Source organism: Stomoxys calcitrans, chromosome 2 (genome assembly GCF_963082655.1).
Source record: "Stomoxys calcitrans chromosome 2, idStoCalc2.1, whole genome shotgun sequence".
Lineage (NCBI taxonomy): Eukaryota > Metazoa > Arthropoda > Insecta > Diptera > Muscidae > Stomoxys > Stomoxys calcitrans.
The window spans coordinates 28,793,027-28,930,327 of NC_081553.1; the positions used below are offsets into that span (position 1 = coordinate 28,793,027).

General features: G+C 36.9%; 3 protein-coding genes, 1 long non-coding RNA gene and 1 other non-coding gene across 12 annotated transcripts; 2 read left to right on the forward strand and 3 right to left on the reverse strand.

Annotated features, from left to right (window-relative positions):
* Positions 1 to 1,285: 1,285 nt before the first annotated feature.
* On the reverse strand, positions 1,286 to 17,450 carry LOC106080559 (G-protein-signaling modulator 2). Of its 2 annotated transcripts, none has more exons than XM_059362675.1 (4): positions 17,299 to 17,450; positions 16,432 to 17,184; positions 15,772 to 16,367; positions 1,286 to 3,819 (listed from the first exon to the last, which is right to left on the reverse strand). In XM_059362675.1, exons 2-4 carry the CDS (start codon positions 17,102 to 17,104, stop codon positions 3,013 to 3,015), a joined length of 2,076 nt encoding a protein of 691 aa, XP_059218658.1. In that variant the 5' UTR covers positions 17,105 to 17,184; positions 17,299 to 17,450; the 3' UTR covers positions 1,286 to 3,012. The 2 variants fall into 2 exon arrangements, with proteins under 2 accessions (XP_059218658.1, XP_013097430.2); XM_013241976.2 differs by having other exon boundaries at positions 17,247 to 17,450.
* Positions 17,451 to 19,672: 2,222 nt separating this feature from the next.
* On the forward strand, positions 19,673 to 93,260 carry LOC106080541 (serine/threonine-protein phosphatase 2A 56 kDa regulatory subunit epsilon isoform). 7 transcript variants are annotated; one of them, XM_013241949.2, is made up of 10 exons: positions 19,673 to 19,715; positions 20,469 to 20,773; positions 70,214 to 71,113; positions 76,511 to 76,951; positions 77,015 to 77,214; positions 80,887 to 81,081; positions 81,163 to 81,353; positions 81,434 to 81,767; positions 81,859 to 82,088; positions 84,762 to 93,260. In XM_013241949.2, the coding sequence occupies exons 4-10, from the start codon at positions 76,813 to 76,815 to the stop codon at positions 85,072 to 85,074; spliced, it is 1,602 nt and encodes a 533-aa protein (XP_013097403.1). In that variant the 5' UTR covers positions 19,673 to 19,715; positions 20,469 to 20,773; positions 70,214 to 71,113; positions 76,511 to 76,812; the 3' UTR covers positions 85,075 to 93,260. The 7 variants fall into 7 exon arrangements, with proteins under 7 accessions (XP_013097403.1, XP_013097398.1, XP_013097400.1 ...); XM_013241944.2 differs by lacking the exon at positions 19,673 to 19,715 and adding an exon at positions 19,725 to 20,121; XM_013241946.2 differs by lacking the exon at positions 19,673 to 19,715 and adding an exon at positions 19,725 to 20,043.
* LOC106080542 (uncharacterized) lies at positions 35,176 to 37,034 on the reverse strand. Its single transcript, XR_001220231.2, has 2 exons — positions 36,935 to 37,034; positions 35,176 to 35,768 (listed from the first exon to the last, which is right to left on the reverse strand). It is a non-coding gene; the product is annotated as an uncharacterized LOC106080542 (long non-coding RNA).
* Positions 93,261 to 96,319: 3,059 nt separating the features above from the next.
* On the forward strand, positions 96,320 to 106,631 carry LOC106080514 (solute carrier family 25 member 45). The gene is made up of 6 exons (XM_013241907.2): positions 96,320 to 96,749; positions 105,084 to 105,196; positions 105,261 to 105,501; positions 105,560 to 105,674; positions 105,760 to 106,027; positions 106,096 to 106,631. Exons 1-6 carry the CDS (start codon positions 96,707 to 96,709, stop codon positions 106,246 to 106,248), a joined length of 933 nt encoding a protein of 310 aa, XP_013097361.2. The 5' UTR covers positions 96,320 to 96,706; the 3' UTR covers positions 106,249 to 106,631.
* A 226-nt stretch (positions 106,632 to 106,857) lies between these two features.
* On the reverse strand, positions 106,858 to 106,929 carry Trnae-uuc (transfer RNA glutamic acid (anticodon UUC)). The gene has a single exon. It is a non-coding gene; the product is annotated as a tRNA-Glu (tRNA).
* Positions 106,930 to 137,301: the final 30,372 nt, after the last annotated feature.

Below are 137,301 nucleotides of genomic sequence, written 5' to 3' on the forward strand. Positions count from 1 at the left end.
TAAGTGGCCCCCTTTTTATAGCCGAGTCCGAACGGCGTGCCGCAGTGCGACACCTCTTTGGAGAGAAGTTTTTACATGGCAATGATAAGTGGCCTCCTTTTTATAGCCGAGTCCGAATGGCGTACCGCAGTGGGACACCTTTTTTAGAGGAAAAGTTTTTACATGGCATAGTACCTCACAAATGTCATCAGCAATAGGAGGGGATAACCACCCATGGCAGCCGGTTGTACGTACCGGATTAACCCGATGGAGTTCTTCATCGGCAAGGGCTGCCGCCTCAGTGTATAACACACTGCTACAACAACAACCACCGCTGAAAATTTTATGATGGTCTCGCCAGGATACGAACCCAGGCGTCCAGTGTCATAGGCGGACATGCTAACCTTTGTGCTACGGTGGCCTACTCATTAAATCCGGATTTAAGGCTCTCATCAGCTTATTTTATAAAGGGATCGAGCCATTAAATTAGGATTTAAAGAACAGTGTAAACTCGGTTCATCTATTAAAATTCTCATGGGGTCCTAAAATATTCCGTTAAATGCTTAGGCCATCCCCCAGAGGCCTTTTCACGATTAGGCCTTTACTTTCAGTCAACCCTGATATAAAGGCATCAACGATCTCCCGAATCATTTTTCATGTTACCCTTATCGTCATTTATTCCATTTAGTTTAATCCATCTATCAATCTGCGAGCATATCAAAAGATATTCGAGAACCATTTTAATATAAAAAAAAATTTATTCAAATATTTTTGCACATAGAGGGACAAGGTACTTAGCACCTTAGATTTGGCACAGGAAATTAAATTTTCTTTTATGAGTTTTTCAGATGTCTATGAGAAACGAAAAAAAAAAATAAACAGCACTCTTAGCAGTCTGCCAAAATCAGTAAACATGCGGTTGAAATGGTCATATCTATTTTTAAGATAGCTATAAATGTATAGGTGTTGAGAGGGCGTGTGTAGAGTATGTGTGTGTGTGTGTGTATGGGTTTTAAGGTTTCTATAAGAATGGTAAAATGCTTTTTGAGACACTCATGCGGGTGAAATGGTCATATCTCTTTTTAAGATAGCTATAAATGTATAGGTGTTGAGTGGGCGTGTATAGAGTATGTGTGGGTGTGTGTGTATGGGTTTTAAGGTTTCTATAAGAATGGTAAAATGCTTTTTGAGACACTCACAAGTTTTGAGTTTTGGTTTTTCAATTTGAACAATTGAATTTCAGCGAATATTCTATTTAGTTGATGTATATAAGAAAACACCATAAGAGGTTTTAGTTTTAGTTTGGTTTTTGTTTTTAATAGAAAAAGAGAACTATATGGAAGTCACATTGATATAACCTTTCTTTAGTTTGTTTCGAGTAGAAATGATATAAAAGGTCAATCAATTATATTTCTTGACCTTTTTACATCCCTTTAGGGTTTTTGTTTCGTTTTTTGTTTGCATTTTTTTTTTTTTGGTTTGGTTTATTCATCTTCTTTTTGTTTGTTGTTTGTTTACTGTTATGTAAATGTTTTGTTTAGAGTTAATTAGAGAACGTATGTATGTATGTATGTGTGTAGTGGCTATGCTGTATACCCCTCCAAACATTTTCTATCGTGCGAGTTACTAAATCTGCACTCAAGGAAGTTAAAAACAATCTCAGGCGATATCATTTTTTACACTAATTAGTGTCTCGGTACGGGAGAAAACGTGCCACTTGGCGATATATACCCATGAGTGACTAAATAGGGACTAAAAAAAAGTTTAAATTCGATTATCGACGTCATTAATAAAAATAAATATTTTTTTTTTTTTTGGCCTGATGTTTTTTTTACCAGTTAGAGTGAGCCTTATTTTTATTTCTCTTTCTAATTTATGTCTTTTTCGAATCGAGTTTAAAGTCGAAGATTTTATTTGCAAAGATTTTCCCTGACTGGGATTTGAACAGCCAACCTTACGATTGTGAGGCGTATGCTTTCCCTCTGTGCTACCCGCCTTTCTTCATTACAGGAGGCTAAGTAAACATATATTCACTTGTGTGGTGTTTTTTGAGTTAGAGTTCAAAACAACAACAAAAAATCTATTTTTAAATTTGAAACAATAACAGTTGTTTATGAGAAACTAATTAGCGGAACATGAATGGCAGAATTCCGATAGTAATGTATTTTGTTGTTTCAAATCATGAAATATCTACAAACTATCATTCAAAAGGACCTAAAAAGTGACTATTCTGGGAGGGAGTGAGAAAGTCACTTCCAAATGTTTGGAGGGATGAAGTTCCTTATTTGGGGCAATTGTGTAAGTTCTGACCTTCTTTTTGTTTGACTATTATCTAAGATTTGTTTTCATTTTAGTTTTTCTTTAACTAGAAAAAGAATATTTTGTTTTTTGGTTTTTTTTCCATATATATATATATATTTTGCTTTTGCTTTGAAAAAGTTGTAAATTTCATATAAATTCTAAAAAGGAGTATATAAATATTTGTGTTGTTTTTTTGTTTTTCTTCTTCTTCTTCTTCTTCTTGTTATTACAATAATATGATGGAGCAGTGTATTCTGAGAAATAGGATGTGTAAAAAAGGGTGTATACGGGAGTGATGGATAGAGTTAAAAGTAATTGCATAGAGAAATGATATGAAATGCGCCTAGATAAATGCCAGTTTTCATTTCACTTTACACTCTCATTTCGAATATTAGAAACATAGAATAAAGTGCAAATATATATATAAATATTATAGATTTTGTTACAACTTGAAAGTAACACTAGGTTATAACGCATTTGCTTTGCTCTAATAAATAATGTGGAATTGTTAAATAATTGAATGTATAAAGTTAAAATAAAATTAAGAAACGACCAAAACTAAGGGAGCTGATCTATAGCTTAGAATTTTTTCTTTTTTTTTTTTTTTGTTGTATGACAATAAAATGGAATCACTTTGGAGATACAAATGGGGCCTGGTAGCGCGAGTGAGGCCAGTGGAGAGGAGGGGGAAGGATTGGATTACGTACAAGACTATCTACGTGTTATGAAAAATTACTTGTTCGAAGAGCCACTACCACCAACACTGGCGCCAGCGCTGCTGTTGCTGCCACCACTTCCTCCAGCAGCGGCATTATGACCATCTCGCCTTGTTATGGGTATAGCTGCTCTCTGATCTTCCATGCGTCCACTTTGTACTTTCATTATCAATGAAAAGAAATCCTCATCGGGCACTGTGGTACCCCGTCCTGCAGGTCTACTGCGTGGTTGTGCTTCAGCATCAATGAGTACATTTGGTCTGGGCAATTCAGAGCGTTGTTCCTCTAGGCGGGAGCCTTGGCAACGCATTAACATATCCAAAAAGTCATCATCGACTTTTTCGGTGGCCGTTGCACTACGCATCAGCTGTGGATGTCCCGATGAGGATGTTGTGGATGACGTTGCATTGGCCACATTATTATTGCTAGCATTGGTTTTCAGACCTGGTAGACCACCAACAGCTCCCCCACTAACCGCTTCACCACCACCCCCATTGGCATAGGCTGTGCTATTGTTTTGTATCGAATTGTGTTGTTGCAATGGTTTGCGTGTTGCTGCACCACCTCCAGCTGCAGCAGCAGCTGGCACAGAGGAAGCCGAGGCGTTTGGACCCTGATGACTGTGTTTATTGATTTTAATCGAACAACGCTGATCATCCATGCGTTTTGATTGCGAACGAGATAACAATTCAAAGAAATCATCATCTTGTGCTTTGGCCATGGGTGGACGTGACTTATTGCCATCTTGTTTCTGTTGACGTTTGCCATCGGGAGTGATTTTAATTAAATCCAATTGTTCCATACTTTGACGTCGCACGCGAACCTAGAAATGAAAGGAAATAGCATTTGAATTGAATTTATTTTTACAAGACCATAGGTATTCATTAGCAATGTCCATAATAACTCATTGAAATGGAAAAAGGATATAGAAAATGGTGTTGGTGCAATACACAGTTCCAAAAAAAAAAAAAACAAGTTGTTGGTAATGATAACAGAACAGTATTTGCAAAATCGCATAAATCAAGTCAAATTGGGAGATCGGTTTATATGGAAGCTATATCATGTTCTTGACCGATGTGGACCGTATTTGGCATAGTTATTGAGACTCATAACAGAACACCACATGCAAAATTTTAGCCAAATCGGACAAAAATTGCGGCTCAAGAAGTCAAATCGGGAGATCGGTTTATATGGGAGCTACATCCAAATCTGAACCGATATGGCCCATTTGCAATCCTCAACGACCTACATCAATATAAAGTATCTGGGCAAAATTTCAAGAGCCTAGTTTTACGCGTTCGACCGCTATCGTGATTTCGACAGAGGGACGGTCATGGCTAGATCGACTCAGGATGTCGAGACGATCAAGAATACATACTCGAAATAATGATCTAGGACCCCAGATCAATATTTCGAGATGTTACAAACGGAATGACTAGATTAGTATGCCTACATAAGAAAAAAACAAAAAACCATCGAAGACCTTTGACAACCATGCCAAATATGGTCGTGATGGGATTATATGTAGATATAGTTGCCATGTACACAGATGTACTGATATAGGGTCTTAAAACCATCAAAGGCGCATTGTTACATGACTTCGCTGAGATTTGAAACTGGATTTTAAAGTTCCAGTTTCTTGATATGTAAACCAAAAATGATCCAAATCAGTTCATATTTGAATATAACTAAGGATATGGCAGTGAAGCGGATTTGGATAGCCAAAATCACGACTGGGAGACGCATCGATCTTTCTGTGCTGCACGCTCTACTGAATTAAAGAGGAGAGAATTAAAACATTGTCATATGTTTTAAAATTTTTTTGCCTGTTATAGCGAAGATCATTTAATTTCACAATTTTTCGTTCGGAGATTTTTGCAATGAAAAAGGAAAGCCAGAGATTACAACAAACACCAACCACTAGGGGACTCGTTTCATCATTTGGTTAGAACAACTCATCGGTCATATTAGGTGTGGAGGCTTCAAGGGCCATAGATTGGTAGGTCATACTTATATCAAATATACCGCGAACACGTGTGTACGATATAAGCACGACACTTACACTAGTCTGACCCCTTTCACTCTAGCTGTTCACCGCATGTATTTTTCTTTGTGGCGATAGACTTGTTCTCTATACGACTACTTAGCTTCCATGGCATACACATGTCAATTGTGTGCATCCTTTGGAAGTTGTATTGATGGCTGATCGAAAGCTAGACAACGAAAACGACTCCCGCTGCTGCTTCGTGTACCCAGGTTCGAATCCCGGCCGGGCTTTGCCGAATTTTTATTTTCAAGTCTTTTTGTTATATTGTTTCCTATGTTTTTTCATATGTTATTGAAAAAGAAGAAGAAAATAAAATTTTTACTTACTTACTCCTATTGGCTGTGTTCTTTTAAGTTGGTTTCATAAGCAACAACAAAATATTATTTTTTTAAATGTGAACCAATAACAGTAGATGAACGATAAAATGGCGATAGTAGTGTATTTGTATTTAAATCACAGAATCTTTACAAACTATCTGCCAGATGTAGCTAAGAAATGGCAATTTAGCCCCAAATGTTTGCAGCTTTATGCACGTACACAATAATTTGCAATATGATGTGTTTATTTGTCCATCGCTGTTCTCAAATAACCACGCGTGCTTAAGTGTTCCCTAACTAGTCCACGTTGGCTCTAAATAACCACTCTTGGTTAAATGTCCTTGCAATATACTACGTTTGTCCAAATGACTTAAAAATAACCACGCTTATTTAAATGTCTCAAAATAAAAGATGGTTGAAAGTCTCAGTTAAAAGCTTGTTAAATGTCTCAAAATAAAAGCTGCTTAAAATTATTTCAAAATTTTGTTGGAAAGAAAAGAAAAGTTAAAAAAAAAACGTTAGCTATTGAATAAAGCTATACAAATTTCTAAAACAAATTTTACCGCTGGCAACTCAACGTAAGCGACCTATAGATGTCCTCAGCATATATCACGCTTCATAACATAAACCGTTTTCAATCACGAAATTAATGAACCCAATTAATTTTTTTAATTGAAATTGCCTCAATCACGAAAATAGTAATATCCATAACAGATTTTAAAAAGGTAATCTTATATATAATAATCAATTTGTGTTTGTTTGTTTGTATGTTTGTGTGTTTCCTTATAGACTCAGATACGGCTGAACCGATTTTTTTGAAATTTTCACAAATGGTGCATAATGACCCCGTGGTGAAAATAGGGTACTACATTTTTTGATATCTAAAGGGGGGGGGGCGAACCCTCCCCCTTACCCTAATTTTCAGAAACGCCAGATCTCGAAGATGGGTGATGCGATTTAAGCGAAATTTTGTGTGCTTTCATATAGTACCCTAAAAATAAAAATTTGGTATCCAAATTTCGGATGGGGTACCTAGGGGGGCTGCCCCTCCCTAAAACCTACCAAACATATGTTTAGACCAATCACCACAATATGGGACTCAAATGAAAGGTATTTAGGATAAGAAAACGTATTTGATATCCAATTGTCGGACCAAGTACTAGGGGGCCACCCCAAGCCCCAAAACACTCCTAAATCGGACATATTTACTAATAATATGGGACTCAAATGAAAGGTATTTGCGAGACTTTTTTGTTGTGCAGTTTTATTTTCTAAATATAAAGAGTATTTATCCACATTTTGAGCGGCTAGACTCTTTTTCCAAAAGCAGACACTCATAACAGTGCTGTCGGGTCCAAAAAAGTTTCCGATTCCATAAAAAAGTATTGAATGAAAATACTGCCTAGACCACTAACATTTTTTTTGGCATGAGATTCGCACTCCAATTCAATGAAAACAGCTGAATTTCCAAATGAATTTTGTGAAAAAGGAAAGAAAACAGTTAGTGGTCTTGCTCGTCATTGTCTAATTGAAAGTTTTTGTTAATGTTTTGTTTTTCATTTAGATATGTAAGCTAAATAGAAAGTAGAAAAAGTGATGTCAATAGTTGAAAAATAAATATAATTTGTTGTAGATCATATCTTGAAAATGCATTTTATTGAAATACGAAATATCGATGCATAAATAATAAAGAAAAGAGGAAAACCAGAAAGACCTCGAGCTTCAATTAAAAACAACAATATTGAATAAATAAGGTCGAGTTAAAAATAATCAACATATACCATGTTTCTTTAAATGTCCTCAAACTATACCATGACTGCTTAGATCTTATCAAAGTATGCCACTCTTGTTAAATATCCCTAAAATAGATCACGTTTGTTTAATGGTTATCAATATATACCAAGCTATTTCAATGTGCTCAAAATATACCACGCTTGTTAAAAAGTCTTCAAAATAATTAACGCTTGTTCAAATGACCTCAAAATATATCACGCATAAAAGTCTTCGAAATATTTCACGCTAGACCACGCTTGTTGAAATTTCCTCAAAATATATCACGAATAAATGTCCCCAAAATTAACCCCGCTTGTTTAGAAAGCTCCTCAAATTTGACCACGTTTTTTGAAATGTGCTCAAAAAAAACCAAATGCAAATTTTGCACATGAACATTCCACTAAGGAACAGAGGCAAACTTCTCACATATCAATGAGTGCAGTCCGATTCAAGTTTAAGCTCAATGATGAGGGGCCTCCTTTTTATAGCCGAGTCCGAACGCCGTACCGCAGTGCGACACCTCTTTGAAGAGAAGTTTTACATGGCATAGTACCTCACAAATGTTGCCAGCATTAAGAGGGGAAAACCACCACTGAAAATTTTTTCTGATGGTCTCACCAGGATTCGAACCTAGGCGTTCAGCGTCATAGGCGGACATGCTAACCTCTGCGCTACGGTGGCCTCCCAAAACAAACACTTTCATTTAAATGTACCCAAAATATATCAAGCTTGTTTAAATGTCCTCAAGATATGCCACATTTGTTTACAAGCCCTCGAAATATGCCATTCTTTCTTAATTTTACTCTAAATATTCAACGCTTATTTTAACTACCTCAAAATATACCTCGCTTTTTTAAATGCCCTATGTAATTATCCTCAAAGTATACACCGCTTGTTTGCGGTAAATATCCTTTTTTTACGATAATGTCGTTTTTTGAAAATTCTTAAAAAAATGTACCAAGTTTGTTTAAATTTCTTTAAGATATATAATGTCCTCAGAATATATAATTTGTTTGATTAAATGTCCTTAAACTACACCAAAATTGCTTGTTTTAGTTTCCCCAAAATACACCACATTTGCTTATTTAGTGTATTTAAATTATACCACGCTTGTTTAAATGTTCTCGAAATACACCACATTTGCTTGTTTAGTGAACTCAAAATATACCACGCTTGTTTAAATGTCCTCGAAATATAGCACGATTTTTTAAATGTCCTCGAAAGATAGCACGGTTTTTTTTAAATGTCCTCAAGATGCATCACGATTGTTTGAACGTCCTCAAAATACACCACGCTTTTTTTCAACGTCCTCAAAATACACCATGCTTGTTTAATTGTCCTCAAAATATGCCACGTTTGTTTCAACGATTTTTACAATGTCTTTAAAATATTAAACACTTATTTAAATGTGTTCAAAATTAAAGGTGTCACGTGATCGTGCGTGACCATGATTGTATTAAAACTCTTCGTGCAGCATGCGAGCATTTTGAAAGCATTCGAACAAGTTTGTTTTTCTTTATTTTTTGGTTTTTTTTCGTAATTGTCTCGTGTGTCGTAATTTTCTCGTGAGTCGTGAGCATGAGTGAGTGAAATCATTCTTACGACACTTATCACGATTCACGAGAAAATCAAGACACACGAGACAATCACGAAAAAAAAACACGTCGTCGCCTTCGGCGTCCTCGTCGTCGGACTATGTGACCCCCCCGACCTCTCCCGTACGGCAATTTATGCAAAGACAGCACCCTAGCCCTACTATTGCCAGGCCAGTGTCGGGAAATGTATCGTTCCTGCAGTTAAACTGCAATGGACTGCGAGGCAAGATTGATGAGATTGTGGATTTTATGAGTCGGAAGAGCATAACGGTCGCAGCGATCCAGGAGACAAAGCTGACTAACACCTGCAGCTTGCACAGTTGTCACGGCTACAATGTGCTACGTAAGGATCGCTCAAGGAATGGAGGTGGGGGATTGGCCTTCGTTATACACCATTCCGTGCAGTATAGACCTATCTCGCCTGCGCTTGACGCTAGTGACCCATACATGGAATGTATGGGGGTAGCAGTCAAGTCTGGTACTGCCGAGATAGAGATATACAACGTGTATATACCGCCGGTTGGCAGCTGTGTCCCGATTAATGGCCAGGCCTACAGCCCCGACATAAGTGGGTTGCTATCTGGCCATAGTCGTCTGGTTCTGGGGGATTTCAATGCACACCACTCGTCATGGCATTCTCCCCTAGGCAACGACCAGCGTGGCATAGCTTTGGCAGAGCAGATAGATAGCTCCACGTTTTGCACGGTGAATGAGGATGCCCCCACTAGGATTACGAGGAGGTGCAGCAGCTCGCCAGACATCTCAATCGCATCCCCTGATCTCCTGAGTGACGTATCCTGGCAAGCCGTCATCTCTTTGGGGTCAGACCACCTCCCCATAATCCTAGCCCTACTATTGCCAGGCCAGTGTCGGGAAATGTATCGTTCCTGCAGTTAAACTGCAATGGACTGCGAGGCAAGATTGATGAGATTGTGGATTTTATGAGTCGGAAGAGCATAACGGTCGCAGCGATCCAGGAGACAAAGCTGACTAACACCTGCAGCTTGCACAGTTGTCACGGCTACAATGTGCTACGTAAGGATCGCTCAAGGAATGGAGGTGGGGGATTGGCCTTCGTTATACACCATTCCGTGCAGTATAGACCTATCTCGCCTGCGCTTGACGCTAGTGACCCATACATGGAATGTATGGGGGTAGCAGTCAAGTCTGGTACTGCCGAGATAGAGATATACAACGTGTATATACCGCCGGTTGGCAGCTGTGTCCCGATTAATGGCCAGGCCTACAGCCCCGACATAAGTGGGTTGCTATCTGGCCATAGTCGTCTGGTTCTGGGGGATTTCAATGCACACCACTCGTCATGGCATTCTCCCCTAGGCAACGACCAGCGTGGCATAGCTTTGGCAGAGCAGATAGATAGCTCCACGTTTTGCACGGTGAATGAGGATGCCCCCACTAGGATTACGAGGAGGTGCAGCAGCTCGCCAGACATCTCAATCGCATCCCCTGATCTCCTGAGTGACGTATCCTGGCAAGCCGTCATCTCTTTGGGGTCAGACCACCTCCCCATAATCCTCACCATCGACCGACCACCCGACTTCATAACCTCTGAGCGCCGAACGTTCATCAACTATAAGAAGGCCAATTGGACTGGCTTCAGAGAGTATACCAATCGCCGCTTCAATGAACTGCCACCCCCCTCTGATGTGCTTGTGGCCGAGAGGAAATTCCGAGACATCATCAACGCAGCAGCCGCTCGCTTTATTGCAGCCGGTCGAATACCGCAAGTGCGACCCAATTTCCCGGCGCAAGCAGTGGTACTCGCAGACGAGCGTGATGGGATTCGTGCTATGGACCCCGCTAACCCCAGAATCAGCGAGCTGAATCTGGAAATAAACAGGGTAGTCAACGAACATAAGCGGAATTTGTGGCTGGAACACTTGGAGCAATGTAACTTAGGCACCGGTGCAGGCAAATTGTGGGCCACTGTTAAGTCTCTCTCGAACCCCGGTAGACGGGACGACAGGACCTCAGTCACTTTTGGCGAGTTAACCGTGACTGATCCGAAGAGATGCGCCAGGTTGTTCAACCGTCAATTTATCGTGCATCCCGAGAGAGACAGGGCAAGGAGGAGAGCCATTCGCCGTATTCGTGGTCTCCGAGCCGATGAACAGCCATCACAATTTACCGTGGGCGAAGTTACGAATGTCATCCGTGGCGCCAAATCTTCCAAGGCGTTGGGCCCCGACGGAATCTCTACATTGATGCTGAAGAATCTGGATTTACCTGGAGTTGAGTACCTTACCACTGTCCTTAACCTGTCATTGAACACTCTTATAGTTCCCGATGTCTGGAAAATGGGCAGAGTGATCCCGCTACTGAAGCCTGGTAAAGACCCGAGTTTGGGGGAGTCGTACAGACCGATCTCCCTTCTCTCACCAGTGGCTAAGACGCTTGAGGCATTACTCCTCCCGAGCCTCGTAGGAGAATTTCCATTCGCCGAGCATCAACACGGATTTCGGAGACTGCACAGCACAACAACAGCTTTGCATGCCATCACCACACACATTTGCCGTGGCTTCAATCAACCCAGGCCATGTGATAGGACGGTCCTCGTGGCATTGGACCTATCGAAGGCATTCGACACGGTCAGCCATGCCAAATTATTTGAGGACATCGCCAACACGTCCATCCAGCCAGGCCTTAAACGTTGGGTCGCGAATTATCTGTGTGGCCGCCAGTCATTTGTGGAATTTAGGGATAAGAAGTCAAAACACCGTAGAGTGAAACAGGGAGTTCCCCAAGGCGGGGTGATATCTCCGGCTCTGTTTAACCTCTACCTTTCCTCCATCCCACCTCCTCCAGACGGCATAGAGATCGTATCATATGCGGACGACTGTACGATCTTGGCATCAGGCCCCCCACCCATTGATGACATCTGCGATAGGTTGAACGTCTACCTCAACGAGCTTGCCTCATATTTCGCTGCAAGAAATCTGAAGATATCCGCCACCAAATCTTCAGCCACACGGTTCACTACAAATACGCGTGATGTGAATTCTGAGCTGACTGTGATGGTCGATGGAGAATTGATTCCGACCATCAAGTGTCCCAAAATACTTGGCGTCACATTTGACAGCTCCTACACTTTCTCCCCACATGCCACAGCAATCTGCAATAAAGTCAAAAGTAGAAACAAGGTCCTCAAGTCACTCGCTGGCAGCACTTGGGGTGCAGACAAAGAAACCATGTTGACCACGTACAAAGCAATTGGCCGGTCTGTGGTAAGTTATGCAGCGCCAGTGTGGTCACGTCAGCTTTGTGACACGCAGTGGAATAATATTCAGATCTGTCAGAATGCCGCCCTCCGAACTGCGACGGGCTGCCTCCTTAGTTCTCATGTGGACCACCTCCACCAGGAGACAAAGATCCTACCAGTGCGAAGACATAACTACATGCTGTCTAAGCAATACCTTTTGGGCTGTTATCGCAGAAATCATCCAAATCATCATCTTGTGGATAGATACCCACCGCCCAGAAGCCTTAAGGTAGATCTACATGATCTAGAGCGTGAGGTCCAGCGCTACAAGAGAGAACCTCTAGATCAAGCGGCATATCAAGCGGGTCTGAACAACATTCATGCAGACACGGTAGCAGACGCGTTAACTGGCTACCGGGTGAATGTAGTCCTTGGAGTACGACCGCCACCCATTGCACCCGAAGAAATCGACCTCCCCCGGCAAACCAGAGTGATTCTGGCTCAATTACGTTCCGGCAGATGCAGCCGCCTCAATTCCCACAGAGCTAGGATTGATGCCGACGTGCAAGATGTATGTCCCGACTGTAACCAGGGACCGCACGATACACGTCACCTGTTTAACTGCCCGGCCAGACCCACTCGACTCAGACCCAGATCCCTGTGGACGCACCCCATCTTAGTCGCGGAGTTCCTGGGTCTTGACACTCAATAGAATCAAGCAGACGAAAGATAGTACACAATAAACTGCTACAACAACAACAACAACAACGAAAAAAAAATAGAGAAAAAAAATTTGTTCGCATGCTCTCAAATCTGTCTACAAATGCAAAAAAGGAAAAGAGCAAATAAGTGCTTATACAGGGCTGCTGCATTTTATGCATAAATATACGTACGTTCGCATGATGTACGATTTGAGACGCAAAACAATTATTATTCGCTTCATGGCAAAATATTTGCTTCATGAGTTCAAATGTGAGTCGTGATTTTCTCATGAGTTGCGATATTCATGTGGGTCGTGATTTTCTCGTGAGTTGTGATTTTCTAGTCGGTCGTGATTTACTCGTGAGTCGTGATTTTCTCGTGAGTCATGCGTGAGTACAATTTTTTCTCGTAATGCGTAAACTTGAGTCGGCATAAAAAAGTTGTGCGTGAATAAAATTTTTTTCTCGTGAGCGTGAGCGAAAAATCACTAACGCGCACATCTCTACTCCAAATATACAAAGCTTGTTACGGTGTCCTCAGAACATACCTTGCTTGTTTAAATGTCCTAAAAATATTGGTTTGCCCAAAAAGTAATTGCGGATTTTTCATACAGTCGGCGTTGACAAAATTTTTCACAGCTTGTGACTCTGTAATTGCATTCTTTCTTCTGTCAGTTATCGGCTGTAACTTTTAGCTTGCTTTAGAAAAAAAGTGTAAAAAAAGTATATTTGATTAAAGTTCATTCTAAGTTTTATTAAAAATGCATTTACTTTCTTTTAAAAAATCCGCAATTACTTTTTGGGCAACCCTATATAAACCACGCTGGTTCATATGTCCACCACGAGGTATAATCCGAGGATTCCCGAAGAATACCACGCTTGTTTAAATGTCCTCGAAGTATACCATGCTTGATAAAAAGTCCTCAAAGTGTACACCGCTTGTTTACGGTAAATGTCCTCAAAATATACATATGAAGTATGTTGACGACAAATTTCCTCAAAATATACATCGCTTCTTTATGATAAATGCGCGCGAAATATGCCACGCTTGGGTCTCCTTTTTATAGCCGATTCCTAACGGCATTCCGCAGCGCGACACCTGGGTGGGGAGGAAATTTTAAATGGCAAAGTATCGCACAAATGTCGCCAACATAAGGAGGGGACAACTACCGCTGAAAAATTTTTTCTCAAGTTCTCGCCAGTATTTGATTACAGGCGTTCAACGTTTTTATGCCTCTAAGCGCAACACTTACATAGAGTAATACGCAGAGCTGCGTATTACGCTTTAGCGAAATATTTGAATAAAGGTGAATAAAAAACCTGTTAATTGACACCTAAAACCGTTTTATGGGTTTTCGGTTTCTGATCAGTTTTCTAAAAACTACTGAATTCCTGACCGTTCCTGACCGTTAGTTATTAGTTAGTTAGTCAAATAACTAACGGTCAGGTCATTATGTTCCCGCGGCCAATGGTCTTATAAACCGGAACTTACTTGCTAACCTATAAGAGCTTAATGAGGATCGCTACCTCCGCATGAAAATGTGGTTACAACAACAACAACAACAATAGTCCAAAACTACATCGTTCATAATCAGTATATATTGGGTTGCCCAAAAAGTAATTGCGGATTTTTTTTAAAGAAAGTAAATGCATTTTTAATAAAACTTAGAATGAACTTTAATCAAATATACTTTTTTACACTTTTTTTCTAAAGCAAGCTAAAATAAACAGCTGATAACTGACAGAAGAAAGAATGCAATTACAGAGTCACAAGCTGTGAAAAAATTTGTCAACGCCGACTATATGAAAAATCCGCAATTACTTTTTGGGCAACCCAATACAATATCCTTACACCTATCAAAATTAATCACGAAAAATCAACAAATGAATATATATACTTTTTCACATTAGCAATATCGAAGAAACACATGACCCATAATCATGATTGTTTTACGTGAACATTTTGTTGTTTACTCATGGCTTCATGGTGTTTGTATGTACAATTTTTGTAAATTCATCATATTTTTGGATTTTATACTCATATATATGATTATACACGTATAGTGATACGTACAACAACAACAACTGTACAACACTTAAAGATATTTTTATAAATTAATTATTATCGCACTATTGTTAGACAACAAAATGTTTTTTTTTTTTGGCAACACAATTGTTTATATAAATTGAACAAATTTATAAACAAATAAAACTCATATTGGCATATTTTAGTTTGAATAGGGTGATAAACAAACTAAAATTTGAAAGCATGAGATAGCTTTCGTCTGTACAGGGGTCATAAATAAACCAACATTTGGAAGAGATTGGAGGAAACGATCAACTATAACCGAAGGATGTTAAGCCCACAAATTAATAAAACAAACAAAGCATGTGTGGGAAAAATGCCAAGCTAATTTACCTGAAATCTAAATTTTTTGAGGTTTCGTAACTATAAATACGTAATTTTCAGTGTGGCCGTTTATGGTAGGTTCCTACCAAAATTGACCTCAATGTGAGGGGCTAATTACTTTAACAAGGAGTCTCACTGCTTCAAATTTCAGGAAAAAGAACGTATGTTCTGAATTTTGTTGTTGTTGTGGTGGCAGTGCATTGTACACTGAGGCGGCATCCCTTGCTGATGAAGAACTTCATCGGGTCAATCTCGAATTGACCCTGGAACGGGTCAAATGGATATTGGGATTGAAATTGGTTGTAACTGTTGAATTTTTAGTTTGTAGAACATTTGGTAGGTTTTGGTCGGGTTAGGTAGGACTTTTTAAAATTTTGTAGAAAAAAATTTTGGTAGAAAAAAATTTTCTTGAGTGGCAACACTGGTCACAAAAAACCCTTTTAATAAAGCCGTCTCAATATGCACGTATGTACGTCTATATTTAAAGTCAATGTCAGATCCAAAATATTTTAGGATTCCTTGCAAAAAGTACACCTATATACATTTGTCACACAAGAAAAACATTGGATTGAAGCAGAAATATTTACAATTTTTATACAAATAAAAAAAATCATGCAACTCTTCTTGAAAGACCCTAGAATTCACAGCCATAAAATTCACATTCCACTCGGTTTTTTTTCAAGCACTTCAAAAAATCTATCAACACACTTACCATACGTCCTTGTGAGTTATCCGATGCATCCGATGCCACATCACTGCTACGCGACAAATCAGTATTACTTGAGCGATCATCACCTTCGACAGGTGATGCTGCCACCTCGGGCAATCCCAGCAATTTACGTAAATCCGAAATATTCACCCGCGCTGTACTCTCTCCCACCGGGTCTTGTAATTCTTTGGCCAATTGCAAATGTGATTCAGCATATTTTAAAGCTTTTTCGTGATTGCCTATGGCCGAATGTGCATTGCCCAGCGACCAGCAGGCACGTGCTTCACCAACGCGATCGCCCAGCTCTTGAGCAATGCCCAGATGACGTTGATGGTAATCGATGGCGGTGGCGAATTCACGCAAAAGCGTATATGTATTACCAAGACTATAGCAAGATTGGGCCTCTACTTCACGTTCACCCAATTCAATGGCCAGAGCCAAAGTTCGTTTGTAATGATCGGCAGCCTCTTCAAATTGTCCCAGAAATATATGTGAGTTGCCCAAGTTGCTGTTGGCCCTCCGCTCGGCTGCTTTATCACCAAATTCTCGGGCTATTCGTAAGCGTTCTTGATGATGCTCAATGGCTGCCTGAAAATCACCTGAAATTAAACTAACCCCAGTTAATCTCGAATATTTAAAGGTGTTGTTAACATTTCCAATTACCCAATAGATAATAGGTGTTGCCCAAATTTCCGCAGGCTCTGCCCTGAGCTCCTCGATCTCCCAACTCGCGCATCAATTTTAAATTCTCCTGATAATATTCCACAGCTTTTGTCAAAGCTTCTTTGACATCATCACCGAAATCTCCTGGATTCCTCTGGCCCATGTGTTTACCTTTTGCATGATAAACATTTCCCAAATTATACAAGGCTCGACCTTCGGAAAGTTTATCGCCCAATTGTCTGGCTAATGTTAAATGACGATCACAACACATAACCGCTTCATCAAAGTGGCCCATTACTTTGAAGGTATTGCCAAGATTTCCGGACGATTTGGCCTCTCCCAATTTATCGTTCATCGACCGGGCCAGGGTCAAATCTAATTTATGGTACTGCATGGCCTTTGAATAGTCGCCCAAATAGAAGTAGGCGTTGCCCAGTTGTGAATAAATCGCACTTAAAGTCCGAAGGTCATCAGTACCTGCCCGAATGGCGGCCAGAAAAAATGCCACACCAGCCCGACAGTCGCCAGCCTTGCACAAGCGTTCGCCCTCCAATGCCAACTCAAGGCACATGCTGGAACCACCACCATCCTGCGAGTTATCGCCACTGGCAGTTCCGCCACAACCAGCTCCTAGAGAGACATTTTCGGCCGATGTTGATAACGACGACGACATCTCAAGCAACCACTACTATATGATGCTCTCACTCTCCGTTGGGTACTTCTTCACTTTTCTTTTTTTCGAACTGTTGCAGACTGTGGAGATATGTGTTAATGCATGAAAACAATGGATCTGTCTGTGCTGCTATCGTTTTTACGTTTTCAACAGCGTCGCGTTGGTGGTGTGCGGGAGGACGTTTTTATGTGTACCTGTATATTCATTAATTTTTCTGCACTCCCCACTAGATATCCAGATATCCACGTACCGTGATCCGTTTTTTAATAGCAGATTTCTTTTTAACAACAACACAAGAAAAGAATCGAATCTATTGACTTGATATATGATTCACAGAGACTCACAAGTCGACTTTCGACTAATCGACTTTTGGTCGAATAATCGAATCGAATAATCGATTTTCAAGTCGGATAGTCGAAAGAATGCTGCACAACAGGATGCACTTGAAATTATAAATTACACATACATATACATATGTGTAATATTCATGGTACAACTAAGAGGTAAATTCATTAGAACAACAACAAAAATATACCCCCAACCAAACTACCTTGATTGAAAAAAGCCTAAATTGAAACTTCAAAATGGTTTTAAAAATAGCGTTAGTACTCTATTCGGCGTTTCACGTGAACGCCTGTCAAACTCCATATAAAAGGTTTAAGGGTTGGTATTCCACTCTGCTTTCGGAATAGTCGCTGAATGTTTAATTCGTTTTATTATCTGCACTTATGGATTTATGTTTTTTCGCAAATAAATAAAATATCAAAGAGAAAAAACAAGTCATAGAAACCAATAAAACAAGCAAAATTGATGCCAACAGTGGTTTCAAAAGTTGCCACTAAAATTTCTTTTTGCCATTTTCCTCACTATAAACCAAGGCGGATTAAGAAAGGTGGTGCCGGTATTAAAATGCCAGATGCAGAGTTCATTGCTGCCCATTTCGTGAGCAACTAATTGAAGCGTAATTTGTTTTGGCGCAGCGACATGTCGCTTATATTGTTCATAGAACTTAATGCCACTTCCACGGAATGTGTACACATTTTTTTCGTCATCATTTTTTTAATTTTTGACAGTTGTTCGGCTGAAAAGTCGAAGTCAGTACGTGTCTTAAATTGGTAATTTTGATACATAATGAAATGCCAACGAAAAGGGCATAAAACCGGATTTTGTGGTCAATACAGAGAAAAAATAGACAAATTTCCACGGTAGTGCATGAATACATACAACAACCACAAAATTGGCATTGTTTCAACACAAACAAAAAAACTTGCCCTCGTGTGTATACGTGTGCAAGTAAAATGAGAGAAAGAGAAACACATACACAAACAAAGAGAACGAGGCAGTTTGCTGTGAATGTAAACACAGAAGTGACATCTTGAGACCACCTTCATTAATCCACCTTGATTGACTTGCTTTTCTTGAAACCTAGTACTGTCTTTATTCTCACGAAAATTGTGTATTAATTAAATGCCAAATATGCAGCATTTTATTGGACGACATAACAAAAACAAAAGTCATACTACTATAACTATAATTGGCTATGACAGAATATTTCTTCCACTAGCCGAACGTTGAATAGCGTTCCAAGCGCCTCGATCTTCTGCGCTCATTCTAAAATCTCTGACACCAAGTTTCGAGGTGTCTCCCACAACTTGATCTTTCCATCGGGCTTTTGGTCTTCCCGGTTTGCGTGTACCACCGTGTTTGCCTTCAAAAGTCATACAATGACGCAAAAAAGTGATAATGAAAGGTCAATGTGGATTTAGAAATAAACGTTGTTTTACAATTTATCTTGTACAAATGTATTTTAAAGTTGTATTTTCATCATTATAACACGGCTTTGTGCCTTACGTGTGGAGTATGGAATCAAATAGAAAATCTTTTTAAGATTTTAGAAAATTATTACAGCTATGTTATCAAGCCTCTGACATTTAGATTTACTGCAAAATCAAAACAAAAATAAAAAAATTTTTCTCACCTGTTCGCATGACTTCACCTTATAAGTACTTTCTGGTCCAATTTGAAGGTTCAGTCATAAACCTAACAACAACGGAATCAACGATACAACCCTGTGGGGATGGTCCCACTAGGCTGTCAAACTTCTGTACATTGTCATAGTGACATTCTAGTTTTTATTTGCATTATCATGTGTAGCATAGTAAACGTGAAAATTATAAACGCAAACGATAAAAGAAACAAAATGTAGAAAAACCTTTAAAATCCAAACAAATCATTTTACGTTCTAGTGGGATCAGGACACAACTCTGAAATTGGAAAATTTAATCAGATGGGCTTATGACTACCTTCTAAACGTTGTCACTGCTCGTTAAATCCGCATTTAAAGCTCTCGTCAGAGAAAACAGACGATCGAGCCATTTAAACCGTGTTTAAAGAGCAGTGTAAACGGGGTTTAATTGTACCAAAAAGTGAAATTTATTTGAGGACATGTCGATAGCTTATACGCGTTTTTTGTCAAAGCTAGCGTATAACGTTTTCTATTAGACCGAGTCATATCTAATAGTTACTTTTTGTAAATTGGGTAATCACATCGGGTACCGGTTTTGAAACAACCATCTTTCTTCAACACTAGACACTGAAGTCTTGAGTCTTGGTAAAACGCAGAAAATTAAAAGAATTTAAAACGTTTTTTTACTATAAATGCTAACAAATTTGTGAAAACTGGCCTCAATAAAGTGCAACTCTACTTCAAGCTAGAAATTATCACAATAATTTCGCATTTATTTTGCGAAAAAACGACCATTTGTGTGTGTGCCCCAGAAAAGAAAAAAAAGAAATACCAAGGAAGTGTGTGTAGTGAAAAAATGCGAATATTTTCCAGCTCTAAAAAGCTGCATTTCGCAATCGCTCGCATTGACGACGACGACGCTTAGCATAAAAAGAGAATAATTCACTTGAAAAATCAATTAATTAATTAAAAAGTAAAGAAAAGCACGCATAAAATTCTCCGAGAAAGTCAGCAAAAAATATAAAGAAAATTCTTTTACTGAAGCTGAAAAGTAATCGTGAAAAATCTTATTCACTCAAACGATTCCACACCATCAGTCAGTCAGCCAGTAGTCAGTCCCCCACAACCAACCGATATATACCCAAACACATACACACATACACACCATCAATCACCCAGTCTAACTACACTGTACAACACTGTATTTTTTTCTATTGGTCTTGTTGTTGGAAATGTGTGTGGTAGATTGGCGAGAGGCATTGTAAAAATAAGAAGAAGAATATAATCGATTTTTCTGCTTCTGAAAAAAAAAAGAAAAATAAAACGAAATAAAAAAAAAAACAAAAATTAGATTCAACTCAATTGTTGTAAAAATTGTTAAAATTATTATTTTTCTAGATCAAAACAAGCTTAAAAAAGAGAAAGAAAAAATTAGTGTTATAAACATAAAACACACAGTTGTAAAATACCACAAGTCAAGCTAGCAAATCCAATATATCCCCAACTTGATCTCATTACCGAGCCAGGCAGGGAGACAAGTCAAGTTGCAACATTTTATGACCCAACCCCAACAATTCCTTGGAAGAAAACATTTGTCGAAAATCATCGAAAAAAAGGACTTCTCTATTCCTGAGCTCATTTTCCTGTGCCGCTGTTCCCAAAAACACTACTACACCAATCCATCCGATATTTGTTATGATTTGGTAAGTGCGAATGCTGTTCTTGTTGCTGTTTTTATAATTGTTTAATTGATTTCTTTGTTTTAAAACTTTCCATTGCCATCCCGCTGGGCGGCGGGTGGCTCCTTTCGCACTACTCCCAAGATTACTCAATTTCAATTTCATTTTAATGCATAGAAAGAAAAATAGTATGAAAGTGATAAAAAGAATACAAAAAAAAAAAACGTTAGCAAGCGAACATTGACCGATTAACAGAAGAAGAATGAAAACCCCTTTCGTCGCCCCATATATATGAAAGTGTTTCTGATTGTATGTGTGGGCCAGGGTCTGATGACGGCGTCGACAATACTGTTGGTGATGTTGGTGGGCTTTGTGTGCTTGCCTGCCTGTCTGCACCAAAAAGTAAAAAGTGCAAGTACAATTTATGAAAAAATAGATGAATGAATGAGCGAATATGTGAAGGAATGAATGAATGTATGAATGAGGCATTGGGTGGAAACGGCTAGTAAAAGTTAATGCCTTCAATGAATGAATGAATTGCTCTAACTCTACTACAAAGCCATGCCTAGTTAGCCTCGCTAGTTTGTGGATAAGACCTTGACTGCACGTAATAAAAAGGCATGAACACCAGCGGGAGAAGACTATTAAAAATCCTCACTTGCCACTTTTTTTAGGTATATAAAACGCAACACTAATTATACGCAGAAGTAATTAAAACAAAACAGTGAAACGAAAGAACAAGTAGTCTGGCAGATTGTCAGCCTAGTGGTCAGCAGCCGACTGTCCGCCTTGCAAATGGCTATGAACGTGCCATTTTTATTTTTAGTTACATTTCATTGAGTCCCCATAAAAGCGTTCTATGTTAGACTCATTTGCAATTTTTACCATAATGTACGCCAGTCTGTCCATTTAGGCCAAACAAGCCTGTTAGCAAGCAAGCAAGCCAACGATCCAACAAGCCAGCCAGGCAGCCAGCCAACAACCATCTAGCTATTTAGCTAGTGTTTATGTCTGTATGCCGTATCATTTATTTGCATTCATCTGTCGCCCACACACATACGCTCAGTTTTCGCATATTACTCTCTATAATGTTGAACTTCAAGATTTCCGTAGCGTTGTTCAGCGATCTATCTTTATTTATCTTCTAGCTTTCCTTTTGGAAAATGTCATAAATTCTCACTTTTGTTTCTGCGTTTTTTGTTCTTGTTGTTGTTGTTCATTATTATTGGGTTGCCTCGGCCCACCTGTGTGTGTTTACAATTTGCCTTAGCCGCCTGTTGTTGTTGGTTTTGCTATTTATTTCCTCCTCGCTTTCATTGTCCAGACGACAATAATAATGATGACGATGATGATGACGAAGTCTTAATACCTATCTTTGTAAAAAAAAATTTCGTTTTGTGGTTCCCAAAACAGTAATTTATCTGATAAATCGTTTGATTAATTAATTTTGTTTAAAAATTCTTGTCACTTGGCAAACTTAAAACAGATGGACGAACAGTCGCGCAATAAGCAATAATGCTTAGTCAGTATGTTGTGTAAACAATGCAATCGACGGGACTAGGGGTTCTGAAGCCGAAGTCGAATTCGATGTATCTAATCGAAGTCGGAGTCCGTTTCGGTGTTGGGGAACCCTGTTTACATCATGTGGAAAATTAAACAAGCCCCATTCGAATTCCAGTGTAGTCAACATATATTGTTGTTGTAGTTATAGCCACATGTCTATATGTGATCCTCGTCAAGCTCCTGTAGGCGAGCACGCTCGTTCCGGTGCAAAGGACCGATCGCCGCGGGAACATGATCGCCATTGCTTATTTAAAGATGCCAATAACTCGCCTTGTCATATCGAGCATTATAGGCACTCAGTATTTATGCATGAGCCGAAGCCACCCGGCCTTTCACTGAGACTCTCCACTTGCAGAAAACCACTATTGTGAATTGCAGAATAAAAGTTAAACCCGATATTTAAAAAATTACTTGCAGACATTTTTTGCAATTGCATATAATTAATACCATTCGGAGTGGACAACTATCGATATTTTAGTTTTTGGCCGAATATCGATTCATATTTTACTATCGGCAAAATTACACTATTTGTAGAATTGAGCAAAAAATTTGCGTTCCGATCGAGAATATATACGCAAATCATATACTTGTCAATCATCCTTCGTTTCTAGTATTTTAGGTATCGTTCGAATCGGCCCATAACCTGATATAACTTCCCTATTAAATCTCCCGAGTTTACTTCTTGAGCCAAAAGAGAGCGCAATTTTTATTCCATTGGTCCAAAATTTTGTATAATTGCTCTAATGAATTCCACTTCGGTCTATGCAATGATATTGCTTTCATATAAACCGTTTCGTTTTAAATATAGATGATAGGAAGTAATCGATAGTATTGTTACTATCGATATTTATCGTTAGAACTATCGAATGTTGCGAATAACGATAGTTTGTCAACTTTACACGGCAGTGAGGATTTGTTCATATGACCGATCGGCGGTGAGGTGTTATTTGTAGGTGTTATATGTAGTTATTTGTGTAGCCATCTGTTTGGTATCGGTCATTGGTCAGCTGGTGTGGAGGAGCTGGATCGTAAAGTTTTCTTAAAACCGATTGCTAGTGGAGCTGTAGTTGTAGCGGAGTTTTTATTCTGAGATTATTCTGACTGCTCTAGCTCCAGCAATCATGTCGCTTCTATTGGATTCAACCGTAGTGATTCTGCAGTTAGATAAAGAGCCTGTTTGTCTATATTGTCTTAATTGGTAATTCGAGCAAAAAGAAGTATTTTGATGTGTAGATAGATTCGTCATTGTCAAAAAGGTTAATAACACATTGAAAGATAATATCGAAATATAAACGAACCGTCTATATAAAGGAATAAAAATCAAAAAGATTGCCTTTCTTTCACCTGAGACTAACTTTCGACATCGACAAACAGCCTAAAAGAGTATATTGCCCGGCAGGAGATAGCTGTGAGCCCCGATCTGTGTGGTGTTCATCGCTGTCGCGTGAAGCTTAGCTGCGTGCTCAGACTGCGGATAGTGGAATGCCCTTTATGGAGTAGATGCAACGGCAGTCGTGGTCAATCAGCGGTATCGAGCGGTGAGTCTCAGTGAGAGGCAGAGCTGCACTGGCTCTTACATAAATCAGTATTTATACAAGAACCGGCGCCGCCCACCCCCGTATGACAAGACGAATTATTGGCGCCACGTTCTCGCGGCGATCGGTCCTTTGTACTGGAGCGAGCTTGCTCACTTTCAAGAGCTAAACGAGGAATGCCACCTCTACATGGAAATGTGGCTACAAAAATAAGATTGGTATCCTGTTTTGCATGCAGGACAGAGAGTTGGTATGGAATCGAACAATCTTGATAGTTGCGTGTTACTACATTGAAAAGGTTTCTCGCATCATCTGCAATGGCTGCTGGTGGCATTGACAAAATTGAGGGATTGCGGATTGTGGGAACTCTTTGCTAAATGTCTAAATATCTGACAAGTCTGGGGTGGCTTTTAGTTCTGCGAGTTGTAAATTTGGTTGATCTGCCCAAGAGTTTTTAATGAGTTTTGTTTCCTTATGCGGATGGCTAAAGTTTACCATCTGAAAACAGCCTGTGATGGCCCTTAAGCCAGCATTTAGGCATTTTCCCTGACAGAATTTGCCTTAGGCAGCGTTATTTACTACCGGTCGCCATGGATGTAGCATGGATTCGTTTTCATGCCTTATGTGTTGGCAACTAGCTACTTGAGGGCCTTGTTCCCCGTTCATTCCTTGTGGCAGATTGCAGTTGTATTTGCTGACAAAAAGATGAGATTCTCGAAGTTCACCCCTATGATTTCCAGTTAAATTTTTGCACGTTCCCCAAAGCGATTGGTTCGAGAAGCTCGAAATTTATGGTAGTTGGATTCCTGCAAGTATACGTTGTAATTTATAGGCTTGCCTTCAATACTCCATTCAGCTACAAGGGCAGACAATTTCCAAGATTTTTATTGTTGCTGTTGTTGTTGTAACTACATGTTCATAGCCATGGTTATCCAATGCGGGTGTTGTTCGGCCACTCGCTGAGACCGTTGAGACCAAGTTCTCTCTTGGGGCAGCCTGATCCATCTGCCAGGTAGTTGTTTCTGTAAATATTGTCATTTTGCCCAGGACACGTTTGGATAATTCTGATTTTTTTCGAAGAGTTGTATGCGTACCTCTTGACGTCTTAAATACAAGCTTTTCACGCTGCAAACGGATTGTATCTGTATATCAAACAGTGTTGATCACTCCCACATATTAATACGTTGGTTAAGCTATCTTCGCAACGAAAATATCCTTATTTCCCCAGGAAGATGGTGCACATTAAACTTAAGTGAACGCCATATGCCAGTATAACAAGTTCTAGATAGATATCAGCCAGGCATATGTCATACAAGTAATTCTGGGCTTGTCATAGTGTTTTTAACAAATAAGTGTGGTCAACTGAAGAAATACAAATACGAGTATCTATTGTGAATGGTAGAGTGGAGTTTATTTATTTATTTTACAGTTTACACCAATTATCAGCCAGTAGGCATTTGCACTTTTAGGTTCTACTGTCGACCATAACTTATTGGAGTTACCTGTCTACGTCTTCAAGATTAATATTGGAGGCCACTGAGGCGAAGTGATAAGTGATCTCCGCCTATGTCACTAAATGCCTGTCGAATACTGCTAATATGTTTACAAAATGGCACTTTCAAAATCATGCCACTGGGAAAATGACGACAGTTTTCAATTTGAAATGCCCTATATTTTAGTCTCAATGGTCTTCTAAGCACGTCAAAAATCACCATTTAGAACCTTGTGTGCGAGAAATTGCAACATGGAAAAAGATTTCCCCTTTCAAGTTTGGGATACACATATGATAGTGAAAGCTGTGATCCTCAAAGGGCCTGAGTAGGTACCATTTTGCCTTTTAGAAAAAGCATTCCAATATGAGAGAAATGGCATCTTTTGATTTTTGGGAAGGTTCAGCTTCAAACAATTTTTTAAAATTTTTAAAAAAATTTGTTTTTTCATCTAAGAACTGTCGCGGCAACAATTTACACATTGGTCCGCGATCCATGATGTTTCTAATTTTACAATTGCGTGTTGTTCTAATTCGTTACAAGGTCATCTGAATTTGTATTTTTTTTTTATTTTTGCTTTAGTCGTTTTCTTTTCGGACGATTTTTACATTTTTTATGACCTATTCGAAATATGGTCGTTGTTGTTGTTGTAGCAGTGTGTTGTGTCTCATTCATTCGTCAGCTGGATTCTGTTAAGTACCTAGACCTCGGCAACCAGGTTGGGGTGCGTCCAGAGGGATCTGGCTCTAAAGTCGTATTCCATGGATTACAATCTGAACACACCGAAATGTGCTAAACTTGCTTGGCACTAATGGTTTTTTGATGTTCATGTTGGAGGAACTTTAGGAAAACCCAAATTATTTGCTGGCTTCTATTGTGATTGTAAAGTCATTGATCACGTAGAAGAGTGTAGTTATTTCAGAAAAAAATTAATTATCGTTCGATAATTTTGAGTTGACATCAAAAGGATATCAATAGAAGATGATTGATTGCTTGACCAAAAAAAATTGTAAAAGTAATTCAGCAGATTGAGCTTCGAGCAACTGCCGGCAGGTGTGCAGGTTTCAAAATATTGCTCGCCGGTTATTTGTTACAATAATCCAAAACAAGCCAAATTTAAAATATATATTATACATATTGTATTTCATATATTCAATGTAGTTCTTTCACATACCTACTATAGGTAAGAAATTATATACTTGCAAATTTTAATGTCTGCACATAACGAGGATAATTGAGAATTAGTTACACCACAATCTATTCACAATAGTATATTCAAGCAATGACACAAACTTGCATTTAAAAAACAACGGTGGCATTTATTATAGCTCTTGACTATACAGTAATCCTAACGCACCAAATATTGACAAACTACAGCTGTTGATAGCCTGGTCGGTTAATTGACTGATCCGATGTTGATGTTCTTTTTCCAAAGACAGCCGATACAAAATCTAAATGTTGATTTCCCTCATTCATTATATTCGTTGTCCGTTGTCTTTTGCGATATTTTCTTAACAGCCACATTGTCCTCTTTGCTATAGAGTTCTTATGTTTTGTAGTCTTCTTTGCAAATTATTTTTTCTCGTTTTGCACTTTACTTGCTTTTCGTAAATGTGGAATATATTCAAGAGATTTTGTTTTAGTTTTAGTTCTCTTGTTGACTCTCAATATGTTATTATGCTCCAGTGTAGGAATTTCTCTCTGGGACACACATTGTTGTCGTTTAGGAATGACATTGTGGTCGCTGTGTTGCCAATGTTAGAAAAAGTTGACTAAAGCTTAACAAAAAAAAGAAAATAGCGGCAAGAATTTGGTTTGAAATGATATATGTAGCTATAAAGACAAATATTTTAAGTTGCTTCTGGATGAATATAAATTCAGAAATATTTTAGCAAAAACCGAACATATGGCTTATATTTTATTTCCTTAGTGGAATCATTTTAAAAACGAAAATTATTTCATTTTTTATGAAGGGTAGCGCAGAGGTTAGCATGTCCGCCTATGACCCCGAGCGCATGAGTTCAATTCCCGGCGTGAACGTCAGAAAATTTTTTCAGAGGTGGTTTTCCCCTTACTAATCGGACTGCTCTCATTGATAAGAGAGAAGTATCCCCTGTTCCTGAATGGAATATTCATGGGAAATTTGTTTAGGTTGTGTGTCGAATGGTAGCAAAGTTGTAGGGAGAGTAAAAATATGACGTTTAGTGTGGTGAATAACTTTTGAGTAGCCTAGGGACTAGTAAGATTTTTGACAGCACAGTCCCACGTAAGTAATTGTAAATTCATTTGCGTTTTGGTAACCAATTTGCGTGCAGCTTTACTTAGACGCCTGCATTGTGGGCAGAGGTCACTTAATTTAAACGACTTATTTGGCATAATCTAAGTAAAATTATTGTTTATTATCATTGTTAATTAACAATAATGGACAAAAGTACAGTTTTGTTTTTGTAGTTTATTGAAATGATGGCGCCGCTGTTTAGTGATTTTTGTATGACGGCGTCAATAGTTTGTTTACCTGGCATGAGTTTCGTTCATCATTTTCATGTAAACAATAGAAAAAATAGAAACAAATTTGCATAAATTTTTCGTAAAGAAGATTTCATGCACAAAATTTCCTAAATTTGGGAAATAATTAATACAGATGTCTTTAAAATAACGTCACTTGTCTTAATCGCCGTGATTTCTTCTTTTCCAAAGCAAGACCTAATACATCTCCATATTGCAACATTCGCATTTGCAATATATGTAACTGGTAGAGTAATGGAAAATATTTTTGAAAAATATTCATTACGCAAATTATTATTATTTTTTGTATTATTACGTGGCGCGCACATCTTGTTTACTTTTGATTTTTGATAAATGTCATTTGAAAATTTGTCATTGTTAGAAGAAATGGTCGAATGGCACAGCAAAATTAAATTTTTTCTCACCAGTGTGAAAAACAACCCCCTACGTCATTTTTACATCTCACCATAGGAGATTTCTATCATTCGACACAGGCTCTTAGTAAATTTGTAGGGTCTATGTTGAATGTGAACCTCACCTAGTTGTCAAATTTTTTCTGCATTTCATTTGACTTTTTTAATACAGACTAACTTAATTTTTTCTATGAAATGATTCACATTCGAATTAAGGTAAAAATCGTTCAAAATGCAGTTTTTTAATTAATTGTTGAACGTTTGTACTATTCACAATAGTTGACTTTATTAAGTTGGCCGCACTTAATTGAAAATGGTAGACCTGGGCCGCATACGTGAACGAGTGAAATCGTTCGAAACCACTCTATTGTGAATTATGTATCTCTTTATTGAACGGGAATTTTTGAAAATTAAGAACGCAAATGTTTAAATCGAGTATTATTTATAAAAACTTGGACATACAAATTTATATACAAGTGGCATATCACCTATTAAATACGAGATGAAATTTCATTCGATACGAAAGCGCACTTGATCAGTATGCGGTAATTCGGCCCCTGCTTTATTTAAGTACTATACAGTGAATTGCAGCGAAAATTGCATTGAAATGGCATCTATCCATTACAACTAAGTTCTGGATAAATTCGCAGCGCAGGCTTATGTAGAGTATCTGTCTTCGGGATTGCCATGATGTTTTTGTTGTTGTTGTAGCAGTGTATTGTACACCGAGGCGGTAGCCCTTACCAATGAAGGATTCCATCGGGTCATTCCGATACGTACAACCGGCTGCCATGGGATTGGCAGCCATGATCTGTTGTGAATGGCAGTGTAGAAATTAACCCAATTATTATACGTGCACAAATAATATTAATAGATTTTATTTCACTTCGATGCCGGCACATGCTTTGCTAGCTTTATTTGTTTATTTGCTTAGATATTAGTCCTAAGACCTTTTAAAAAATCCACTAAAGTATAAATATTTAATAATTATTACTGACTACTCAGTATTATTTATAAATTTTTCAAATATTTTTAATCGTTGGTATTTCACCAATTGAAATGTTACCAACTAATGTCAAACAAACAGACTTGCACTGGCTACATTTTTTGCGATTTATTTTGGTCCTTCATAACTTGAGTATCTAGCACTGCAAATATACCATGACAGTCCTTTAGACAAGCTTGCCCTGGATACATGGTTAGCCCTTTGTTGCACGGGTTGAATGTTATTTTCCTACAATTGTCGCTGCACGGCACTGTAAAGTACTAGTGTCGAAGTGGCTTATAATTCGTACTCAAAAGTTTGTACCATTCACAATGGTTGCCACAGTAGCCATACACAGATGTACTACATAAAGGCTGGCCTATATTCGTTTTTTGCGATATTTTTCGCCGATTACTTTTTTGAGATGAGAAACTTTCGTTCAGTAGGATATTCCCTCTTTACTTATGGTAAAAATTTTAATAAAATTCTTATTTTATCATTGTTATTTTCGAAATGTTTCAAAACAGTAATCGCGAAAAAAAAGATTTTGATTGAAAATCCTTAGTCAAAACTTAAGTGCACACAAATATATTTTTTCTATATAATGTACTTTGCACGCTACTGAATAATCGTTGTTGTTGTAGCAGTGTGTTATACAATGAGGCAGCAGCCCTGGCCGATGAAGAACTCCATCGGGTCAATCCGGTACGTACAACCGGCTGCCATGGGATTGACTGAATAGTTGTTGCTGTTTTCGTATAAATGAACTTTGTGCTAGGTTACAATCAAATGGATACAATTAATAATTTGTTTTCCTATTTATAAGAGTTTACCATGGCTCAGAAGTAAGAATTTCCTCCCATGACGAATCCTGGCGAGAACATCATGCTCATCTCCACTGGGAGCAAGTTTATTTCAGTATTCTGCTAGGCAAAACTTCTCGTTAGGACTCACATGTAAATAGCAGGCCCCTTACCATTGAGCTGAAATTTAAGTTTAAAATTTGTTCCAAATTTGCTATTTTTATACCCTCCACCATAAAATGGGGTTATACTAATTTCGCCATTCCGTTTTTAGTACATCGAGATATTGATCTGAGACCCAACAAAGTATATTCTTGATCGTCTTGACATTCCAGGTCGATGTAGCCATGTCCGTCCGCCTGTCTGTCGAAAACTTTCGAATGAGTAAAGCTAGGCGCTTGGAATTTTGTACAAATATTTACTTCCTATAACTGTAGGTCCGTTGGGATTGTATCTAGGTCATATCGGTCCATGTTTTGATATAGCTACCATATACACCGATTTCGGATCTGGTCTTCTTGAGCATCGGCAACTCTTATCGGATTTGCCTGAATTTTTGTATAAAGTGTTCTGATTGACTTTCAAAAAGTGTGCCAAGAATGGTCCAAATCGGTTCACAACTTAATATAGCTGCTATAACTGTGTCAAAAATGTTGCAAATTGGTTTGTAACTTGATATAGCTGCCATATTAAGAATGAAATAAATAAACCGCTAGCGGCCGCAATTCTTAGCCTGAACATTAGCATGAAGTGTTTTCTAAATCGGTTCATACAAACCGATGTTCATATTTGACTCTTTGCACGTAAATTTTTTTTACAGTCGTGCCACTATGGACCAAAAAAGATTTATATAGCTCTTATATAAACCGGGGGCACAATTATTTGGCTGAAATTTTATTTGTAGTATTTTTTATGACATCTGGTAGTCATGACTACTATTTTTTTGAAAAAGTAATTTTAAAGAACGTGTCAAATGCGATCCATGAGGAGGGTACATAAAATTCGGCCTGGCCGAACTTGACGCAATTTTACTTGTTTATTTTCAGTATTTTGAGAGCACTCCATCATGTAACCAATGACATAAGATTTTACTGCCATGATCTTGTTTACCAATACCAACCATTTTTGTGTCAACTTATACGAGTTGCGTGCTTTAGAATATCTCATTTGGAGTTTTATCGTTTGTCAATGTGGCCAATATGAAATTCCACTTATAACCGCTATAACAACTAAGCTAACTGTTTATTCTGACTCGTTTTTAATTTTGTCTCGAGATCAATAGTTTTACAAAATGGAAGAGAGCGCCTTACGCGTTTAACAATGTGTTGAGCTGAAAGAAGTCTTGACAAATCAAGTTTTCATTGAACTAATTGTTATTTATTTTCCTATTTTGCATTACTAAAGCAAGGTAGCCGCGGGTATCGTTTTATTTAGGTGATTCAGAAAGCCAGTATTATACAGGCTGCCGCTACGACAACACTTGTCAAAGTGTTGTGTCTATATTCTCGCATTATGTTATGTTTTTACAATGTGTTCTTACTGCTTCTCAGTCATATTTGGGGAGTTTGCTTGCTCGCTCCCTCTCTTGGATAGTATAAAGCACTTACTCACTGTTTATGTGTGGTGAGGTGTATTATTAAAAGCACTAACGGCAAACAGACAAACAAACCTCAATGCTTCTGCTTTTGATGCCTGCTGACTGATAATATGCTTATTGGTGCTGCTAGCTTCGAAGATGAGGATGGTCGCGACAGTGGTGGTGGTAGTTGGGGACTCTTGTTGCCGATTTTTTTCTAACAAAAAGCAAAATGACGACGATGGACACATTAGTTGTTGTTGTAGACGAACAAGAAGAAGAATAAAAAGAAACAAGTATCAGACGAGTGGCCCCAGCTGCTAAATTCTGCCGCAGCGTCGTAACCTCTTTCATTTGGTGAGAATTAAAACCATACGGTAGGCGAATCGCTCAGTTGGGGAGAGAAAATCTCAAAGTAAACGTAGAATAAATGTGGGGAGAACAACCTAACCAGTAACAAGAACACACAGCAGCAAAATTCTTTTGGGACACATTGGGGCTCTGTGAGCAAATTTTCTGGTCGCTCAGACGCAGTCTGTCGCTGTCGTCGTTGCGTATATGTCCGAGAAACCGAGAAAATATAAAATATTCGTCGTGTTTGCTATAATGCTCTTCTCTGTGTTTTAGTTAGTGTGTGGTGTGTTGGAAAAAAATAGAGGCAAAAAAAAGAATAATTTTTCTTCGCCACAACACAAAACAGGAACAAATAAATAAAATTTGAGGATAAAGTAGAAGAAAAAAGTGTATATATGTAAAATACCTATACAAGAAAAAAATTGTTGAATCTTTTATTTTAGTTTGGCAATATTTTGTGCTAAAATATGTGAATATTTTTATTTTAAATGAATGCCACCAAAGCCATTTTGTGTCTGCTGCCCCTATTTGTGAATATGTGAAAATATGTAGAAAAATATTTAAAGAAAACGACGACAACGACGAATAAGAAGAAGAAGACGACGACAACCTCATCGAAAGAGGTGGTGGTGAAGCTAAAGAGGAATTTGTGGAAACAAAAAAGTTGGAGAAAAACGGAAAAAGAAAATTTTTACTATTTTTCTTCTTGATGATGATGAATAAGTGAAATTCGGCCGTGATCTCGGTAAATTTACTGTACATTGTGTGTGCGGTGTTACGTTTCCAGTAGTAGTAATTATTTTTAGATTTATCGATTTATTTTTTTTTTCTCATCAACCTATGCGGTGACGACTAACACTATGTCGGCGGTAAGCAGCGCAGTGCAGCGCGGCTTTGTAATCGTGTTTTTGTTTAATTTATTTAAATTTTTTTTAGCTCAAAAATAGTGAACAACAACAATAAAAGTTAAGCAAATTCATCTAATGTTGAGTGTACGAAACAAAAAGTGAGGTAGAATATGTTACTTGAATATAACACCATCATCAACGGCAACAACAGCTACAAAGCAGAAACAAACAACAACAATAGCATCATCCATCTTCTACATCTTTTTCTCGTATATGAGAACCCGACCAACCGCAAATTGTCCGGTGACCACCAGCACAACCAGAAATTTGCATATTACTCAAACGTACGTTTAAATTAAAATTAAGAGATCCCCATTATTTTCATTGGCTCTAAGTCATAGCAAGTACATTTTCTCCCTCCATCCCCGTCCCCGTATTGCTGCTGTATTCATTAAACACCAGAGACATTCCATAATGAATCAGTCAGCAAGTCAAGTAGCCAGCCAACTTTTCATTAAAAAAAATGAAAATATTGTGAATTGTCTTATTTTCTTAATTAAATCACAAGTTTTTGGTTTTCCTCCATTCAAACAATAAAACAAGAATGAAAAATCGTCAGACTCGTCATCATCATCGCCAAACATTCGACAAAACCAACCAACCTAACCAAATGTTTGACCAATCATCATCGCAAATAATACAATAAATCATGCACAGAAACAAAAAATAATGAAAATTAGCAACAAAATTCAATTTCGTTTCATTATGATTAAGAAAATATCAAAATATACCTGTCGAGTTGGCCGACCGACGCTTATAGGGGAATCTGCGGTAATATTTCTACATATGCACATCAGAGCTGCCAGGCTATTATAAGTTATTTATTAGCATTTTAATTAATGGGCCAACGAAAATATTGCAAAACAAGAACAGATAAAGGTTTTTATGTGATTTTGTGTACTGGCCTCAATGTATATTGTGTCCGCATCCTTAATTCTGCTAAATATATAGACTCAAGAACACTGACTAGGTTGTAAGTCGAGTATGATTTACTGTGGCGTGATATGTGTAGTGTAGTCCCAGGTTACTGTAGGAACTAAGTTGACTAGGTCTGACGGATCGTAGTTGAGGCAGAACTACTCTGGTTTACCAAAAAAGTGTAACTTCTTCTTTTGATTATGAGCACCACACAGTTTGGAACTTTTAGCTCCAATTTGTGTAGTGTTCATCGTTATCATGAGAAGCTCAACTGAAGCTTCATTGACAAGCCGGGCTCGACCAATGGTCGTCATATTTCCGCGAGGGTCGGAACAAGCTAGCTCGCCTATTCAGATTGAAGAGGACCGCAGCCTCTTCATGCAAATTTATGGCAACAACAACAATAACAATATCGTAGCTAAGTAGGAATTGAATCGGCGGTGAATGCATAGTCGCTCAGGAAGGATACCTACTCCCCGTGTGGGATAGCTGTGAGCACTATACAGACTGGAACATTGAGGTCCATTCTGTGTGGTGTTCATTGCTGTCACTAGAAGCTTAGCTACGAGCTACCGGGCGCGTTCACAGGATGCGGATAGTGGAATGCTCCATACAGAGTCGCTGCAACGGCAGTCGCAGCGGAGAATCTCAGTGAGAGGCCGTTCCCGCGGCGATCGTTCAATTGGACCGGAACGAGCTTGCTCACCCACAGGATCTTGACGAGGATCCCCACCTCCACATGAGAATTTGGCTACAACAACAACAACTTACTCCTCATAGAGCTGGAGCTGGTGGCCGTGGGGCAGAGGTTGATATGTCCACCTATGCCGCCGTACGCCTGAGGGATTCGAATCCTGGCGAGAACATCCGAAATTATGTTCTACGGTGGTTATCCCCATCTAATGCTGGCGACATTTGTGAGGTACTGTGCTATTTGAAGAAATGTTGTAGCAGCCATGAGGAGACTGAGAACACAGTAAGCGGCTAATAGTTTTATATTTAGTTTACAAAGTGACTTTGTCAGCACCCCGACTGCTGCAGGCAATCGTCTTGAAGAGTTTGTTTCACTCCAGACCTTGTCACAAATTGAAATGGCCTGCCGCGAAGATTTATGGTGGCTGCCAAATATGACACCAATATTTTGGTATATTTGGTGGTCTGAATTCTTACGCCTTTGACTTCCACATAATACAACTTATTCATCTCCGCTGACGATGAACAAAGTGATATCTTCAAATTTATGGCAATGAAATAAATGGACCTATAGAATGGCGTTCGATAGCCGTGAGACCATCCTACATATCGCCTGGCCTAAATAAGACGTATTTAATGCGAATTTAAAAAGGTGGTATCACGGGAACAGCTGAAAACAAATGTCAGATTATTATTTGCATTTTATTTGTTGTTAATTTCTTTCTCGCGTATTATCTGCTCTGAGACAACCCTTGGTACAATTAAAAGGTACAGTCATAAGTCCAGCTGATAAAATTTTGCAATTTTAGAGTTGTATTGAAATCCTACTAGAACGTCGATATGCTTTGTTTGTATTGTAAAGGTTTTTTACATTTTGTTTTTTTTTTCACATTTTTATCGTTTGAATTTATAATTTACACGTTTATAATCATAACTCTTTTGATCTTGTGGCTGCTTAACATGATAATGCAAATAAAAACTAAAATATCAATTTGACAGTGTACATAATTTTGACAGCCTAGTGGAAATTTGCGCCACCATACTACAGGGTTGTGCAGTTGATTTCGTTGTTGTTGGGCTTATGATTTTAACTTCTAATTGTACCAAGAGACAACCTTTAAATAATTCAGCCATGACCACGGTTCATATGTGTTGTTGTTGAGGAGGTATCGATCCTCTTCAAGCTCTATAGGTGAGTAAGCTCGTTCCGGTCCATAGGATCCATCCCCGCGGGAACTTTAAGACCTCTCTTTAATCTTTTTTGTTCAATATTAAACTGAAACGAAAAAAACAAACAAATAGTTACCTGTCTCTCAGCTGCAATTAAAATAATTTAAGCCTTTTCTATAATTGAAGGAATTGGCAAAAATGACAATAAATCGCCAAATCTGGCAGCTCTGACGCACATTCTTGCCTACCCATCGGCCATGTATGAATGTCGTGTAGTTTATATACACACAACGCAATGATGAATAAACACACTGTGCTACATACCGACCTACCTATTTTTTTTTGCTCCCATCTAACACATTCATATGGGGTATAAATATATAAATATATTTGTTTTAATATAGATAGATATAAGTATCTGTATGTATGTATGGATGAATGCATACATTTATAAAAATACACATTTGTATGTATGTACCTATATAGTGTAGTGTTTTGAAGAGGAATACAAAAAAAACCTACATAATACTACAAAGTACATTTCTAGTGTTCTCGAGAGCAATGGACAAATGGCATGGCTGGCAAAAAGGCAAGGGGGAAAGGACGTAGGGCATTAGGCCGGTCGCCTAGAAAGGAGGTAGTAAATAGTCAGTCTAAAGGCGAGGAGGCTAGAGGTAATTGGTGTCCACTCGAAAATGTGACAGGCTGACGACCATTCAATTGTGAACATACAACACACTCATGTAAGTGGTTCCTCTATCGCGAGTTTTTTTTTTTTTGGGAGGGTTGGGGGACCGTTAATTTTGTTGTTGTCTTGTTGTGTTCTGTGTCGTCTATGATAATGATGATGATGAATTCAATAATGAAACAATAAGACAACACAAAAATATTAAAATATATTCAAGAAAATTGTATGAAAAGTGAGGAGCAAAAAAAAAAAAAGAAAACAAATTACCTAATCATCATCATCAACGCAGCCAGGCATTGGAATATACACATTTCGTACTATTCAAGAGGAACAACAAATACATTGGCAAGCAGCAACAGCACCACCAACAATAACGCCAAAGTTGATTATTTTTTTATTTGTGTCCCCGCTTCAGTCTTAATGGGCAAAATTAAGCTCCCACTGCTCTTTCTTTCCATTAGAATAATGACATTAGGACAAACTATTGTTGTGACTACAATACGTACATATTCTCTTGACACCTCTCTTTCTCTTCGGCTCTTTTTAAAAAGTTTTTATTAATTTTGCTTTAAAACATTTCTTACCATTGCGGCTAAACTGAGCAAACATTAAACCATAAAACACGCACACCCAAATTAAATATTATTGTTAAACAAAACAAGAAAAAAAATTAATTGCATTTGTATTTACTTTTTCACAAATTCTTCAAATATTGGTCGTCTATGAATTGTGTTTTTTTAAGAATCCCAAAGGGGGGTATATGTCAATAATGACAATTTCCCCATATATTTACTCATCCTCTTTTCTCTTTGCTTGGCTTCCTGTTGTTTTAAATATTTGTTATATCTGGACTAAAAGCTCAATCAGAATTGGAAACATTCTTTATTTCTCAAATGACTTTATTCTTCTGAAGAATTGATCCAGCTTATCTAACTAGCCCGGTGTCATCCCCTGCTTTTACCTTGTTTGTTGACCATATTTTTTTTTATTTACGATCTTTTATTGGTCATCGTAAATGTGTGATGTTTATTTCGCCCGCTCTTTTGCTATAATAAACAGTTAAACTTGAACGCTTTGTTGTTTTGCTACTCCTCTCTTGTATTCTTGTGTCAATCATTTTTTTCTTCTTGATTTCTCTTACCCTATGTTTGGCTTGCGACAGTTGCCAGATCGTTGCTTAAAGTCGTCACATAAAATCGTCAAAGGAAAAAAATCCTAAGGGCATAAGTCTCCTTTATCTGTAATAGCTGTAATTGACGAGTAGAGAGAACATACTTAATCCTGAACTACATATATATATTTACATGAAATTTGATTTATGTTATCAGTTATCTTTTATAAATTCATTTATCTGTTTACAAATACCTACATGTAATAAAAAATTAAAAAAAAAAAGTTAGAGCGTGCCAAGTTTGGCCGGGCCGAATCTTACATACCCTCCACAATGAATCGCATTTATCGAGTTCTATACGCGATATCTCTTTTTAGGCAAACAAAGAATATTTAATAAGAATTGTTATGGTATTGGAGCTATATCAAGTTATAGTCCAATTGGGACCATAAATGAATGGATAAGAATTGTGCCTTGCAGGGGCTCAAGAAGCAAAACCGGGAGATAAGTTAATTTGGGAGCTGTATCAAGCTATTGATCAATTCAGACCATATTAGATACGTATGTTGAAGGTCATGAGAGAAGCCGTTGTACAAAAATGTCTGCCAAATCGGATCAGAAGTGGGCCCTCTAGAGGCTCAAGAAGTCAAGATACCAGGTCGGTATATATGGCAGCTATATCAGGTTATGTACCGATTTGCGCCATACTTAGCACAGATATTAAAAGTCATAACAAAACACCGCCGCTGACGACTTCAGATGCCAAGTGTGTGTGATATGTTGTTGTATGAGTATATGCAATTTGTGTAAATTTTATAGCAAACCTATGATAAATTAAGCAATTCAATGCTAATATTGAACAACAACAACAACATTTTGTTGTTAGCTTCTATCAATCCTTCTCTCATAACAAAACACCTCATGCAAAATTTCAGCCAAATCGGATGAGAATTGCGCGCTCTATTGCCTCTGTTGGTTAAAGAAGTCAAGATCCAAGATCGGTTTATAGTACTGAAGGTACAAATACTTTAAAGTAAAGTATTTGTACCCACCGTGGCGCAGGGGTTAGCATGTCCGCCTATGACGCCGAACGCCAGTGTTCAATCCTCGGCGAGAACATCAGTGAAGTTTTCAGCGCTGGTTAGCCCCTTACTAATGCTGGCTACATTTGCGAGGTATCCTGCCATGTTAAAACTTCTTTACCATATGGTGTCGCTATGTCGACTCGGCATAAAAAAGGAGGCCCGTTATAATTGAGCTTAAATTTTATCGGACTGGACTCATTGATATTGGAGAAGTATCTTCTGTTCCTTACAACTTGGAACCAAAGTTGTAATAAGTAAATAACATTTTTATCATTATTCTCGCTGTTGTTCTTATTTGGTTTCGCCGCTGGCAATTTTTTTCGACTCTGTTTCTTGACTCTTTGATTGGGTTTAGATTCTATGTTCTTGTGTTTGTGCACAATGATGTGCAAAAGTGTTTGCCCGTTTCCGATTTTTTATCTTCGCAAAACTATTTTTTTTTCATACATTTATAAAATGTCCTTTTTATAAAGATTGATTTGCTATACAAAAACATTCATACCTATAGACATTTCTATAGAAAAGACATTTTTGGTTCTCTTAATTTCACTTTATTTCCCCTCTCCAGTTGTTATTATTTATTATCTGGCAGCACTATAGGTACCTACTCCTATTTAGCAAAAGAGCTTACCCATTATTTGCAATTTTTGTTTTCTTTTTTTTTTTCTTTAACACTTGTCATTTTATTAAAATTCTTTGCACTTATTCTCGCATGCCTTTTAATGCCTAATGAGAGTGTTGCGAGTGTTTCCGTATTCTCACTCACTCGTTTGGTTGCATGCTCTCTTTCTCTGGTATCCATCGCCCCATTTGTGTGATTTACCAATTATGATGGGGTGGCTACATTAACGTCGTGTCTACAATGACAGCAGCGACGACGTTGACACGCTGCGACATTGCAATCTTATTAAAATAACAGAGACAAATAATGGAAACATGAATAGAAAATAAAAGTTCAACACAAAGGTCTGCGGCAAAAGCTGCTGTGTGCCGGTGTTGGCAGCGTTGGACAACGACTGTTTACTATTCGCTAAGTGGTGTGCTTGCTTGTGCTGCTGTCTGTTTGTTGTATAGTTCTATTAAGAGCTTGTTTTAATATCATCATAATCGTAATCATCGTCATCTTCATTATTATGAGCATTCCAAGCAGATACTTATGGCTGTATTATTAGCTGTTATCATCTGTCCTTACACACCTTCTGACCTAACCATTTCTAAATTGCCTTCCCTACCCGCCGACACCTTACTAAACAACCTCATTGGGAATATAAGCAAAAAAATTTGTGGGTTTTTAATGACTTTATCTGAAAAATGTTCTACAAATTTGTGTTTCTATCCAAACAAGCAAAAAAAAAAAATAGTACAACGGAGACAATAATAACAATGATAACAGTGCGAATGGATAAAAAAAAAATGAAGTTATCTTTTGCACGTATTTGAGTCTACCACCAAAATAATGTCTGTGTTTTTTTTCGATATTGCTTCATCTTTGTCAACGCCACCAACACCTCCATAGCCGCCGCCGCTGACGACTTCAGATGCCAAGTGTGTGTGAAATGTTGTTGTATGAGTATATGCATTTTGTGTAAATTTTATAGCAAACCTATGATAAATTAAGCAATTCAATGCTAATCTTGAACATTGGGTGTTGTTTTTGTTGTTAGCTTCTATCAATCCTTCTCTCCCCTTTTGCTCTGTATCGTTTTTCAGGGCTTTGAGATTGAGAAAAGCCAAATAAATTTACATGTTTTTTGTCTGAAGAGATGTAATGTAAGTAATGTAAGTTAGTTCAACATTGGTGATTATATCTAAAGTGAGGCAGTGTTCTTCCTCATTGTTTTGATACAGGGTAGCTGGCGCGAAGGCCAGCTATGTCACTGAACGCCTAGTTTCGAATCTTGGCGTGAATATCTGAAAAAACGTTTTCATCGGCCGTTATCCCCTCCTGGGTTAGGTTTAAGTGGCAGTCTGCCACCAGACTCACTTAGACGTTATCGTCCATTGTGATACCAAAGGAGAAGTAGAAGGGAGATGCCTAGTTCTTACCGTTGAACCATCCAGATCGCTTTAAAAAGCTTAACAACTTTTGAAATCGGACAAATTCTCAAAGCCATTAGAACCTAAAGTGGAACTCCTTCTGACTGCCAGTGCGGGACACATACATAGCAGTTGTTCTATAATCTCTTCTTCCTCGACGTCCTCACAGCTTCTGCAAAAGTCGTTACTTGCAACTTTCAGCAATGTTTTCCAATCAGACATTATCTGTCAAGACGGACACAATGACTGAGACATCTATTCTAGTCAGCGACATCAAAGCGGTAGACCTAAATTTGGCCAAATAAATTTGGAATGTTCACAATTATACCCCATTTGTGATCATCTATGATTCGTTCTCTTTCAGGCTTGTTCCTGAAAACCTAGCTTATATGTCACTAGAGGTGGCATACCCACAGATTGCAGTTCCCCTGGAATGCGTAATGTAGTTGCAAGCTCATTGCTTTACAGTTCCCTGATTATCTCTGTGGTCGTCACCCAGAACAGGTGAATTTTGGACTGTTCAGCCATCGCGTTAAAAGATCTGCGATAGCCGAGGTCGGGTTTTGCATTCAGAAATACGTTCTCCAGGGATTTAATGGCTGCCTGGCTGTCTGAGAAGATATTTTTGCCAGTTGTGGTTATGACATTATATCTAACCCATCCCCCCCCTTTCTTCAATTCTCCGCTCGATGCACACTATAGTCATCGTGTAACCTTCTCGATATGATCAGTCCTAGTTCTTTTCCTCCTAATTGTGGTCGCATTTGTGAGGTACTATGCCATGCGTTGAAGCCATTTAAAAACTCCTCCCCAAAGTGGTGCCACACGCCATTCGGACTCGGCTATAAAGAGAAGATCCCTTTTCATTCGGCTTAAACTTGAATCGACAAGAACTCATTGATATGTGAGAAGTTTGCCTCGGGATTACTTATTCACAAAAAAACTAAAAATGGTACCATTGCTGACCAAGAAGTATACAGTGGCACGCTTTAAATTCACTAAAGGACATATCGATTTGCCGATTGAAACCCGGATGAACATTTTATGTACAGATGAATGTATAATTGTATTATTTGGTGGAACAGGGCCTAGACAGACTTCTGCCGGCCTGCGAAAAACCGACTATTAATCACAATTTCCAAGAAAAAAGACAGTCAAACATTGTGGGGCAATAGTATTATTTCGTTGGGGCTTTGGGTACCTATACCGTTCAATAATGAAATAGATATAGATATGATAGATGAAATGAAGTATACATCATGGATATGTTAAAACTTGGGAGCAAGTAATGTTACATTATGCAGACTGGAATATGATTCTGAAGTCGGTACTCTAACCAGATAATGACCGGACACAAGTTAAGTAAATTGGTAAGGGGTGGTTTCAGATCAATGGGGTTCAGGTTAATGTTAAATGTGGAAGAGCTATGGAACGCAATGCGTAATGCCAGACAAAATCTTTTTAAATCTATCCTAGCCCTGTAAAGATATGCGTGTATTTTATTCAGAATCCATGCATAATAGACGTGCGGAAGATATCAAAAACAGGTTGTTAATTTAGGCACAGAAATAATGTAAGTTGTAAGCATTCATACCCCTATTATTTTGGGCAGCTTATATTGGGGAAAAACATTATTCTATGAAATATTTACAATTATTGTAGCTTTAATCAAAAAAATTATTGTTATACAATCAAGATAGATGATTATTACAATAATTCATATTACCTCAAAAAATTGTAATAAAAAAAGTTTATTTTATAAAAAAATTATAAAAAAATTATAAAAAAATTGTTTTTTTAGAGGAGCACACTCTCCTATCATTTTGAACACAACTGTACAGCTGGGTGTGTTTACACTTATCTAGAAGTAAAAGCACTTTGCATTCCTTATTGAAGTCAATGTTGTTGTTGTAGCAGTGTGTTGTACACTGAGGCGGCAGCCCTTGCCGATGAAGCACTTCATCGGGTCAATCCGGTACCTACAACCGGCTGCTTTGGGATTGTCTTGGTTTTGCTTTTTTTTCCAACCATCCATAGATTCACTTCTACAAAAACTGAAAATCGGTTTCAATCACGAAATTAATTGATCCAATTAATTTTTCAATTGTAACTGCTTCAATCACGAAAATGATAATAACAATCAGCGTTTTCGAAAAAGTAATTGGTGAAAATAAATTCAGGTAAAAAAATGCATAGTCAGTTAACAAAAAAATTATTGAAATTTTTAACATTTCAATTAATTTTTTATATTAAAAAAAATTATTGAGATTTTTGATTTTTTTTTTTTTAATTTTTTATTGATCCAATTAAAAAATTGTTTAAAATTTTGAACAAATTTATCTCCTGGAACATGAACTTGAGGTGCGTTGTTTGAGCAAAGGTCTGTGGGCACACGTTTAAAAAAAAACTCCCCGCGGTGATTCTTCAAAAAATTCGGGTGTCGGGTAAGGGTGCTCTAAAGATTTGTTGTAGCAGGGCGTTGTGCAATGAGTCGCCAGTCCTTGGCCGATGAGGGACTGCATCGGGTTAATCTGGCGCGTAGAATAGGCTGCCATGGTACTCTGGATTTTTCGAAATGAGGGTCTTATGGGTCTTTGAAATCTCCTTCCCTTTATATTTCGTTTTGAATCAATTAATTTTTTGATTGAAAATTACAAAATTAAAAATTTTCCAGATTCATTTTAAAAATTAATTGAATCAATTTTTAAACTTTTTTTGCGGACATGTTTTCGCTGTGATTTTTAATCTTATTTTTCCTGAAGTGAAAAAACTTGTGTTTTTTCCCCTTTTTTGTTGAAGTCATTTACTCAAAATAAAAAAGGAAATCCGATCATTTTACATAAATGGTGCACGTATAATAGGGGTGAAGGCTCTTTTAAACGGTATGTAGTTGTCTTAGGACATGTCAAATTCATCACATGAACAGTTGTACATGGCGTGTGATGCAAATGAAACTAACATTCGAAAATCACCTTTCAAAATAGCACATGCTATTTTTTGGTTTCATAGCGTGCTCTATTCCTTCTGTCAAAACATAAAGAAATCAGCTGATTTTGTTGTCAGTCGTATGAAAGCAGCCCAAAATTAAATTATTTTCATAAATTTATGATTTAACCAACTTTTTTAGGCATAACCACCTTTTTACGTACAAAAAAATCGGATTTGTTCACATTTATAGGATATGTCATACGAAAATAACATACAGGCGTGATGTCAAAAATGAAATTTTGACAAAAATTTACAACCACATGCCATTTAATAGCGGCTTAAGCACGGTTAATGGAGGGAGCATTATTGAAGCACGGATTATAGTCAGATCTAGCCAAATCAAAAGTATTTTAAAATCATTTCTCATTCCCATAGTGGTTTCTAAGAAAAAGTAACGGTATTTCGTATTTTCAGATTTTGTTTTATATTGGGTTGCCCAAAAAGTAATTGCGGATTTTTTAAAAGAAAGTAAATGCATTTTTAATATAATTTAGAATGAACTTTAATCAAATATACTTTTTTAACTGACATAAGAAAGAATGCAATTACAGAGTCACAAGCTGTGAAAAAATTTGTCAACGCCGACTATATGAAAAATCCGCAGTTACTTTTTGGGGAACCCAATATTTTTGTTCGGCGAATTTTGTGTTACTCTTATACGCAATGTGTTTAACTACAAGAACTCTGACGTGCCTGTTAATTGAATTTTTTTTATAAAAATATACAGCGGTCAAAAAAAGTATTCATCATTCAATGTTTTTTTTTAATAAGTCTACAAAAGACAATTGGAATAAAAACATATTAAACTAATGATGCAGTAGTGCTTGTGTGATATATATGTACACAATTTCATTGTTTTTAAAGAAAAAAAAATAGTATTTATTGGAACAAAAAGGGCTATTTTACAGCTGAACACAAAAAATTAAACAAAAAAAGTATTCATCATTGCAAAAAAACAAAAAAATATATAACATAATTTAAAAAAATTAATACTTTGTTATTCGACCACCGCGTCTTATAACTTCTTTTAAACGGTTTGACATCGATTGGACTAATTTTGCTGTTATATTTTGGTCTATATTAGTCCATTCCTCCATTATCACCTGTTGCATTTGACTCTTGCTCGAAAAATTGCGCGTTCTCAATTTGCGTTCGAGATGTTCCCAAAGATGTTCAATTGGGTTCAAGTCGGGATTTTGAGGAGGAGTTTTAATGACTTTGGGGCAGTTATACAGCATCCACATCTTGGTATTTATAGCAGAATGTTTGGGGTCATTATCTTGATAATATTGAAAGTTATTACCAAGCCCAAGTTTTACAGCACTATCTTTTAAATTCCTCTTTAAAATGTCAATGTAATACTTATGATCCATTACTCCATTAATAATTTCAAGATTTCCCGCTCCTGAAGCCGCCATACACCCCAAACCATTAAACCACCTCCACCATGTTTTACAGTAGCAACTGTGTTTCGTTCTTCAAGCTCTGTATTTGGTTTTCTGTACACTATGACCTTTCCATCGCACCCAAAAAGATTAAACTTGCTCTCGTCTGCAAAAATGACTGTTTTCCAAAATGATTCGGGCTGTTTTACATACATTTTTGCGAAGTTTAGCCTTTTCACTCGGTTTATTTTATTTATAAAGGGCTTCTTACGTGCAGTTCTTCCTCTGTAACTATGCCTTTTGAGTGTATTTCGAATTGTTTGTGTAGTAACTTCCTTCCCTAAATATTCCATAGTGTTTTTACGAAGAATGGTCGCATTTGTCTTCGGAGTTTTCTGAACTTGCCGCACTAGCCAACGCACATCTCCAACTGAAAGTGCTTTTGGTCGACCAGATCTTGGTTTATTGTCAACAGTTTTCGTTTCTGTCCACTTTCTGATGATGGATTGTATAGTAGATCGTGGTCTATTTAATATTTCACTGATAGTTTTTTGAGTTAAACCATTCCTGTGGTGTTTTATTATCAAAACTTTTACCTTATCAGAAACCTCGTTTTGCTTACGACCCATTTTGACAAAAACTATATTTTCAATGAAATTAAATATTTGCTGTCAAGGGCAAAGCCTCCTTTACTAAATAAAACAGAAAAGGGGGATTCCCAAATAATATTTGAATTTGACTTTGATGATAGCACATCAATGATGAATACTTTTTTTGTTCTGTTTTTGGTGTTATTATATAAAATTGCATTTTTTGCGCTAATTAAATTTATTTTTTGAATTTATTTTAAAACATATTACGAAAAATAAACTATTGCATAAAACTGCATTATTTGTTTACTTTAAATTTTCTTCAATTACCCAAAATAAGTGAATTTATTATCAATTTTGCTAATGATGAATACTTTTTTTGACCGCTGTATCAAATGCTTACATACTTAAGATTAAGCGATACAGCATTGAAAACTTGTAATTTGATAACAATATTTGTTGTTAATGTTAACATTCAAGTATTTAGAAAAAAATTCTCTACCATATTTGTATAGGCGTTTATCTAATCGTTATTGTCTTCCAAGTTATGCACTCTAAATATCAGTGTCTTGATTTTAAAAGACTAGCATGGGCCATACAAATGTACGGCCTTATTCACAAAACTCAATGTAGATTTTTTGAAGTCGGTAATAACTTTGTTCGATTTATATCGAGCTTTCTCAGAGATCGCACTATACGAGTTATTGTATTGGTTGCCCAAAAAGTAATTGCGGATTTTTCATATAGTAGGCGTTGACAATTTTTTTCACAGCTTGTGACTCTGTAATTGCATTCTTTCTTCTGTCAGTTATCAGCTGTTACTTTTAGCTTGCTTTAGAAAAAAAGTGTAAAATAGTATATTTGATTAAAGTTCATTCTAAGTTTTATTAAAAATGCATTTACTTTCTTTTAAAAAATCCGCAATTACTTTTTGGGCAACCCAATAGATGGGTTCTCATCAGATGAGCATACATTGACAGCAGGTGTGCCACAAGGCTCTGTCCTTTCTCCTTTCCTTTTTCTTATTTTCATTGACGATCTATTGGCTAAGGCTTCAAATCCAATCTACTCATTTGCCAATGACAGTAGTCTATGTTATTCATATTCATAGGCCCAGTCCTCAAGAAATTGTAGATAGGGGGCGCATTATGAATGAGACGCTCTTCCAGGATTTGTTGGCCATTTCCGAGTGGGATAAAATGAACAGAGTAGACTTTAACCCATAGAGAACGCAGTGCTGTTTTTTTGTCCCAGATATTTACTGTTGCTGTTTCTTGGTATTGTAGCATACAACGGTCGATTTGTACCGGAAATAGTAGGTTTGTTAAACCACTGGGTTCTTTGAGGGTGATCATGGCGGAAGCACGCATGTTTTTCCGGCCTACTTGCTCGTCGGTGGGTTGGGATCTTGCCATTTCACTCACTCACTTCGCTACCGTAAAATTTTAATAAGATATTTGCGTGCTTGTATGAGGTCGACTCTTAATAGAGAGTACGGCCTAAACGAAAGAAATGGGAAAGTAAATTCAGGTGTAAGTTCGGTTGTGGTTAAGATGGTGTTCACCACAATTCGCCCTCCCTACCTGTCTACCTAGCTTCCTTAATAGCATCAAATTCATGGTAGACCCTTCTACGCCACACCCCCTCTACACTTCCGGTCAGAGGAAATCAAACGACAACGGTATATCTAGCACATATCTGCGACTAAACGACCTTTATTCAGTAAATATCTACCAAAAAGTTTCATTCCGAAAATACAAAGTTTTATTTCTAATTCAGGAATTTAGCATTTTTCTCATTTTTATGAACATGGTTTATTTTATTTTAACCTAACAGCTAAGAGTAAACCTAAAATTTCATTAAACAGAGCAAGAAAGCACTATTGTGTTCTAGTTAACTTAGGTTCCCAAATATCTCCTCAAAATACCTTATCGAGAGTTCCCTCAATTCGTAGCTAAGAGTTAACAATACAAATTTTATAATAGTAGAACATTATAGCTATCCAAGAAAAATATATGGGGTATAAAATAAATCTCCTTTTAGGAAAAAAAATAAATGGTTTTTTTTTTCCTAAATGAAAGTGAAGTCTCAAGCGATCATTTTTTTTTTTATGTTAAGAAACCCGTATTAAATTGTCTTGCTGTGCTGTAACAAAGCGAACATATAGACATACCGACATACGTACAAAAACAGCTGAGTTATACTGGGTCAATGACCGCAGAGTTTGTACATTTGGTTTTTAAATTCTACAGTCTCCGGTGAGCAAGTAATGGAGTTATGTTCGTTATCAAAACAGAAAATTGTATGCATTGGAGGGTGCAATATCTATCAGCATCGTTGTTAATAGTTAAATAAACACTCGACAAGGATTTAAATTTGTTTAATATAAATATTTGCTATGTAACGCGTGCATACGAAATGGTCACTGCTCCACTAAACTAGTTGCGATGCTGTAGGCACAATATGTATGATTGCAGCAGTGTCTTCAAAACTTTAAAACTGGTGGGCGTTTGTTGTTGTGCCGTAGATGTCAGCTGTATATACGTGACTATCTCGTATGCATGCGTTCGGAAGCAAAGTTAATATTTCCTGTTTCTTTTTGCAACTCTATATTAAAGACCATCCAGACACATATTCGAATTTAAATTTTTAGGTTATTAATTCGAATCATTGAATGGAAAATCTTTAATAAGTAAATTTATTTAAATGATTTTAATTATTTACTGGACAAAGTTCTCTCAGAAGGGTAACGGTTGTTTTTAACATTCTAAGAGAGCGAGTCCCAAAGGTAATAACAAAAAGAGTGTTAAGATCACTTACTTGGTAGCTCGATTCCCTCGTTGAAAGGCCTTTCAATGCGATTGGTACACGAAGCTGCTTGCAATGCTTTGATGTTCCCTTCTTTTAAGGGCTTTACACAAAAACCTTTATGTATGTATGAATGTACATAGTTTGTATAAATCACTTGCCTTTAGGTATGAAATAGTCTTTTGCTATGACAACAACGATTTTGATTTTTGCACACTTAGATATGGTTAGTTTTAATTTTAATTTCAGCGTGAAACAAAAATTTAAGATTTACTAATTGTAAAATTGCGAACACTGACATTTCACTTTCATTGTTCTTTTTTTTTTCTTACAAAGTGCTTTTAATAAAGGTTTCTTTAAAAAAACTATTAACTCTAGAGTCTTTTTCTTTAGTAAATCGTAAAGTGTAGGCATTAAGCAAAAATATAAAAATCACACAATGGTCTCTTTCTCGCACAACGAATCAGGCCATATGAATATAATTCTACCGTCCGGGAATGGAGTTAATTTAGCCACAGCACAGCCTTCAGATTTTAAGGGTTATGATGAGTCAAAGACTTGTACAAAAAGAAAATTCTCCTTCTAGGCCGAAAAACCAAGATTTTTCCCGGGGATTAATTCCTCCCGCTTCCCTTTTAACCACGCTTTACTGGGGGTACGCCGATTACACAACCTCACGACGGCAGAAATACACGGACTGATCACAGCGAAGCCAATCGATGGTGAAGAGAGCATTCGTCTGGTGGTCACAGACTCCAAAGCTGAAGAATAATGAAATACATAACGTCACCACCAGGAAATAATAAGAGAACTTAGACACACTCTTACCAAGAAAATTTTAATTCTCTGAACAGCTAACAGTAAGAAAAGGATCCGTGCATATATGCATAAAATTTCTTTCGTGGCAAAACAAATGCTATTGCAGACTATAAAATCAAAGGAATTTCCTTAAAAAAAAAAATACTGTAACCACTCGCGTGAATTATTATTCAAACTTACTTATAAAGAAAAGTCGTGAAAACTAATATTATATTCACTCGCGAACTTTATAAATTGTTGGTAAAACTTCCAAAAGTTATAATAGCGAATAACAACGCAAAAAGAAAAAAAAACTTTACTGACAGGGGTTCTGGTCGGGGAGATCACTTTGAACTGAAAAGAGCTGATCTCGGCTGATCCAAGCGCTTTTAAACGCTCGGGTCACTTCCAAAAAGTAACACCATTCAGCAAATTCCAAGTTAAATATGGCTACCCAAAGGAAATTTGAGCTCAGGGACAGGGCGAAAATATGAAACAAATCTCTCAGCCAGATACATTATCCATATTTCCATTTGCAATGGAAATGGAAATGTCAGATTTTAGTACAAAAAAAAAAATTGAATAATTACAAAAAAATAAAAAAAACTTCACCCTGACCAAGATTTGAACCTGGGCCTCCGGATTACTAAGCGGATGTCCTAACACTGTGCTAATGTCCGGTGTATCTTGGCAGCGACTATATGTGAACAAAAGCAGCTACAAGGAAACTGCAGCAAACATATATAACCATGCTATACCTGCCTCACTCACACAGTGGATTGTGAAAGAAGGTTTGTGGCTAAAAGAAAGGACTGAGAAAGTAAATCACCTATATGTCTCACTCACACATAAAAAAACGGAAAAAAACACATCTACGAGCGCACTCTACATTTACCCCCCACAAAAATCAGATTTCGGGGAGTGAAATGAACCGAAAGATGATCACGCTGGTAGATGTTTCTACTGACGAATATCTTTAGCGTGATATTTACCAATTGGCCTTCCTTGTAAGTCCTCAAGCTCGTAATATGCATTGCCCAGTCTACGTTTAATCCGTGCTCTAATAAATGTAGGAGCCAATTTAGAATTGTATCCTTTTTCGAAGTCACTCTGTCGGAAATTTCTACGGAATATCTCCTGACCCTCTTCATACAACACCTCGCGAGATCTCGTATTATAAGCCTTCTCATTGCGTTCAAATTGTTTGCGCATGCACTCCGTGGCTTTAGTCCTGACTATATCAAAGGAGTCAGACCGGTTAAACTGAATCGAACGATCATCAAGCATGCCTAACGTCCTCAAGAGCTTGTAAGTGGACCCATTTGTAATCATATGTTGTCCAAAGGCCATAAAATATGGAGAGGTACCCACAGAAGAATGGACGGCTGAACGCAATGCACAAGAAATTCTACTTAATTGTTCATCCCAATCCTTATGATCCAACCTGACGTAAGATCTTATCGCAGAAATTACTGAGCGGTTTACCCGCTCAGACGCATTGGCCTGAGGCGAATGAACGGCAGTGTAAACGTGGGAAACGCCATAGCTTTGCAAAAGGTCATTGAATTTATGGGCTTTAAATTGTGTGCCATTATCAGACACTATAGTTTCTGGCACACCGAAAACGTGAAAAAGACTTTCCTCTAAAAACTTTGTCACCACCTCGGCAGTGAATTTCTTAACAGGTTGAAGGAACGAAAACTTTGAAAAATGGTCCAAAACGACAAAAATTCCAACATTACCAGATCTCGATCTGGGATAAGGACCTAAGAAGTCAACATAAAGTTTTTGAAAAAACCTATACGTTTCACTGGTCTTACCCATTGGCGGACGCATAACGTGGTTAGGATGCTTCGTTGTCTTACAGATTTCACAGGCATTGATGTAACTTCTGACATCATTCACTAAATTGGGCCAAAAATAGTAACGGCGAATGCGCTCTAAAGTCTTATTCATACCAGAATGGGCCGACATGGGATCATCATGGTGTCGTCTCAAAACTTCCGGAACCAAACTCCGGGGTATCCACAGTTTCCAAGTCAAGTCATCAGTCGTCTGTTCCCCAACCGAATGTTCAGTCCTGCGGTACAAGTATCCATCAATTACCTTTACGTCAGGAGTGGAGTTAATGTTTTCTTCAACTTTTTTAACTAAGTCTTTATACTCATCTGAGGAGAAAGGGGTAGAGTTTAAATCTACAAAAATCCCTCTGTCAGTCCCTATTTCAGACAAACCATAGACCTCGGACAAATCTTCCGTGTTGGCACGGGAAAGGGTATCCGGAACTATATTTTGCGATCCTTTACGATGTTCGATTTTAAAGCGGTACCCTTGAAGTTTCAAAGCCCACCGAGCCAGCCTTGTGCTTAAGTCGCTTTGAGACATGAGCCACTTTAACGACGCGTGATCTGTTATCACCGTGAACTCATGTCCCTCGATATAAGCCCTGAACTTTTTAATGCTCACCATTGCGGCCAAGCATTCCTGTTCGGTGACACTATAGTTGCGTTGGGCTTGATTGAGTTTCTTTGACATGAAGGCAATGGGAAACTCTTCACCCTCCGCATTCTTTTGCACCAATACGCTTCCTATACCTGTTTTGCTAGCATCGCAGTGTATATAAAAAGGCTGCGAAAAATCAGGGCTATGCAAAACAGGGGCTGAACTCAGGATAGACTTTAACTCTTCAAAGGACCTTTGAGCTTCTTCACTCCATATAAACTTACGATTTGCTTTCAGCATATCAGTCAAAGGGGCTGATATGGCCGCATAGTTCCGAATAAATTTCCTATACCAACCTGACATCCCTAAAAACCGTCTGATTTGCTTCACAGACCTTGGTGTCGGAAAATCTGTTATTGCGGAAACTTTTTCTGGGTCTGTGCGAATTACCCCGTCACCAACCACATGACCTAAGTATCGGACCTCCGTCACACAAAATCTACTTTTTTCAACATTAATTGTCAGTCCGGAGGCACGCAAAGACTTAGCCACTTCCTCTAACACTTGCATATGACGATCAAATGTAGCAGATACCACCAAGAGATCATCCAGATAAACAAATACCTCCGTCCTGAGAGTAGCTGGTATCACTTTGTCCATCAGCCGGGACATTGTTTGAGGTGCGTTGCACAATCCGAACGGCATGACTTTGAAGTGATACAGCGGTCTTCCAGGTACGGTAAAGGCTGTTTTATCTTTCGATGATTGGTCGAGGGGTATCTGCCAGAATGCATCTTTAAGATCAATGCTGCTAATATATTCAGCTTTAGGCAGACGGCTCAATATGCCGTCGATATGAGGAAGAGGATAAGCGTCGCCTATAGTCACGGAGTTTATTTTCCTGCTATCCAGACAGAGCCTATTCTTTCCAGGTTTCCTGTGAAGAACAACTGGAGATGACCAAGCACTAGTCGATTCCTCGATGACCCCCATTGCCAACATCCGGTCGAGTTCATCGTAAATAAGTTTCTCAATAGCGGGAGAAACCGGGAAATGGCGCTGCTTTATAGGCTTGGCATCGCCAGTGTCGATAACGTGGCACAGAACGGTAGTTTTTCCAAGTCCCTCCTTGGAAAATGAAGGAAAAGCATCCACAACAAGTCGAAGCCTCATTTCTTGATCACTAGTAAGGAAACGTCTATTCGAAATTTCGGACACATTCGGAATACAAGGGGCAATACAAGGTAGCAAAGATGATGGGAACAAATCAAAAATTCGCCAAAAATCCATTCCTAGAATTAAATCTTGCGACAAACTAGGCACAATAAATAAAGATATGGGTACAACTTTTCCCCTAAATGCAATATCGGTTGTCAGAACACCTTTCACATCCTGCGGTTTGCCATCAGCCGTGTTGACTGAGGTATTAAATCTTCGGACCTTCTCATTAGACACTAAAATGTTCCTAGCTGCTTGTGAACCTAGGCAAGATACAGAGGCACCTGTGTCTAATAACCCGATCATATTCTTATTCAATAACTGAACCTCGGCATATGGACGGACATCACCAGGCCTATTAATGACTGAGACTGCAAAAAGTTTCTTCACCGCTTTAACTTTCTTCCAAAAGTTTCTCATTCGTATCGCAGATCGAGCAGGCTTATGCTCTTCACCAAAAATTCTAGCGCGAGCCTCGTAATAAAGTTTTATACGCTCGTGGAGAGGTTTTAATGGTCTGGGACCAAGTCTGGCAGGAATAACTGGCAATTTTGATGCTATATTATCAGAAGGAGCTAAAGAAATTGTTTTAGAGGAAGCAGACGAAATAGGGGAGTCACATTTGGGAAATTCTTCAATAGTGTTAGTAAGTAACTTTAATTGTCGGCAGGGCTGTTCACCCTGGATGCACCTTTCGGTGGATTCGAGCGGAAGTTTTTTGAATTTGAAGCACACTTTCGACAATTGGGCTTATAGGTGTCGGGCATGCCACATCCATAACAAAAGATGGTTCTATCAGCAACACAGTCTTGATATCGGTGCCCTGATTGCTTACAGTTCCAACAGGTGAGGTTGACTTCAGCAACTTCATCCAATTCTAACAATTCAGGACCCTCGCTGCCTGCAACATCCAGCTCAGAAACACGCCTCGAAAAGTTATGGGACTTATTGCTCACTACACTGTGCCTATTTTTCATATCCTGAATAAAGAATTCACGGCGGCGACAAACCTCTCTCAATTGTCCAACAGAATCTATCTTCATGTTGAGAATCTCATGTTGTATCTCGGGGAGCAGATTCCTTCTTAAGATCTCCACGAGGGTACGATCAGACAGGGGTTGATTAAGGCGATCAACAAGATCAATCACTGACTCATAAAAAACATCAAACAATTCATTCGGCTTTTGTTTACGATCGCGTATCAATTCTCGGAAGTCCATATCAGTACGAGAATCACGATACTGTTCACGCAGTGCTCTACACAAGTCAGACCATTGAAAATTACCTACTGATTTATGAAAACGCCAGAACCAGTCACTAGCCTTTCCTTCGAATAACATACTGGCATTTCCACACAAAATTTCGAAATTACCATTCAATGTCTGTTTTGTCAACGCCTCAGCGCGGTAAATGAAACTGTCCACTGGCAAACAATTCGAACTTCCATTAAATTTAAGTTTCCAATTATGCAAAATCTGGCTAATCCTATCAGGTCGGAACAATAAATCTGTCATTGTGCCATTATGGCTAGGGCGAACATCAAGTGCCTCTTGACCAGCGTTTGAACTTCCGTGCAGGTTAGCATTGTGACTTTGATTCAAATTTCGAGGTTGGATCCCCAAAAGTTGTTCCAAAGTACGCTGCTCCACGTCAGGCAAAGCATGCATTCGAGGATTCCCTCCGGTTTGAGGTGACGACGAGTGCGAAGCATGTATAGAATTCACTGAATTCAAGCGCGATATGCCAGCCTCAACACTTTTCTCAACCAACGCAGAAATTTGTGTACTCAAAACGGAAAGTAATTGTGTATGCTGTTCGGAAACAATCGTGGTAACCACCTCCTTGAGAGCTGATACTGAAACAGTGGAACTAGCAGGTGATGCATCTGCTGGACTACTATTGAGCGGATTTTGACCAGGAGCCGTACCATCAGTGGACCTACCAGCATCAAAATTCTTTGCTTTCGCAACCGATCTAGTAGTAACCGGAGAATTAACTTTCTGTGAGGATTTTGATGTCAAAGCACCAACATCCTTCGTAACTCTAACACCACATACTGGACAATTCTGATTCGTGCGAGCATAATTAGAAATACATGTCTTATGAAAACGGTGCCTACACACGGTTTCAGTCATAGACGCTGTGTCTGCCAAAGTCTGCCTACAAATAGGACAAGTATCCTCGCCTAATGCAGCAGTCGATGCAGCATGGATATCCTCCGTACTTCTACGAACCGACATCATTAAATAAGTGCCGAAGCCTCAAGACCGAATTAATAAAAATATCACAATCGAATCGCAAAAAAAACAATATATGAGATCGCCAAAAAAAAACTCAACACTAATCAATGATACATCAATCAAATCCAAAATATCAAATGAAAATTATCCCAAGATAAAGCATCTAGTAATAATATTAAAAAAAATAATAACTAAATCGAAAAAACAGATTTTCATAAACAAAATCGTTTGATTCCTTAACTGTTACCGGAAGGAGATGTGGGGTGGAACATAATTTGTAAATAACCTATCCCCGAATAGGAAAAATTAGGAAAAGTAAACGTAGAGATACAGACAAAGATAAGAAAGCGGTTTCACTTTGGATAATCATGTCCTTGATAACATGAAAATACTCCAAATACGAAAAAAAAATAAGGGTAAATTATTTAAATTATCGATATCTTAAAGTCAGGTTTAGAAATATATTCCAAAAACTGAATTCCATTAAAAATATCAACAGCCTAAATATTCACTAAGACAGTAAAAGGAGAGGGTTGGCGATAATCATTATCCGGTTACATCCGATAGCACTACTGCTTCCTACAGACTGCAAAATCCAATGATAAGTAATGTTACCAACAATAGAAAATGATAAGAAATAAAAAGAATAGTGGGAAAGAGAAAGAGGGGAAAAAAGTTTTGGAGCCGAGTGAATTAACTACGATATCTTTAATATCAAGAAGACCTGTTCAACATTCTAGCTTACGCAAGAAGAGAAAAACAAACATAATGGTTCAAAGTCACTCGGGCCCCACGTTGGGCGCCAAAAATTTCATAATTGTAGCATACAACGGTCGATTTGTACCGGAAATAGTAGGTTTGTTAAACCACTGGGTTCTTTGAGGGTGATCATGGCGGAAGCACGCATGTTTTTCCGGCCTACTTGCTCGTCGGTGGGTTGGGATCTTGCCATTTCACTCACTCACTTCGCTACCGTAAAATTTTAATAAGATATTTGCGTGCTTGTATGAGGTCGACTCTTAATAGAGAGTACGGCCTAAACGAAAGAAATGGGAAAGTAAATTCAGGTGTAAGTTCGGTTGTGGTTAAGATGGTGTTCACCACAATTCGCCCTCCCTACCTGTCTACCTAGCTTCCTTAATAGCATCAAATTCATGGTAGACCCTTCTACGCCACACCCCCTCTACACTTCCGGTCAGAGGAAATCAAACGACAACGGTATATCTAGCACATATCTGCGACTAAACGACCTTTATTCAGTAAATATCTACCAAAAAGTTTCATTCCGAAAATACAAAGTTTTATTTCTAATTCAGGAATTTAGCATTTTTCTCATTTTTATGAACATGGTTTATTTTATTTTAACCTAACAGCTAAGAGTAAACCTAAAATTTCATTAAACAGAGCAAGAAAGCACTATTGTGTTCTAGTTAACTTAGGTTCCCAAATATCTCCTCAAAATACCTTATCGAGAGTTCCCTCAATTCGTAGCTAAGAGTTAACAATACAAATTTTATAATAGTAGAACATTATAGCTATCCAAGAAAAATATATGGGGTATAAAATAAATCTCCTTTTAGGAAAAAAAATAAATGGTTTTTTTTTTCCTAAATGAAAGTGAAGTCTCAAGCGATCATTTTTTTTTTTATGTTAAGAAACCCGTATTAAATTGTCTTGCTGTGCTGTAACAAAGCGAACATATAGACATACCGACATACGTACAAAAACAGCTGAGTTATACTGGGTCAATGACCGCAGAGTTTGTACATTTGGTTTTTAAATTCTACAGTCTCCGGTGAGCAAGTAATGGAGTTATGTTCGTTATCAAAACAGAAAATTGTATGCATTGGAGGGTGCAATATCTATCAGCATCGTTGTTAATAGTTAAATAAACACTCGACAAGGATTTAAATTTGTTTAATATAAATATTTGCTATGTAACGCGTGCATACGAAATGGTCACTGCTCCACTAAACTAGTTGCGATGCTGTAGGCACAATATGTATGATTGCAGCAGTGTCTTCAAAACTTTAAAACTGGTGGGCGTTTGTTGTTGTGCCGTAGATGTCAGCTGTATATACGTGACTATCTCGTATGCATGCGTTCGGAAGCAAAGTTAATATTTCCTGTTTCTTTTTGCAACTCTATATTAAAGACCATCCAGACACATATTCGAATTTAAATTTTTAGGTTATTAATTCGAATCATTGAATGGAAAATCTTTAATAAGTAAATTTATTTAAATGATTTTAATTATTTACTGGACAAAGTTCTCTCAGAAGGGTAACGGTTGTTTTTAACATTCTAAGAGAGCGAGTCCCAAAGGTAATAACAAAAAGAGTGTTAAGATCACTTACTTGGTAGCTCGATTCCCTCGTTGAAAGGCCTTTCAATGCGATTGGTACACGAAGCTGCTTGCAATGCTTTGATGTTCCCTTCTTTTAAGGGCTTTACACAAAAACCTTTATGTATGTATGAATGTACATAGTTTGTATAAATCACTTGCCTTTAGGTATGAAATAGTCTTTTGCTATGACAACAACGATTTTGATTTTTGCACACTTAGATATGGTTAGTTTTAATTTTAATTTCAGCGTGAAACAAAAATTTAAGATTTACTAATTGTAAAATTGCGAACACTGACATTTCACTTTCATTGTTCTTTTTTTTTTCTTACAAAGTGCTTTTAATAAAGGTTTCTTTAAAAAAACTATTAACTCTAGAGTCTTTTTCTTTAGTAAATCGTAAAGTGTAGGCATTAAGCAAAAATATAAAAATCACACAATGGTCTCTTTCTCGCACAACGAATCAGGCCATATGAATATAATTCTACCGTCCGGGAATGGAGTTAATTTAGCCACAGCACAGCCTTCAGATTTTAAGGGTTATGATGAGTCAAAGACTTGTACAAAAAGAAAATTCTCCTTCTAGGCCGAAAAACCAAGATTTTTCCCGGGGATTAATTCCTCCCGCTTCCCTTTTAACCACGCTTTACTGGGGGTACGCCGATTACACAACCTCACGACGGCAGAAATACACGGACTGATCACAGCGAAGCCAATCGATGGTGAAGAGAGCATTCGTCTGGTGGTCACAGACTCCAAAGCTGAAGAATAATGAAATACATAACGTCACCACCAGGAAATAATAAGAGAACTTAGACACACTCTTACCAAGAAAATTTTAATTCTCTGAACAGCTAACAGTAAGAAAAGGATCCGTGCATATATGCATAAAATTTCTTTCGTGGCAAAACAAATGCTATTGCAGACTATAAAATCAAAGGAATTTCCTTAAAAAAAAAAATACTGTAACCACTCGCGTGAATTATTATTCAAACTTACTTATAAAGAAAAGTCGTGAAAACTAATATTATATTCACTCGCGAACTTTATAAATTGTTGGTAAAACTTCCAAAAGTTATAATAGCGAATAACAACGCAAAAAGAAAAAAAAACTTTACTGACAGGGGTTCTGGTCGGGGAGATCACTTTGAACTGAAAAGAGCTGATCTCGGCTGATCCAAGCGCTTTTAAACGCTCGGGTCACTTCCAAAAAGTAACACCATTCAGCAAATTCCAAGTTAAATATGGCTACCCAAAGGAAATTTGAGCTCAGGGACAGGGCGAAAATATGAAACAAATCTCTCAGCCAGATACATTATCCATATTTCCATTTGCAATGGAAATGGAAATGTCAGATTTTAGTACAAAAAAAAAAAATTGAATAATTACAAAAAAATAAAAAAAACTTCACCCTGACCAAGATTTGAACCTGGGCCTCCGGATTACTAAGCGGATGTCCTAACACTGTGCTAATGTCCGGTGTATCTTGGCAGCGACTATATGTGAACAAAAGCAGCTACAAGGAAACTGCAGCAAACATATATAACCATGCTATACCTGCCTCACTCACACAGTGGATTGTGAAAGAAGGTTTGTGGCTAAAAGAAAGGACTGAGAAAGTAAATCACCTATATGTCTCACTCACACATAAAAAAACGGAAAAAAACACATCTACGAGCGCACTCTACAGTATAGATATTTACTAGTCAGATGCTCTTGATGTTCTGGGCATGAAGATACAATGTGATGACCGTTGGTCAAAACATGTAGCATTCACGAAGCATTCAAGTGTTTGGGCTTTCTTAAGCGGTGCAAGAAATATTTCACCTGTTCTGATCTTTTCAATGTCTATACTGCCTACATCAGGCCGAGGATGGAATATAACTCTCATATATGGACAGGAACTCCAAAATCATCCTTGGAGCTACTTGAACGGGTTCAACGAAGAGCGATGGTGTTGATTGGGGACAGTAGGGTATTCAACTCTATTTCTTCTCTTTAACATCGTCGGAATGTGGGTAGCGTTGTATTGCTCTTTTATTATTATCATGGCGTGTGTTCCAGGGATATTTGTCTTCTTATCCCTGACGTTAGGATGTTCACCAGAAATGCAAGACTTGCCGGGAACTCACACCAGTTTGTAACTGATTGGCCAGTCGACCGAAGCATGCAATACCTAGAAAATTGTGAAATCAACTTCCGGCAAATGGCTTTCCCACCAACATTGACGTTCAGAAATTGAAGACGAATATCAATAAACACTACTACATCTTTCCCCCCTCCAACCCTTTACTTTCCTAATTGCTAATGCAATGCACTGCATATATAGGGGACATCCCCTGCGTGTTGGTTACGTGAGAAAAAATACATATTGGTTGCCCAAAAAGTAATTGCGGATTTTTTTTTTTAAAGAAAGTAAATGCATTTTAATAAAACTTAGAATGAATTTTAATCAAATATATATAATTGCCATTTTGTTCGATAACCTTTTGCCACCTTCCTGGCAAATTTAATATTCCATGCTCATAGAACTTCTGGCCTTTATCTGCAAAAAACTGAACCAAGTGCGATTTTATAGCCTCATCATTGCCGAAAGTTTTACCATTTAAGGAGTTCTGCAAAGGTCGAAATAAATGGTAGTCTGATGGTGCAAGGTCAGGGCTTTATGGTGGATGCATCAAAAGTTCCCAGCCAAGCTCACTCAGTTTTTGGCGAGTGACCAAAGATGTGTGCGGTCTAGCGTTGTCCTGGTGGTATATGACACCTTTACGATTGACCAATTCTGGTCGCTTCTCCTTGATGGCTGTATTCCAATTGTTTGTCCAATTGTTGACAGTAAACATCCGAATTAATCGTTTGGTTTCTTGGAAGCAGCTCAAAATATACCACACCCTTCCAATCCCACCAAACAGACAGCATAACCTTCTTTTGGTGGATATCAGCCTTTGAAGTGGTTTGAGCTGGTTCACCATGCTTGGACCATGATCGTTTTCGACTAACGTTGTTGTAAACAATCGATTTTTTATCTCCAGTTATAATTAGTTTTAAAAACGGATCGAATTCATTGCGTTTAAGGTGCATATGACAAGCGTTGATTCGGTTTGTTTAATGAATTTCTTTCAATACATGTGGTATCCAAATATCAAGCCTTTTCACCAGTCCAAGACTTTTATGTGATAATGAACGGTTGATTTTAGTATATTTAACTTCTCTCCTATCTCACGCTCAGTTACATGACGATCCAATTCGATTAATGCTTTGATTTGGTCATCATCAACTTCATTTGGCCGACCTGAACGTGGCTCATCGTTAAGTGAAAAATCTCCAGAACGGAATTTGCGAAACCAATTTTGACACTGTCTTCCTTTTAAGGCTTTAGCACCATACACATCTCGTAACTTTTTAGCAACCTGCTCCGCGTTTATTCCTTTAAAAGTAAAATATGACGAAAATGCTCCTTTGTGGGCTCCATATTAAAATTGACGCCAGACAAAAAATGTAAACAAAATTTCGAACACTTTTTTTCTAAAGCAAGCTAAAAGTAACTGCTGATAACTGACAAAAGAAAGAATGCAATTACAGAGTCACAAGCCGTTGAAAAAATTTGTCAACGCCGACTATATGAAAAATCCGCAATTACTTTTTGGGCAACCCATAATAATAAATTTGTGCAATATTTTTATGTAATCAATGGATAAAATCGAATAAAATTGGAAATGTTGCGACTTATGCATTGTCTTTGTCTATAGGCTCGTTTTCATAGAGGTCGCCACAAGTCACCCAAAACATATGGGGGTATGGTAACATGAGAGCGTAACAGTGAGTCTTTACGTTTATGATGAGAGAAGTTGTGGGGTGTTGTGTTTATTAGTTCATGTTTATCTTCTAAATCAAAGACGTATACTACTTTGACATTTATACAATGTGACATTTGTTCCATATTACTCTACTCTATTTGTTGTGCGGATGCCTCTAGTTTTTGTTCCGTTTTTTTTTGGGTATTAGGGAAGAATGTGTGCCGCCACACGCTTATTGCTTCAAGGGACAGAACAATAAAAAATACTAATTTACCGTTTATGACGTTTTATTTTTATCTAATTTCGTAGAATGTGAAATATCACCAATCCACCAATGCCTAGTGGGGTGATGCTATTCACCACACTACTGGGCATTGTCATACAAATTTATTACTATCAATTTAATTAAAGACAAAACGGAAAGACCTTCATCAAAGTCGGATCTGGAGAAAATTTTATTTCCATTCGAACCCAAGCGTTGAGAGCCTTAGTCTGATATAGTAAACTCTGCGCGACGGTGTCTGCTTAGTAGAACAGATATGCCTGAAGGGAAAGCTTATGATGAAACAAGGAAAAAGGCATTAAGTTCGGCCGGGCCGAACTTTGGATACCCACCACGTCGGGTATATATGTAAACCCCCTTTCGTCACAATCCGGTGAAAATTGGATAACTTATGCACTCGAATTTGGCACGGATATTGAGTGATCTAATAGATATAAGCCACTGTTGAATTTTGTATTTCAAATTTCAATAAAATCGGGTAATAAATAAAGCTTTTATGGGCTTCAGACTCTTAATCGGCATATCGGTCTATATGACAGCTATATCTAAATACAGTCCAATCTTTATCATATTTGGGTCGGATGGCGCGTGGCCTAAAACTACTTACTGTTTCAAATTTCAGCGAAATCGGATAATCGGATCCGAACCATATTTGGGACAGATGTTGGGAGACCTAATACTTCCCACTGTTTTAAATTTCAGCGAAATCGGATAAAAAATAAAGCATTTGTGGGCTTCAGACCCTTTGTCGACAAATCGGTCTATATGGCAGCTATATCTAAATATTGTCCAACCTCAACCATATTAACGTCGGATATCGGTAAGCTCAAAACAACTCATTGTTTTAAATAATGCTTTTATGGACTTCAGACCCATTAGCAGCAGATCGGTCTATATGGCAGCTATATCTAAATATAGTCTGAACTGAAATATATTTGGGTCCTATGTTGGGAGGCGTAAAACTACTCACTGTTTCAAATTTCATCGAAATCGGATAAAAAATAAAGCATTTGTGGGCTTCAGACACTTTGTCGACAAATCGGTCTATATGCCAGCTATATCTAAATATAGTCCGACCTCAATCATATTGACGTCGGATATCGGGAGGCTCAAAACAACTCATTGTATCAAATTTCAGCGAAATCGAGTAATATTGGGTTGCCCAAAAAGTAATTGTCGGTAATATAGTAGTAATATAGTCGGCGTTGACAAATTTTTTCAACGGCTTGTGACTCTGTATTTGCATTCTTTCTCCTGTCAGTTATCAGCTGTTACTTTTAGCTTGCTTTAAAATAAAAGTGCGCGAAAATTACATTTGTTTGTTTGGCGTCAATTTTAATATGGGTACCACATGTATTGAAAGAAATTCATTTAACAAACCGAATCAACGCTTGTGATATGCACCTTAAAGGCAATGAATTCGATCCGTTTTTAAAACGAATCCTAACTGGTGATGAAAAATGGATTGTTTACAAAAACGTTAGTCGAAAACGATCATGGTCCAAGCATGGTGAACCAGCTCAAACCACTTCAAAGGCTGATATCCACCAAAAGAAGGTTATGCTGTTTGTTTGGTGGGATTGGAAGGGTGTGGTATATTTTGAGCTGCTTCCAAGGAACCAAACGATTAATTCGGATGTTTACTGTCAACAATTGGACAAATTGAATACAGCCATCAAGGAGAAGTGACCAGAATTGGTCAATCGTAAAGGTGTCATGTTCCATCAGGACAACGCTAGACCGCACACATCTTTGGTCACTCGCCAAAAACTAAGTGAGCTTGGGTGGGAACTTTTGATGCATCTACCATATACCCCTGACCTTGCACCATCAGACTACCATTTATTTCGATCTTTGCAGAACTCCTTAAATGGTAAAACTTGCGGCAATGATGAGGCTATAAAATCGCACTTGGTTCTTTGCTGGTTTTTTTGCAGATAAAGGCCAGAATTTCTATGAGCGTGGAATACTAAATTTGTCAGGAAGATGGCAAAAGGTTATCGAACAAAATGGCAATTATATATTTGATTAAAGTTCATTCTAAGTTTTATTAAAAAAGCATTTACTTTCTTTTAAAAAATCCGCAATTACTTTTTAGGCAACCCAATAAATAAATAATAATAAAAATAACGGCTTCGTTTGGGTGCCGGGCCATAACGGAGTAAGGGGAAATGAAAACGCAGACGATTTGGCGGTGAAGCCCAGAGGATTGCCGTCAATAAACTTGGTTAGCCCGAAGCCTTTAGGGTTGACACAGTCCGAGTTAAGGGAGTGGACGACGAATGCGCATGCAACATTGTGGAACAGCGAAACGGTCGATAGGACTGCAAAAATCCAATGGGGGGATCCAGATCGAAGATGATGAGACGTTGGAGCATTTCCTTTGTCATTGCTCTGCTTTCGCGTCTAACAGATACCGGCACTTAGGTGGAGACACAATACCAGACATGAACCAACTTAGGGGAGTGGTATTGAAAACAGTTTAGGATTTTGTAAGTAGCACGGAATTCCTAACCTAAAATTTTCTTTTTAGAGGTTATTTTATAGTTTTTAGAGCGCACAACAAGCCGATTATTGGCTTAGGTGTATGTCCATAGTGCCATGGGGCGGATTAATATCTGCACCCTCTTTTCAACCTAACCTAAAATCGGCGGTAGATTTTTTTTGTTCAACAGCCAAATTTTGTACCAATTCCCTTGTCCTGATTGAAAAATATACGAAGTACGTGTCTTCGAGTTAAAAATGTTCACTTTGCTCTCGGTAAACAATCTTCGAGCTGTGTTCTCTGTAATAATGCCCACTTCGTTGACCTCGCAGCTGTGTTGAGTCGCTGCTATTTGGCGCCGTTTGAAGATAATGAGAAGTATATGTTATACAGTTTAGCCCATAGGGCTTCGTATAAGGCCACCTTGCTTTTTTTCGTAGAATGTGCTTGCAAATCTCAAATTGAATTTAAATAAAATTTCAAATCTCATAAAAATTCCAATTTGCAGCATCAGAAAAATCTTTGGTTATAGAAGCTGTTTCAAAATACTTGTTTCCTATTCCTCCTTTTTCAGGGCTATAAAATAGGAATAATGCATCACAATCATTTCCTGTATGAATTGTATTCGACGATAGCTTTGACGTAGTAGACACTTTTGAATTATACTTTCAAATCGTTGCCAAGTACTTGAGACACTTGGTGGAATCATTTACAACAGCAATATTCAAACAAATGTTTCGAAACAGTTATCAATATTCTTTGGTGAAAAAAAAACCATTGGGGACTGGTCTGTTGTATATGAACAAGATATATTGGGTTGCCCAAAAAGTAATTGCGGATTTTTTAAAAGAAAGTAAATGCATTTTTAATAAAACTTTAATCAAATATACTTTTTTTACACCTTTTTTCTAAAGCAAGCTAAAAGTAACAGCTGATAACTGACAGAAGAAAGAATGCAATTACAGAGTCACAAGCTGTGAAAAAATTTGTCAACGCCGACTATATGAAAAATCCGCAATTAATTTTTGGGCAACCCAATATATACATATATATTTTGTCAAATTTGCTGGCAGCAAGCAATAGTTTGCATTATAGAGCTACAAAAAAGGTTTTGTTTTGTAAGGAATGTCAGCCCTTTTTTTGTTTTAAATGACATACCTAGAGATTCTTAAGACAAGCTGGAGTGTGATATTTTTTACTTTAAAATGCACTTCAAACGTGAACGTGTGTCGACCTAAAAAAGTCGTGCGTGAATATATCTTTTGTTTCGTGCGGGTGAAAAATCACTCACATGCATACCTCTACTCCATACCGTACTTATATTAAGGTGAATACAGTGACGTATGAGTGTTAGTGAGTATACACAGTGTTGCTAATACTTTTATGGATATCAGCGTTGTCTGCGTTGTAGAGGTTTTTTGACAGCGCAATTGAAAAAAAAGTTGTATTAGGTAAGGCAACTTTTGTTGCCTGATGACGGTACCTCCCAGTTGGAATGAGTCCAGTGTGGCAGTAAACCGGTTAAAAAAGAACAAGGCCGCAGGAGCCTACGGATTACCAATATATCTGTCTAGGACCGAAATTGGCAGGCTGATGGGGCAGTGTAGAAAAACTCTTAATAATTGGAGCGGCAGAATATACAAGAAAGGAGACAACACAGTTTGTGCCAATTACACAGATGGATATCTGGTAACAGATACAGATGCCGTGTGGCGCGACTGATTATATACCAGGGGAGTCCTTCCTTGTTAATGGGTATTAAGTGGTTTTCCCGAAAAAGGATCTATGGGTTGGGAGCACCCCGTCCTTACCGGGACTCTCTGCATACACGGTGTAAATTGGATAGGGGCACTGAAGCGAGTCTTCATTGAACTGCTTGGAATCAGGCAGTCTTATAGACCCTATCGGACAGTCTCGATATACGTGGACAGTCAGGCGACGCTGAAGTCTCTGGCGTCGGGCCAGAAAGATTAAAAAGCTTCTTAGAACCATGGGAAAGGCTGTCAGGCTCTGCTGGGTCCAAAGCTATCAAGGTGTTGCGAGGAACGAATTCGTCGACGAGCTGTCCAGCAATGGATTGCTCATTGTCACAAATCTTGCCATGGATATTAGTGAGACCTCCACTGTGCGAGCTTCTTGTTAGGGTGGATGGCTACAACGATGACTGCGTAAATAAGGTGTGGGCTGGTGCTGTTCGTTATAGGGTCTCAAAGGCCTGGTGGCCGAGTACTTCGCGAAACAGGACATCGCTTGTCCTGGGGTTGGGAAAGCATGACTTATGTCTTCGAAAGGAGTCCTCACTGGTCATTGCAACGTCTGATCTTTGACGACACGCTGGGTGCAAAGAGCCGCAGACTTCAGCAGCATATGCGATGACGAAGAGGAATTAAAATTGGAGACGGTCGAGCACCTGTTGTGTCACTGCTCCGCAATTACAAGGAGAAGACATGGGATATTGGGTGAACAACTCTTTCCGAGCCTGAATTCCCCGCAGGTTCTCAGCCCTCTTGTCATTCTGGAGTTCGGTAGAGGCCTGAATTGGCCTCCTGACGGTGAGTTTTTCTTCTTGTCTTATGCGTTTGTTTCGCATTTCTGTCCTTATTTGCTGTTTCAGCCGAGTGAAGCGGCTGGTAATTGAGGTTGCTAGTCGCGTGCCCTCCAACCTAGAAGACACAGTTATTGTGCTTAAACTTTTCCCATCTAGGTATCTGATGATGGCGGCGACGACGATACCACAGACCGGTTCTTAGTAGCGATATAGAATGTATAGCACCTAGTTATAATTAAGTCTGTGTTGCAGTAACCCGGCTAAAGAACTATTAAGCAGCAGAAGCCGATGGATTGCCGGCTGAACTTTTTGAGACCGAAGACGAAACACTTATGAATAGACGCATAACTGACATAGCTCCCATATAAACCGATCTCCCAATTGTGCCAAGTATAGTTCAAATCGGTCTATAACCTAATACAGCACCCATATAAACCGATCTCCCGATTTGACTTCTTGACTTAATAGCCGCAATTGTTGTCCGATTTGGCTGAAATTTTGCATGCAGCGCCCTGTTACAACTTCCAACAACTGTGCCAACTACTGTGCCAATTACGGTCCAAATCGGTTTTTAACCTGATATAGCTCCCATATAAACCGGTCTCCCGATTTGACTTATTGAGCTCCTGAAAGCCTCAATTTTTGTCCGATTTAACTAAAATTTTGCACATAGTGTTTTGTTATGACTTCCAACAACTGTGTCTAGTTACGGTCCAAATCCGTTTATAGCCTGATATAGCTCCCATATAAACCGATCTTCCGATTTGACTTCTTGAGTGCTTACAATTTTGTCCGATTTGGCTAAAATTTTGCATGCAGTGTTCTATTACGACTTCCAACAACTGTGCCAAATACGATCCAAATCAGCCTATAACCTGATATAGCTCCAATGCTAACCGGTCTCTCAATTATCGTTCTTCGATTCCTAGAAGCTTTAATTATTGCTGGTTTGACAGAAGTTTGCTATGTAGAATAAAATTATACATATTCGTATAAATTTTTAGCAGAATCCATGGTGGTGGGTTCCCAAGATTCGGCCCGACCGAAATTACCACGCTTTTACTTGTTTTCTTTTATTTGCCTTTTACTGCCCAGGTTTTGCTCTTTGAGCGTTCTTTCTATACCAATATTTGTACGAGGGCAAAGATTTGTTGCTACAGATCGATTATAATAGGTGCAACCACCAAATGGTCGGTAAGCCATAGGACGTTTCTCCTACGCAAAATTTTAGGTTGAGAACTATGCAGATTTCAGCTTTGAAATGTAACCAACAATTCAGTGATAAAACACAACCCTGATATACAGTGGTGGAAAAAATAAAAGGGACAACAGTTACTAAGAAAAAAATTTCACCAAAAGAGTAAGGCAACTTGATTACTTCTGAATAAGGCTGAACCTGAATATTCATAGACATGTTGGGCCTTCAATTATATAAATCAAAAGGATATTCGTTATGGTGACTTTCAGTAAGATCATTTGGAAAAAAATTTAGGGACACTTTTTAAAACATGGTTATTATTTATGAATTGACTTCTTTTTATAGTTTAAAATCTAAGAGGAAAGAAAAATAAATGGTTACCACTCATTTACATGCTTTATTGCAATATTCATTTCGTAAATTATAGCATAAGCACCTCAAAATATTTCGAGTTCACACAACTGCAAAAGGTAGAAAAGTGATATTTTGTTTTCCTTCACTGTACATATATCAATCAAAGACCGTATACGACCAAGACGTACAGTCTGCTTGGTCTTCCTAGTATCGTAAAAGTATCATAGCTTAGTTTCATGCAAATCGGCATGTCGAAAGCAGCATTTTAATCCATTCATGTTTTTGTTTCTTCGTAAATAGAAAATTATTTTGCAAATCATTACGAAATTACGCTTGTGTTGGTAAAGGTATAAAATATAAAAACATAATTGTCTTTATAGCAAGTTTAAAGGACTATTTTTTATTTAAAGTATGCACCTCTAGCGAAATTTTCGGTTGCAGCCAAGACATTTATGTCCCCACTGAAAGATAGTTGTGTAGAATACAAGGTGGCGACAAACACCGATTTTTAATTTTGTCCGAATTTTAATCATTTGCGGCTTATAAAGTATATATGTGCTGTAATTAACAGTGTCGATTTGCATATAAGATCATTTCATGTTGCATGGAGCTTTTAAAACCTACATTTTCATTCGTAGTTGCAAGAAAAAATTTACCAATGCCTATTATGTCACCCTGTTACGCAATAAAAATTTCATTTGAGCTGTGTACCTGCAAACGAAATTTTCGGTAACGGTACTGGTAACGAAAATTCCGTTTAGGATATGTCAATGCATTTCTTATGGTAACGAAAATTTCGCCAGAGGTGCATACTGCGCTTTATGGAAAAATTGCAAAATATAAGCATTCTACCGCAAGTAAAAAACATGTATGAACCTTATCTCTGCGAGTTGTTAAAAAGTAAGACCAAGCAATTTGGCCATTTTGGAACAATCCCAAAAAGCCCGTTATTAAATCAGCTGTGGTGCTGACATTGCATTTAATTTTATTAACATGTTATTAGGTCTGTTCGCGTTCTTTTGCAATAAAAATTTGCCAGCATTATTTTACAGGAGAATTAGAATAAACTAAAACTTTTGCTATTTATTTGAATTAAACAGCTGGTTTTCATAAAACAGTTGTTAGATGCTGCAAATTTATGCTGAAAAACCTGCAGTAGAAATTTTCACGCTCTCAATTATCAAACTCTCCAAATTTAGCTTGCTCTCACGCACTCTACCGCTCTCTTCTGCTGATAAATAAAGTACGCGAACGACTTCCAGTAACAATTTGTGCAAAGTTGTACACGAACACACTTATTGACTGTACGGGGGGATCATTTATTGACATCCAAAACAACAAACTGCAACAATTTCCCATTGTAAGAAAATCACCACCAATGTCTCAATTGTGGCGACATCATGACCCTGCCTATTATTGCCACTTAGCATGTATTTATACATTTCTACAGGTATTTGCATGATTGATTGACAAGTCATTGCCAGCAGCGGCAGCGGGGACACAACAAAATAAAGCCTAAAGAAAAAAAATATTCTCGACTATTTGATTATCCATTCAATAATCAAAGAATTTCTTCGCACCTGGAATGTGATGAAGTATGGGATTTCATTATAACTCAAATATTCCATTTGTTTTGGTTTTCTATCACACCTTGAGCAGCGTCGTCGTTCTAAAGCAAAAACCCCATCGAACGTTTTCAATTTATTACTATTTTTTTTGTTTAGAAATTAGTTGAATTATTGTCCACGACGACAGTCGCCCTGGTTGATGGTGTATTTTAGCTGTCTTACTATGTTCATAACACACACAGCAGGCCCATAAAACACGTGTGTGTAGGCTTTCAAACATGTTTCTTTGCCCATTATTTTTGTTGCAGCAGTCGCTGTCATCGTCCACCTTTTGTTTTGTTTTTGTTGTATCTGTAGATACTTTGATTTAGAATGTAAGAGAAAAATTTATTGTATTTTGATTCGTATTTTTTAATGGGAAACAAATGATCTTTCTGGGCGTTATTCTTTTTCTACTTTTCACCTACCTCTTGGTATTGGTAGGTTTGTTTTGTTTGTGTATGTGTATATATTTTATTAATGAATTCACAATATTAATAATTTGCATTTGCTGTTTGTTTCTTTTTCTGAACACTTTTTGTAGAATTTGGCTCTGACGACGACAATACTGTAACAAACAAATCATTTTTGATGTGATAAAACAAAAGAAGTGCGAGCGCGAGAGAGGAGCAAAACGGGAGAAGGAGACTAAGCAGCAACAGCAGCAACAAGAGAATAATTTATTCCAATTGATGTTGTTGTCTGCCATACAAATCACACAACATACATACTACATACATACTATATATACACATTACCAAAGTATATTCTTATAACATAATTTATCCACATCAACCGGCAGCAGCAACAGCAGCAGCATCAGCAACAACAATAATAACATCAGCGCCAACAACCTTTTCATCGGCTCATCATCATCATCATCGTCATAGCAAATTTCGTTTGGGTGCTAATGTGCTAGAAATTTGTTGTAAGAAAAATTAGTAAGAAGAAGAAGAGCAGAACAACAACAAGTTCGAACGACGTGCCATCACATCCATCAAATCAAACAAACAATCAGACGACAAAAGTCAAATCATGGAAGCTTAGCACAGTGCTCAGCAGTGGCGAGTATTAAATACGAATCAAAGCAAAACAATCAACAATCCCCGAACAACAACAACAACTACACCATCAACAGCAACAGCCAGCAGTAACAACAAGAACGAAAAATAACCAACCAAATAGCCAGCCAGCCAAGCCAAGCTACCATCAACCATCATCATCATCATCGTCGTCAGCACACACACCCACATTCATATAAGGGCGCGCACTCACAACGCAAAACATATGTAATCAAATGCAATCCCTCCATTAAATGCACTACTACTTCAAGAGCAACCCCACTACTATAACTGCAACAACAACTACTACTAAAATTCATCCGAAACTACGCCAACAGTAACAACAACAGCAGCAATCAGAAAAAAAAATAAAATAAAGAGAGGTATGCAAGCATGCATTGTTAATTGTGCAATTGTTGCCCATTAAAACTATCAACACTCATGCATAACTCAAACTCACCACACAGTGCCTCTCTCCCCCCCACCCACCATATTACTCTCCTTGTTTCTTATGTATGGTTATAAATATTAGAATCATAAGTCTCCAGAGAGTGAGAGAGAGAGAGTGAAAGCATTTTGTTTACATTAACTTTTTCCATTTCGATAAAGGAAAATATTTAAATCCCAAAGGAAAACAAGCTGTGCAACAGAAACTATTTGCAAATTTACAAAGTATAATGTTAAGTATTACAAATTGAGATTTACATATAAAAATATTGCACTGGGAAAGAGAATCATAGGTAAAAATGAAAATGAAAACAAAGTTGAATTTCCAAGATTTTTGTTTAATGGAGTTTTGAAACGTTTTGCATCTCGAATATCTTGCATTGTGTCATCGTCTTTGTCCTTGGAATACTGCATCATCTCTCTCTGTGTAAATGCTATTAGCATTTCACATAAAGTTGTTTATACTACAAAAGCGATTTTTCAGACTTTGCTTTTGTATTTTCCTGGGAGCACACAATGAATAATGTGCTGTTTTCCCGAGATACGTATGATTAATATTGGACTAAATACAAACAAAAAAGTATAATACATATAAATATAGACTTTGGGAAGAAGACATTTTCGCTACTTATACTACACACCACAACGGATGGAATGTATACGTAGAATACTTATTTTAAACAAAACGACAACGTTCATATTCACAGATGACTCAATAAACAAAAGGCAGCCTTCGCCCTGGGTGGCATCCATTGGCCAGTATCTTGTCTCACATACACTTTCCAAAATGAATGTGGAGGGACTAGGTGTTTTCATGGGTTGTCTGCTGCCGGTGCGTTGTCCTTATTATCGTCATTGAACATTTAATTGGCTCAATGATCACTTTCGATTATTTTTTGTGGTTATGTCATGGAGGTATTTCGATTGCCAACTGGGTTGCATTCATAAAAAAAGAATGAATGATACTCTTAGTTGGAATTCACAAAAAGTTAAGTAAACATTATGAAATTCGAAATGACAAAATTCAATTAAAAAGAAAATTCTATACATTGTAACTTAAGACAATCTTAGTGAACATACTTGCTTACTTTAGTGGCCATTCCAATGCATTAGATATCAGTACGTCGATCAAACTTCTGAACGAGTGTAAGGTATTTTGAACAGAGGTCTGGCATTAAGAAGTCCCAATGGATATTCTGGGAAGAAATTATCCGGTCTTGAAACACAGGATTTATGTGGACAATATAGCGGAGCTTAAGCCTTTGGAATTGAAGGTAGTATAGTCACAGCAATTGGCAGAATGTCTAGAGTCCTTGAATAGTTTCCAGTCCAATGACATAGCGACGCCTCGGTGACCAAACAGACGCCGGTCCTGCATAGGTGGCCTTATATAGCTACTGAGAACACGCAGTTGGTGTAATTTTATACTTTGCGGATGACAGGTGTCCAAAATACTCTGGCTTACCGTCAACCGAAAGAGTGCAAAGGAGTTGCTGCCTTTCAATAAGGGGTCACTCCTCAGCTTTAAAGTAGGTTGTTGTTGTTGTAGCCACATTTTCATGTGCAGGTGGCGATCTTCGTCAAGCTCCTGGGATTTTGTTTTTATACCCTCCTTCCGTCCGAGAGATGTAAAGCTAGGCGCTTGAAATTTTGCACAAATACCGACCTACTAGTGTAGGTCGGTTGGGATTGAAAATGGGCCAAATCGGTCCATGTTTTTATATAGCTGCCATATAAACACATGGTGTTTTGGTATCACTTGCAAACACTGTGCTAAGTATGGTTGAAATCGGTTTATATCCTGATGTAGCTGCCATATAAACCGATCTTGGGTCTTGATTTCTTCAGCTTTTAGAGGGCACAATTCTCATCCGATTTGGCTGTTATTTTACACGTGGTGTTTTTGTATCGCTTCCAATAACTGTGCTTAGTCAAATCGGTTCATAACCTAATATAGCTTCCAAATAAACCGATCTGGTATGTTGTCTTCTTGAGCCTCTAGAGCGCGCAAATCTCATTCGATATGGTAGACATTTTGTGCAACGGCTTCTCCCATAACCTTCAACATACGTGTCCAATGTGGCCTGAATCTATCTATTGCTTGATACAGCTCCCACATAAACCGATCTTCCGATTTTGCTTCTTGAACCCCTACAAGGTGGAATTCTTATCCGAATGGACTGAAATATTACACAATGACTTATACAATGATCAGCATTCAATTCATTTATGGTTCGAATCGGACTATAACTTCTTTTTTATCTGGATGGCAAAGATGAAATCTATGACAAGACCTACCTAGCGTAGTATTTCCTCACAAATAGTCCAAGGACTGCCCATCCGGGCATGGACAACATGTTGACTGCAGGATAGACGCTTTTTATATTTTTTTGTCTTAATAGTCCTGTTTAGTTTAGTACTATATAGTACAAAGCAGACAAAATTGTATGGAAATGACATTAAACCAGTACAACGAAGTTTTGAATATTACCAGTGTAAGGTTATGTAGAACAATTGTCTTTAGGATTGCCATGGCATGTTTTCTTTTCACAATTTAGTGTAGCCACCTGCAAAAATGCCTCTATTGTGAATGGCATAGCAAAATGTAAACCAATAATTTGTAAAACTACGTACACAAATCTTAAATTTAATTTGACTTCTATGTTTTTAAAAGATTTGTCAAAATAAACAGACAAACCAAACGGACCGGCCCTTCGATGTGCTGTAGGTCAATGCGGCCTAAACAAAAAAAAAACACTTGCGAGTTTTTCACAATTTAGTGTAGCCACCTGCAAAAATACCTCTATTGTGAATGGCATAGCAAAATGTAAAGCAATCATTTGTAAAATTACGTCCACAAATCTTAAATTTAATTTGACTTCTATGTCTTTAATAGATTTGTCAAAATAAACAGACAAACCAAACGGACCGGCCCGTCGCTGGTCCGTTTCAAAACAAAAGCGTGCTCTACCCCGTACTCAATAATCTTTGGGTTTGTAGGGCATATTAATTAATTTGAAAAGGGTGCGGATGTAGTTACAGAAATCGCGATCCACGTGACAGAAATCGCGATCCACTAACCAGTCAAAGTGTGTTGATTAATACAACACATTTGCTCACATTTTTTGTCCATAAGAAGGTTAAGTTCAAAGATGGGCTATATTGGACTATATCTTGATATAGTCTATAAATATATAGTCTTTCTGTTGAAATCACGCTACAGTCTTCAAAAATAGAGATATTGAGCTGAAATTTTGCACAGTTTTTTTTTTTTTCATAAGCAGGTTAAGTTCGAAGATGGGCTATATTGGACTATATCTTGATATAACCCCCATATAGATCGATCTGCCGATTTAGGGTCTAAGGCCCATAAAAGCCACATTTATTATCCGATTTTGCTGAATTTGGGACAGTGAGTTGTGTTAGGCCTTTCGACATCTCTCTTCAATTTTGTCCAGATCGGTCCAGATTTGGATATAGCTGTCATATAGACGATCCGCCGATTTAGAGTCTTAGGCCCATAAAAGCCTCATTTATAATTCGATTTTTCTGAAATTTGGGACAGTGAGTTGTGTTAGGCCCTTCACCATCCTTCTTCTATTTGGGCCAGTTCGGTCCAGATTTGAATATAGCTGTCATATAGAGCGGTCTCTCGATTTAAGGTTTTGGGCCCATAAAAGTCGCATTTATTGTCCGATGTCGCCGAAATTTGGGGCAGTGAGTTAAATTAAGCCCCTCGACATACCCCTGCAATTTGGTACAGATCGGTCTAGATTTGGATATAGCTGCCATATAGACCGATCTCCTGATTTAAAGTTTTGAACCCATAAAATGCTCATTTATTGTCCGATGTCGCCGAATTTTGGGACAGTAAGTTAAGACAGATTTGGATATAGCTGCAATATAGACCGATCTCTCGATTTAAGATTTTGGTGCCATAAAAGGCGCATATATTGTCCGATTTCAAAGTTCGGCCCGGCTGAACATAACGCCTTTTTGGTTGTTTTATTTTTGGATATATTTTTTTATTTTTTATAATATTTTTTATTTTTTTAATATTGTTTTTTTTATGTTTTTTTTTATTATTTTTATTCTTTAATTTTGTTTTTTAATTTTTATTTTTATTTTTTTCATATATTCTGTTTTTTTCATTTTTATTTTATTTATTTTTTTTTACAATTATCTATTTAAAGGTAAAATTTCTATGAATTTTTAGCTAAAGAGAAAACTTTTATAAATTTTTATCTTAATACAATTTTCTGCGAGACAAAAATTTCTTAAAGATAAAATTTTTGATTCTAAAAAGAATTACTTTTTTTCTGATTATTTTTATTTAGTTTTTTTATTTATTGTATATTTGTTTTACTACTTTTTTATTTTAATCTTTAATATATTTTTTATTTTCTATTTTAAATTTTTATTTTTTTTATAACGTTTTTATTTTTTTTTATTTATTTTTAATATATTTTTTTTATTATATTTTTTTTTATTTTTAATTTTTTTTTTAGTTTTTTTTTAAATTTTAAATATTTTTACTTGTTAAGTGTTTTTATTTTTTTCGTATTTTTTATTAAATTTCTTAATTTTATATATTTTTTTTTGTTTTTTTTTATTTGTTGTTATTTACATTATTTATTTTTTTTATTATTTATTTTGATTATTTTTATTAATAATTTTTTTCTTAGCCATCACTTTTGAACTTGACAGAATATTTTCACCTTGACCCCTAAAATTAGAAATTTCCTATTAATGAAAAAAAAATAAATTCTCTTTATTTATAAAACCGCCCATCGTTTTCGCAATTGCATTTCCAAGTAATAAATTTCACTGATCACACAACTATCTTTGCGTCAAAAACTTTATGGACCACCATCAGAGATTTATATATGATTTTCTGCTTTTGCTAGGGGCGCAAACATACGCACTCACGTTTGTTTTCCACATATGCATGCGCATTTCTGGCCAACTATTTTTAGATCCAGATTAAAAATAATAAAAATCAATTATTCCCTGTTTTCAATACTTTTTTTCCCCCCAATGCCATATCGATACGAGCGACTGAACAACTGACGAAACCGACAGACGAACGACACAAAACGAAAACACAAGATGAACATAAGCTAACGTTGTCTGTTGTGTTTTTGGAGGGATATTGGTTATGGGTGGGGCAAAGGGTGGAGGGGGAGGGGTAGGTACTCATTGTATAAAATATTTCCTTCAACATTGTGGGGCAACAACCAACCAACCAGATGCATGAGAAACAATGACAACAAAAAGAACATCATTAATTTCCTTTCTTTCTTTCTTTCTCTCCCTGCAATCTTTTGTTTTAGATATCATCAAAGCACACAACAACAACAACAACAAAAACAAAAATAAAGGAATAATTTGTACGAAATTTTATTAATTATCATATAATAAAAAAAAGAAATACAACAACATAAACGGCGGTGGGCTGCCTAAACCACAACAAGCATCAACAGCACGAACAGGCAGGGCGCTTGCGATATCCCACACAGAGCCACAGTGGCAGTAGCAAGAGCATCCAGGGAGCAGGAGGTCGCGGCAGCAACAGCGTTAACAACAAATTTAAGTCGATCAGCACAAATCCATAAAAACAAGAAACAGTGAAAAAATGTCATCGGGAACATTTGTTGATCGAATCGATCCATTCGCCAAACGTTCATTGAAAAAGAAAAGCAAAAAGAGTCAAGGTTCCTCACGTTATAGAAATTCCCAGGATGTGGAACTGCAACAATTGCCGGCACTGAAAGGTAAGTCCTCACTAAGACGCTTCCTTAGATCGGTCTTTTAAAGCTGTACATTTTAATTTTCAGCCGACTGTTCAAGTTTGGAACAAGAAGAACTATTTATTCGCAAATTGCGCCAGTGTTGCGTATCATTTGATTTTATGGATCCTGTGACAGACTTGAAGGGCAAAGAAATCAAACGTGCTGCCCTCAATGATTTATCCACCTATATAACACATGGTAGAGGCGTACTTACAGAGGCAGTGTATCCTGAAATTATTCGTATGGTAAGCATCTCATTTCAACATCACAACCTTTATCACAATCCCATGGCAGCCGGTTGTAAGGGCTGCCACAACAACAACAATAACAACCTTTACCACAGACACTGATTGAAATTGTTACGAGTGCTATATGTTTGTGTTGGGGGGACATTCCCTGTGTAACGTAATTGCAAATTCAATTTGGATTTGATGTATGTATGTCAACACACCTATTTCGGTGAGCCAAGTGATGTATGGCTTAGCCACAAATCATAGACGTCAATAGTTTGAATTGTTTTACAGCCATTAGTGGGAGCGTGTGATTATTTATGGCAGGCACATTTATTTCATACAAACTAGTAGTCTCTTCAAGACACCTGGGCATTTCTAATGGACAATTTTTTTTTTGGAATTTTCTCTAAAGACAAAATTTTTATAAAATTTTCTCTAAAGACAAAATTTTTTATAAAATTTTCTCTAAAGTCAAAATTTTTTATAAAATTTTCTCTAAAGTCAAAACAGCGTAGGTCAGAGATTAGCTCGTCCGCCTTTGACGTTTATCGTTGTCATGGGCGTCTTTGCTGGGAGATACCCGGCTCGACGAAGATTGCTACCTCTACATGTAAATGTAGGAAAAAACGAAAAAGAATCTTGAAAATCTTGTGTCGAATCGGTTTTGGTTCTCATCCTCCACATTATAGTTTTAAGAATACAACTCTGGTTGTACCTATCACCCTCCTTCAGCATGCTGAGCTTCAGCAGCTCAAGTTTCAACATTGGGCGCTTTCTAGTCCGCTATTGTTGTGGTAGCCACATTTTTGAATGTGGAGGTAGCGATCCTCCTCAAGCCCCTACAGGTGAGCAAGGTCATTGCGGTCCGTAACACCGGTAAAACTGAGACTCTCCACTCGATACAGCTGATTGTCCAATATCCGCAAACTGTGGACGAACACGAAAACTACCCAGCTGCTCTGCTCGGTGATCATAGTTATCCCGTGTCGGGATTCAAACAGTCTTGATTCCTACGCAGGCCTGTGTTTGAACCTCCTAGAGACTTCCTAACCGCAGCCAGAAAATTCTGCGTTTTCCTCCGATCGAAGAGAGTTGTGTCACCCGGCGTCCATATATAGATTCTCACCTCATCACCGATTCCCCACTGGACATTTCCTTTACTTGTTCAGTATTTTGACAAACCTATGCACCTACGCTTTCATGGATTAAGCACTGGGTATATCCTGTATTATGTTCCTTTGATCCACAAACGGCATCTATGTTATGAGCCTGGATTTTATTCGGGAATTCGGCCACCGTAGCGCAGAGGTTAGCATGTCTGCCTATGACGCTGAACGCCTGGGTTCGAATCCTGGCGAGACCATCAGAAAAAATGTCAGCGGTGGTTTTCCCCTCCCAATGCTGACAACATTTGTGAGGTACTATGCCCAAAGAGGTGTCGCACTGCGGCACGCCGTTCGGACTCGGCTATAAAAAGGAAGCATTTATTTTCTTTCCGCAATTACTTTTAATCAAATATACTTTTTTTACACTTTTTTTTCTAAAGCAAGCTAAAAGTAACGGCTGATAACTGACAGAAGAAAGAATGCAATTACAGGGTCACAAGCTGTGAAAAAATTTGTCAACGCCGAGTATACGAAAAATCCGCAATTACTTTTTGGGCAACCCAATACATATGACCACCACACAAATCGGAGCTAAAACTTCCAGCCTATGTTGTGTTCATAGTTACCCCGCGCCGGATCCATTATCATAAACAGAGTCTGCGATCAGCAACACGTCTTTGTCGCATATACTATTGATTTTGGGACTTCCCTGTTTAAATCCTATAAAAATTTTTTTATGACGAAGCTCCTAAAATAGAGCGAGAATATATCGGCTTGAGGCTTTGTCCTTGTCAACCGCCCTCTTACCACATAGTTTCTCTGCATATTATTCGTCCATTGGAGTTGGCACCCGTGCGGTTCGGGGCATCGACTAACTGACATCTCGATATCCAGGATGTCCACCATGACTCCTCGACTTCTCGTTCGATTTTGTTGAAGACCGAATCCACCGACCTACCCTCTATCAACTTCAGGCCGATATTTCTTTCAGTGTTTTGAGTAAAAACAATGGCCAGCTGATGAGTAGATAATCCTTTATCGTGATACCTCAACCTCCACCTCACCTCTTTCCAAGCACTAGGTATTTCTGTTTGTAGGACCATGCGTTACTAGTCACTAGCAGGAAAGTAGTGCCGCGATGAGTCTGTCAAGTTCGGCTGATTTAAATGAAAATAAAGTACGAAACGCTCACACACTATCTTCCCCTCCATAAAGTTTTATCGATGAGATCATTCATTTTGGCAACTCCTGGAATATTGCAATATTTTGATCGAGATTGCGATGGGGTCCGTCTGCCTTTTGATTGCTCTCGGTGAAAAATTCCGGTATGACGAGGAGAGTTATTGGCAACTTTAAATAACCAATGACCACCACGTTTCCGCATCAATCGGTCCTTTGGACCGGAACGAGCTTGCTCACCTACAGGAGCTTGATGAGGATCGCCACCTCCACCTGAAAATATGGCTACATCAACAACAATTGTGTCAATTTGGAAAATATTTGAGAAAAGAAAAAACCCAAAGAAAATTATTTACCAAATATATGGCGGCGTCAAGCGTACATTTGACAAAATGGGTGAAAGCATCATAAAACCTTTATCCCCATTTTTTAATTAGGCATTTTTATGGTACTGCAAATAACTTAAAAAAAACAATTGCAGACTTTTTAGGGAATTTATGATACTTTTGAAATATGTACTCCATATTTCTCACTTCCATGCAACCGTTTATGTGTAGAGCTCACTCTCGATTGAAATAGCCCATGGCAACAAATCACGCTTGAAGGCATGCTGTTGTTGTTTTTGATTTGCCGGTGATGATCGCGACCTACATGTCGCTGTTATTGCATGCCATGCCGCACTTGGGCTTGGCTGCATGTATTTATGAGTGTAAATGTAGTTGTGATGGCCTGTTGCTTGTTTGTTTATATCACAACTGCCAAGGGTTCGTTAAATTCGGCTTGTGGAGCCCTTGTGGATGTGGATGTCCACCTATGACGCTTAACGTTTGGGTTCGACTAATGGCGAAAACATCAGCAAATGTTTCGAAGGTGGTTATTTCCTCGTAATTCTGGCAACAATTGTAAAGTAAAATGTCAAGTTTACATGGCATAGCAGTTATCTAAATATGTCTCCCCAAAGAGGTGCTGCTCTCGACACGCCGTTCGGAGTCGACGATAAAAATTAGTTACCATTGAACTTAAACTTGAATCGAACGGCACTCATTGATATATGAAAAGTTTGCCCGCTGCTTCCTAATGGTCGCTTAAAGACATCTCCTTGCGTACCTCGTCTTGAGATAGCATGTCTTCATCATGCCGTAGGTAAATGGAGACCGGGCCCATTATGGTCTCTTGTGGGCACTATCGTAACGAGAAATTACAGTTTGGCTAAGGTACCATTGAGCTTAAACTTGAATCGAACGACGCTCATTGATATGTGAGAAGTTTGCCCCCTGTCAACGCCGACTATATGAAAAATCCGCAATTACTTTTTTGCAACTCAATAGCACTGTCATTGGACATTTAACTGTAGTTTTCATAAAAATTTTATATTAAATGTCTCTTTAATTTCTTTTAGATTTCATGCAATTTGTTTCGTACATTGCCACCAAGTGAAAATCCAGATTTTGATCCAGAAGAAGATGATCCAACATTGGAAGCCTCTTGGCCGCACCTACAATTGGTGTATGAGGTTTTCTTGCGGTTTCTGGAATCTCAGGATTTCCAGGCTACCATAGGAAAACGGGTTATCGATCAAAAGTTTGTTTTACAAGTAAGTACGAAAAATCCTCTCAGCCTCAAAGAAAGAAAAAACATTCATTAATTGTTATTTTTGTTGTTGTTGTAATTTCAGCTTTTGGAACTATTCGATTCAGAGGATCCACGTGAACGTGATTTTTTGAAAACTGTTTTGCATCGTATTTATGGCAAATTTTTAGGTTTACGAGCATTTATAAGAAAGCAAATCAATAATATATTTTTGCGTTTTATTTATGAAACGGAGCATTTTAATGGTGTCGGTGAATTGCTGGAAATTCTAGGAAGGTACGAAGATTGCAAAATGATATGCCCTAAAGTCTTAATGATTAATGGCTGCTGTAATCATTGTTTCTTTCTAATTGCAGCATTATAAATGGTTTCGCTCTACCACTTAAAGCCGAACATAAACAGTTCTTAGTTAAGGTTTTGCTTCCTTTGCACAAAGTGAAATGTCTGTCACTGTATCATGCTCAGTTGGCCTACTGCATTGTACAATTTCTCGAAAAGGACCCATTTCTAACGGAGCCTGTTGTGCGGGGCCTTTTGAAGTTCTGGCCAAAGACTTGTTCGCAAAAGGAAGTTATGTTTCTGGGCGAAATTGAGGAAATACTCGATGTGATTGATCCACCTCAGTTTGTCAAAATTCAAGAACCACTATTTCGTCAAATCGCCAAATGCGTGTCGAGTCCCCATTTTCAGGTAGATCAATAGCCTTCGATAAAACGATTTATCGACACATTTCTTTCGAGTTATACTAAGTTTAATTTTTCTTTGTCTGTCCATTTTGCAGGTTGCCGAGCGTGCTCTTTATCTGTGGAATAATGAATATGCCATGTCCTTAATTGAAGAAAACAATGCCGTTATAATGCCCATTATGTTCCCGGCATTGTATCGCATTAGTAAAGAGCATTGGAATCAGACAATTGTGGCATTAGTCTATAATGTATTAAAGACTTTTATGGAAATGAATTCAAAGTTATTCGATGAACTTACCTCTAGTTATAAAGCGGAGAGGCAAAAGTAAGTAAATAATAAAACAAACAAAAAAATATTAATCCATAGAAAGCGATCTCTGTATAGTGGCCGCCAAATGCTGGCTTGGGGTTAGCTAAAGCCGCTATTGTACGTATGTCACTTTTTGTATTCACCTGCAATTTAGAATGTTTGTCAAAATTGTCAATTTACATACGATTCATCATTTTTGCTATCACACTAATCACATATCATCGTGAAAAAGTTTTAAAACCCACCAAAATACAGTCGTCTGTGACGCATTGTCTCATTTCAAACTTTGAATGTGGGGAACGAAAGTAATGTTTTTGTCTTGGCATGCCATCAAGACCTTCTCAAACACCATTAGTGGCGATGATTATCTGTTGACATTCTTAGTGATACCAATGTCGGAAGATAGGCAAGGAAAACACATATACCGATGACTATTCCACTCGCCAAAAGGCAAAACAATCGAGGCACCCGACACAGGATGACTGTGAGCACCACACGTGCTGGAACTCTGACACCCATTTGTGTGGTCTTCATTGTCATCACGAAAAGCTCAGTTGGAAGCTACCGGATAGGTCCACAGATTGCGAATAGTGAAATGCTCGGTATACGGGTGGATGCAATAGCAGTCGCAGATAAACAGCAGTACCGAGTGGAGAGGCTCAGTGAGAGGTAGAGCTGCAACGACTCTTGCTTAAATACTGAGTGCCTATGATACTTGATATGACAAGGGGAGTTACTGGCCCCTGGTTACCAATAAATCTTAACGAGATTGTTTACCTGTGTGAGCTTGACGAGTTGTGTTGGTACACTGAGGAGGCAGACATTGCCGACAAAGGACTCCATCGGGTCAGTCCCGTAGGTAAAACCGGCAGCCATAAGATTGAGGAGGATCAATACCTCCATATGCAATTGTGGCTACAACAACAATTGAGATAGTAGTACCTCCTGAGTATTGTTAAAGAACTTCCAATTGCAAATGGCATAGCACATGGCAACTCCTTTAGGGGCAATCTCTACCAGATCAATTTATGCCAAAGGAAGGTCTGACTTCCGCAAGGCTTTCGATACGGTCAGACATGCCACGCTTGTTGAGAAAATCTACACCACCTTTTAGCCAAGATCAAATCCTTGAATCTTGAACTATTTGTGTGGTCACTAGTCTAGTCGTATGTGGAATTTATTAATTTTTTGTTTGTTTTATTTTTTCTTTTATACCCTCCACCATAGGATAGGGGCATATTAACTTCTTCATTGGGTTTGTAACACCTGGAAATATTAATTTTAGACGAGCCCATAAAGTACATATATTCTTGATAGTCATGACATTTTAAGTCGATCTAGCCCTGTCCGTCCGTCTCTCTGTCGAAAGTACGCTAACTTTCGAAGGAGTAAAGCTAGGCGATTGAAATTTGTTCGGGATTGTAAATGGGCCATATCGGTCCAGGTTTTGATATAGCTGCCGTATAAATCGATCTTGGATCTTGACTTCTTAAGCCACTAGAGGACTCAATTCTTATCCGATTTGGCTGAAAATTTGCATGAGGTGTTTTGTAATGACTGTGCCATGTATGGTTCAAATCAGTCTATAATCTCATACAGCATCCATATAAGCTGATCTGGGATCTTGACTTCTTGAGCCATTAAAGGGCGCAATTCTTATCCGATTTGGATGAACTTTTGCATGAGTAGAGATGGGTAAATTCCCAAAAGGTATTTACCCGGTAAATTGGGCAAATACCCGGGTATTTAAAACGGGGTATTTATAATTTTGCAGATATCTTGGGTATAAAAGCATTTTTCAAAATTTTTTTGATAATTTCGTATTCTTTACATATAAGCCTGATCTTCTGATCTTATAAAGTCGGATTTTAGTTATATATAGCCGCTATATAGACCAATCTCCAGACTTAAAGTGTTGAATCAATAAATTGGTAATAATTTGGCACAGTGAGCTCTGGTAGACCCCTATTCAGTTCTTTGAAGTGCGGTTCAGATTGGACTATATTCGGATATAGCTGCCCTATAGACCGACCACCTGATCTCCCGATATAGGGTATTGAGGCCTTAAAGATCCATTTATTACCCGAATTCGATGAAATTTGGCACAGTGTGTTCTGGTAGACCCCTACCCATTCCTGTCAAATGCGGCACAGATCGGACCATATTTGGATATAGCTGCCATATCGATCTGCCGATATAGAGTAATGAGCTTATACAAAAATCATTTTTTCGCGTTTTGGCTTTCCTGGGTATAAATGGGTAAATGCCCGGGTATTTACTCAATTTACCGGGTAAATACCTTTTGGGTATTTACCTAATTTACCGGGCAAATACCTTTTCAGTATTTACCCATAGTAAAAATACAATATTTTTAACAGAAAATTCCTTCCCATACAACTCCCAATTTTTTCTCCGAATCCCTATCAAATTCCCATGTCTCCAGTTTAAAAATATAGTTCCCATTTTTAAAAAAAATAAATCCCTAATTTGGGGAATAACTCCACAATATTGGCAACACCGCCTCTGCCTTCCGGCAATTTCTTTGCAGTAATCTACACTTCATTCTGTCAATATTCATTCTCATCAACTTGCAAAAGCTCTAGCTAGACTCTCTTGCCATTAGAAAATAAATAACATATTGAACTATAAATTCATTAATCATTATTTGTATTTCGATTCTTTTTTCAGAGAGAAAAAACGCGAACGAGATCGCGAAGAACTTTGGAAAAAACTCCACGAATTAGAGCTCAATCGTACAAAGAGCATTCAGGCAGCAAATCCATCAACAAATGCTAGTGGTGCCTCAACAACAGCAGGCGGCAACGCCAACAGTCAACAGCAGCAGCAGAACTCAAATTCGCAACAATCGAATAGTAGCAGCAGTGGCCTGGGGGCCTCTGGCGATAATAAATCGCTAAATGCGTCAAGTGGAGCCTCGGCGCAAGGGGCCAATCCTTTCGCCAAAATCAAGGTGGAGAAAGGGGAAAAAGTTGAGAATTAAGACGCTTCATAACCAACAACAAGAAGAACACCACCACCACCCCATACACACTCAAAAACAAAAAAAAAAAAACAAAAACAAAATGCAAATGCAACAACTGCAACACCACAACAACATAATGAGAGTTAATGATGATGAGAAGAGAATAACTTAAGGCAAAACTAATAAAAGAAGTAAAAACAGAAATAAAAACAAATGAAAAACAAAACTCGATCATCAGGAAATATTCAAATAAATCGTATTAATGCAAACTGTTATAAGCCTATAGGTAACAAAACAAAAAAGTAAAAACAAAAAAACAAAAACAAAACATCGTACATAGAGCGTAGAGCGCCTGTTAAAGAGAAACCTAAAGAGAAACAATTCTATATATATATATAATAAAATAATAATAATAAAAAAAAAACAACTACAACTAATTAAGAAAACAGAAGAGCTAAACAAGATCATCAACAACAACAACAACAGCAGAAATAAGAACAAGGCAGCATTTCCCATTGAAGAAGGAAAAACAGAAACCATATATAAAGCTTTCCTTTTGTGAGAGATGCTAAAACAAACACACACACACCCACACATATATACATACCCCCCCCAAACGAAAGTGAAAGCGGGTGTAGAGGGAATGCGCTTACGAGAGAACACGATCCGACTTTCCATCCCCCAAACTTTAGAATGTAGCTGGAACAAACGTTTTTGGGGCTTTTTCTAATCAATTAGGTCCAGACGACGTTTGGTTTAAGCAATTTCTAACATGATTAACTTATGCCTATTTAATTATTAATAATAAAACAAAAATAAACCAACAACAACAAAAGAAAATAAATATGAAAATTAAGAAACAAAAAAAAAAAACAAAACAAGATACAAATTAAACTCATTTGCATTATATGGAGAGAAAGAAGAAAGGAAAAAAACAAAAAACAGAATACAAATGATTAATTTTTAGAGCAAAAACAAATACATCTAATCTATACATATATATATATACAAAAACAAATATACATATACCTATATATATATATGAGAAAACTATGTTACAAAGCAGAAGCAGCCGACAGAATGACAAACAGAGAAATCAACTTCAAGCAAAAGTTATCTTAACTTCTATACAGAATAGAGACAGACAGACAAGGCCAAAAACCAATTCCTAAACCTAAAAATCCTTTCCCCCCACCCCCTAACCCATACCATAACATCCTTACAACTTTGTAACTTGCAAAAAAGTATACAAAGATTTAGAGAACAAAAAACAAATCTGAAGTCTAACAGCAGATTTGTTATGCGGAAAGCTTTTGCTACATAAAATAATAACAACAACAACAACCAGAACAGAAACAAACACAAGCATATAATAATAATTAATTATTATTATTATTATTATAATTCTTATTATTATTATTATTATTATTTTATATAATACCAGAAAGAGGAAGTAAAAACAAAATTTTCGAAAAAGAACAAAACAAAAATAAAATTAAAGGAAATTAAGTGGTATATTAAAAGAAAAAAAAATACATAAAAAAGGAAAATTCTAAAATTGTTGTATAAGTGCAGTATATAATATAATAATAATAAATAAAAAATCGTATATATATATAATAAAACATTTAAAGCGGATTGATTGAATAAAAATATTATTATTACTATTATATGATGATGAGGATAAAGATGATGAAAGATTGATTGAATTGAATTGAATGGGTAAAGGATTGCCGTAGACATGGTCTAGAATTTAACACTTACACCAACACACAAACATCTACATACAACTTAAAGGCAAAGCGTAAGGAAAATTAGAGCAAAAAAACGAGAAGACCCCTTGATTACATGATCAACAAAAAAAAAAAAGGCAAACAAAGAAACAATTATTATTATATAATAGCACTTTAACAAAAACAAAGCCAAGCGCCCTTTCATCCCTCCCAAATTGGACACAAAAACCAAACTTCCTTATATGAGTTTTATTCTTTTTCTAAACCAAAACACTTTCGACCCTTTTCCCTTATCTCAATTTGTTTTCCATATATCCCCCTACCCATACACCATTTCCCACTTAACTAAACCTAATTTATGCATTATATATATATATATATATATGAAAAATGATGTAAAGGAAAAGTATTTCAACAACTCCCGCAAATATTGAATGTCACCACTCAATAAAAAAACAACAAAAAAATACCAGCAAACACAACAAAAATAATAAGAAATATATATAAATAATAATTATATAAAAAAAAACAGAAAAAAATATTTGAAAAAACAAAAATGAACATTTTCCACAGTTGTTATATAAGAATTAATTTATAAATAAAACAAAGAAAAAACAAAAAAGCGAAAAAGGAAGAACAAAAACCCTAAAAACAACCCAAGTAACAACAACCAACCACAACCACATGTGTATGTAAGAAAGAGAGAAAATGAAGAGAAGAAAAAAACGAGAAAATGAAAAAAAAACCAAGAAGAAAAACACACACCGGTTAATATTAATAATAATAATAAAAAATATGGTTTATTTGTAAAAAAAAAAAAAAAACAAGAAAAACCAATCAACCTACTGTGTTTTCCTTTCAAAAAGCATGTTTTTTTCTATAAGTTTTAATAAATGTGTATGTAAATTTGTTTAGTTTAACGTTTTAAGTTTTCCATTTACTTTGTTAACACAAAAAAATAAAGAAAAAACAAAAATCTCTTGTAATACAGCCTAACTCTAATACTACTACTACTACTACTACCTTAAAAATACACCAAACACCAAAAACAACCAACACACACACATAAACATACTACCTAACAACCAACCTATTACAACTATGACTAGTAATACTACAACTCTTATGGCATTAAAACCAAACCAACTGAAGAATTTTAAAGGCTTATTTTTTCCCGCCGCCGCCTCCCCCATTAGATTTAGTTATGTTGTATTTGTTCTTCTATGACTTGATGTGTAACTCTTTATTCTACTTCAACCACGTTTGCCATAACTCTGAATCCCTTTGTTTTTAATGTAAAAGAACAAAAACCTTTCTTTATAAACTTTCTTAAGGATTCTTAGAAGGTCTTATGGTTTTAACTGAACAGATTTTAAAACAAATATTTTATTATATTAAAAAGGTCGGATACCAATATAACTTGAACTTGCCGGGAATCTACCTACAAGGCCCACAAAAAAAAGTTAAGTCACCTGCCGAAAACAAAAAGTGGAAAGGCTCCATGAACATTGAGGATGCCAAAATGTGCCGAACGCAAATTAACAATCGGAAAAAGCCGACACACAGTGGGATAGAACCGTAAACAACTAGACAGAGATATCTCTTTGAAATCAGAAATGGTTCGAGCTGGGGCAGAATTACCACACATATGATCGAATCATATGAAATTTGATCTCGTATTTAATGGATGTTATAACACTTTTATAAATATTGTAACGTCAAATTTCAAAGGGATATCTCTACCTGTTCTCACACTTTTACTAGTTTTTTTTCGATTTTCTCCCACTGTGGGGAAACTTTGATTTCCCCTTCCTAAGTTTTTGAACAACTACAATATTCGGGGGCCACCGTAACGCAGAGGTTAGCAAGTCCACCTATGAAACTGAACGCCTGGGTTCGAATTCTGGCGAGGCCATCAGAAAAAATTTGTTCCCCTCCTAATGCTGACAACATTTGTGAGGTGAGATGTCGCACTGCGGCACGCCGTTCGGACTCGGCTATAAAAAGGAGCTTAAACTTGAATCGGACTGCACTCATTGATATGTAAAAAGCTTGCCCCTGTTCCTTAGTGGAATTTTCATGGGCAAAATTTGCATTTATACAATATTCGAAGAAAGTAATTTTTGATAAATTTTTTGTTAATTGCGTTATTTTTGCTTTCTGACGCATTTGGCAGGTTCAATCTATCGCATATGTCCTCAACGCAAGGCCTGATGCCATGATAGTACAATCGTCCCGTCCAGGGCCGAATTGCAGCATACGTGATCGAGTGCGTTTTCGAATCAAATGAAATTTCATCTCGTATTTAATAGATGTTATATCTCTTTTATAAATATATTAATGTAAAATTTTTTATAAATTATGGTCGACTTAAACATTTGCGTTCTTAAATTTAAAAAAATTCCCCTTCAATAAAGAAAAAATTCATTTTTCGCCCGAACCATTCGTATGTGGAATCGACTTCGGGCTAATGTCTTTCCCACCGACATTGACGTTCAGAAATTTAAGACGAATATCAATAAACACTTTCCCTCTTTCCCCCCTCCAACCCTTAACTTTCCTAATTGCCAGCGCAATGCACTGCATATATAGGGGATATCCCCTGCGTGTTGGATACGTGAAAAAAACATAATTCACAATAGAGAGATTTGGTAAAACAGAGAAGTAGAACTTAAACATTGCCGGAGAGAATTAGGTCTGAAACATCGGAATATCGTATTGAAAAACTCTAATAGATAAGATGCGATAAAGAGATGCTTGATCTGGTTGAGACTTGGCTTATATGGGCGGAGATGGCGGGCAAAGTTGTCTTTGTGCTATGCAGATGCCATGTTGAAGACAGAAGTGGATAGGCACCATGAACAATATTAAGATTGTCACAATTTGCCTATTGTGAATGTTAAAAAAATGTTCTCACAAAATGCAACATACTGCACATCCACGTTTTTTTCCTTTTCACATATTTTTAAAATATATCTTGAAATATTTAAATTTTTTTAATGGGAATAAATGCACATTGCAAGCAAGAAAGAAGAACTTAACCAATGACAAGCTTAATAACTAAAATTCAAAAAATTTTATATTGTTTTGTATGATTACCCTTAACTTGAAACCTTGCTGACTTGAGTGGTGGATTCTAATTTTTTCCAATTTTTACAAATCATTCAGGATTTACTGAATAAGGTTAAGCCATGTGATCAGCCGACATACAATTTTTTTAAGTAGTACTTGGCATTGAGGATGTCAACTTGATCTCTTTTTATATTCATTCTTTGTTAACGTTTTCTCTTATATGATGACATTTTCAATCGGCAGATTTGACATCCTTAATGATGTTCATGGGGCCTATCCACTTTATGTTTTCGCAATTGACCTAACCTTCAATTGATGAATCCGTCCAATCATTTGAGATTGATAATCGATTAATGATATCCATAATCGATTTATTTCTTTTATCCGTTTATTGATCAGCGGGATTCACTAATAAAAGGTTAGGTCGGTTGCGAAAACATAAAGTGGATAGGCTTCATGAAGCATGTCAAATCTGCCGATTGAAAATGTCATCAAATAGGAATGAATTTAAAAAAAGAGAACAAGTTGACATCTGCAATGCCAAGTACTGCCAGAAATTAAAAAAATGTATGTCGGCTGATCGCTTGGCATTACCTTATTCAGTGAATCCTGATTGATTAGATTCGTATCAACTCATTTTAGCGTCTTCAAAATACGTTTGAGTTCGATAACATAATTTTGTCGATAATTGAAAAATTTTATCGTTGCAAAGAAACGATTTTTTAATCGATTTGCGAGAAATTGCAAAATTATTAATGGCAAACAAATTTAGTGAATTTGATATAAATTATTTAAAAATCGATATCGATTCTTAAAATCGACCTAAATTTTTATATCGAAATTCGATATTGACATTCTTTTTTATAAGTCCGATTATTGATCCAAGTCGACTAAAAAAAGTTCTAAATATTTGTGTTTTATACAACAATTCGATTCTTAAAATCGACTTAAATTTTTATATCGAAATTCGATATTGACATTCTTTTTTATAAGTCCGATTATTGATCCAAGTCGACTAAAAAAAGTTCTAAATATTTGTGTTTTATACAACAAACAAACTTTATAAACAACAAACTTATAATGTATGCGTACAGAGTAATAACTGTGTAGGCAACTCTAGTGATACCGATAAACGATAATTAGGGGTCGATTATGGATGGCAACTCAACTATAGTTGCAAATTTTTTCAGAAATTTCTGTTTCAAAAAACATCCACCTATTTTTTTTTTTGAGTACATGGAAGTAATTTTTGCTAGCAATTTCTCTAAACTTGATATCGGTGATCGATTATTGATATCAGCAATTGATGCATATCGGTAATCGATACATGACATTGCAATGATTCAATTATTGATCAAAATCAAGAAAACTAATTTCCGTTCTCATATATTTCGATAATAAATATCGATCGGGTTGAATGGGTTTATCTGTAATCGATTATTGATGTCGGTAATTTTGTCATCGATTTTAATGATGCGATTGTTGATCAAAATCTTATCCGATTTTGTCTAAACTGGCAACTTCCCCAAGAAAACTTATTTCCGAGGTATGAATTTTTGGAAGTAAATACCGATAATTACGTTTTTCCGATCATTCAATATTCGCATTTGTCGTTCGATTTTAAAAAATTTATATTCCTTAAAGTTTAAAATATTCTGAGCTCAAAAACCACCTATTGACTCATACAATCGTTTTTAATAGTAAAAGTTTTTGCAGCGATTAATTGACGAACAGGTGATTTTTATATTTTGTATGATTGATCGGTAATTAATTCAACTCGATAATTGCAATTCTATCAATTCGATACATATTCGATAAAATTAGCCACGATAAAATTAGCCAATAATTCGATTAGAAAAATAACAATTTGAGCCTAGAGGAAGTAATTTTTGTAAGCAATTTTAATTGAACGAGTTAAATCTGTCATCGATTATTGATAGCGGTAATCAATGTATAATATCGATAATTTTGTAATTGACTTTGATGATCAATTTGAGACTAGAGGAAATCATTTTTGCAAGCAAATTTTAATTGAACAGGTTGAATGGGTAAATCTGTCATTGATTATTGATATCGGTTATCGATGTATCATATCAATAATTTTGTAATCGACTTTGTTGATTCGATTATTGATCCAAATCGTATTCAAATTTGCCTTAATTGACAGTTGCAACTAAGAAATTTATTGGCCTTAGCCTTTAATTTCAAAAAGTAAGATTTAAATCCACTTGAGATCGATAACTAACTTTTTTTCGATCATTTAAACACAAAATTTTCAATTAAAAATTGAATTTAAATATCGAAAATGGATATTCCCTATAAACTTCAATAAGTCTGTCATCGATTATTGAAATCGGTAATCGATGTATCATATCGATAAATTTGTAATCGACTTTGATGATTCGATTATTGATCCAAACCGTATTCAAATTTGCCTAAATGGACAGTTGAAGCCAAGAAAATTATTTGCTTTAGCCTTTAATTGCCAAAAGTGATTGAGATCGATAACTAAATTTTTCGATCATTTAAATCCAAAATTTTCAATTAAAAATTGAATTTAAATATAAAAAATGGATATTCCCTATAAACTCCAATAAGTCCAATATGAAATTTTGTTAATATTTTTTCTGCACAGTTAATTTAGGGTTTAAAAGCGATTTTATTGAAATTTGTAATCGAAAATCGATATTTGTTTTCGATAGTTTTGAAAATTATTTAAATTCGTGAAACAGGTAGTATCTGGCACAATTTTGGGAAAGATTAAAAATTGTTTTGAATATTCTGCAGAAGTGTTGTAGAAATTTCCTCAACTATGGACCTGTTTTAGTTTAGAACTATACAGCGCAAACCTTTTTTTACCGGCTGTTATCGCTTGGTATTGATAACTATGCAACTTTGCACTATGCAAAACATTTGTTTTAAAACTAGAACTAAATAATTAACATCTACAAGGCCTTCTAAGATTTTTTTCGTTTTAGCATTATTATTGTTTATGGCTTCTAATTTTCCCTTTTTTAGATGTAATTATTATATACTCACCATATAATATCGTTTTGTTTTATACTTTCGCAAACATGATTGTTAATATATAGATTATAACAACAGAGTAAAAGCAGGACTAAACATAATTAGAAGAAAAAAAAAATAAAATAAAATGAAAAAACAACAAGAACAACAAACCACAAACAATTTGCTGACATATAATGATACAACAAAAATTAAAAGTAAACTTAAAAGAAAAACAAACAAATTAATTATAATATTTACACAAACACTCACACAGTCACATTCAATGGTATAACTAACAATTCCTCCTTCCCCTCACATTCGCTAAAACATTCACCACCTCCCTTCCTTCCCCACCCACTCACTCTCCACAAAACTCATTTGACAAAAATTTAAGAAAACAACAACAACAACAAAAATATGAAAAATTAAAGAAAAATGATGATGATGATAAGAAATAAAAAAAAAACAAAAGTTTTAGTAGTAAAGGGAAATAATTTATAATAAATAAAATAAAAAAAAAATTAAAAAACCGAAAAAATAAAAGAAAATCATCTATACAAATAAATTAAAAATTAAAAAAGGAAAGAAAGAAGAAAAAACAAAAACAAACAATAACAATAAATGCCTAATAAATAAAAATTGAGAAATGTATAAACGTCAAATATATTTCAAAGTGTCTGGCGGAACAGTGAAATGGAGGGACAGTATAGTGCATAGTCAGTCTACCAATGGTTGAAAGTTTTTTAGGTTGCTTTTATTTTCAAGACTAAAATCAGGAAAACCACCTTGGTAAAGAATATTGATTGTCTTATACAAGGAAGACCTTAGTAACTCCTTATCCAGCACCATAGGCATCTAGAAATGTTTTATAGGTTTGAAGTAAGTATGTAGGTATGGATGGTAAACGTAAGTATATATAAAACTAGCTGAACCGCAGCACCTTCTTTTACTTTATATGGAACAAAATTATCCTAAGAATATTTATTTTCGACAATTAAAGAGATTTTAGTGAAATACCATGCAACGCAAAAGCATAACAATATATTGGGTTGGCCCAAAAAGTAATTGCGGATTTTTCAAAAGAAAGTAAATGCATTTTTAATAAAACTTAGAATGAACTTTAATCAAATGTACTTTTTTTACACTTTTTTTCTAAAGCAAGCTAAAAGTAACAGCTGATAACTGACAGAAGAAAGAATGCAATTACAGAGTCATAAGCTGTGAAAAAATTTGTCAACGCCGACTATATGAAAAATCCGCAATTACTTTTTGGGCAACCCAATAAATGCCTTTATCTGAATCCCATATGTTCTTTACTGGTCTATGAATTCGCTCGCAGAGTTTGGGTCACTAACGTTTGGATGTTAGATATACTCAATTATTAAAAGTCTATATTTCAACTTGATATTGTCATGATTTCCGATTTAGGGGTGTTTTCGGGGGTGAGGTGGTCCCTTAGACTCTTGGCCCAGAAAAAATATCAGCATCGTGCTCTTCTCTCACATACCATTTATTTAAACCCCATATTGCCATTGGTTTAAGGGGAGTTTATGGGATGAGGCGTCCTCAAACATTTGGCCCCAAAATTTTTACTATTTGGGGGGTGTTTTGGGAAGGGGCGGTGCCCCAAATATATGGTCCCACATTTGAATATCAGATTCGTATTCTACTCCCAAATACCTTTATTTGAGCCCCATATTGCGATGGTCAGTAAATAATTGTTGTTTGTGGGGTGTTTTAGGGAAGTTTGGCGTGGTTGGCAAATATGCCCGATTTAGGCGTGTTTTGGGAAGTGGGTGGTCCCCCAAACCCTTAGCCCTGAAAATATATCAGCATCGTGCTCTACTCTCAAATATCATTTATTGGAACCCCATATTGCCAATGGCAATATTGGGGATATCAAATTCGTTTTCTAATCTCAAATACCATTCATTTGAACCCCCTTTATGCAAAAGTCAGCAAATATGTACGGCTTAGGGTATGGGCCCTAAAAACTAACAATATCGAGATCCAATCGCTTTAAGACCCAAAATTGTCATGGTGAGCAAATACGTCCTATTTGAACGTTGTTAAGGGGGTGGGACGTCCCCTAGGGAGTTGGTCCCGAATGTTGATATCAGATTCGTGGTCTATTTCCAAATATCTTTCATTTGAGCCCCATATTTCCATAGTCGGCAAACATGACCAGTATCGGGGGTGTTTTGGGGGATGGGGCGTCCGTTCAGTGACTTGACCCTGAAAATATTTATCAGATTCGAGTTCTACTCTAAAATACTCCTTATACCAGCCCCATATTGGAATGGTGAGCAAATACGTCCTGTATGGGTGGTGTTATGAAAAAATACCAGTAGATAACATTTTTGCAGCATGTACCTCGTGTATGGATTTCAAAATTCAGATTACTTCCACACATTTTTTAAATTTGAACCGAAAATATATTTTCACAAAAAATAAAAAAAATTGGACGTTTGAATTGGTAACACTTTGTGTAAGCTACCCTAAATAATATTCATTCCACAAAACGTTTTGTGAAAATTGTATTTGTATTGAAAGTTTCGACCAAATTTTGTTTCTATAAAAAATTTCTATAGAAAGTTTTGTAAAAATTTGTTCTTAAAAAATATACCATAAACTTTCTTCAAAATTTTTCGAAACGTTAAAAAATACGTTTACTTTGTTCTATTTTATTCTGTAAAAAAAAACATTTAAATCATTTCAGTAGCTTAAAAGGTAACTTTTAACTACAACTTTTCCGACTACAAGTTGTTACTGAAAATCTTAGTTCTCGTGTACTATTGTTAAGAATATTTTGTACAGGTCTACTTGTTTTGCGTTTTTAAATGTGCATTCCACGCTGACTTCATCTTGTATAAACCACTTCGATTTTATTTTAAATAATTAATGTAATTAATCTATGCAGGGGATGTGTTATAATAGGCTTGTCCTCCTATCACGTGCTTACACATTGCCAAAGATGCTTTGGAATTTCACCATAGATTTCTTATTTATTCAACACAAATGTTTACAAATGTCTGTGCATCTAGGCGTATGATTTATAAACAAAAAACGTCTTACATACGTCACATGGTTCAAGAGAGCGATCGTCATTGTCTCTCATAACAATCTGTGGTGAATGTGCTTAAATATGTTCACTCTCCAAAAATGTTTAGTACTCAGTTCTCACCCCACTCAAATGAATTGGTTAATAGGGCACACATATATACATACATATACATACACTTACTTTCACTTTTCACAAAAACCCTCAAACAATCCTTAAGATTGACATTCCCTTGCCAACTGAGTCCTATTACAGCAATACCACCAAAAGCAACACAAAAGCTTTAACTAGATAAAAGCTTTTCCCCCTCCGCCAAAAATTCACCTAGAATATCATAGAAGATAAATGGGAGTGCATCAAGAAAATCCACCTTCATCTGTGTGATTGAAAGCAGTCGTTAGATAGACAGTGTCAGTCTCACACTAAACACCGTGGTTGTTGCACTCGTGGGTGCTAGTCGGTCGGTGCACTCGTGTGTGTGTGTGCGTGCCGAGGAAAAATCGCGATAAATTTAACAACGGCAATAAAAATAATAACAACAACATCGCCAAAAACACATACAACGGGTGTGAATTTCGTCACATAAAAAGATAATTAAATTAATTTGCAATAAAATAATAATTATTTGTTTATGTTATGAATTTCTTATGAAAATAAACACACACACACACACACACATCTTGGCATAACCTTTAAAGCTTGTTGTGTTTCACATCCTCAAGTGGCTTTGTATGACGTTATAACTTTTGGTAGCAGCGGTAACAGTTAAGGAAATATGAAAGAAACTTACTGTGATTTTATTGCGGGTTGTTTTGGTGGTAAGTCAATGAGAGAGCGAGTGAGGGAGAGACATAAAGAATCAAAAAAAAAAACGCAAAAACCAAAACCACTTTTTTTGCAATGTGCTCAAGTGTTTTGTGATGTAATGACCTGCACACGTTTTGAAATGTTAATGGCTTTGCAACTCCAAGCGTTTGTTTATGCGCCTTTGTGAATTTTCTATGGCAAGGGAATCTTTTTTGTGAAATAAATGTTATAATGATGGACATACATTACATTTCTGGTTGTTTATTGTTGTTGGTGGTGGCATGAGCCTTATTCTAATGGCAACAGTTGGCCAAGTTCATGTTCGGCGCCCGTGATCTTTTTATGTATTTATAAACGAAATTCACTCTCTGCAATTATTTTATTGGCCACGATTCTTTTTGTTTTCATATAGGCATTTCCGCGGTTAGTTGAAAAAAAGTATGCAAACTAAGATCATTGAAATTAAGTGGAAACAAAAAAATTAAGCGGAACAAAATTTAAGAGAATGGATGTTATAAATTTTTTTCCAAAAAAGTTTATGTAACTTGAAACGTCTTTTTCTGAAGATTGATGCGAAAGTGAAGACAACTGAAAGGGAAATTGTGCCCGAATAAAGAACGTCATCACCAATCACCAAAAAAACAAATCTACGAAAAATTGGCCATTGCTTACACTCAATATTTCATAATTTTGAGGTTGCATTCCTATCACCAAATTTGAAAACGTATTGGAAAAGCGATTGAACCCTGCACTCTTTTGAATACTCGTGAGATTGGTAATGGTGGTCAACTCATTTTTCCAATACAGCCAAGTTGTCGGCTAGCCTGCAGCAGTTGACGATTTTACAAACTCGAACTCTTGTGTTTAAGCTACTTATGGGTGCACCACATTCCACACGGACGCTTATTTTCTGATTTTAACATCATAATGAATAACAATAAAACAGCTGTGGGAAGACAATGATATCTGCCATAAAAATGTAGTTGCCATAAAAATGCACCCTAAGTAACAAAGTATAATTCAGTGTTTTTTTTTTAATGGATCACGGGTGCACAATTTATTCAGGGCTTTCGAGGTGGAAAAATGATTATAGGTGAGAGAAAAAAAAAAATAATAAATATTTAAATCGCATTAAAATGTATGCAAAATTTTCCCTTGACTTGTAAGAAACAGCGTTAAGACTTACCTCATATCTGGCTCAATGGAAAGACAATTTATTCGCAAGTTTGTAAGACTTGCCGCTATGCAAGACCTTTTCGTTATGTATTAGTGAGGGGATAACCACAGAGAATAGTTTTCTCTGATGTTCTAGCGACCTTTGAACCTAGGCGTTAAGTAGTCACGCTCACGAAAAAATACTGATAAATAATTTTAAATGAGGATTAAAAAAATGGTTCCAAACTATGTATAAGAGACCACTATGTATAAAAAACAACTCCGTGTAAGAGACCACTACGTATAAGAGTTCCTTGATGGAATGTTCATTTGAAATTTAGTAGTAGTTTAGTACGTATAAGAGTGAAAAAATTACTAATGAAAAAATTCCTAAATGGAATGTCCATGGGAAATTTAGTAGTATTTTAGTACGTATAAAAGACCACTACGTATAAGAGTTCCTGAATGGAATGATCATGGGAAATGATGAAGTAGTTTAGTATGCATAGGAGACCACAACGTATAACAGACGACTACGTATAGGAGACCACAATATATAAGAAACCACTTCGTGTAAGAGACCACTAGGTATAAGAGACCACTAGGTATAAGAGACCACTAGGTATAAGAGACCACTACGTATAAGAGGACACTGCTTATAAGAGATTACGTGCAAGAGATCACTACGTCTGAAAGACCAACTGCGATTAATAGACCACAACGTTTAAAAGCGCGGAGGCCACCGTAGCGCAGAGGTTATCATGTCTGCCACCGTAGCGCAGAGGTTATCATGACGCTTGGGTTCGAATCCTGGCGAGAAAAAAAAAACGTTAGTTGTGGTTATCCCCTCCAAATGCTGGCGACGTTTGTGTGGTACTATGCCAAGTTAAAAATTCTCCCCAAAGAGATGTTGCACTGCGGTATGCCGATCGGACTCGTCTATAAAAAGGTGGTCCCTTATCATTGAGCTTCAAACTGAGATTTTTCTCCTTGTTTCTTAAACATGTATTCATAGACAAATTTTACATTTCAAAGAACGCTACGTTTAAAAGACCACTGCGTTTAAAATTGCACTACGTTTATAAGATCTATATGTTGAAAAGTGCATTACGTTTAACAGACCAATAAATTTAAAAGCCCACAACGTATAAAAGACCACTTCGTACAAGAGACCGATATGTATAAGAGGCCATTACCTATAAGAGGCCACTACGTATAAAAACCCACTACATATAAGAAACCATTACGATTCAGAGACTACTACGTATAAGAGACCACTATGTATAATAGAACACTAAAATAATAAACAACTATATATACTAGAAAACTTCAATATGAGACAACTACGTATAAGAGAACATTGCGTATAAGAGTTTATTTCGTATTAGATATCATTAAATATAAACTACTATCTTGTGTATAAGAGACCACAACTTACAAAATACCTCAACGTATGAGAAACCCCTAAATATTAGAAACCGCTATATCTAAGAGGCAACTACGTATAACAACGTATAAGAGACCATTACGTATAAGATATCACTGCGTGTAAATGATCACTTAGAATGATATACCTACATGTAAAAGAGATAACTAAGTATAACAGACCCCTACGTATAAGAGACCACAATGATAACCCATTAAGTATGATAACCCATTAGGTAGAAAAGACCTATGTACGAGATACCTCTACATATGAGAAACCATTGAGTACAAGAGACCACTTTTTACAAGAGGCAATTACGATTAAAAGACCACAACATATAATAGAACACCATGTATTATGTTGTTGTAGCCACATTTACGTGTGGAGATGGCTATTCTCGTTAAGCTCATATAGGTGAGCAGGTCCAGCCGGTGTGGAGCTCATGGCTATCCAGTGCACGGTGTATTATAGATCATCGCGCATAAGAGTCCATTAGGCATAAGAGACCATTAAGTAAAAGCGACAATGGCGTATAAGATACCTCTACATTTGATAGGTCACTACTTATAAGGGACCTCCATGTATAAGAGATCACTACGTATAAGAAACCACAACGTTTCAGACACCACAACATATAAAATGTCACCTGTGAAATATATGTGGAAATACTACTTTTGAACTGTTGGTGAAGTGGTGTAAACAGATGCATTAAAAACATTCCATTTGAACTTTTCTTTCGTAAATGGTGTAGACAGATGTTTCTTGAACAAGTGGCAAATGAGACTGAGTGTTTATATAGTTATTGTTGTTGGGCTAATAATAAAATTACGTAGATATTCGTACTTTTACATACTAAATAATATGTATGTGTTCTTGCAAGCAAACACTTAAATGTTTACTCATTTAGGCTAATTTATAAAGAATTTCATGAAAATTGGCAAAAGACTTAGGGAGATGACATTTTAATGCCAATTGGGATAAGCATTCTATTTTCAATAAATATTTAATATGTTAAACTATATTATTTAACTGAAAATGTTAATTTGACAGAGAGTAACGTCATAGACGAAGAGCATACAACGTTCGTTGTATTGTTTCTACCTTATCGAAATGTTGATATCGGGACCCACAAATTGAAATTTGGGAATTTGGGACAAACACTTTTTATTGATGTAGGTCGCTTGGGATTGTATATGGGCCATTCGATATCCCGGTGTGTTTCTTAAGTCCCTAGAGGGCGCAATTTATAATCATTTTCCTACAAATAACTTTTTGAAAGTGCTTACGGTTAGAAAACGTTTCACCCTAATAAGCAAACAAAAATTTTTAACATGTTTGCCAAAAGCTTGATAAGTTTAATTAAATAAAAAATAATCTGTAATATAAACATGCCATGTATATTTATTTACATGTTTTAACTGAATTCTTTGAAAGTAATATAATATAATTTTAACGGCACTTTCGTAATACTTAAACTAAAAAGACAAATTTGCCAAAATAGTTTTTTTAATTTTCTCTTTTTTTTTGACAATTTTATCCAATTTGGGTTTTTAAAGTGATTTCTTCTAGATGATACATTTGAAATTTGTGACGAAATCATGTGTCGGATGAAGAAAAGTCGATAAACTAGAATCTATTTTAATTTATTGACGTTAAGGTGAATGTTTTTGCTATAGTCTATATTTTGAATATTTCAAACTCGTGGCTTCTATACAATCTATCTAGATTAGGAACTATTGCTTAAACTATGGAATCCAAAGAAAAAATAAGATTTAATCGCAATCATATTATCAAAAGGGTATATACAGTCTTTGAACCCATTTTATTTTTCGACTATTTAAATACAAAAGCAAAAACATCTTCTAAACTGAGAGATTTTGAAATCCAATAGCAAAAACAAGTTTTCTTGTTTTGAGACCGCATACAAAAATTAAAACAATTAATGTGTCATCATCACAAAGAAATCTAAATTTTAATGAAAATCGACATAAAACTGAAATTTTGAGTTCAGCTACTTTTATACATAGTTGTACTTTAAACGTAGTAGTATCTTGTGCAAAAAAGCCGCTTTAACGAAGTGGTTTCTATTACTTAGAGGTCTCTTATACGTAGTGTTCTCTTATTCGTATTGGTCTCTTATACGTCGTAGTCTCTTATTCATAGTGGCCTCTTTTTACGTAGTGGTATCATATACAAAGTGGTCTCCGAAGCGTAGAGGTATCTTATATATACGCCTTATATACGGTATCTTACATAAAGAGGTCTCTTATTCATAGTGGTCTCTTATACATAGTGATCTCTTATACATAGTGGTCTCTAATACATAGTGGTCTCTTATACATAACACGGTCTCCTATACATAATGGTCTCATATACAAAGTGGTCTCTTATACGTAGTGGCCTTAAATATGGGATCTTAAATATTGTATATAGTGGTCTCTTATTTATAGTGGCTTCTTATATATAGTGGTCTTCTATTAATAGCGGTTTCTTATGCATAGTGGTCTCTTATAAATCGTGGTTTTTTTTACATATGGCATCTTATACCTAGTGGTCTATTATACATAGTGGTCTTTTATACGTATTGATCTCTTAAACATAGTGGACTCTTATACATATTGGTCTCTTGTGCCAAGTGGTATCTTATACATATTGTTCTCTTATACATAGTGGTTTTTTATTCGTAGTGGTCTCTTATATGTAGTGGTTTCTTAAGTATAGTGGTCTCTTAAATATAGTGGTCTCTTAAACATAGTGGTCTAAAGTGGTCTCTTATACATAGTGGTCTCAAGTGGTCTCTTATCCATAACGGTCTAAAGTGGTCTCTTATCCATACATAGTGGTCTCTTATATGGTGTGGTCTTTTACACATAGCGGTGTCTTATGCATGGTGGTTTACATAGTGGTGTCCGGTACATTGTGGTCTTTTATACATAGTAGTCTCTTATACATAGTGGTCTATTTTACATAGTGGTCTCTTATACATATTAATGTCTTATACATACTGTTCTCTTATACACAGTGTTCTCTTATATTCTCTTTTCTTATACACAGTGGTCTTTTATACCTAGTGGTCTCTTATACATTCTAGATTTTAGACATACTGTTCTCTTATACCCTGTGTTCTCTAATATTGTACATAGTAGTCTCTTAAACATAGTGGTCTCTTATACATTGTGGTCTCTTAGACATAGTGGAGTCTTATAGATGGTGGTCCCCTAAACATACTGTTCTCTTATACACAGCGTTCTCTTATATGGTGTGGTTTCTTATACACAGTGGTCTTTTATATCTAGTGGTCTCTTATACATAGTGGTCTCTTATACATACCAGTCTCTCAGACATACTGTTCTCTTATACATAGTGTTCTCTCATATGGTGTGGTCTCTTATACACAGAGGGCTTTTATATGTAGTAGACTCTTAGGCATAGTGGTCTCTTATACATAGTTCTTTTTTATACAAAGTTTTTTTATACATAGTGGTCTTTTATAGATAGTGGTCACTTATATATAGTGGTCACTTACAGATTGTCATCTTGTATACATAGTGATCTCGTATACATAGTGGTCTCTTATACATTGTGGTCTCTTAGACATAGTGGTGTCTTATAGCTTGTAGTCTCTTAAACATACTGTTCTCTTATACGCGGTGTTCCCTTATATGGTGTGGTTTCTTATACACAGTGTTCTCTTATATGGTGCGGTTTCTTATACACAGTGGTCTTTTATACATAGTGGTCTCTTATAAATAGTGGTATCTTATATATACCGGTCTCTTAGACATACTGTTCTTTTATACATAGTGTTCTCTCTTATACACAGAGGTCTTTTATATATAGTAGACTCTTAGGCATAGTGGTCTCTTATAAATGGTCCTTTTTTATACAAAGTGGACTTTTATACATATTGGTCTTTTATAGATAGTGGTCACTTATATATAGTGGTCACTTACAGATTGTCACCTTGTATACATAGTGATCTCATATACATAGTGGTTTCTTATACATAGTCTTCTCTTACACATAGTGGTCTCTTATACGTAAATTCAAATTTGCACATGAACATTCCATCAGGGAACAGGTGCAAACTTCTCACATATCAATGAGTGTTGTTCGATTTAAGTTTTAAGCTCAATGATAAGGGACCTCCTTTTTATAGCCGAGTTCGAACGGCGTGCCGCAGTGCGACATCTAATTCTTTGAGGTGCTTTATATATAGTGGTCTCTTATAAAAAGTGGTCTCTAATACAAAGTGGACTCTTACACATATTGGTCTCTTATTCTTAGTGGCTCTTATATATAGTGGTCTATTATACGTAGAGGTCTCTTATACGTAGTAGTCTCTTATACGTGAAAAAGCAAATTTTGCCCATGAAGATTCCACTAAGGAACAGGGGCAAACTTCTCACATATCAAACAGTCCGATTCAAGTTTTAGACTCAATGATAAGGGTCTCCTTTTGAAGTCCGAGTCGGAACGGCGTGCCGCAGTGCGACACCTCTTTGTAGAGAAGTTTTACATGGCATAGTACCTCACAAATATTGCCAGCGTTAGGAGGGGAAAACCACCGCTTAACATTTTTTTTGATGGTCTCGCCAGGATTCGAACACAGGCCTCCAGTCTCTTATACGTAGTGGTCTCTTATGCATAGTGTTCTCTTATACATTGTGTTCTCTTATACATAGTGGTATTTTATGCATAGTGGCCTCTTATACTTAGTGGTCTTTTATGCATAGTTGCCTCTTATACCTAGTGTCCTCTTAGACGTAGTGGTCTTTTAGTCCTAGTTGTCTATTATACATATTGGTCTATTGAAGATAATGGAGTGGTCTCTTAAACAGAATAGTTTCTTATACATAGTGGTCCCTTGAACAGAGTGGTCATTGTTGTGCACTCAGAACATAGATAGGCACAAATAAACAACCGCACATAAATTCCTATCTCCGTGGGATAGGACAAACAAGCAGAAGCACACGGAAAGTTTAAGCAACTCTTGTGCCTTTATTCGGTCGACACATTGTTGTTATTTTACACTTGACTAATTTTATTGCCCCTCATTTTGTATTTTCAAGTGTGTGAGTCTGTCGGTCATTGGTCCAAAGTGATCTTGTTATAATTCGTGTGGGATTGGCTGAACATACAAATCCTTGGTTACAAGTGGTACATATTTACAGCCCACCAAGAATTGAGGCGGCTGTATCTGGCGGAACTAGTTGAGCCAGAACTTCTCTGGTTTGTCGTAGGAGGTTATACTTTTCAGGTGCCATGGGCGGTGGATGGTCTCCAAGAAGGGCGTATACATTGTAAGTATTTACTACTTTCACTACCATATCCTAGGGAATGCTAGGACGTGTAATATATGGACCAGTTTGCGTTAATGGAGAATATAGGCGACGTATGAACCATGAGCTGTATGACGACGATAGTGTAGAAGAAGTCTTTTGAAGGCAAACTCGGTGATACACGCAAACCGGGAAGACCAAAAACCCAATGGAAAGATCAAGTGGAGGGAGACAACTCGAAAATTGGTGTTAGAGATTTAAGAATGTGCGTAGAAGATCGAGGCGCTTGGAACGCTATTCTACGTTCGGTTAGTGGAACAAATGTTCTGTCATAGCCAATTAAAGTAAAGTAAGTAAGTAATTGTATCTTCGCACAGGAAGAATCTCTGTCTCTGAGGAGACAGCCCATCGTAGTTCGTAGATCACATTAAAACAAATTTTCTACTTCCAATAAAAAAGTTTCTGTTTTTGTTTCTTTGTAGGAGCTTGTGGAGTATTTGTGGCTCATCCCTTGGATACGATTAAGACATGGCAACAAGCCTCCAATACCTCCGTGCCAACAGCGATTACACAAATCTATAAACGCAACAATGGGGTGAGTTAGGAGATTGTGGTGATTTTTCAAAAAGTCGAATTTAATTTCTAATTTCTGTTCTTAGATCAACGGATTTTACAGAGGAATGTTTTTTCCATTTGTTACAAATGGTGCTATCAATTCCATACTTTTTGGAGTTTATGGCAATCATTTGCGGCAGCTGAGACGCGTTTGCCACAGTGACTATCAGCGAGAACAATTGGAATATAAGAATATGTTCATAGCGGGTTCAATAGCAGGGTTTGTGCAATCGTTTATAGCATGTCCCATAGAGTTGATAAAGGTGCGGCTGCAGACACATCATTGTAAGTAGATGGCCATAGAAGTAGAAAAGATTTTTTTCTTAGTATTTCTATATTTCAGATTACAACAAATATATTTATGGCAAACGAAGAACCCCCATGTGGATGTTTAAGCGTATTGTTCAAATGGATGGCTTTTCGGGTCTGTTTAGAGGCCTGGTGCCCATGATGTGTCGGTATAGTTTCTTCTTTATCTGCTGTTTCTTTTAATCTAAATTTCCATTAATTTTTTTTTTTACTTGGGTGTGTTTTTTTTCGTAGGGATGTCTTTCCTTATGGTATATATATGCTGGGTTATCGTTACACCACCACCTATTTGGACAACACTGAATTTGTACAGGCCAGACGTAGACAACGTTCCGACGAGGACACCGAAGTAGATTTTGTTGTAACAACCCTGGCGGGAGCCTGGGCGGGCATATTATCTTGGGTTTGTGTCATACCTTTCGATGTGGTCAAGACCATAATGCAGGCCGAGGAGAATCGTAAATATCACTCGACAACACATTGTATAATAGATAATTTCCAGGTAGGTAGAGACATTTTGGAGAAAATGAAATTTGTTAAATGGGCCTTTTTTTTTTTGAATCGTTTTAGCGTTATGGCTGGCGAAGTTTATTCCGCGGCAGTTGGATGCTGGTGGTCAGGGCTATACCGTTTAATGCCGCCACATTTTTGGGCTATGAATACGCTTTGGAATGGTGTCATAAATATTTTCAAGTTCAAACAAGAGGACCAAAATTCATTTAGATTAAGTTTATCTCTCCTTAATGCTTATTTTGTTATTTATTTATTTATTTATTATTTTCAATTGGCTTATGTATGGTTTTGAGTTGTTAAGTTTTAACTATTATTTAATAATTGTCAAAATTAATCATTTATATCAAATGTCATTAAAAATTTGTTTTATCTAATGAATTAATTCGTTTGTGAATCAATGAGAAAAGAACTAGGGATATCAAATCTGATTATGTTTTTTATATGTTTATACTTTCAAATGTCAAATTTAATTATCAAAGACTTTGTCAAATTTTATGTTTTTTACAAAACTTCTTTTAAAATTGGATTTAATTAAGATTTTTATTTATTTTTTTTTTAATTTTAAATATATGTATATAAAAAGTTTAATTGAATATGGATATGTTTTTTTTTATTTGTTGACAGAGTTTGTAATTATTTGTTGAGACATTTTTGAAGAAAGTTTAAAAAATTTCGTTGCAATAATTTTTTTTAGTCGATTTATGCTTAATACCCAACTACATTAAATTTCATTGTCATACTATCCCCCCTTAGTCTTCATGTTGTTGTTATTAGCATATACATGTATTTTCTTTCTACAAAAAAAAAATATTAAAAATCTTCCCATACCGGGAATCGAACCCGGGCCTTCTGGGTGAAAGCCAGATATCCTAGCCACTAGACCATATGGGATATGTTTGGCATATGGTTATACTCTTACTTTAAATAGATAATTAAACATTCCAAGGCACATGCCCACGAAAAAATAGAAAAGCTTTATGGATAGACAGGAACAGCGATGAAAAGCTTTATAGCGGTGTCAATGTTACGGTATTTATGGTGTATTCTTAAGAAAGCTTTTTTTGTTAAAAGCTTTCACGGCAGCTGAAAGTATATATAAACAAAATGTTTGGTAATATAAAAGATTTTTGTAGAGGGCGTTAGCAGTTACAATGAAGCATATAAATGTAAGATTTTTTTAAAGCAGCGATGGACAAATTGCACACTTTACACACAATCATAAGCTCTAGAGCTTGGAACAAATATAAAAATTTGTTGCGGGTAGAGGTGTGCACGTGAGTAGTCGTGTTACAAGTGAGTCAAGTGTTTCGTGAGTGAGATCCACGTAATCGTGCGTGAGTGTGATTGAATTAAAATTTTTCGTTGATTAGCGTGAATCACGAACCACGAGATATCACAACTCTTAAGAAACTTACGACGTGGTTTCGGGTTGGTATTCTATTCTGCTTTCGTTAAAGTCGCTAACATTTTTAATTGTTTTGAGAGCGAAATTTGTCAGTAATCAAATGTTTTTGTTTTCAAAACACGTTTTTTTATCTGTACTTATTGTTTTCTATATTTAATTTTTTTTCGCAAATAAAAAAAACTAATCATAAAAACCTATAAAACAAAGAAAAATTATGGCGGCAATGGTTACTGTAAAGGCCAAAGCAGAATGAGCGCGTTTAGCTTCAGTTTTGAGCGTCGCGTTGCAAAAATGCAACTCTGCACACAAATTTGGAAAAATTAAAAGCGTCAATCTTGGTTGTCACACGTGAACAGTGTTTTCGGTCGTCAAAGTTAAAAATTGTGTAACTTTTGCGAGTTGCTTTTATACGTGTGTTTGCAGAGTTGCATTTTCCAATACGACGCTCCTCAACGCGCTCATTCTATTTAGGCCTTAATGGTTTCAAGGTTTGCTAATACAATTTTATACCCACCACCATAGGATGGGTGTATACTAATCTAGTCATTCCGTTTGTAACACCTCGAAATATTCATCTGCGACCCCATAAATGAGCGCAGAAGATCGAGGCGCTTGGGACGCTATTCTAAGTTCGGCTAGTAGAACAAATATTCTGTCATAGCTAATTAAAGTAAGACCCCATAAAGTTATATATTCTGGATCCTCGGCATTCTGATTCGATTTAGTCATGTCCGTCCGTCCGTCTGTCGAAATCACGATAGCGGCCGAACGCGTAAAGTTAACTGCTTGAAATGCACAGATATTTAATATTGATGTAGGTCGTTGGGTATTGCAAATAGGTCACATCGGTTCAGATTTGGATATAGCTCCCATATAAACTGATCTCCAGATTTGATTTTTTGAGCCCCTGAAAGCCGTAATTTCTGTCCGATTTGACTGAAATTTTGCATGTAGCGTTTCGTTATGACTTCCAACTTATGTGTCAAGTACGGTCTAAATTGGTCTTTAACTTGGTATAGCCCCCATATAAACCGATCTAACGATTTGGCTTCCTGAGCCCTTGGAAGCCACAATTTTCATCGGATTTGGCTGAAATTTTGCACATTGTGTTCCCTTATGACCTCCAACAATTGTGTTAAGTGCGATCTAAATCGGTCTATAACCTGGTATAGCTCCCATATAAACCGGTCTCCCGATTTGGCTTCTTGAGCCTTCGGAAGCAACAATTTTTGTCCGCTTTGGCTGAAATTTTGCATGCGGTGTTCTGTTTTATATTTCAACATCTGTGCCAAGTACGGTTCAAATCGGTCTATAACCTGATATAGCTCCCATATAAACCGGTCTGTCGATTATGCTTGTGCGTTTTCTGGAAGCTTTCATTTTGCTGGTTTGACAGAAGTTTGGTATGTAGTAGAATAAAATTATGCCCTTCAACTAAATTTAGTTTGTATACATTTTTAGCAGAATCCATGGTGGTGGGTTCCCAAGATTCGTCCCGGCCGAATTTAGCACGCTTTTACTTGTTTTTTCTATTTCCTCACTATAATCAGGCTACTTTTCGCCTATTTTTCTCCAACTTTTCGCCGACGTTTTCCAAATTTTTTTTTTCGCTCCATGGAAAAATATTTTTGCTAGTAATTCGCAAGTTATTCGTGAGTCGTGATTTTCTCGTGAGTAGTCCGTGTGCGAGAAAAATTTTTGTCTTGTGAGAGTGCGTGAGTCGGCATAAAAAATTCGTGCGTGAATATGTTTTTTCTTTCGTGAGTGCGAGTGAAAAAACACTCACGTGTACATCTCTAGTTGCGAGGTCATCACTGCTTTAAACTCTAGCTAGGTCAATGATTGGGAGGTTAAAAAACTGCATGCCTTAAATCCATTACGGCTCTTCATCATTGTTACAGATTCAGGTTAAAGGCCAAAGCTACCTGATTGTTCGTTCCAGGTATTTATAGATATAAATTTGCTCCCATTTTTCATTAAAACGATGTTCACACTAGGTAAATACATTTCCGTTGAAGAAAATACAATACCTTATCGAAGGTTATTTATAACAAAATTGTTTACCTCTTAAAATTCAGCATATAACTTGAATTGACAAACAATTCTTCTCCTCCTCGCCTTACAAATGGTATAAAATACTTAACATTGCTAAGCGAGAAAGTGACGTAGGCGAAACGTAGTCTATGTTAAGGACATATAGTTGAGTTAAAAAAGAAACTTTGCGTTAGTATAGGTTTTTAAGTTTTTTTGATGTGCTGTGGAGTGATAACTTGTTTATGGGAAATTTCGTATTTAAAATTATATTTCCTGATTAGGAATATTTTTATATAAAAAAAATTGAGTGAATATTTTAATAGAGCGTTTGCATATTTGCCTGTTTGTGGGTTTGTTGCCTACACAAACGTAAACAATTGTTATCTAGTCTAACAAAATGTGTTGGGCGATTTATGAATAACTAGTAACAGTTCTCACTAGCTTTAACTTGTCAAAGACCAGGCCAATCTTGGTTAATCCTTCAGTCCATATGTTTGTATAGTTCTTGAAGTATAAGTAAGAGCACGTTATATACCCTCCTCTATAGATCACATTAGCAAAATTTTTTAAAGTTTATTTGGTAGATATACACATAGTCCATAAAGTCTGTGTTCATGTGACAATTTCTTTTTTAATGATTAAAAAACAACATAAAAAAATAAAGTTTTGTTGTATATGTTGTTTCTTTATATTTCTTAAATTAGAAAACAAAAACAAAAATACAAGTAAGATTTTGCATTTTTGTTCTAACGGTACTTTTGTCTCATGAGAAGAAATTATGACAACCAAAAAGTCTGCGTTCACTTTGTTTACTTTGAAAGTACCGTTATTTTTTGTGATGCTTGTTCTTATTTTTGATCAGTTTTAGTTCATTATTATAACAAGTGATAGTTACACGTGTTTTTTTTTTTTTTTTTAAATTAATAAATTTGGAAATATGGAAACTAAAGGAAAGGAAATATGCATATCTGAAAGAAAAATATTTATTAAATTGTGGAAAGAAGGACAAAGCTTTAGAAATATTGGTGAAACAGTTGGAAGAACGTATTCTTCTGTCCAGCGCGTAATTAATAATTACAAAGAAACCGGCGTTATAACTTCAAAGCCTCGGCTTGGGCGTCCAAAAAAAATTATCCGTTAGAGAAGAGAAGTGATTAATATGGCAAGCAACAACCCTCGTATAACATGAACCAAAATTGTTGAAAATATTAAAACAAAGTTTAAAAAAAGCATCTGTGCCGAAACTGCCAAGAAATTATTACATAGAGCTGGATTTCATGGAAGAGTTGCTCGAAGAAAGCCCTATATTTCAATCATAAACAGACAAAAGCGGATTGCATTCGCTAATACTTTCATCAATAAGCCTTCTGAATTCTGGAAACAAATTATTTTCTCCGACGAGAGCAAATTCTGTAGTTTTGGCATTGAAGGTCGGCAAATAGTGTGGCGCAAGTCCGGGACTGAGCTGGAAAAACAAAATTTAGTTGGAACGATGAAGCACGGTGATGGTGGAGTTATGGTGTGGGGGTGTATGGCTGCTAGTGGAGTGGGTCAATTAGAATTTATTGAGTCCAAAATGGATAAATGAGGTTATCTCAATATTTTGGAAAAAAACTAGGGTAAGCAACGACATTTTGGTTCCAACAAGATAACGATCCAAAGCATACATCGGAGGTTGTTAGGCTTTGGCTTCTGTATAACACTCCAAAGAAGCTTAAAACACCACCCCAATCAACAGATCTCAACCCCATTGAGCAACTTTGGGATCATTTGGAGAAAAAAATTCCTCAGCACGTTATAACCAGCAAGGAGATGTTACGAAGTGTCATGCAGGCAGAATGGGCGAAAATAACATCTGGGGAAACAGAGAAGTTGGCAAACTCCATGCCAAATAGACTGAGTGCAGTCTTAAAACAACGTGGCTATCCTGCCAAATATTAGGAATGTGTTAATATGTTTTTATTTTGTGTTTAAATAACTCTTTTGAATTTTGTTTTTTTTTTAATGTTAGGAATATCAAGAAAAAATATATGTAAAAGAGTTGATTTGATTTATAATTTTATTTTGTGTTCTTTAACCAAACATAAAAGTTTGTTAGGTGAACGCAGATTTTATGGGCTATGTGTATAGCAATTTGTAATTTCAGTTAAATGGGATAATAATTGAGCCTTCTAGGGGCTCAAGAAATTAAATCGGGAAATTTGTTTATATGATCTCTCATATATATTTTTTGAACATTGATCAGAGCTTCTTCAGTTCCACATCCTTTCCTAAACCCAAACTGACTTCTACATAAAAGTTCGTTAGTTTCAAAACAGGCAGCTATTTGACGTTCCATAATTCTTTCAAAGATGTTATTAACTACTGGCAATACTGATTTGATATATCATTGGAACTTTTTCCTTTCGGTATTGGGATAACTTTATGAATTTTTAAAACATCCGGGTAAACTTTGGCATCTACAACATTATTAAAAATCTCAACTAGGTGAGGAGCAATACTTTTACGGCACGTCTTTACAACTTTCGAAGAAACTTTATGGTGTCAACAAATTTAATTTGTCTCCAGATTCGATATCTCTAACATCATATAACTCAAACATACAAGGATAGCCATGCAAAGGAATTGCAGATATCAATTTGTTGAAGTTCAATTGCCAACATTAAATCTTGAATTGATTTCAAAAAATATTAGTTCATTAGTTCCGTTTTAACATGATCATAGAATATGACATTATCAGCACTGTCCTCTACTTTAATTTCAGTCCCGGAATTTCTGCCTAAGGTATCATTTAATAATCTCCAAGTTCCTTGGAATCATTTCGAAAAGCCGTTAAATTACTACATAGTAATTATTCAAGGACTTTTTGTTGGCATTCCGAATCACCTTACCTATTCGCTTAAGCCTAGTACTGACTTCTTTCGCAGTGAAAATACATATTAAATTATTGCGAAATCCGTCGGTCTCTATTCTTTGCCAGAACACAAACAAAAGTCAAATAACAACACACAACCACGACAACATCATTAAAACAGAGTTGATTGGTGCCCATTTCGTGAGCATTTAATAACATTGGCAATTATTTATTTAATGAATACCTAGACAACAAGATTAAATCATATAGTTATAGTGCAGGCTAATAAGAACAGTCATATATCCTTCTTAAAAAAAAAAAATAAAACAATTTTTAAAGGAATAAACATTTTCGAATGTCATTATAGAAAATAATATAAATAATTTCTAGAAATAGTTAAAATAAACTTTAGAATAGGTTAAAAAATAATATTGTTAAAAAAAAAATTGAAAACATCTAACGACGAAGAAAAATGGAAAATCTGTTTTTAAAAATTGACGCGTTGCTGATGTTTTGTGTATTGTGAGGAAGAGTATACCAAAGACGTATGGTACTCGTATAAAACTGCCATTCCGAAACTAAGCTCCTTCTTCTAAAAGAGACAAGTTGCCTACCCCTTCAAGATCTGGCAAATATTAATTTGTCATAGAGGTATTTAGGTGTTTGCTTCCAAATGATTTTATGTAAGAAAAGTAGATTGTCGAAGCTACAGCCATAAAGGGGCTACTTCCCTTGAGAAACATGTTGAGTCCTTCTTATACCATAGACATACCTAATATTGCATCTGATCACAGCCATAGATCAGATGCAAATACAAATGCAAATTTTGCCCATGAACATTCCACTAAGGAACAGGGGAAAACTTCTCACATATCAATGAGTGCAGTCCGATTCAAGTTTTAAGCTTAATGATAAGGGGCCTCCTTTTTATAGCCGAGTCCGAATGGCGTACCGCAGTGCGACACCTCTTTCGAGAGAAGTTTTACATGGCATAGTACCTCACAAATGTTGCCAGCATTAGGAGGGGAAAACCACTGTTGAAAATTTTTTCTGATGGTCTCGCCAGATAGATCAGATGAGGAATTAGAAATGTCTTTGCTAACAGAATTCGAATTTCGATTGGTGTATAAGAGTGTGTTATCCACAGGGCACGCAGCTTTACATATGTCTGTCCGGCAATAGCATTTGTATGATTTGACCAAGTTAAAGAAGTGTTAAAAATCACACCTAAATTCTTGGCACTAGACACAATATAAATGTTCTGTTGATTTAGAGTAATATCCAGGTCTCGCGAATTAAATCTTTTATTTTTGTGAATAACAATCACTGTCGATTTTTGGGGGTTCAGAAATAAACCATTTGCTGTAGCCCACTTATAGACACAGGACAGGTTCTCGTTGAGTTTTGCAACGCATTCATTAATATTATTAACGGAGCCGCTAAGGTATAGCTGAACGTCATCAGCATACATAAGTATTGGCTATGGACCAGCGAAAAAAGGAGCGGACCAATTATTGAGCCTTGTGGAACTCCCTTAGGATTATCTTTGATCTTTTCCAAATAGTTGGATATGCACTGGTGATTAGAATTGAATTAAAGAGATGAGTAAGATAAGGTAGAAGGTAAGGAACTAATATTCTCATAAATCTTGGGTCAATGTTATCAAGAGCAATAACATTTGAATTGACTGATCTAAGACATTGTAGAACTTTGTCGTGCGATACACATCTAAACTCAAAACTATTGGGTTGTCCAAAAAGTAATTGCGGATTTTTCATATAGTCGGCGTTGACAAATTTTTTCACAGCTTGTGACTCTGTAATTGCATTCTTTCTTCTGTCAGTTATCAGCTGTTACTTTTAGCTTGCTTTAGAAAAAAAGTGTAAAAAAGTACATTTTATTAAAGTTCATTCTAAGTTTTATCAAAAATGCATTTACTTTCTTTTAAAAAATCGGACATTACTTTATGGGCAACCCAATACAATCAGCATTTGTGCTTTCCGGAAACCTAGTAGTGTCTTGTTAAAAAGTCGAGTCTATATCTAAGGTTGGAATATTAACAAAAGTTTCATTCAACTCATTTATATCACCATGGTAATTAGGAATTGCTTTGGATTTTCCAATTCCGATATCGTTTATAACCCTCCACTTGCCTTTCGTGTCTAACGCCGAATAAACTGAAACAAGTTAGTATTTGCTCAGCGACATGTCGCTAAGATTTCGCTTATACGGAATGTGTTCGCATTTTTTTCATCACCATTTTTTTATAACGCGTTTTGACAGTTGTTCGGATGAAAAGTCGGTACTAGGCTTAGAATTATCATTAGAATTTCTCCTCCCTAGTCTCAAGAGCTTATTTTTATATTCGATTAGTTTGCACAGATTTTCATTGACTCAGGGTGTAATTTTATGTCTAAGTGATGTACGACGATTTTTAACATAGATGAATATGGTTTAACAAATTTTCTGTATCGGCTGAGTGATTTCCAGTGTGAGACATTGAACTAAGACTGGCTTCAACGGAAGATTGTACCAATTCATAATCGCAAATCGGGATATGAGATTGAACAGCATTCTGTGCATCAATCGAACAAAATACTATATTGTGATCACTTAATTTATATTCTATAATAAGAATACCCAGAGATTTTGTGAGATTGGTGTTGACATGATCGAGTCTCGCATTACTCTGAGGTCGCTTTACCATAGTGTGACAAGTCCATAAATCATAGTTCTGCAACGTGTTAAGAACATGATCAAATACAATGCCTTGAGTATCTATATTGACGTCACTAATAACAATAATAGGATTTCTACCATGGCACTTTTAATACTCTATCCAAAAAAGCCAAAACATATGTCGGATTGCATTTGGGTGATTTATAATAGGATATAATTGTAAGCGGTTTCCCTTGGATTTTTATTGGGTTGCCCAAAAAGTAATTGTCGGTAATATAGTAGTAATTTGTCGGCGTTAACAAATTTTTTCAACGGCTTGTGACTCTGTAATTGCATTCTTTCTTCTGTCAGTTATCAGCTGTTACTTTTAGCTTGCTTTAGAAAAAAAGTGCGCGAATTTTTGTTTAAATTTGTTTGTTTGGCGTCAATTTTAATATGGAACCCACATGTATTGAAAGAAATTCATTTAAAAAACCGAATCAACGCTTGTGATATGCACTTTAAACGCAATGAATTCGATCCGTTTTTAAAACGAATCATAACTGGAGATGAAAAATGGATTGTTTACAACAACGTTAGTCGAAAACGATCATGGTCCAAGCATGGTGAACCAGCTCAAACCACTTTAAAGGCTGATATCCACCAAAAGAAGGTTATGCTGTCTGTTTGGTGGGATTGGAAGGGTGTGGTATATTTTGAGCTGCTTCCAAGGAACCAAACGATTAATTCGGATGTTTACTGTCAACAATTGGACAAATTGAATACAGCCATCAAGGAGAAGCGACCAGAATTGGTCAATCGTAAAGGTGTCATATTCCACCAGGACAACGCTAGACCGCACACATCTTTGGTCACTCGCCAAAACTGAGTGAGCTTGGCTGGGAACTTTTGATGCATCCACCATATAGCCCTGACCTTGCACCATCAGACTACCATTTATTTCGATCTTTGCAGAACTCCTTAAATGGTAAAACTTTCGGCAATGATGAGGTTATAAAATCGCACTTGGTTCAGTTTTTTGCAGATAAAGGCCAGAAGTTCTATGAGCGTGAAATACTAAATTTGCCAGGAAGATGGCAAAAGGTTATCGAACAAAATGGCAATTATATATTTGATTAAAGTTCATTCTAAGTTTTATTAAAAATGCATTTACTTTCTTTTAAAAAATCCGCAATTACTTTTTAGGCAACCCAATAAATCTTGCAGTTTTAAAACGATAAAATCTATAAAATTTTTGCTTTCACTTTTTGTACTTGGAGTTGATTTGTGCCCGTTTGTAATTGGCAATTAATTGAAGCGAAATTTCTATTGGTGCAGCGACATGTCGCTACTATTTTGTTTATAAATAGAACTTAGTACCACTTCTACGGAATGTGTTCGCATTTTCTTCGTCATATACGTTTTGTTAGTTGTTCGGCCGAAAAGTCGAAGTCAGCAATACTCTTCTGGTAGGCCACACCATTACAAGCGAACACTAACCCCGGTGGTGGGATTATTTTTTTGGACAAAGAAACACAAAGTTTGGGTTTCAGTGCAATATGTCGAAAAAATGCTACACTCTTTTGCACAATCGAAATCAGCATAAGACACCTTGTCTTCCGTTTAATTTCGGTAGATGTGAGACTAGCTTCACATATCAACCAAACAGAAGATATTGACGAACATGAGGATACTTTTGATTATGAATTGAGACAATGTTTAACACAGTTGCTTAACAAACCTGCGTGGCCAAAATTCCATTTGAGTAGCAATTCGATCCCACGCATTTAGGTGTGTTCATATCTTTGCTTGGGAGCGGAGATCTTTAGATCGCTATTGATTATGAATTGAGATACGAATATCAATGTTAAACGCAGTAGCTTGTCAAACCTGCATGGCCCAAGGTCCATTTGAGTAGCAATTTGATCCCATGCATTTAGGTGCGTTCATATCTTTGCTTGGGAGCGGAGATCTTAAGATCGCCATTGTCAGGCGCAAAGCGATGTCCCAGAGATCCTGACACCCGTTGTACCAAATTAAAATCGCCAATCAGACTTTGGAGCCAAAAGACTACAACCAATTGAACTCCAAATCATCGCGAAATGGTGATCTACTAAAAATGAAAAAACCTCTCGAAGCCAGCCTAAAGCCAGCATACAAAAAAAAAGGCATAAAGGAGCATAAGCTCATAAAAGAACATACATCGGCCACTGTTATGAGCTACGCAACACACATAAGTTTCAACAGGCAAATTGCAAATATGGCCATGAACATTCCATTAAGGAATAAGGGAAAGCTTCCCACATATCCATGAGTGCTGTTCCATTCAAGTGTTTAAGCTCAATTGTAAGGGACCTCCTTTTTTTAGCCGAGTCCGAGAGCTTAGGATATGGAAAGAACATTTTCCTAGTTGTTGATATGCAATAGTGGCGCCTACGCGGATTCCAAAGAACCAATTATTGTTGGCTGCATTTGTAATAATAGTCCGGCAGAAGAACAACAAAGCAGTTAAAGCCGATGGGTGGCCAGCTGATCTATTTGAGACCTCATGATTGAAACAGCATACTACAACGTCCACAATGGAAAGACCAAGACACCTCGAAACTTGATGTCACAAAACGAGCATTCGATCAAGGCTTTATAAGACTTACGACCAAAATATATACATTTACAGGTTGTGGTAGTTGCCCAACAACAAATTATTGAGTGCACTATCTGTCAAAATCAGTAATTAGTGGAATTCGGATTTTGTTTATGTTACTCATGATTTTTCGTTATTTGTGTGTGTTAATGGTTCTTAACTATAATATGCACACACAACCAAAACTCGTTGACAGATAGTGCACTTCGCGGGAAAAAAATTGCACTCAGCTGTTTTCAGTACACTACCTGGTAAATATGTCATGACGACTTATTAGGTATATATTATGAACAATACGCTACACTATTGTTCCTTTTATGTTAATGTAATCTTTTATTGAGGTTTATTAAATAAATTTGTCATCATATTTTATGGTTATTACATTTCCCTAAAACTTATTAGCAGCAAAGTTTCCTGTTTTTATGCTAATTCATTTCTCAATATCCAATGTCATTAATCAAAAATCACTTAAATTAATGCCAATTTTATTCATTCATTTTAATTCAATCTTAATAACATGATAAAAAAAATGATTTAATAAATACACTTTCAGTGAAACTTCAAACCGCACAGTCATTGATTGCTGCCATAACACCAAAGTCCTTCCCACTCCTCAACATCTGTTGATATGTCCCAGACGATGATGCCTTTGTCAAGGAAACTTCTTTGAAGTAGGAGGAATATATCTTTTTAATTGACATTCATCCTTAGTGTCCATCAGCTTTTTATTATGTTTCTAAAGAATGTCAAGGATATGCTTGGTTGGATATACATGTGATTAAATGGGATTCACCTTAAAAGGCAAAAGTTTTCGGTTTAATTTGTAACCGAGAAAGAATTGTATGGACATAAAAAAAAGTCTTGACAACCTTAAGGGAAGATATATGGGCAAAATGTTTATAATATCGAGAAAAATTTATGAAAATGTAGGTCTTTTGTGGATATCTATGGAAATTGGCTTTAGAAAAATATCTATGGAAATTTTCGGCAAGGACCACTAACATATTGTCCGTTGAAATGAATTGTTTCCCTTCATAAAATCAGTTGGCCAAGGGGCAGTTTAAAAAACATCATGTTTTTTTTGAGAAAATTCATAATTTTTCCACGAACATTCCAATAAGGAACAGGGGGCAAACTTTTCACATATCAATAAGGCCTTTCCAATTTAAGTTTAACCTTCTTAAATAAACCTTGACGCAGTAGGCCATAGGAAAGGCAACAGATTAAAGCTCGATTGGTAGCAAAAAGACACACCATCAGGAAGACTCGTCAACTTCTATTCAAAGCATCCAAGGAGGATAAAAATCAACACTGCCACAAATTTTATCGATAGGGTGTTCAAAATAAGCGACAAACTCTTCCACATCGAAAATGAGTAAAGAATTCGAAACATATTAGAGCAAAATGATTTCCCCAGAAAAACGGTAACAGATCTAATAAAACACGCGAAGAACAAAAGGACATGGATACGAAGGAACTTGCACCAATAATTTCTAAAAGGACAACATATATTTCAGGTTTTCGGAGAGATTTGGTAACTCCAACATTTACAACAAGGACTTATAGCAACTGGAACTAAAAAGCGGCAATACCGTCAACAGCCTATTTAGCAAGACTAAAACCAAGATAAGGATAGAGAAAAAATCGAACGTGGTATACAATATAAGCTGCGATGGGGACAAGTCCAATTTAAACCCAATGGCATATATTGGCACTACAAAAATGAAACTAAAGACACGGGTTTCCCCTCGTAAATCGATTCAAAAGGCAAAGGATAAGCCTTTAGAGCAGAAGACTGCACTCACAGCCTACTGTGCAACTCGAGGGCCAAATTTCAAGACGTCAAGATATTAGCCCAAGAACCTAACTACAAAAGAAGATACACATTAGAAATGCTGAACATAATTGACACCCCAAGTGACGAACGTATTAACTACAAAACGGATACAGACCACTGTGCACCAATATATAGAAACTTAATACAAAAATATATGCCCCTGTTCCTTAGTGGAATGTTCATGGGCAAAATTTGCATTTTTTTTCAATGCAAAAATATAAGCAATACACAAATATAAGCATTAGACAATAAGCTTCCGTTGGAGGCCACCGTAGCGCAGAGTTAAGCATGTCCGCCTATGACGCTGAACGCCTGGGTTCGAATCCTGGCGAGACCTTCAGAAAAAATGTTCAGCGGTGGTTTTCCCCTCCTAATGCTGGCAACATTCGTGAGGTACTATGCCATGTAAAACTTCTCTCCAAAGAGGTGTCTCGCTGCGGCACGCCTTTCGGACTCGGCTATAAAAAAGAGGCCCCTTATCATTGAGCTTAAACTTGAAAAATTTTAAATAAAACAATAAAAATTAATAAAAACAAAAATACATGACCTTAAACTATCCGCGAAATTTAAAGCACAATGATTTCTAAAATTTCACGCTATTAAAAAAATGTGCACGATGATGTTTTTACTCTTTCTTAATTTCGCTTAGGATATGCCAATGTATTTCTTATGGCAACGAAAATTTCGCTAGAGATGCATACCTAGCTTAAATATGAACTAGTGAAAGCATACTAAGTTGGCCCGGGACGAATCATGGGAACCAACCACCATGGATTCTGCTAAAAATGTATACAAAATAAATTTAGTTGAAGGACAAAATTTTATTCAACATACCAAACTTCTGTCAAACCAGCAAAATTTAAGGCTTCTAGGAACCGACCAAGTATAATCGGGAAACCGGTTTATATGGGAGCTATACCAGGTCATAGGCCGATTTGGACCGTACTTAGCACAGTTGTTGGAAATCATAACAGAACACCGCATGAAAAATTTAAACTAAATCGAACGAAAATCGCGACTTCCAGGGGCTAAAGATGTCCAATCGGGAGATCGGTTTATATGTGAGCTATATCAGGTTATAATCCGATTTGGACCTTATTTGGAACGGTTGTTGGTGGTCATCACATAACACCTCTTGCAAAATTTCAGCCAAATCTGACGAAAAATGCGGTTTGTAAGTGCTGAAGAAGGCAAATCGGGAGATCGCTTTGTATAGGAGCTATATCAGGTTATAGACCAATTTGAACCGCACTTAGCACAGTTGTTGGAAGTAATAACAGAACATTTTATGCAAATTTTTAGACAAATCGGAGAAAAACTGCGGCTTCCATTGGCTCAAGAAATCAAATCGGTAGATCGGTTTATATGGGAGCTATATCAGGTTATAGACCGATTTGGAACTTAGTAAACACAGTTGTTGGATGTCATAACAGAACACTACGCGCAAAATTTTAGCCAAATCGGACAAAAATTTCGGCTTCCAGGAGCTCAATAAATCAAATCTGGAGATCGGTTTTATGTAAGCTATATCTGTATGTTCGTGTATTCAAAAAATTTTGCAAATTCGCACAAATTGTTACTGGAAGTCGTTCGAGTACTTTATTTGCTCGCAGAAGAGAGCGGGAGAGTGCGAAATTTGAATTTTGCTCCGTACTCTCACGATCTCTTCTGCTGACAAATAAAGTATTCGAACTACTTCCAGTAACAATTTGTGCGAATTTGCACAAATTTTTGAGTATACGAACGCACTTAACAGAATGAGCGCGTTGAGGTGTAAAATTTTGAGAGTTTGGTAATTGAGAGCTTGCAAATTTATACAGCAGAAATTTTCAACCAGCTGTTTTATTCAAATAAGTATCAAAAGAGAGTAAAGAAAAAGTACGCGAATCGACCTCATAGTTTTCCATACGTTAGGATTGGTATCATGACACAAGCAGCTGAGTACAATTTTTTCTCGTGAAGTGCACTATCTGTTAACGAGTCTTGTTTGTGTGTGTGCATTCTAGTTAAGAACCATAACACACACAAACAACGAAAAATGACACGAATTAGTAACATACTCAACATCAGAGTTGCACTAATCACTGATTTTGATAGATAGTGTACTCAATATTTGGTTGTTGGGCAACTGTCAGTACCTGTAAATTAATATATCTTGGTTGGTATTCTATTCTGCTTTCTGAATAGTCCCTGAAATTTGTAATTGATATGCGAGCGGAATTTGACAGCAATAAAATGTTTTTGTTTCCATACCAAAACACTTTTTTATCTCTACTCATTGTTTTCTCCATTTAATTTATTTTTTCGCAAATAAAAAGAAAAACGTACCATTAAAATCATAAAACATAAAAATATGATGCCGGCAATGGTTTCAACTGTTGCCACCTTGATTATTTTTGTAATTTTCTCACTAAAAGCAGAGTATTACTTTTCCGCCTACGTTTCGCCGATGTTTGTTTATATGGAGTTTGACAACTTTCCGCTTGAAAAGCTGAACAGAATACTCAGCTATAGGTTGGATAAATCAGATGTATTATCATATGATTAGAAATGTTGTTTATTATTAAAGCACCTATTACACGATCAGACATGTCATATTGAGCTGTCACTTTCTGTATTCATAAGACTTGTCTTATAAAAATAGAGCGCGCTCCAAACGGCATGTCTTCTCATATGAATTGTACTTTTTTTATAGGTATAGATGTGACTACATTCGATGAAATAAAAGCTCGATTTGATTGAAAAAGTTGCATATTCATTCCAATTCATATGAATTTTTCATACATATCACATGATGTGTGCAATTTTCAGAGTTGATAGTTTAGAAATTGCATATGACATGTCTGATCGTGTAATGGCAACTTAAGGAATAGTTTGTAAGAATAGACGTAGATGTACCGTTATGTGAAATGTGTTTATAAGGACAATGAGACGAAAATAAAAGACAGAAGTAAAACAGAGTCTAAACCGGCTTTACAGCTTCTACTCTTTGCAAAGTACAAAGACCCTTTTATGCCGTTGTGGCGTTATCAAGCGCCGGCAAAACTACTAAGGCAGACCCAATACACACACACGGATACAAGCGTGAACAACAACCTACGTTACTTTGCAATCCTGCTAAACACGGCCACTACAACCAATGGAATTCCCTAACAACAACCATCACTGCCACCGAGTCCCAGACGTCTGACATTGGAAGAATACCGCAGGCGACAGCAGAGAAAACACGCAGAGTGTTTGACCCAAATTTACCCGACAGATAAGCCTTAACACCACAAAGGAGGATCACTTGTGCATCTGCAGCGGCAGCTGGCAGCACTGCATGATATTGTTAACGCCGCTTCTCCACCATGAGTATCGGAAATTTGGTTACAGATAAGTGCCTTATAAGAAAACAGAGAATTCCACCAAAAATTCACATATGAAACAAGTAAAAAGGCGTTAAGTTCGGCCTGGCCGAACTTTGAATACCCACCACCTCGGGTATATATGTAAACGAACTTTCGTCATTATCGGGTGAAAAATGCATTATTTAAGCCCCCATGGCAGCTATATCGAAATATGATCCGATTTGAATCAAATTCGGTACGGATATTGAGTGGTCTAATAAGTACAAGACATTGTCCAATTTTTAAAACAAAATATTGATCTTAGTAGCTATATCCAAATATATACCGCTCTGAACCATATACGACACGGATGACTAAAAGCCTAACATAAGTCACTGTATTAAATTTCCGCGAACTCGAATTAAAGCGCCTTTAATGAGCCCAAGACTTTAAATCGAGAGATCGGTCTATATGGCGGCTATATCCAAATCTGAACCGATCTGAACCACATTGCAGAAAGATGTAGAGATGGCTTATACAACTCACTGTCCCAAGTTTCCGCGACATCGGACAATAAATGTGCTTTTTACGGGCCCAAAACCTTAAATCGAGAGAGCGGTCTATATGACAGCTATATCCAAGTCTGGATCAATCTGAGCCGATCTGAGGATGTTGAAAGGTTTAAGATAACACACTGTCTCAAATTTCGGCGAAATCGGACAATAAATGCACCTTTTATGGGACCAAGACCTTAAATCGAGAGATCGGTTAATATGACAGCTATATCCAAATCTGGTCCGATCTAGGCCAAATTGCAGAATGATATCGAGGGTCATAGCCCAACTTACTGTCCCAAATTTCGGTAACATAGGACTATAAATACGCCTTTTATGGGCCCAGTAAATAAGAGCGTGCTAAGTTCGGCCGGGCTGAATTTTATATAGCCTCCACCATGGTCGCATCTGTCGAGTTCTTTGCGCAGTATCTGTTTTTAGGCAAACAAAGTACTTACAGTTGTTGGAAGTAATATCAAAACACTATGTGCAAAATTTCAGTCAAATAGGATGAGAATTGCGCCCTCTAGCGTCTCAAGAAGTCAAGACCGGTTTATATGCCAACTATATCAGGTTATAGACCGATTTGAACCATACTTAGAACAGTTGTTGGAAGTGATATCAAAACACTATGTGCAAAATTTCCGTCAAATCGGACGAGAATTGCGCCCTCTAGAGGCTCAAGAAGTCAAGACCCAAGATCGGCTATATAAAGGGTGATTTTTTTTGAGGTTAGGATTTTCATGCATTAGTATTTGACAGATCACGTGGGATTTCAGACATGGTGTCAAAGAGAAAGATGCTCAGTATGCTTTGACATTTCATCATGAATAGACTTACTAACGAGCAACGCTTGCAAATCATTGAATTTTATTACCAAAATCAGTGTTCGGTTCGAAATGTGTTCAAATTTTGACAAATTTTGTTCAGCGATGAGGCTCATTTCTGGTTGAATGGCTACGTAAATAAGCAAAATTGCCGCATTTGGAGTGAAGAGCAACCAGAAGCCGTTCAAGAACTGCCCATGCATCCCGAAAAATGCACTGTTTGGTGTGGTTTGTACGCTGGTGGAATCATTGGACCGTATTTTTTCAAAGATGCTGTTGGACGCAACGTTACGGTGAATGAACACATTTCGAACCGAACACTGATTTTGGTAATAAAATTCAATGATTTGCAAGCGTTGCTCGTTAGTAAGTCTATTCATGATGAAATGTCAAAGCATACTGAGCATCTTTCTCTTTGACACCATGTCTGAAATCCCACGTGATCTGTCAAATACTAATGCATGAAAATCCTAACCTCAAAAAAATCACCCTTTATCTACATCAAAACATTGACCGATTTGGCCCATTTACAACCTACACTAATAACAAGTATTTGTGCAAAATTTCAAGCGGTTAGCTCTACTCCTTGAAAAGTTAGCGTGCTTTTGACAGACAGACGGACGGACAAATGGACGGACATGGCTAGTTCGACTTAAAATGTCACGATGATCAAGAATATATATACTTTATGGGGTGTTAGACGCATATTTCGAGGTGTTACAAACAGAATGACGAAATTAGTATACCCCCATCCTATGGTGGAGGGTATAAAAAAGAATCTGTGCAAAGTTTCAGCTCAATATCTCTAGACATGGCTAGATCGTCTTAGATTTTAACAACGATCAAGAATATATATACTTTATAGGATCGGATATGGATATTTCAATGTCTTGCAAACGGAATGACAATATGAATATACCCCATCCTTCGGTGGTGGGTATAATAAACCAGTAAGGAAAGGCGTAGGGCGGTGCCGACTTTATAATCGAAGTATGGTCCAATGATGCCATGAAATATGCAATTCGCTTTCGACTACGACTGCTGTCGATTTTCGCCATCGACAACGGGAATAAGGGCGAATAACTCTTCCCTTTCTTACAAAGTCCTCAGATTGTTAATGATTTGTTTTGTTTGGACAGATCATAATTTGGTGAAACATTAGAATCTTTCAGTGAATGCTAATTTGATTATTCATTCCTAATAAAGCTCCTGTTTCCCCTTGTTTACTGCATAGCAAATCAACATCCAATGTCCTGCTGTCCCTATGATCCAATGAATTCGTATAACAATCCACTATCAACCATCTAAAGAAGATGTTTTGAATTTCAAACGAGAAGACAGGAAAACTGAAGGTCATCTTTAGGATGCTAGCAAGTTACTTTTCATCCTTCCCTCTATTTCTATTTAGGCAAAAGAAAAATCCAACTGCCAGATGGACTTTTTAACTGGCATTCATTCAGGTAATTTTCCTCTGCCAACACAATTTTGCCTTTAATAGCTGCCATGACAACCATGAACAATTTTGCACTTGGACATTGGAAAGAGAGTAACACCCAAAAGTTAATCGATTTCTCACTGCTTGTTGTGATGAATGATGACGATGACTATGGCTCAAAGGACTATTCAAGCGATTGGTTTTCCGTTAGCTTTTGTTCGAAAACGTGACAATTTCCCAATGTGTATTTCGCATTTTTGACTGTTTTGGCCACAAAGTGGGCACTTGAATACAAGGCGATGGCATATTGCCATCCTGACTTAAATTAATTTATTGTTATTGATTAAATACATAATACATTTGTACATACAATAGATGGATAGATACAAACATATGTATGTTTGTATGTATGTTACATAAATTGTGATGTTGGTGTTAAAGGACATGTGACACTTGGTGTTGAAGGCGTAAAATATGAAAAAGATTAATGTCATTTGTTATACAATTTATTTCCGAATTTAATGTGTTTTAAGCAAACAGGTGAGTTGATATTTTATAATAGAATAATAAAATTCTGTTATTTTGTTAAAATTTCAAATTTTATTTAAAGGCAAAATGTCTATGAATATTTTTGCGAAACAATAGTGTTTCTAGAAAAAATTTCAAAGCATTTTTATCTTTAGATAAAATTTCATAAAAATTAATTTAAAGGTAATATCTATTTCAAGGTCATTGATTACCCACCACACTGTTTCTTTCTTTGATGATGATGATGTTGATGATTTAAAACATTCGTAGCATACTTTAGGGCTCTTAACTTGAATTGCAATCAATCACTGAACTGTGCTGTTTGTTGTTTAGCCTATAGAAAAGCCTTATTTGCTTCAAAAAAATACTTATTGAATTTTATTTAATTGAAAGTAAGCAAATGCACAGAAGTCTACTAACAATCCATCATGGAATTTCACTCAATTGTAACATCCACTTATTTCGTAATGCCTTTTCCAAGGTTATTAAATATTCGTCCTTTGTCAGCCTTAACCCACCCCAGGTGATGTGTATTCCTTTCATAAAAAGCAAAAGTTAGTTTCGTCAACTTCTATAACATGGTGATTGATTGATAACATACATATTTGGTCCTAGAAAATTTATTGCCTACAATAAAAATTAATTTACCGAAGAAAATGTTTAAACCTATATATTTGTTTATATGCATGCATGGCTCAAGCCTTGTTTACAAAATTTAATGATAGTTAAATTCATTCAGATTACATTCATTCTAAAGGGCTTGCTTGTAAAACAAAACTTGTATAAGACCAAGCAATGGTTCAATTCTGTGGTGTGAGTGAACATCCCTAAGATATGCTACAATTTTTCACAATTTACTGGGAACGTAGTCAGAGAAGTATTAAATAACCTTGAAAGGGATTTAAATAAAATTGGATTTCAGTGAAATTTTAAAACGTGACTGCTTAAAAAGATATGGTGCTAAATTTGGCTGCTTTCGTATTAAATTTTATATTAATGAAGCTCTAGTAGGTTTCAAGAATTAGACAAAAGGAGCGAAGTGAAGTTCCTGGGCAAAATTCTGTGTAGAATTGGAGGTTCGGCAAGGCTTCGACGAAAATTTATTATAATGAAGACCTGAACGAAGAAAGAAAGGCGCTTAATGGACATTTAGTTTGCACACAGGGTTTGTAAGCCAGACTAGCTTCTGAGGATGGAGCAACAAGAAACCAAACTTTTCATGGAGACAAATTTTCCACAATCCCTTGGCGGCCTGTTGTACGTACCGGATTGACCCTGTGAAGTACTTCATGGGTAAAGGCTGCCGCCTCAGTGTACAACACAATGCTAAAGCAACAACAACAAATTTTCCGGCAAGTCAGGAGACGATTAACGATCTATATATTACAATACCCACAGAAGGTGTCTCTATGGATCATCAGGGCAATTCTCACTTTTCCGCATTAACATCAATGGGACCCTATATACCATCCAGGCTCGGCAAAGCGGGAGAAATTAATCACAACACGACGGCATAGCGGCTTTTCAAGTTATTGCAGGGACACTTTACACCTCGGAGTAAGATTCGACAGTCGCCGCCCTGGTTCAAACATCTAGCAATGCTATGCGGTAAGGATATCAATGCAAACATGGAGAGAAAAAAATTTCAGCGACTCATAAATGCAGGCGACGTTTTTGAGATATTCATACCAGCAAAACTTCTCTACTAAGTCATGTCGTTCAGCGGTCCCTTGAGCTTTAAACATGAATCAGTTAGAAGAGAAATATTTCTGCTGTTCTTTAACGGAATGTTCATAGAGAAACAAATTGGAATTGATCCCTGAATTGGGATGGCTCGAATGCATATGTGGCTGATTTCGCTGAACATGCAAAGGTTAATGACGAGATAGGCTACGAGGAATGAGTTGGGGACAAACCAAAAAAGACGGAACTATTCCTTTTCACTCGGGGATATAGGATAACGGATTTTAGACTCCAGTCTCTGGACGTCTCTTGGATCACTCTTTAGTTGTCGATGAAGGCAAAGTACTTAGACCTAGTACTTAATTGTCCTGTAAAAGGAAAGCTGAGAAAAACAACCGAAAGACACTTGTACTCCTGCGCAAGGATGTTCGGTAGGAAGTTGAAGTGGGTAGTTAACCCAAACATAAATGACTAAATGATGAACAAAACGTATTTTAGACCCTCGTCTCTTGACCAAAGATGGGTGAACACGGCCATTGTGAGACAAGTGATAACGTATGAACAGTGGTTCGGGAAGGTGCAAAGACTGGCATTGAGAGTTGAGTTCACCACCGCAGGCAGGTATGAACTGGATGCTGAATATGCAGACTATTCAGAAATGTGTTGCTGCAGGGTTTCTGCGAAAAATGTCTTGCTACTTATACGAGACAAGATTCTGGTCACATTGTGGAAAGGTCATTGAGTAGACTGTGGAGACTACGAGGAATGAATTGGGAAAAACCCATGGGGATTTGGCTGGTGTTTTCTACTCCGAATTCGGATTATAAGCTTCCGTCTCTGGACGCGAAATATGTAGGCCTAGTCCTTGATTTAAACCTGTCCTGGAAAATGAATACGAAAGAAAGCTGCCGTGAGGCATCCTCCTGCGGGAGGATGTTCGCTAGGATGTGGGGAGTTAACCCGAAGATGATTTACTGCGTGGGAATCAATGGTGGGTTGAAATTCATACCACAGGTAGGTTTGAAGTCTTTATTGGGAACTGCGCCGGCCAATAATGCGTTTTGTCTGAGGAACCTCCGCATGTTGTAGGAGGATAGGTGGGGCAACAGCCCAAATGTAGAGCGTAGACTGGGGATGGTGATATTCTACTTGGTACAGAGACTATTTCAAAATAAGGTCTCCAAGATTCGATTTGCCTAAGGAGAGACTTGGGAGGCGAATGTTGTATACACCACCATGAATTCAAGATGGAGTCTCTTCTCCGATAAACTCACTTCGTCATCGCTATTTTGCTGAGACACCCGGTCGAGTGTGCAGTTTTTCAGACCGGGGTCCATGCAGAGGTCAGTCTTTGCAATGACCAGTCAGGACTAGTTTTAATGGTGTTTAATGCAGGCACTTGGCTTAATCCTGCAGGACTCTTAACCCCGGATGGATATAATGCGTCCACCAACGCCCCCATACATAGACTATGCTATGCATGGGTGCCAATTCGAGTTCACGTTGTTTGGACGTGTTCTTCCCCTTGGTTAGGGGCGGAGCACTCTTTAAACCTCCTTCCGATCTATGGGTCACAGCACCCGGTTGCAATGCAACTCCACGTAGAGCTTGCGCTTTACGCACGATTTGGGTCCAAACAACAGCCACAACGTTACTCCACACTGGCGCGTCACTATAGTCGGGCTGGGATCGAAATCCCAGGGGCTTCTGACTCCCGTGGTACCAGATTAAGGACTTCGGTCAGACCTCGTAGCCGAAGCTACTACCAGTTGAACCCCAAACGGTTCCGGACTGGTTACATGAAAGGAAAACGGCCATAGCCATTTCTCCAACCCCCCACCTCCAAATCCCCCACTATCCCCAAGATCAAAACAAAGCGGAATAAAACCCAATACGGATGTAAAAACGGACAAAATACCCAAACACTGACGAGTACCCTATACGGACAAAAGCAGACAATTCACTACACGAACATAACGGACGGACAAGAACAGACACTTCCCACTACGGACAAAAAACGGACAAGCAGACAAAAACGGACAAACATCAAAGGCCAAACCATCGGACGACCTCACCAGAGGCCTATCACCGCCCACCTTATATCCTTCTCCTTTCAAACACCGCCCTCGCAAAGGTGGCCAAACCTCGCAAACACCCCAGAGTCCAACAAGGCCCTGCTCAAATCCCACAACCCCCCTTTCCATAGGATATACCCATAGCGCCTAAGTCCCTCATGTCCGAATAGTATGGGCACTCAGTAAGTAAGTGCACCACGTCCTCAACCACACCCCCGCAGGCAGGACAACCTGCAGGCGACGCCAGGCCCCTCTTATGCAAAAATGCATTGAGAGAGCCATATCCTGTCAGTAAAAACCCAAGACTCAGGCCAAAGCCAAAATCGGGTCTGGCCAACCTCGCAAACGTCCCAGAGTCCAACGAGGCCCTGCTCATATCCCACACCCCCTTACCCCCAATACCTTTCAGCAACCAAAAGACCCCTCCTAGCCTTATACAAAACCGCGCGACGGATTACCTCCAAATCAAGGGGCGCAGCACCCAACAACATCTGCATCGCATCTAAGGAGACAGTCCTACATAAAGGCGCTCACGCCAACATAGCTGACCACTGGCAAGAAGTCACCTTCTCACCTGCGACCAGTCAGGACACTTTTCAGCAATCCGAGACTCCGTTTTGCATCGTGTAATACTTGGCCACCAGATCTTTTTCACCCTGAAACCCATAGCGCCAGTAGCCGGTCTAGCAAAAGTGTCATTTGGCGACGCACAGTGGGCCAAATGGCAAAAAAATTGGAAATAAGTCTACAACTTTTTATCTGTTGATTTTAGCCATACAAAATGTTCTAGACATTTGTAGAGGAGGACATAGGCTTTCAGAAAAGTGCTGTTGTTGGTCCATATCTTTAATACAGGGTGAGCTACAGGGTGTCAAAGTTGACCACTTTTGACTTCTCCAAGCTTCTGGGGGCCATAACTTTTGATCTACTCAACCGATTTACATGATTTAGGACTCTAGAGAAAGAGCTTGACAAGATCTAAAAAACTTATGCATAAAGTACCATGCCATCGTGTACTGTTAAGGAGTTATGAATTGTTTAATTTTAAAATATGAAAATTTGGCCTTGGTTTTTTTCAGTGTTTTTTTAATAACTCCGTCAATTTTAAAGCTATAAACTTCATACTTCACACAAATTATGCCAGCATATGTGTGCATAAAATACAAAAGGAATCACGTGAATATCTTTGGCGGTTTAAAAATGGCATCGTTTTCAATATGAAAAATATTTTTTTTGTCAAAAAATTGCAAAATTTTTCAAAAAAGATACTCCCATTTCCTTTAAGTTTTCGCAAACTTTGGCCGTCAAAGCATTATCATTTCTTTCCATTTTCACAAAGTCGAGGTATTAAGAAAAGTTTTAAGTGCTAATTTGGCTAATTTCGATATCAAACAACACCGTTATCTTAAGACCAAAATGGCCAATTTTTTTACTAAACTTCAAAAGTTTCTCACTGGAAAAAAAGTTCCACGGGGATTTTTTCGCTTTTTTTGAACTTAAATGAAAGCTTAAAATGTTCCCAACATTTTAAGGTATGTCTCGCCATATCCTAGCCATAAATGAGATCGTAGCGATCAAAATACTGAAAAAAGTCAATTTTCAAGTAGTGCTATATTCATTGCTAAAAAACAAGTATTACGTCACATTTTATTGCAAAGATGTTAAATAAACTTTTATTTGGTAACACTTCTTCTACAAAACACAAAAAGAATCATGGAAATATCTCTATTCTATTCCATTTTATGGAACCGGCAATAAAAAAGTCAATTTTTCAAAAAAGTCGAATTTCCCAAATTTTGTTTTTGTTGTCCTAATTGCACATGACACACTATAGCCATATTTACGCAACATACCTTATCGTAAAGGAAATTTTCATACCTTTCCAACGATGTATAAAACATTTCTCAACTCGGATTCTATCTACTCTAAAATTCATTTACACTTCATTAAACTCTATATAAAAATGTCTATTTGTGAAATGGAACCTTATATGGGGCCTACACTAAAACATTGATAGATTTGCCCAGGGTTTACAATACAAATGTGTTAGAATAAAAAAAGGTCTCCTGCCAAAGTTTAAAAAAATTGGAATAAAAATATGTGTTTTAGAGCGAAAACACTTCGCATCGGCGTGCGTTTGTATAGTACCTACATCTATTTTTAATGTAAGCTGATGATTTTTGAATAAAAAGTAACCTAGAAATATACCTGCATATATATATATATTTGTGTTAAGATTTGATGCAGACAAATGTTACCTGTTTCGCTATGTCGAATTCCCAGGAAATCCACCGTATCAATGAATGTGAAAAAACCTACCCATAAAAAATTCATTGTCATTTTTTTTAACCAAATTCGAGTCCAGGTAAATAATTATAGAAGAGTAAGTAAAAAGAGGCACTTTGGACCCCTTTTTACGATTGCGTCTGATACCTGAAATGGGTCATTAATTGTGAATATATTGCATAAATATTTGAACAAAATCCAAATTTTCTTCATTATATTTTGTAGAGGCGTAAAGGACATTTATAAGTTATGGAAGTCATACTGAAGTATTCCACTCTTTCGAAAATTGTATGGGACATCAAAAATGATTCCAAATCATACACGGAGTCATTTAAGGAACTTGTTTACACTTTGGACCACATATATGGAATAAGGCTAAATAAAGACGCTTTAGACAAACTTGAAAAATTCTACAAATCATTTGAGAGAAGGTTGCCAGAATGTTCATTCGCAAAAATCAAGTTTTTCAAAATGTATGAGAAGTGGCTGAAATCGGATCTACTTATTGAAATTAAACCGCTGATTCCCGGCCGGCCTAGCAAAGCATACGACGAAGTTACGGAGAAAACCAAAAAGAAAAAACAAGAGGAACTATTGGCGGCACATCCGCCAAATTTAATAAAAGATACGTTCAAAACAGCATTGTTAAAAACACAACCAAAAAATGTTGGACGAATTGTCGATGTTTTACCATTAGCATCTCCGAAAAGGGTAAAGAGAATGGTAGAAAGTATTCCAACTCCAAAATCGACTACAGAATTCACGGAGGAAGATGCACTGGCCCTGATTTTGAACCTAGGCCTCTCAAGAAACAAATACTCAACAATGAGGAAGGCTCTTCGTGAAAAAGGATGGGGTTGTTTACCCTCAAAACATAAATTGTACAACACCAGGACGAAAATGGTGCCATCAAATATATACGTGGACGAATTAAAAGCAAGAGTGAAACTTGCTGATCTTGTTGAAAATACAGCTGTTAGAATTATTTCTAATTTTACTGAAGAACAGTTGAACACATGTAATAATTCCGAAGTGGTTTTGATCAGCAAATGGGGTTGTGATGGATCATCTGGATTTTCCGAATATAAGCAACAAACAGAAATAGATACCAACTTCGCATCAATTTTCATGGCATCATTAGTACCATTGAGAATGAGATTGTACAAGGACCAATCTTCATCATCGAAAGAAAATGCATTTCAAGATATATGGATAAATAGAACACCTGGGTCAAAATATTTATGTCGCCCAATTCGGTTTGAGTATACAAAGGAAGACCGGAACACAACACGATCTTTGGTGAACGAAATAAAGGAAGAAATTGCTGCATTACCCATGATTGTTATAAACCAATTGGGAAGAAATATAAAAGTTTCGTTTCAACTACAACTCACTATGATCGATGGAAAGGTGGCAAACGCATTAACTGGCGTTATGTCCAATTGGAGATGCAATATTTGTGGCAAGAAGAATGGGCAATTCGAGGACAAGTCTGATGAAAATTTAGTAAACGAAAATGCGCTCAATTTCGGTATTTCGCCCCTGCACTGTAGAATTCGATTCATGGAGTATTGTTTGCATTTATCGTATGACCTTAAATATCGGACTAGCCCTGGAAACCGCGATGTCTCTGCTAGAAACAACCAAGATCTTCACAAAATGAGGCAGGAAGAGAAGAATCGAATCCAGTTGGAGTTTAAACAAAAGGGACTTATAATAGATAAACCTCTTTACGGATACGGAAGCACAAATGATGGCAACTCGGCAAGGCGGTTTTTTGAGGACCCCGTATCGACATCTAAAATAACCGGTCTTGATGAACACTTGCTAAGACGATTCAAAGTGATTTTGGCTGTAATCAAGAGCAAAAAGATGATAAATTCAACCAAATTTGAAGCTTATAGTAATGACACAAAAAACATTTTATCTGATTTATATTCGTGGAAAGCTTTAACACCGACAGTACATAAAGTCTTACATCATGGCAAGGAAATTGTGGAATACAACATACTTCCGTTAGGAGAACTTACAGAAGAAGCTCAGGAATCCCGTAATAGAGATGTTAAACAGTTCCGGCTTTTCAATACCCGAAAGAGCACCAAATTTAACCAAAATTATGATTTACTTCAATATTTATTGTTATCGTCTGATCCGGTACTATACAGCATCAGAACTAAATGGCTACCAAAAATATGTGACGATATAGATAAGGACGATCCCGATGCCATTCAAATTAAAGAGCTTTTAAATTTTGATACCTTAGATTATTTGGTAGAGAATAAAATCAAATAATACAAAACTAAAATGCTTTTTTATTTTGGGAGTAGCTAATATACATATAAACGCACGCCGATGCGAAGTGTTTTCGCTCTAAAACACATATTTTTATTCCAATTTTTTTAAACTTTGGCAGGAGACCTTTTTTTATTCTAACACATTTGTATTGTAAACCCTGGGCAAATCTATCAATGTTTTAGTGTAGGCCCCATATAAGGTTCCATTTCACAAATAGACATTTTTATATAGAGTTTAATGAAGTGTAAATGAATTTTAGAGTAGATAGAATCCGAGTTGAGAAATGTTTTATACATCGTTGGAAAGGTATGAAAATTTCCTTTACGATAAGGTATGTTGCGTAAATATGGCTATAGTGTGTCATGTGCAATTAGGACAACAAAAACAAAATTTGGGAAATTCGACTTTTTTGAAAAATTGACTTTTTTATTGCCGGTTCCATAAAATGGAATAGAATAGAGATATTTCCATGATTCTTTTTGTGTTTTGTAGAAGAAGTGTTACCAAATAAAAGTTTATTTAACATCTTTGCAATAAAATGTGACGTAATACTTGTTTTTTAGCAATGAATATAGCACTACTTGAAAATTGACTTTTTTCAGTATTTTGATCGCTACGATCTCATTTATGGCTAGGATATGGCGAGACATACCTTAAAATGTTGGGAACATTTTAAGCTTTCATTTAAGTTCAAAAAAAGCGAAAAAATCCCCGTGGAACTTTTTTTCCAGTGAGAAACTTTTGAAGTTTAGTAAAAAAATTGGCCATTTTGGTCTTAAGATAACGGTGTTGTTTGATATCGAAATTAGCCAAATTAGCACTTAAAACTTTTCTTAATACCTCGACTTTGTGAAAATGGAAAGAAATGATAATGCTTTGACGGCCAAAGTTTGCGAAAACTTAAAGGAAATGGGAGTATCTTTTTTGAAAAATTTTGCAATTTTTTGACAAAAAAAATATTTTTCATATTGAAAACGATGCCATTTTTAAACCGCCAAAGATATTCACGTGATTCCTTTTGTATTTTATGCACACATATGCTGGCATAATTTGTGTGAAGTATGAAGTTTATAGCTTTAAAATTGACGGAGTTATTAAAAAAACACTGAAAAAAACCAAGGCCAAATTTTCATATTTTAAAATTAAACAATTCATAACTCCTTAACAGTACACGATGGCATGGTACTTTATGCATAAGTTTTTTAGATCTTGTCAAGCTCTTTCTCTAGAGTCCTAAATCATGTAAATCGGTTGAGTAGATCAAAAGTTATGGCCCCCAGAAGCTTGGAGAAGTCAAAAGTGGTCAACTTTGACACCCTGTAGCTCACCCTGTATTAAAGATATGGACCAACAACAGCACTTTTCTGAAAGCCTATGTCCTCCTCTACAAATGTCTAGAACATTTTGTATGGCTAAAATCAACAGATAAAAAGTTGTAGACTTATTTCCAATTTTTTTGCCATTTGGCCCACTGTGCGACGCCAGGCCCCTCTTATGCAAAAATGCATTGAGTGAGCCATGTCCTGTCAATAAAAACCCAAGACTCAGGCCAAAGCCAAAATCGGGTCTGTCTACTACGAACGTCGCATCCCCAATGTATCGGTCCACCTATCATAAAGCCACTCCAAAAGGTGTGCCTTAAGCCGCCTAACATCCCCATTCGCCAGATCTGGATCAGGAAGTCAATTCCTTTCATCAACCGAAAGACCCCTCCTAGCTTTATACAAAACCGGGCGACGGATCACCTCCAAATCAAGGGGCGCAGCACCCAATAACATCTGCATCGCATCTGAGGAGACAGTCCTACATAAAGACGCTCACGCCAACATAGCTGACCTCACCTTCTCACGTGCGACCAGTCAGGACACAAATTTCCTCCAACTCTGTTGAAATTTTGGATCATTTCTACCTCGAGGATGCATTTACAAGTGAGAATGTCGAAAAGAAGCTTGCTCCTAATCGCTTTTTTTATCTCTTCATCTCTCTAGGTCTGATATGAGAACCCTACCTCTTTCACTTTCTTTCCTACGTTTCTTTTATTGCCAGGATGTCACAATACGCCTTATCTCCTACTTATGTAGGGCTTCCCATTCAAGCTAAACGTAAACCTTATCAAATTTCTATGTTATTGAGTAGGCATATTTTCCCCGATATGGGCGAGGCGGGTTTTCCATAAATTTTTATAAAATTTTTTCTCTAAAGACAAAATATCTATGAAATTTTTAATAACAAAATTTCTATGAAAATTTTAAAGACACAATTTCTAGGAACTTTTTAATATTTTTTTTTTTTAAATCTTGTAGCAGTTTTTGGTTTAGGATTTTTTCCTGAGAAAAACTCTGTCTACGTTTGTTAGCACAAAAGCTGCTTACAATTTTCCTATATGTCTTCTCAATTGTTAAAACTTGTATTGCATTACATTTACATAAACTAGTTTACACATCCAGCGAGTCATTGTCACATGTTGAGTGGGAGCAATCAATAAGGACATGGTGTATATAAACCTGGTTATGACATTGTTCACCCAGGATGTGAATGAATCCTTTGTTGGCACTTGCTATACAAAGAAATGATGAAAAAAAGTAGTTGCAAGTGCATGGCCATCATTGACTATTTCTATCTACCTTTGTATCTCTGTTCATTGAATACTACCGTCGTCTGACTAACACCCACCCTCTTACTTTTCAAATCCATTTTCCAGTAGTTAATTGAGTTTCCTTTACAATTAAAACAAAAGCAATAGCAATCAATGTTTTTTCATATTTAATTGAAGTTATTTAGTAGTGTTTGTGTGTGCGTCATGTATCCCCATAGGGGTATTG

Bases quoted from the DNA above. Each gene is read 5' to 3' on its own strand.
- LOC106080514 (XM_013241907.2), top strand. From the start codon at position 96,707: ATGAAAGAAACTTACTGTGATTTTATTGCGGGTTGTTTTGGTG. The intron at 96,750-105,083 runs GTAAGTCAATGA...GTTTCTTTGTAG, and splicing joins TATTGCGGGTTGTTTTGGTG to GAGCTTGTGGAGTATTTGTG. The intron at 106,028-106,095 runs GTAGGTAGAGAC...GAATCGTTTTAG, and splicing joins GTATAATAGATAATTTCCAG to CGTTATGGCTGGCGAAGTTT.
- LOC106080541 (XM_013241949.2), top strand. From the start codon at position 76,813: ATGTCATCGGGAACATTTGTTGATCGAATCGATCCATTCGCCAAACGT. The intron at 81,082-81,162 runs GTAAGTACGAAA...TTGTAATTTCAG, and splicing joins ATCAAAAGTTTGTTTTACAA to CTTTTGGAACTATTCGATTC. The intron at 81,354-81,433 runs GTACGAAGATTG...TTCTAATTGCAG, and splicing joins TTGCTGGAAATTCTAGGAAG to CATTATAAATGGTTTCGCTC.
- LOC106080559 (XM_059362675.1), bottom strand. From the start codon at position 17,104: ATGTCGTCGTCGTTATCAACATCGGCCGAAAATGTCTCTCTAGGAGCT. The intron at 16,368-16,431 runs GTAATTGGAAAT...GTTTAATTTCAG, and splicing joins CAACACCTATTATCTATTGG to GTGATTTTCAGGCAGCCATT. The intron at 3,820-15,771 runs GTAAGTGTGTTG...TTTCATTTCTAG, and splicing joins ATAACTCACAAGGACGTATG to GTTCGCGTGCGACGTCAAAG.